Below are 144,179 nucleotides of genomic sequence, written 5' to 3' on the forward strand. Positions count from 1 at the left end.
AGATATTTATTGTTTGTAGCTGCTACGTCAGGGTTTCTTTCTTTCTTTTTCGCACAAGTTGTCATATGAATATCTAACATACATACACACAAAAATATGATGGTATATGTGTGCAAATGTCTTTAGACAGTAAGTGTAACTGTGTGCCCTTCGCAAGGTTGCTTTACTGTGGCCACAGCACAACGGTAAGTTACACAGCTTTTAGGTTGTGTATTGTGCATGGAACGCATGGTAGAAAACTTTTGTTGTATTACAGCGAGGCAAACAAATCAACAGCTGCGACGGCGTCGACTGCGACAAGTCTATTGTGAATGAGCCACTAGCAGCAGCGGCAGCAGCAGCCTTGTAAGCGCCACCCACATAAAAGCAACAGCGTCCACACAAACATTTCTAAAACTAAAGCGGCTAGATACCTCAACACCAACACTAGCGCACCGATTGTATGCAGTTAACATACAACATACATATGTGCATACATAGTATATATTTGTCTCGCTCACACGCTATGACGTGAGCGACAGTTGGTGATGCCTACGCGAATACTTTTTAAGTCGCGCTTCAAAAGCGTCATACGCTCAGCTGAGCGCTATTCGTCCGCTTGTTCTTTCGCCGCGTCTTGTTCTCCCTAGTCGCTGCTTTATGACGTTTGGAAGCCACTTGGCTGCGTCGAGCTTTGTGCACGTGTGAGTTCATCTTCTTTGCTCCCTTTGAGCTTTTGAGTTCTTTTGTTGCGTCGCCATATTAAGAACGCACACATTGAGTCATGCACAGCCCACGCAGAGCCTAACTGTGAAACGAAACCGAACCTTAAATTGAATTTCGTTTTAATTTCATTGCACTTGAAGTCGCATAAAGAGGAATACGAAGAAGCGGCTAAGGCAACCGCAAAAACTTCATCGACTGCAGCGTGGGGCGGCAATCAATTCTTTTTTTTTTTTTTTTTTTTTGCGTTTTCTTTTCTTGTAACCTTGTGCCAATAAAATTGAAATGCAGCCAGAGAGACAGTAAAAACTGAAAATCGTCTTCTGCGTGAAAATACATTTGTATGTACATACATATGTATGTGTGTGTGCATGCATATGCATGTGGGAGTGTGAAGGTGAATGTGATTTAAGACTACATTCGCCTTGCTGCCTTGTTATTGTTTTGCTCTCCTTTCCCGCCTGCTTCGTGCATTTTTGTGACAATTGTCAAGTGAGAGGAAGAAATGCATAAAAGGCGGCCAGTGTGCTAAACGGGCCAATAAACTGAGTGTTGCTTAATTTCTGGCTAGACAAAACGGTTACGCATGAGCTAAGATTCAATCTCAATGGCGAGAGATGGCGCCAGGCGTAGCGTGCAACGTGATTTCAATTGATTCACAGCTCTCTTCTCATTTATCTCACCTTTGGTATTGTGGTGTGTGAATGTGGTTGTGTGGGCGGCTTTTGATTTAGTCGGCTGTTAATGAGTGGGTCGTTCACAGCGCGCTGACTCAATTCACTCACACCAAGACGCGCATTCACTCACACATATAGACATTGAGCGGCAAATGGCTCTTAGATGCATATGTATGCGTATGGCTGGGGTACAACTGTATTTAAGTATGTTTGTACGTGCCGATAAGGTGCAAAGAAAAAGAGCTAAATATTTGCACACACTAATATCGATGAGCACCTGGCGGATGACTCTTTTCCTCTCTCTCGTACATTCTCTCGCTCATTCGGACTGAGTAGGCGCATTCTTATAACTGTGACGCCAGCGTAGGCCCTAACACTTCGCTTATCAGTTGTGCCGGCAATTCGATTCACTTGCATATGAATGTATGTATGTTTGCTTGTTTGCGTGTATGTATTTATATACATACATACATATTGCCGCACCTTTTAACAGCAACAAAGGTAGATGAAGAGCAACACGGCGAATTGAATGATTCATACGCTTGGCATTTCGCTGTCAACGTTAGCGTCGACGCCAGCGTCACCTTTGGCGGTAGCTGCTGCTTGAGCTGTGGGGTGGCCTGGCCTCTGGTTTTGCCGGCTGCTTCGCTTGTTAATTTTAATTGATTTTAATTTGATTTGCTTTTCGAGCAAGTGAATTTTGTTAGCCCCTCATCATAGCTGCAAACGTGTCTCTCTCGCTGCCGTCTGCTGTCTGTCGCTGCCAGCCCAATAAGACATGGGAAAGGGAAGAATCGAGTTGGCTTTGCTATTGCAATAGGCTAAGCAACCAAGCTCTGACCCATTTCCTCAATCACTTCCACTTCGACGAGCGCCTGCAACTAGACAATGTTGCCGAGTAAATATTCTATTTTAACAATGCAACAGAAAACACTTTGCATGCATTTCAAGCACTGAAGCACGCTACTCTTAAATCACTCACACAGATGCCCACACAGGCACATACACCTAAGTGCTCTGCCCGCTCTCCAGAGATGCCCCACCTGAATATACGCTGGTAGCTCCCTGAAGCACTCGGGCTGAGCATCTAGAGTAGCTGCAACTGCCACAGAGCTGGGCTTAATGAAATCCGCAAGTTAAATAAAACTCAGCCACATTTCTGATGCGCTACCCGCTGTACGTCACTCATACAAGCTGAAGGATGTGGCAGATGTGGAAAATGTGGAAAGTCCAGGGAAGCGCCTTCGACAAGCTTTTCCTCTGTTTTTCTGTTTCTCTCTCTATCTCTCACAACACTATTGTTTTTTTTTTTTTTTTTTTTTTTTTTATACCCTGAACCCATTTTCAATGGGAAATCAGGGTATAATGGTTTTGTTGAAATGTATGTAACAGGCAGAAGGAGGCGTGGCAGACCCCACAAAGTATATATATTCTTGATCAGGGCGACGAGCTGAGTTGATTTGGCCCTGTCCGTCTGTCTGTCCGTCTGTCCGTCCGTCCGTCTGTCCGTCTGTCCGTATGTATGAACGCGTATATTTCAGAAGATATAAGAGCTAGAGACTTCAAATTTTTTTTAAAATGTTCGTAATTACAGCGCGCATATCAAGTTTATCATTAAAAATCGATAACTCATCCCGATCTTTTTTTATCGATAAAAAACCTTATCGAAAACCAGTTATAAAATTATATCTTCTACACCTTTATTGCTAGAGTCTCAAAATTTTTTAGGTATGCCTATATGCAATTTATACAATTTCGGTTTTTGTTAAAATTTACCCCCCACCCTTAAATTCACCCCCTCACCCTCACTTTTGTAAAAAGCTTATTTCAAATACTAGAGACTTGTGCTTTGGCAATTATATGCATATCCATGTCATAATCATAATCTGAAAGTTTCATGAAGATCGTACGTCCACAAAAAAGTTATTAAGCAATTAAGTTCTCATAGTAAGCGCTCACTGCCGCCCATGCGTGTTTATGCGTGGTTGCTTGTGTGTGTATGTGTGTGTGTATATGTGTGTGTGTATGCGTTTGTGTATGTATGCGTGTGTGTGTGTATGTGTGTCTGTATGCGTGTGTGTGTATGTATGCCTGTGTGTGCGTACGTGCGTGTGTGTGTGTGTGTGCGTATTTCTTGTGTAAGCTGAAAGTCGCGAAAAAGTATTGAAATATCTATTGCTCCAAGGGTTCAGGGGATCTCGTAGTCGAGCAGTCTCGACTAGAGCTTTCTTACTTGTTTTTTTTTGCTGTTGCAGTTGCAGCTGCAATTGCTTTTATTGCTCTGCCATAAAGTTCAAGGATCTGGCATCATTTATTGAACCTCAAGTAGAAGGGGAAACTGCTTTGCTTTCATTTGTGAAGAGAATACTCCCACAAAGGCTCTAGAAAGCAATTATTGTGAATTATTAAATTGTAACTGCCATAAGATTGGTAGATAAATTTGGCAGTGTATAAAAATGATATGAATATAATATTAGAGTATAGTCTATATACCATTTTATAGTCAGTACTCACACATTCAACCGCTGTGGTGTTCCCCTAGGAATTCATCTCAAAGCTGAATCGAGCAGTAGAAACTAATTAAAAGTTTGCACTTTTCATATTTAACTTTCGATGGAGCTCCTCTGTAGCCCGATCAAAGAGATAACTTTGCTTGTGAAATAACTATCTGTGGCAAGTTGATAACTAATTTTCCATCTGTTTACTGATATGAGCGATAGTCTGGTTAGAATCTACTCAACTCGATCTCGATTCTTAAACAACAGCATTCCAGGTTTTAATTGGTTTCTCTATTAATAGGAGCTTCCAGATTCAGCGGTAACTGTCATTTTACGCCGTTTCTCATTTTATGATTAAAAAAGTAAATACAAGAAAAAAAGCGGCAAGCGCATGCAAGCGAAAAAATTGTAAAATCTGACACATGATGGCATTCGAATGCTGGTAAATGAAAGTCAGGTAGAAGAACAAGAACAACATCTGCACTGCAGTCGGCGAGCGAAACGCGCAATGGCGGGCCAAAAAATATGCAAATGTGGCGCCAGTGTTGGGGCACCTCCATTCATCTCACCCACCACCCCAAAAACACCCCCTGCATGCATGCAATCATTTTAAATCCGTGGAAAAAATGCAGCCACTTTGCCCCGGCCCGCGCTCACTCATCATGAAAACAGTGGCGAATGCTCAGATATATATGCATATATTTATGTGTGCCATATAAATAAGCACACATACATCTATACATAGATATGTATATAATATATATAATATATGTATATTGCTATTGAAGACTGTAAACAGTTGCATGCAAAAAAATAAATTAAACAAGAATTAATGAGCCGTTTTAGAGCGCTTAATTTTCATATCCTAGATGCTAACACATTCTAGAATTCATTTGTTTTCGGATTAACGCCCAATATTTCATAAAAATGGCCGAAAAAAAAAAAATAATCCTTATTTATTGGCAATATTCATATTATTTATAATATATTTATAAGTTAAAGTGGATTACTTTTTATTATCATATATATTTTTATATATTCAGCTGAAAATAATAGTGCTGCATGACCCAAAACATAAGCCGATACGAGACGGTATATATATCATTATATATATATGTATATATGTATCAACTGATGTATCTTTAAATAACATATCGTTTTATTTTATTTTATTTTATTTAAAACACATCTGTACATATAAATATATATACAAAAAAAAAAAATAGATAAAAATAAATCAACTTACATATATATTATATTACTACATATACGAGATCAATTTTATTCGATTTACACAAAAATTAAAATGAACGAGCATTATCGAATTTCTTTCAAGTGGATCGAATTTTTTCGATTTATCGCAATTTTTGTTTTAGCGGGGTACATATTGTCAGGTTCGACTGTATTTGAAATTCCTGCTTCCAAAACAATTTTTGTGAAAATGTTCTCTATATATTATCTGGTTAACTATTTTGAAAATCGTTTCATAAATACAGCTGTTATACTTTTATGTATTACTCTGAAGATCTTACAGAAAATATTCATCCGATCTTCGAATGGTGAAATATTGTACATATTTTTAAAAAATACTGCTAGAAATGGCATATCAAGTAAAAAATTCGCTGTTTAGATATGCAAACATGTCTGAACTATGGTAGGGACACTATTCAAATTCTTTTACAAACAGAACGATAAATTAGTTAGAAAATATTTGAGAGTATTTTCACATAGTGAATTTACATATATACAAATTCGAGCGAGCGAATGTAGGCAAATAAAAAGCAATGCCAGAGCGTGGGGTGACAGATGAATAATGCTGTGCTGTGTAGTGCAGTGTACTGTAGGCAGTGTAAATATGCAAAGCTTGCAGCTTCACACACACACACACATACATACATACAGTGAGAGAGAGAGTGGGATGGATGAAAGCAAACGGCGCACTTCTCCTTAAAATCCTAAAATGCTTAGCGTGCAAAATCAATTTGATGCTATTTGTTAAAATGCATTGTGTACGTGTGCGGGTGAAAGAGTGTATATGTGTGTGTGTGTGTGTGTGACTTTGAGTGTGCATAAAATATGACGGCGCATTTTGGGAAAAGTTTGCTGAAGTGCAGCAGCAGAGGCAGCGACGCTTACGGCGCCGTCAACATTGCCACATGCATGCAGCATTTACTTTTGCTGCCACTTTTTCGTTATTCGTACATCTGTGTGTGTGGGTGGCCGGAGTGCTGCCTGTGTGTGTTTGTGTTTGTGCTTGCCGCTGAAATATCGGTCAAGGCTGCCAGCCAGCTAGCTCATACTTAAGCGGCGCTTTAGGAACTGCCATCGCTGATTCCAAGACAACTGTGCCACTATATCAACACTTTTGACGATATCCACCGTTGCCATCGTTAATGACATTTCCACGTTGCTTGCGCCCCTTTGCGTCTCCAATCACTCGTGCCCCTCCCTTGGCATGACAATGCTCGAGTGCTTGTGGTAACCTCAAAATAAGGTCAAGGTAATGGCTTGCACGGTCCACACGCAAGACTCAAAGATACCTATGAATACATACATACATATATACATACATACATAAGTGCATCCATACATACATACATATCTAAGTGAGTGGCTCGAGTTCTGATCCTGGGGGCTGGTCAGAGTGGAGCTCGCGTGCTTTTTTACTTTTATTTGTTCGTCCTTTGTTGCATTTGGGCGGGAGTGCTACGAACCGGAAGTTTGCATGCAACAATTAGAAAGTTAGTACTAGGCGGGACTGCGAATGCCCGCACATTGCCGCACATTAGCTAATACACAGATCTGCAATGTAATACAGAAATACATTTTTAACACTTCTAAAGGAATATTTTATTGAATAAATGTTATTGAGTTGAAGAACACCTTAATGTAAAACCTGAAAAAGAGGATATTTTAACATTACCTTTCAACTCAGTTCAATAATAGCTTCAACTACAACTGATATATAAATTAAATAAGCCAAATATATATATGTATCTTATAATCCTCATTCAAAGAGAAAATATAAATGATTGTCCCTAACAATATACGTAAACATATATGAGATTCACTGTAAAATACACATTGTTTAATATATTTGTATTGATTTTTATATTATTTAATTATTAATTTATTTTATTATTGTATAAATCCATTTTATGTATATTTAAACAAAAACATGTTTAAAATTAAAATTTAATGATATATTTTTCTTATACTTAACTGAAAATGTTTGATTGCTCGGCTTGTGGTATTAATTGAGCAAGTCCCGTAAATATATTATGTATACATTCCTTAAATGTAGTCTATCATAAAAGTATTTAATCTGCAACTATAAAGTATTGATAAATTTGATTATACCTGACGCAGGCTTCTGGTACAATTAGCTAAGTCTAAAGTCACAGAATGAAGTAAGCGGTCTAAATAAATCTAAATCCGAAAAGTTGACTGTGCAGGGAGTGGCCAGAGTTCGTTTTCAAATGAAATAAGGCATACGCTGCCCTTGGGTAAATTTAAAGCTACGCCCTCAACTGTAATTAGCTTTAATAAAAGCAAAAGCACTGCAGTGGGCGAGAGTGAAGAGGTAAAAATGAAAAAAAGAAAACTTTTTGAATTTGTTTGGACACGCAGATGCCATGAAATTCACTTAGATGCTGCCAGCAAGCAAGCAAACAAATAGCAATCAGCAGCACCGCAAGAAGTTCTACCCCAACTATGCGACCACCCGCCACGCCCATTCAGCCAACAGCAGCCACAGCCACAGCAACGGCAATGGCAACAGCAACAACAAGTTTAGCAACTCTCATTGCGCTATTGAAAAGCATTCAATGCACTTCTCAGTTCTCACTTCTCACTTCTCCGTCGCTCTCTAGCAGCCGCAAAATTTTGTGTAATCCCATATAAGTATGCCGCTGCTGAGCTGTAGCTGGGATGCAGCTTTCGGGCATGAGACGTGCGTTCAAATCTGCCATCAACACTTGTTTATAAAGCGCTGCTGCACCCACATCACGCTTCCTCCTGTCCACGCCCACAGCTGCCTTCAGCAAATAATGCGAATCTGAAGCTTACGCATTTGTCGTCTTAGCTGAGCAACAGCAGCAACAACAACAATAGGGAAAAGGACGACAACGACGTTTTCTTAATCCATTTGATTCAGCCAGGCGCTGCCAGCCACGCCCATTTTACGTCACGCCCTGCCAATAAAACTTTTTCTTTAGCCGTTTTATACAAGCAAGAAGCAGAGTAGTTGCAATTGTTTTTTTTTTTTTTTTTTTTTTTATTGTTGTTTTTGCTTCAGCTGCTGCTGCTGCATCTTGACAAAGATTTTTCTTAGCTTCCACTGCGAGGACATCGACATTGCCATTAAATTTAACAAGATTTTCACTCTTTTATTACCCTTTGGCTTCCAAATCTGTTCATAGTTAATGCAACACGAATAGGAAAGACAGAAGCATGGACGAAATTAATATTATATCAGACACCCAGCTAATTTGAATATGTGTGTACATATGTATATAGAGTATACAGTGCCCTGCACTTGAATAGCTTTGACTATTCGATAGCATGAATAGTTAATCTCATCAACTATACTTCCCAATTTAATGAAATACATTTTGTAATATTCTCGTAAAATCAAGAAATAACCTGTTAGGTATATTTATAGTGCTTTGGTTCAAAGTCATTATAATTTTTTATTTTACCATTAATATAACAATATAGCAAATAAAACTTAATGCAGCAAAAAAATAACTCTTTGCAATCATGCAATCGATAAAATGAAAGTTCATTAAAATGACAAAAAAGGATATCTTTTTTATTTTTAATTATTTTTGAATTTATTTAGAAACCTAAAACATTTTTCCCCCTAATTAATTGACTTTTTAATTAAAAATGTAAAAAAGTAAAACCTATTAAGCTCACAACACTTTAATTTACAATTACTACAATATGCTAAAAATCATTTAGCTTATGAAATGTGCTCAGGAAAATCTTACAAAATTTGTGCGCATAAAATATTCTATTTCATTCCACAAAGCGTTTCAAAAGTGTTCCTAAAATTATTTATGAATTTCAATGAAATATTTAAAAGTTTAAATAGTTTTCAATTAGTGAGTGTATTCAGATATTTGTTGGATACTTGGACATGTTGTCGAAACCAATTTATTTTCGCACTGACCTACATTGATGGTGCTTGCGTTCAAGCCTTAAGAACTTTGCTATTGATGCTGACTGCCGTCTGCTGACTGCTGACTGCTGCCTGCTGTGGGCGGAATGCGGAACGTTGAACGTGGAACGCTGTACGTCTTATGATTTTTGATTATAACGTCAATGACTCGACACAGTCACAGCAGCTGCGTCTGGGTGAGAGAATGGCCGTCAGAGCTGGGAGATTGCTTAGCGCCGCTAGTCGTCAGCGCAAAGACAAAGTGAAATGATTCGAAATGTTTGACAGCTGAAAATGAAAGAGTGCATGGCTGAATAGCGGAATAGCTGAAAACTGTCAAATATCGCATATGGGGCGACAAAAGCTCGCAATTTGACTCGTAGATAGAATGGAATACATATAATGTGTGTGAATGTATGTATGTATGTATGTATGTGTAGAGTCTACTCCCACTAATGTCACTCTTTTCCGCCATGCCAATAGTTTTTGTTCGGCTTTTGTTCTCTTCAGCTGCTGCTGCTGCTCTGTATCTGTATCTATGATGCTGCTCGCCCTTCCCCTGCACTCGGCTTCCTGTGACCCGTTGCGATGAAAATATGAAAATTGCTAGCTGTTTTGTGCTCTGTCGTCTCTCCCGATTCCCATTGAAACCATTTTTCGTAAAGCTAGCCCCAACAACAAAAACAACTCGGTTTTTGTCTGCTTTGTGCGCTTAGTGTCGTACATTAGGTTGTTGTGTTTGTTTTTATGGCTTTCAAAATAGTTTTATGGCATTGTCTTTCCTTTGATTCGACTCGTTGGTACGAGCTGCGACACTCTGCGATCTACTTATTCCTCTTGGTAATTAACATAAATATTTTTGCTTGTCAGCATGGATATGTGTGCGTGTGTATTTTCGTAATTTGCCATTCATTTCAGTTAACAAGCTCAGTCGTAAGATAATATCATGTTCAAGCCAGGCTAAGGAGCTGCCAAAACAATTGTCCCAATACAATTTCCAATCTTTAAATTGTTAAAATAATTGTAGCATATGATAGTAGACAGTATTTTTATGCCCATCCAATAAATAGTTTAACCATGTTATTAATGAACCAACCGCATGATTATATTTATTGGCATTGCCAATATATAAACAGAATTTACTATAGCGCATGTCTCGCCACCGTAGAGCACACAAAATTTCTTTTAAGCCAATTTTATCCAGGAGCTTGAAACTCTTTTGCCTGATAGCATTTATAAATCGATAAGACTGCTGATGCTAATTAAACTTTACTTAATACACCCAATTACGAATAGTCCTTTCTGTTTTAAATAATGCCATGGGCGTAAGCATATATAAATATATATATGCGAAAAAAGTATTAAATGAAAATTTTGCTTATCTCTGCATTATCAATTTAAAGTAATAAAATTTTTTTTTTTACTTTTGAGACATTTCAAAAGTTTTACTAATATCTAGAGAGTATAACAAAAGTATTCATTAGCATATTAAACAAAATAGAAACATTATTTCAGACATATGTATATGTATAGGGTATTCCTGTGTCTATCTACTTGAACATATGCAAAAATATTTCACACGTTTTAAAAAATATTTATACATATACATAAATATATGCATGTGCATTAATGGAATGTCCCTTTTAAAATGTATTTAATGAGACTCTTTAATATGAGCTCATAATTTACTTTAATCTTTATAACCACTATATACAAAACTCCCACAAACCACCCAAAAGCGACTTAATATGAGGAAATGTATATATATTATGTATATATATATACATTTATATATTTTATGCATGGTGAAATGAATTATTAATTCAGAATACGCATCTCGATTGATTTCGTGCTATTAATAAATATTAATTAACAACATAAAAGACAATGATTTCAAGCGGAAGTAACTGCATTTATTGTTATAAATTAAAGTAATTGCATCATTTTTGGATAATTGCAATTAATAGCACTCTGAATGCAATTTCCTCTGCATCTCAGCACTGGCTTCAATACCATATATAAATATTGTAATTTCAATACCAACTAAATTAAATTTCTTGAAAGTCTTAAATTTTACTTAAAGCAAAAAAATTAAAAATTTAAGCATTTTAAAAAATAAGTTTTAGTATAATAAAAAGCTCTCGACGAGGATGGGATTCGAACCCACGCGTGCAGAGCACATTGGATTAGCAGTCCAACGCCTTAACCTCTCGGCCACCTCGTCGCTTGCAGCCAGCGACTCTCGGAACTAAACTTCAACTCAATCATTTTTCGTTATGCTTATCAACGTAATGTTTCAAAAAACTAAATGTACTATAAAGATAAATATAAATTTATGAAGGGACAAAGATAGTAAATAATTCGATCAGTCACATAAAAAAAAGTAGTAGCGTCGTTATCGTTATTGACTCCGATTATTATATTTGTTATTTGCAATCTAAAATATTATTAACTGAAACCAGCTGAACAATGATAAGAATTTTATATTAACTTGCTTTTATTCAATTCACTTAGTTCACTGTTCATTTAAATTAACTTTGGCTGTATTTTTACTTTAAGGTAATTTCAACGTATTTACTTTTTCCATATTTCATATTATATTTTAACAATATATTGGCTTTTTTAGAAGTCACAAGATTTACTGACCCTAATCCTAAAACTATTAAATTCTTGAGTAATAAAAGTTATGCTGAATTTATATTCTAGTTCTAGTTGTAAGACTACAGTAGGTAATAGATACATGTGTATGTTTCATAAGTTCGTGCTGTGAAAAACATTATATAATTTTTTAATTTTGTTATTCACGCCATTTTGCTGCTACTCGAAAGCTCTTCTTCTTCTTCTCGTTGAGTCTCAATGGTGCCGCAGTTAAGTATCGATAGACTTATAGTTAGGTGTCGATAGTTCACAATAGTACAATCCCCTCTAATTCTTATTGGCCTATTGCGATTCGGTCATTCTGACAATGCGATAGCCCTCTAGATAGCCCCCTCTGCCAATTTTACTCATACTGACATTTACAATTCTGAAAAATAGTATTACATTTACGACTTTCATATCCGTTTATTTACATATATCTCAATCTTTAATGGCAGCTATGCTTAATTTGCAAAAAATCTATTTTTAATTCCTCTCTTCTTTTCTATGTACATATTTTACTCCTTTTGAAAATGAAATCCACAAAAATATACTTGAAAGGTATTACTAACGAATTGCATTAACATTTATCTCAATATTTTATGAAATAAAATCACATGATCTGAGCACATGCAACTCATGCAATGCATGAAAATGAGGGGAAAAAGCACTCAGAACTTGACGTTCTATGCTTTCATTATATTTTGTTATGTTTAAAAGGCACTTTGACAAAAAATAAAAATAAAAATAAACAAATACATAAATAAAAATAAAATAAAAAGAAAAACTGAACTAAAACTAAATAGCAACAACAGTTGCAAACTGTGTGCGCTCGTTTAGGAATTGCTTTGCGCTCTCATGCCGCAATGGCCCGTGCCCCACGCTTCACGTCCCCCGCCTTGTAGCACGTGCCCCAGTGCTCAGTGTTTGGCTCTTCAACAATGAGTTGCAGCAAAAGCGCAGCAAAAACAACTTGAAAATGAATTTTAATTACATGCGTCTCAGTGGCAATACACGCCTTCGTGATCGCCCCTGCCCAGCCCCCAGGCCATCGTCGCACTTGTGCTCTTTAATTTAATGTGATTGAAGCAGCTAACAAAAAATTCGCAATTAAATAGTCAACCCACTTCGGTGGATGCCTCTAAAGTGGGCCAGACTCAGCAGAGAGCCCTCAAGTGACGACCTTCCCGGACAGACAGCCGCCAGTCCAAGCCGTGCGACAGACAGTCAGGCAGTCTGTCAGTCATTTAATTATTTCTATTTAAATGTGAAAATTTTGTGCATAAATGTCAAAGGATTGTCTTAAGTTGTCCAATTAATTCTTAACCATATTTCACATTTGAAATCTCTCAAGATGTTGCCTCAAGATTAACAGTTTGCTTCATCAATGATGCATAAAAATCCAATCAAAGTTTTTCAATTAATGGGAAATTTGCTGCTGTACCTCTCAGTCTACTTCTCTCTCTCTCTCTCTCTCTCTTTCCCAGCTAATATATATTTTGTAGTATAGATTGGCAAATGGCAGAGCATTGAGCAACATTTGTATTGCATCATAAAGTACTAAAACGAATTTCTCTACAGGCCAACTAAAAGAGAAAAACGCAATATATAACTGCGACCATTTCCACATTTGCACTTGTTGTGGCGAGTTTTTAATAACAGTTTGCTGCGCTTGTTTGCCAGCAATGGTGACATCAGATGGAGTTATATATGTATCCGCAAATAAACACATCTGACATCGTTTCAAAGGCCATTTAAATGGCATATAGATGGATGGTACAAATAGTATAAAGAACATGCAGAACCCTTTATGCGGTGAGCTCCTGTTAGCGAATCTAAATGGTCTGAAAAGTAATTATAAACACAGTAGATTGAAAAGTTGAGGAAAACTCATCAACAAGTTCCCCAACAGTTATTTTACAACCCGATTTACACATTCGTTCTGCATTTAACAGAATAATTAAAAAGTTTTGAACACAAATATCAAATTGCTATACCCGTTCACGAAGTAAAATTAGTCTACTAGTTGGGGACTATCCAGAATGCACTGAAATCAGATAAAAATATGATGAATCTATGAGAATTGTATCTTCTACATAATAGGTGAAATTCTGAACAAATTAGATTATAAATTCAGTTTATTTTGAAGAAAGATGTTAACTTGATGTTAAATATTTGGCTAATCCATGTCGATTCTGTCGCATTCCTTTAATTTTGATAAAAAACATACTTAACTATTACATATTGAATGTCTGTAGGTAAAGTTATCATAATGTCTTCATCGAATTGCTCTTGATCAGCGGATTTAATTATGTTGACTAACTTAAGACCAATTTAACAGTTACCAAATATATGATTATCTTGAATTATGATTTCATTAAGAGATATAACAACAATGCTCAATCTTTGAAATTGGATGAACAAACAAGTGGAATGCTGAGTAAATTATAAAACTTGTAAATTGTAATTATGAAAGAGTGGAGTTCAGGAAGTTTAGGCACTTATGCCAAGTGTATATCCTTCGGACCCTCTTTTGCCTTATTTGGCACGTAATTTCGTGTTCGCGTTCACGTTCGCATTCGCATTCGCGTTGGTGGGCGGGGCACATAAATGTGGCTGATTAAGTTGTTGCCTCAAGCAATTTGCGTCAAGTGAGGCACACGACACTCAGCATGTGTCACAGTGTTGTGCACAGCCGTGTGCAACAGCAGCAGAATAAAGCGGAACACCGAAAGCCAACAACGTGCGACAATTACAACCGTAAATTATGCCAGCAAGAGGCCGCAGCGGAGCCCCTGCCAGCCACTATAATGCTGTCCGCCTGGCCCCTTCTCCTCAACCCCATCATACCTCCTCCCGTTACGCGGTTGCTGGACTGTTACGCCCCTTCGGTTGGCTGCCCACAAGTTGGACGCCGCAAGTTGCAGCCACAAATGAAGAAAAGCAACTGCAACAAAATGGAGCGCGACAACGACAACGACAACTCAATTAAGTAAATGAGTGAAAAGCAGGCGTTGATGCTGATGCTTATGCTGATGCTGATGTGGCTGTTGATGCTGACAGTGGTCCTGCCTGTGTTATTATTGTGGGTAGTTTTTGTTCTTCTTTGCTTACTCTTTTTTATACACTAGTCGTCTTTATGGTGGGCATAATTAAGAGTTGGGCTTGTATCAGAAAAGGAGAGAACTAATATGTGTGCTTAAGGCTTATGTTAATCTGATTAATATTCAAATGCTAAACGTAGTCTGTAAATAGCTCTTGCTTTCACATTCATAATTACACCTGTTATATACATATACTCAAACAACTTTATTTGTTCAACTGTAACGTATAGGCTTTAATAGCTATTGTTAGAGCGTTAAAATGAAAAACACTCCACATTTGCCGAATTCAAGATCTTAACTGAACTCTTTATTGCTTAAAATCCTAGTTCTTATATACCTAACAGAGACTCTTAAAACTACTTCCAGTCACTGGAAGGGTGCATTTTCTCACACAAACAAGTGCCCAGATGTTTACTTAAGTGTCCCTTTTTTTTGAATCTTTGGGCCCAGGCTCACGTTACATTTACATATATTAGACGCTGCATTGGTCGCTGCAACTAAGGGATGACATATTTATTACTTTGTGTCGGATAACGCGCAGGTTATTCGAGTACTGTCTCTATTTTTATTATTATGTATGTTCATGTTTGAACATTCTGCCAGGGGCCCAAAAATGTTGTGGTTGTAAAAATTTTTATTTTTTTGTTCGATGACTCGCAGGTCATCCAGTATTCGCATGTTTTCAAACATTCTGCCAGAGGGGCCAAAAATATATTTGCTTTTTTGTTTTCATTTTAATATTAGTTTGATAACGCGCAGGTTATCGAATAAATTTTTTTGTCGGATAACGCGCAGGTTATCGAGTATTTTTCTGTATATTTTTTATATTTCAAATTATATGGGACCAGGAAATGTTATAGCTTTTAATCGCCTCTTTACATTACATTTTCTTATTGTATATATGATTAATATTAATGCAATCAAAATACTTATTAACATAGAAGCATGACCTGATATGTGATGAAAATGGAGCCCTTTTAATTCTATATGGCTCTCCTTCATTTGCTGTATTGCTATTTGTAAATGCTCAATTTCTTTCGTATGATTTATTCTTGATAGTGCTAATGGGTTCCAAACTATTTTTGGAACGTCAACAATCTTTCCTACGTATGAGGGTGCGATTTTCTCGTATTTTTCAGTGTGAATATCATTATTATGAGCTATTATGGTCTTATCTCCTGATCGAGCTGTGCAATCTGATTTCATTTTCAACACACCCTGTTCTGGTAATTCTATTAGTTCTTGCTGTGCTCCCTTGCATCGTACGCTTAGCTTTTCATTAATCGGTACTTTAAATAACCACCTACTTTTACCTTCCAATTCAACCCAGTATGTTTTTGAATGAACTAATGTTTGATAGATACAGTTCGCCGGTCGGTTTGGCTTGAATGGTGATATTTCGCAGCTGTTATCGTTGGCATTATCCCAGGGCCAGTTACCTTCACATATGAGCTTGTTTGGTTGCCATTTTTTGCATTTATTTAATGTGGCTTCGGCCATTAAGTGGTAAGAATCAATTTCGAAGTTATACACTAAATATTCTGTTCTTTGGTGTACCATTATCATTTGGTCGTCATTGTAGACTGGTATTGGGATAACCTTATATAAATGAGATGGGTATCTGCTGAATAGCGGAATCTTGGCGTTAACTATTATTTTGTTGTCTATAAAGGTTCCTTTCGTTGTAAGTAATTGATATATTTCTTTTAGTTCTGTACCTGTCCTTTTCCCTGGTAAGACTAAATTCTCGGACAAACTTTCTTTTATCTTGGCTATTTCTTCCCCAAATTGGTAAGGCTTCAATATAACCGGGCTTAATCTGCTATGATTTATATCAATTAGCATATTTATTACCCCTGTTTGAATCTTGTCACATTCTTCAATTAAGGCATTTAATTGATTTGTTATCATAAAGAAATTAATTGCTTCCTTATACACATAATACGATTCTTTTAGCAATTCTGTCATATTGTCTATACGTATATTCATGTCATTGAAATGAATATTGATTTCCTCAGTGGTTCTTTTGAGTATATTTGCTGTGGAATCTATTATTGATGTCTGTTTCTCACTCAATTTTTTTATGTTATGTTGGTTGTCTAATAAACTGACCATGTTTTCTTCCATTTGTTCTCGATCGTCTGCATCCATTATCCCAAATAGCAAGTGATATAATGAGCCCATGAATTCGAAAGGTGCACGTTTGGTTCTTGGTTTATTTTGTAGTATAAATAGTTTGTTATTATCTTCTAATTCTGCTATTCGTCTTTTTGTATTATTTAGTATTATATTACATTGGTCCTCGAAACTCTGTAGTTTTTCGTACACACTGCTCTCATTTTCCCTTCTAATTCACTCCCTTTCTTTAACATGTCAAAATATGAATCTAGGTTATAGTAAATAATTAGATCCCATGATGAGGTTACTATTTCTACTTCACCCATTGGATCTAAATAGATTGCTGAGTTGTTACCTAATTTTGAAATTGTTATCTTATCGCTTTTCGTTACTTCTGCACTTGATACCTGACAGAAGAGAGCTAAGACTAGCATTGCCATTAGTACTTTTAGTCTTGATCCTCCTTTCCCTCTGCTAGATTGTCTTGTGCTTCTTAGGTCTGAGTCTTCATTTTTTAATTCACCTAGCTGACATACTTTATTGATTGGTCGTGTAACTAACCCTTCTTGAGATTTAACTTTTACGACTCTAACTTTATTGTCTTGGCCTTTGTGAACTTCTTTTATTATCCCTAGTGGCCATCTAGCAGGGTGACAATTTTCATCCTTTATTAATACTATTTGCCCTTCTTCTAAATTTGGCATCTCTTTTTTCCATTTATTTCTTTGCTGAAGGGTATATAAATAGTCATTTTTCCACTTATTCCAAAAATCTCTCCTCATTTTTTGGATCAGTTTCCATCTATCTAGGTTTCCTATTTTTTCTTCTCCTGTTGACTCCACTTCACTTACTGTGGGTCTACCTATTAAAAAATGTCCTGGAGTTAGTACTTCGATATTATCGATATCATCCCCTGTAGTGTATAGAGGTCTGGAGTTTAAGACTGCTTCAATTTGACATAATAGTGTCGTCATTTCTTCAAAGGTTAAATTGCTATCTCCTATTACTCTTTTTAAATGATATTTTACTGATTTTACCCCGCTTCCCAGATTCCTCCAAAGTGAGGGCTTGCCGCCGGGATAAAATGCCACTTTATTTGTTCTTTTTCTAACGTTGAAGAAATTTTTGTATTTTCTTGAATTGTTTTCTTAAATTCTTTTTCTAGTTTTTTAGCTGCTCCTACAAAATTTGTACCGTTATCAGAATATATGTTTAAGCATTTTCCTCTCCTTGCAATAAATCTTCTCATTGCCGCTAAAAATGCATCTGACGTTAAGTCACTAACTGCTTCTAAGTGTATAGCTTTTGTTGCCATGCACACAAATAATGCTATGTACCCTTTATACATTTTTTGCCCACGATACTTAGAACATTTCATATAATAAGGCCCTGCATAGTCTATTCCCGTATTCAAGAATGGGTATGACATTGTAATTCTATTCATAGGGAGATTTGCCATTATTTGTTGTGTGGGTGTATGATTATATCTAGTGCATGTAATACAATTACGTAAGTATTTCTTTAGACAGTTTCTGAGTCCAATTATCCAATATTTTCTTTGAATATAGTTTCTCATTACATTAATACCTCCGTGCAGAGTGATAGTGTGCGCATCTTTAATTATTAAGTTAACTAAATGGCATTTGTCAAGAATAATTGGATGCTTTACGTCAAATCCAATACTAGCTTTCTCTAATCTTCCTCCTACTGAAGTATTCCCTTTTCATCTAAAAATGGATTCAAACTAATTATTTTACTCTTATTTTGTAAATATTTTTTTCCCAACAGCTTTCCTATTTCTGTTCTAAACTGACATGCTTGTTGTTGTTTAATAATTAATATTCTAGCGTTATTTAATTCTTCTACTGTTATATATTTTTGTGGCTTTTGTATCGTTTTTTTGGTTATGATTTTAATAAATCTAATAATAAATGCTACTACTTTTTGTAATTTTTGCATACAAGAATATCGTTTGATTAATTCACCTATTATATTCTTTTCTGAGTTTTCTATCATAGTGTTCACACTTATTTTTTCTTCATCTACATTTTCTTCTTCTTTTGGCCAATGGTTCTTTGATTTGGCTAACCACTTTGGCCCATTCCACCAAATTTCGCATTCTACTAATTTATAAGTATTGATTCCTCTGGATGCTATATCTGCTGGATTGTCTTCTGATTTTACATGATTCCATTTAATTTCTGACATTTTCCTAATCTCATCCGTTCTTTTTCTAATGAATTTATTTTTATTCAATCCGTTTTGGATCCAAGCTAATGTGATAGTGGAATCACTCCACGCAAAGATTTCAACATTAATTTTAATCGATTCTGTTATTTTAGAAATGAGTTTTGTCAAAAGATGGGCAGCGCATAGTTCCAATTTGGGAATAGTTTTACGATTTTTCTTGGGATTAACTTTACATTTACTAGCTAATATCATTACCGAATTACCTACTTTGGCATATACTACTGCTGCATAGGCTTTTTCAGAAGCATCAGCAAACCCATGAAACTGTACTTCAATATCTTTTTGTATTTTGACCCACCTAGGTATTCTTAGGTTTTGTAGATGTTTCAAATTATCTTGATACTCTTTCCATTCTTTGATTTCTTCTTTGGATAGTTCTTCATCCCATTTTTTATCAGTTAGCCATAGCTTTTGCATAAACAGTTTCCCTATTATGGTCACTGGAGCTAACCACCCTAAGGGATCATATATTTTAGCAAGTGTTGATAAGACTGTTCTTTTATTTATTGTTTTAATATTGTTGTCAGTGAAACTAAATTTGAATTCATCTTTGAGGGGTTCCCACTGTAGACCTAATGTTTTTATTGACTCATTCTCTTCAATGCTTAACACCTTATTTTCTTCATTTCTGTCTATTTCTTCAATTATTTCTGATTTATTTGAAATCCACTTTCTCAGATTAAATCCTACTTTTGCTAGTTCACTGGAAACACATTCAACAATTTCTTTACAGTTTTGTATGGACTCAGCGCCTGTCATAAGATCGTCCATATAAAAATCTGTTTTAATTATTTCTTTAATTGTTGCGTTATTGCAATTATTGGCTATGTCTAAAAGAACTCTAGTGGCTAAGTAAGGAGCTGATGCAGTACCATAAGTGACTGTGGTAAGCTTAAAAGTTCTTTAGTTTTTTACTTGGAGAATCTCTCCAGACAATATATTGAAATTCTTGGTCATGTTTTGCTATTTTTATTTGCCTATACATTTTTTCTATATCTGCTGATACTACATATTCCCAGCGTCGCCATTTTAATATAATGTCAAATATATCTTTTTGAACTCTTGGTCCCGTCCACATAATGTCATTTAGACTTTTCTTATTTGTTGTTTTTGCAGATGCGTCAAAAACTACCCTTAGCTTCGTTGTCAGACTACTATCTCTTAACACTGCCTGATGTGGTAAATAATATTTTCCTTCTTTATTTGTAGATATCATATGTCCTAACTGCAAGTATTCGTTCATGAAATTTGTGTAGTCTGTTCTTAATTTTTCATTTTTTTGCAGCTTTTTCTCTAAGCTAAGAAATCGAGCTATAGCTTGTGGCTTTGATTCTCCTAATTCATTTTCTTCTTTGAACGGAATTGTTACAACATATCTACCCCTTGAATCAATTTTTGTTGTATTCTGAAAATTTTTCTCACAAAATTCTATCTCTTTGACATCTTCTTCTTCTTCGTTTTCTAATTCCCAGAACCGATCTAGGTCTTCTATTGCAATACTTGTCGCTACTATCGTTGTTTTACCTTTTGATTTTGTACAACCTGATACAATCCAACCAAATTCAGTCTTTTGCCCAAGTAATCCATCTATCTTTACTATCCCATCTTTTAGTACGTGTGGATATAAGTCTGCACCTATTATTATGTCTACACGACCTGGTTTATAAAATTGTGGATCAGCTAAAGTGAAATTGTGCCATTGAGCCATGTCTATATTTGCTTTACTAACTGGGAGAGCTTTCATTAACTTTGATAATATGATGGCCTCAACCCTAAACTGTTCTTTATTTGGTTCTCTAGGTTTTATTATTAGCTTAACTTTGTGTTTCGACCTACAAGTATTTTCTGATGAGACACCACTTATTTCTGTCTCATTTCTGATTCTGGGTAAATTTAGCAACTGTGCGGCCTCCTCAGATATAATTGTTTTTTGAGATCCACTATCTATTAAGGCTCTTAAGTTGATATAATTCCCCTTTATTGCTTTAACTTTAATTATCGCTGTGGCTAATAAGGCCTCTTCATTTGTTACTACTGTATTAACTTTTTCTGTATTTATATGTAACATTGTATGATGAGGCTTCTTACAAAAGTAACAATTCATGCTACTTGTACACCTATTAGTATTCGTGTGTCTTAAACACCTCAAACATAACTGTATCTTTCTTGCAGCATCCAATCTTTCTCTTGGGACCATTGCCTTAAATTTCGTGCATTGCGTGGTACTATGACCTACTACTTTGCATATAGGACAATTGTAACCAGAGTGAATTTTCTTTTCCTCCTTATTTGAAGTGGATAATGAACAATGTCGCTGATCTAAGTAGTCCATTACGTCAGTCAGTAATTGTATTTCTTTTGTCTTTTTTATTTGGCTTTCGTATAATTGAAGTGCCTCTTTACTAAATTTTCTTAGTATTATGTGTGCAAAGATTTTATCAACTTCTTCTGAAAGTTGAGCCTTACTTTTAATTATATGTATTGACTCATTAATTGTATCAATAAAATAATTGATACTTTTGGATGAGTCAATATTTAAATTTGGAAGGTCCATTATTCGGTTCAATTGTTCCGAAAAAATTTTCCTTTTATTTTCATATCGCTTGGTAAGTAATTCCCAAGCGGTAGAATAATTATCTGCGGACCCCGTTAATAAATGAGCAACCATGCTCTTTGCTTCTCCTCGTAATGAGGATTTTAAGTAACTGAATTTGATAGAAGGAGTTAAATCTTCTCTTCTATCAATAAGGTCGCAAAATAATTCAGCGAATAAATCCCAATCTTTGACATCTCCAAAAAATATTGGGACTTGAATTTTTGGTAGACCCGGAAGGTTATCCATTTTTTCGTGGATTATGGGTTGAATTGGGGTGCCTTTTTTGGCTTCTAACGCACTGATTGCATTTTGCACATCAAAATCTAATTCATTAACCTCTTCGTCAAACATTTTGTTTGACACATATTTATTTCTTAGCTCCTGAACTAGCTTTGAAACTTTATTCCATAAATATTTAATTTTATTCTTTCGAATCTCGAAGATTCCTACGTTTCCTTTTGCAATGTCCTCATATACTTCTACTAAATATAGTTTTAACTGTTCGACTTTGCTTTCAAACTCTACTTCTTCTTCAGAGCTTTTGTGAACTGTGACTGCTCTAACATGCTTCACATCTTTATCTTCTTCTTTCTCAGCCCTCATAATTTCTAATTTCAAATCTTGTATGCTTTTCATCGCTTTATCAAATTCCTTATTGTTAAAGTATGCATGGTCTATTACCCCTACTTTTAACAATAAGGTATGATTATTTTCTAATTCTTCTTTTATTTTTTCTAACTCTCCTAAAATTTCGCTCGGTGGCCTAATTTCTTCAGATGAGTCTAGTTTTTTCAATCTGGACACTAAGTCCGATTGCATTTTCAAGAGCTTTATCACTTTTTCTGACAGCATTCTTTTTATTTTTATTTATATTTATTAAAAAAAAATTAAACTACGACTTATCTTTATTTTATCCGCGCTGTCCTCCTGTTGATCCAGTCTTCTCTGAAGGGGGCGCCTTTTTTGGTGATATTCCTCTTCCCGTTGGCCACTGACGGTTCTGATGAGTCGCTTTCTTTCGTCGAATTTCGCTGTAGTTTTACTCTGTCTCTCTTTTTGGATGGAGAACAGAAACCTTTTGGTAGTATTCTGCCTCTCCGCACTTTGCGCGAGAGAACAGAATTACTTCGATTTTTTATTTTTTTGAACCGAATTTTTCGGATTTTTATTTATTATTTTTTTTTAATTTTTTCTGTCTCCGCACTTCACGCGAGAGAACAGAATCACTTCAATTTTTGTTTTTGTTTTTTGTTTTTCTCTCTCCGCACTTCACGAGAGAACCGAACTTTTCGGATTTTTTTTAAAATTTTTTTTTTATTTGGTCTAGTCCCTTTTTGGGAATGCAGACCCACCAGCACTACAAATTTTTCTTTTTTTAAATTTGAGCACCACTTTTAGTTTATATATGTATATACTCTGTCTCTTACCACTGGCGGGGGAAAACAGAGTAATATACTATATTTTGTCTTAAGCTGAGTTTTAAAACTATCAGCATTAAGACGCTGGTTCCTTTCTCTGTGTCTCTTACCACGGGTGGGGAAAACACAGAGAACGCCGAAGGACCAAAATGTTAGAGCGTTAAAATGAAAAACACTCCACATTTGCCGAATTCAAGATCTTAACTGAACTCTTTATTGCTTAAAATCCTAGTTCTTATATACCTAACAGAGACTCTTAAAACTACTTCCAGTCACTGGAAGGGTGCATTTTCTCACACAAACAAGTGCCCAGATGTTTACTTAAGTGTCCCTTTTTTTTGAATCTTTGGGCCCAGGCTCACGTTACATTTACATATATTAGACGCTGCATTGGTCGCTGCAACTAAGGGATGACATATTTATTACTTTGTGTCGGATAACGCGCAGGTTATTCGAGTACTGTCTCTATTTTTATTATTATGTATGTTCATGTTTGAACAGCTATAGAACCTATAAGCAGCAAATCATTAAAGTAAAATCAATATTTTTCTTTTATTTATGCTTTTTATATGGAAACGCATTTGCAAATCCAAATTGGCTTTTACATATAAAACAAATAAAAAACATGCCAACATGCTTCACATTTAAATTGAATAAATAATTAAGTTGTTGAATTAAATTCCAGCCTCTCGCTCACAACAAAAAGTAAATTAAATTTGTTTACATTGAAAGCACGGTGCAAATCAAAATGTAACTGTTCAAGCGAACCCATTGACAATTGAATTCGCAACTTGCGTTTTGTTTTTTCTGTTTTCCTAATTTAAATTTACAAATATTATTATTCTTTTAATATAGTATATTGAAGAGGTTGGCGAGTGCGCTAATATGCCTGCTATTATAAATTCATAATTCACGCGAATACAATTATTGATAATTAATTCAAATACCTTAATAGTAACATTCATGAATTTTAAACAGAATTAGCGAATGTTTATAATTTGTTTAACTCAAATTTATTATTTGTAACTCAACTTAACTTAACCTAACTCAAATTTATCTATTTGTATTCATATATTCTACGTCAACAGGATAGCGCATACTTCATAATTTCATTCAAAATTCGTTCATATATATTCTATACAAATCGAACTATAGTTCTATGATTTTAATTTGGCTATGATTTAATTTTATTCTTAAAATTTAATGGATTCCGCATCATTTTGAAACAAATTAAACATTGAATGTTTTTGTCAATGCTCATTAACTACTTTCTGCCAAATTTGTTATTTACAAGAAAATTCACGATAGTTTTCTGTCAGATAATAGACTATTCAAAGTAGGACTCTATCTTTGATTTTTCATCCAATCATAAAGCTCTATATATTCTGTAGTAAATGTCTTTTTCGAGATCAACACAAATTTGATTTTATTAAATATAATTATATTTCCATATCAGAATAGCTCCTGATGACCAATTTACCAGTTTAAAGATATTTGTATAAATAATTTTTGAAAAATAATAAAACAAAAATTCAACTTAAATTGTACTAAGACTAGATAATTAGATAATGACAAGGAAAATATTCAACATTACCGGAGAAGATGATTATATATTTTCTATTTCTATTCAAATGACGCGCTGGGTATATCTGATTGTAAATTAAATTCTAATTTGTTTCTGTAAAGCTGTTCCATATGTAATCTACATTGACAACTATCATGTTGTCAATGCAAGGGAATATTCACCCGGACATAGATAATCTATTTATTTGACATAATGTAATCAGCTAACTGAAGTGATTTGCGATTAGGTTTCATGTTCACAATTAAATTGCTGTAAAGTGTATGTGTGTGTGTGTGTGCTTTACCCCTTTAGATTTTTCGCTACACTCCCTGTACAATTGTAAGAGTAAAATTCAATTATCACCCAACGTGGGACCAGCCATTAGCCGGTTCGCAAGAAAAAATGCGAGATTCGAGTCACTCCAGCGACAGGCGACAGGCGACAGCATAACTAACACTCTCTGTGCAGCATGCAAAGTCAATTAACAGCGAGAGAAAATGGCCAGCACACGTGAATGCATGCATGCATACAAACACCCACACACACACGCGACGAAGCGCCATTTTGTAGCCTGTCTGCCGCCATTCAGAAAGTTGAGGCAAATTTGCCACATGCATTGCAGCAAAATGAAATGAAACGAAATGAATTGAAATGTAAAGGTGTAGCGGCTGGTAATAAGGGGAGAGAGAGAGGCGCCTGTGGACGGGCATTACCTGGGCTATATCTGTGGGCAAAACTTTTCAAATTTGCTTAAGCGAGGCTTTTAATAAACGCGTGCCGACCATGGCAAAGACTTGGGCACTTCTATGGCAACTATTAATGTGTACGCTAAGAGGCAAGCGAAAGTTGCTGATTTATGGGCAGACATGCACGCATACACAGATACACTCACACACGCATGATAGTGTCGAGTATAAAACTTATATAGAAGTGAGCAGCACGCCCAAAATTGACATTTCCGGTTGTCGCTGGCGCAAAATTCCAGCAAAAGTCGCGTTTATTTTTGGGGCCATTCGTTGACGTGCACGTCACAGTGGGTGCACGGCAACCCCCATATTGTTGTTGTAGTTGTTGTTGTTGTAGTCATGCAATTGTGCGCTTTCCTTTGTTTTAGCTTAACGGCCTTTTCGCTGCTGCACAGGCGAATATGTGGGCGTGGCTAGAAGTAGGTCGATCGGTCGGTGGGTCATTCTTAAAAATACATTACACATGTAACTGTGTTATATACACATATATACACCTGTGTGTGTGTGTGTGTGTGTGTGAACTTGTGGGCGTGCGTGTGCTTGAATTTGATATAGGGGCAGGCACGCTGACAGGCAGAAGGCAAAAGGCGTGCGGAAATTATATAAGCTCACTTTATGCCGTTAAGGTTGACTTAGTGCCCTGGCCCCAATTACGGTCACACACATACATGCATACGTCGTCTAAGCAGCGATTCGATTCCGTGCTCCATTTCTGCAGCGCTTCCTGCCAGGCTCACCGCTCTGAAGCGGAAGTGGGCCACAGCCAGACAGCCCAGGCGTCGTCGTCGTCGGTGTCTGCCTGGCGCACTTGATAAATAGTCGACGGCTGATTCTTGGCAGGCTGCCTGGCAAATATTTGCGCTAGCTTCCACTAAAAGGTGATAAACTTGGCATAATGTAATATTTAATGCTTGAGGAGGCATTTAACAGGCTATGCATACCTATAATGCATTTCAGCTATGCTATTGGCCTTGCTGCTGCCACCACATGCATACACAATCATCATTATTGCCATGATTATGATCATCATCATGCTGTGTTTGCCCAGCGTTGATAAGCTTTGAAATATTTTGCACACTTTTGCATATGCAAATGTGAGCCACACAAAATAAGTATCCAAGCACGGCGAACTACTTGAGAGCATTTCAGCTGTGCTCACAGATAGGGAAAGTACCACACACACACGCACACGCACACACTCTCTTACTTACACACACACATGCCAGGGGTCTTTGGTATGCGCTTACAAGATTGACTTTGCTGATTAATGTTGCCCGGCTCTGGGCTTCTTTCGTAGACTGGCCCGAGGTCACACAGCTGGAGATATGAAGCATTGAGTAATGCCCAGTTGTTTGCCTGATAAATAGTAGAAGGAATTTGGATGTCTGCCTGCCAGCAGAGAGACTAAAGAATGGGATTACGTGCGTTATGCTGTGCTCAGATTCATTTGGTGCAGCAACTGGCATGCGTACGACTTGCAGTTATTTCACTTGCCAATGCGTAGAATCTTCAGTAATCTGATCTAGTGTCGATACTTACACCTGGAGTCTATCGACAAGCCGTTATTAAGCATATGCTTATATGTATATTTATAGGATTAATTCATTAAAATTAGTTTGGTAGGCATCGAATTTAAATTTATCAACTTATTATTTAGATATAAATCATTTGGCATTTACTTTTCTTTGACTTTTGAGAGGATGTACATAAATGTACGATAGTAATGCACCGAATATTATACATTAGCTATTTTACTGTTTGTATTATGTCGAATATGCTAGAATCCTTGAATTTTGTGCTCAGTTACAAAGTTGTATTCTAAGTATTTTCAGTCAGCCAATACTTTAATCATATTATTAAAATATTAAAAGCAAAAGTAAGTTAAGATCACTATACTCTAAATACATTTTTTCTTTAAAAGCTATTTATTTATTTAGTTTATATTTAAATCTATTTATTTATTTAATTAAAATTTATTTATAGCTAATTAATATTTGATTATTATTTTCTATTATTTATTTGCATATATATATATATATATATACATATATATATTTCTTTAATTTATATTCTTACCAGCTTTTTTATTTAATTTTAATTCATAATAACCAAAGACTTTATTTCTTTAATTGATAAAAACATTTAGTGAATATATATTCAAATACATTTGATCCCTTTGGCTGTGAGTTTGATAAAAGTGATTCAAGGAGTTATTTATGATCTACTGCTGCGTTATGAATAACCATTTAAATAAGTCTCCAATCATATTTTTGTATGAGTTTGTAAATCATTCATGCGTATATTAAATCACATATATATGTACGTATACATTACACATCACAGAGGCACACTCTGGTGTCATTGGCTTCATTCTCACTTATTCCTCGAATTTGTGACTAAGTAAGCTGGCTGGGATACTCAGTATTCCATACACAATGCATCGGTTTGTTGTTAGCATGAAGAATAATCAATATAACATTGCTTAATTCGCAAATCCCTGGATAAACATAAAAATATAAATTTTTACTCATGCATGAACTTCCTTGTTCTCTTGCACCCATGACCACAAGGGCACCGCCCCGTTCGATTGCTGTCAATCTGTGCTGGGCGAAAAAGTCATTGAAAAGTTGGTGAAAACAATTAATCAATTCCATAGATAATTTGTTATATGCCATTGATCACATGTCAGCCAACCAAAAAATAAACTTACGTGCTTTGATTATAAAAGGCTTAACTTTCTTTATATTCAATATAAATAAAATGCCTATACGAAAATGAAAACCTTATATAATACCCTATAAACCAATGAATGATTTAGTTCACTGTTTGTCTTTGTTTTTTAAACGAAATATTTACGGATTAGTGTCGTGCATTCTATTTAGACAACAACTTAGTCTAAAAGACGAACAGAGAATAATCTATCGAATGTACATATATAGATAAAGCTTAATTGGATATTTGGTATATATAAAGTCAAGAGCCAAATGAGTAGATCTCTTAGAAATAAAGCGTCAAACTTAATTTTAAGTTAATTGACCGGCAATTGATTTGCTTATTCTGCATTTTCTAAGAAATATTTTTGTGGCTGCATATTAAAGATTCTCCTCATATACATACACAAATTTCTCTCTCTCTCTCTCACACACACACGCATGACCGTTGAGTGAGCCGGCGGCAATATTTACCAACATATATATACACATACGTGTGTATATATGAATATATATAGTCGTAATGCTGATCTGTGTGCAGCATTAAGCAAATTATATCAAAATAAATCAATTGCCCATTTAGTGCTCGACTTATAGTTTCTGTCTATCTCTATCTCTCTCTCTCTCTTGCTCTCTTTTATCTGTACATGCTAGACACCCTTAATGTTTATAGAGTTCACTATTATATACTTAGATATATGTATGTATTTATGTATGCCTATATGTACTTACTCATGTGTATGTACTACGTATGCATAGAACGCACTCGCCTCGCTTATAGACCCACCACATCCAATCTATATGCACGATCATGATCTCGATGCGATCGTTTCACACATCGCGCTATGGCACGCGCCTCGCTCCAAGCTTCGGATCTCCCTGACGCACGTGAGCAGAACGCACCACACACAAATGAGAGATCGTGCGCGATAGAAGGAGAAACGGAGAGAGCGAGCCAAGATCCGAGAGAGATCCGATGCAAATGCTACGATCGTGCCAAAGAAACAAAGAGAGAGAGAGAGAGAGAGAGAGAGAGCGAGATGTATGTAGGGGTTTATTTTTAGGATAACAATGCCGCAACAGCATTGGGTAGCAGGAGCGAAATTCAACATTTTCAGTATTTGGGGAAAATCGAGGAAAATTTTCAGAGCTGCAGCCAGTCGACCGGATAGAGCAACGCGAACAAGGTGGCAAATCGACAACGGCGACCCAAAGACCAGTGCGCGAAATATATACAAATATATAATATACATATATATATGTACATGTATATGTATATCTAATGAGATACATATACTATTCGGAATATAGCCCATAGTATATATAGGCGCATACACATAAGTCTTATACTATATATGGAGAAATATTTAAGTGAAGAATTATCTGAAATGTTTGACGAAAAAGAGAAATGTGAAAATTGACGTTGTGCGATTCGTATTCATATCTGTGGGTAATCGTGTGCGTGAGTGTGTGTGTGTGTAGGTGTGTTGGTCATGAAAATTGCAGGCAACATCATAAAACCTACAGCGAGAAAAGAAATCAAACTGCAAAGAAATACACCTTCGAGGTAAATATTTACATACATATGAAAAGTGCATAGCGTATCTGATTATGAATGTATGTGTGTATGTACGTGTATATATAATGAAGTTCGCAGACAACAGGGATCTTCATCTATGTGCCGTATTTATGAGTGTTGGTGTGTTGGTGTGTTTGTGTGTATCTATGTACCGTGGCATTATCCCGAGCATCATCTCCCCAGCCTGATTCTTCGAGAGATGAGCGAAGTTGCTTCCTCGTTCGTGTGCTATTCAGTTGGGTTTGTTTTTGTCGCTGGCGCTTTTACTTTTCGTAGCTGGTCGGGTCTGCTGCTCGAATAAAAATTCCTCTTGCGTGTTAGCTGAAAGTTATTTTTAAAAATTTCTTTTAATTTTTTCTCATTTACGAGATACGAGATTTTAAATACAGACGACGTCGCTGTCGATGGTCTTCTACACAAATACTGCACACACACACACACACACACACACACACACACACACACACACACACACACACACACACACACTCACATGCACACACACATTTTTCTGCCTCTGGCTGCATTGAAACTAACATTTCCGTATCTTGTTTAGAAAATGTGCAAATTACCAAAAATCTGTAACGATTCAAGTTGAGAATTTGTGCAAGATAGATTGAGTAAACGAAAAGGCAAACTGTCTGATCAGTCGATATTTCTTTGTTCAATTTAAATAAGCATATATCGTCTTTGTTCACATTATGTATACGCAATGCTCGTCCTCAAAATCCGTAGAAAATGCTGAATTTTACAATCGATTTGCTCTGTTCGCTGCTAAACCATCCAGGCCTCATTATAAATTATTCAATAATAGTTGAGCTCAATGAATATAACAATGTTTGAGGATAATTTCTGAATATTAACTTTCTTCTTGAGCCCATTTCCTGTGCCCAACATCAGATTAATCTTGAACTAATTGGATGCGTTGCATTGTTTGTCCTCTATACATATACATTATAAAGTGCCTTTTAGCCGTTGCTGACAGTGCAGGCAATGCTGAAACCTCCGCTGCTGTTCAAACATTCTCAAAATGGCAATTAGGCCCAACATTTATTTGTCAACCGACTGCCAAATGCAATATCCGTGGACAGCAAGACGAATAACAACTGCAGCGAGAGCAACAGCAAAAACAACAACAAATGCAATAACAACAATAATGGCAATGGCAACAATGTCACAACTCAAGTGTCAAACAAAAGGCGACGATGGCAATGGCATAGACAGCTACGGCTACATCTACGGCGACGTCTACGTCTACGTCTATGTCTACGGCTGCGGCTACAAAAACAATGAAATAGAGAGCGGGGTGGAGGCATAGTAGAGACGTGGAGAGTGCATTCAATTCTCAGCAAGGGCGACCAACTATTATAGCCAAATTCAAACACACAATGCGATTATTATCCAACACCGCAACTGCTCCCGCCCCATATGCCAGGCAGCCAGCCAGCCAGCCAGCCTCATTTGCAACTTCTCAGTAAACAGCTCATAACTGAAGTGGAAATCCAGCGCGAAACTATAAAACGCACACATTAAAAATTCAAATTGCAAACAACAACAAAAGCACGAAAAACATCAAACAGAAACAAGCAACTGCACTTAATTGAATCGATGGCAAACTGCAAGATATCCTATATATTGAATGAGTATTTAGATATATAGATAGATGTATAGAGTTCTTTAGTTCTATATATATACGCAAATAATATATATTCTCTTTATTTCTATAGATTGTAGGTCGAAACTATTTGTAATATTCTTCAAGTTTATTGTGATTTGGAAGAAATCAGATGGCTTACTACATAATATTCTCTCATGATTTAGTTAAGTTTAGAAAAGTGGGGTTTCTCCTCAAATTGAGTAAGACATATCTGATGTCTAAAGTATCAGTTTCTTACGAATCCGTAAAACTCAGTAGATATTTAGAGCTATATGTGTTCTTTGATGAGGTCTAAAATATTTACTTGCATTTTCTTTTCATGTGCCCGAAATCAAATGAGAGAGGTAAAACCGCTCACTCTTGGTTTCAATTGAACAATCCCTTATTATTTGCCTTCATGCAATAAGCGAAAGTAGGAAGAGCTACATAGGGACGCTCCCATTCTCACAAATCCAAGTCTACATGTCCAATTAAGAATATTCATAATATATAAAATACATTCAAATGATTAACATTATGTATATGAATATGTATATGTATATTTCTTGACTTCAATAATAATTCAATTAATTTTTTTACTTTCTAGTATAATATTAATATTAGAATATGATAATGGGACATCGGAATCGAGTCTCCAAATTAGAGCGCTAGCTTTTTAAATGCCAAAAAGCTAGCTGTTAGCATAGCTAAAGTGTGTGGAAATATCCCTGCAGCATATAATATCGTTGCCGAACACTGTCAAGTACTCACATGTAACAAAAATATATTACGGTCACACTTTTAAGCCTTTTGGTTTCTGAGTTTCTACTTGACGTGCTGCCGAAAAGAGCTAAGTAATATAAATATATATTTCACTAAATATTATATATTATACAGAAATTGTTGATTATTTATAATACTTAAGTCTATAGTGCTTTCAACAAAGTGAAAATCTAATTGGTTTTAAGTTTTGAAATCAACATCAGTGAAATTAAATATCAAGGTTTCTTTTCTACATCTGTCCCGAATGCAATTAAAAAGTATAACAATAGGGTATATTTTAGCCTTTTACAGGGTATACAAATGCCGACAAGAGCAATATAGTGCACTTAAAATGAAAATTTCGCTCATAGCAGTTTTTTTGCACCGGCATAAAGAGCGGAGCGTAAAATTCTTGTTTTCCGAACACACCAACACCAATATAAGCACACACACACGCACACATAGAGGCGGATGATGGCGCTGTTGTTGTTGCTGTTTCACTCAGGGCTAGAAAAACTTTTTTCAGCATATAGCAGCCGCTTATTTCACGTCAATTGTGGGTGTATGTGTGTGCTGCTGTGTGTTTGTGTGTGTTGGTGTGCCAACTTTAGTGCAAGGAAAGGAAATGCTTGACATATCTTGCCCGTTCTGCTTCCTCTTTTCGCAATTTTATTTGTTTTTGGTCTTTTCACTTGTTTTTCTTTTTAGCCAGTGGGCAAGCATATTTTCTATTTTATTTTATTATTTTCTTTTGTGCACAACATTTTATTAATATACCTCATATTTATATACATATAGTATATACATTCTTCTTTTCTTTTTGTTCACTTTAATTCCGTTAGGCATCAGAGTTTTTCTTGAGGTATTTTTAATTCAGTTCCAGACAAATCCTTTGCTTCTGCCTTCATCCAAGTGAAAATAGAAATTTTCAGCGTGTTTTGCAGCGCGCATGGACAGTGCCAAAATAATAATAACAATAAATTGCTTGATTTATTTAACACAATTAATGTCTATGTTTATTTGGTTTATTATGCGTACAATGAACGTTCAGTCGAGGCCAAGATATTTTGACTTATTGACATATAAAATTGCCAGTTGTTTGGTTTAATTGTCGCAAGAGACATTTCATTTATTAATCGAAAAAAAGTGACTGTATGTATTTGCATATATACATATGCTTATATATATATGAGAGTGATTCCAAAATGTGTTTATATATTGTAAATGATTTCACCAGGCGCGAGTAGACCTTTCTGCAGTTGCCGACGCTGATATACCCTGTTTCTGTTTCTGTGAAAACTTCGTTTAGCTAATGCTAATCACTTTCATTTATTGATTAGCTCTGGTCATAATTTGGCAATTTAAATTTAAATTGCCCAGTCAAAGTCGAGCAATTTGTGAAGGATTCGTTTCATATTGATAACTCGATTCGTTCATGCATACATAAACACAAATAAATAATTCGTCAGAGCTTCAATTCAATTATATGATGGAATTGATTTATCTGCGCAGACCAACGACAGCGACCACAAAGTTTTCAACGACGGCTTATGGTCCTTGATTAATTTATGCGATTACATATAAATATATATATGTACATATGGGGAAATTTGTCGCTTGGATTGATGTGCTCATCAGCGCAAAAAGGAAATGTCTGTGGTTTTATCTCTGTATCTGCATGTGGCATGGCCAATTGAGTGGGTGGGGCATTGAGCAGAGGCAAAAGAACAGAGTATAAGGAATTTTGTATACTAGCTCGACAAAAAAGTAAATGTTGCGCTTCACTTGACCCAGATATAACATTTCATTTGCATATTTATTTGGACGCCTGTAATAATTCGTATTGTCATAGTTCTTGTTGTTGTTGCTGGCGTTCCTGCTCCTGCTGTGAGACAGGCATACCGGCAGCGTCGTCCAAAAAAAGAAAACAAGGAAAATATTTTCCCTTGACGTAAACGACAACGATGCAAGAAATTCCAAACTGACGGAAAAGCAAGCGCAGATATTTAAGCAACTTTGCGAAGAGATGAGATGAGGCTGAGGCTCGGGCTGGGGCTGCTTGCTCGTGTTTATCTCTGGCTGGCTGGCTGTCTGTCAGTCAGTCCAACCGTCCATCCATCCGTCCGGCCTCTTGTCGGTGCGCCCGCTGCTTGGCACGTAGTTAGTTGTTACGCTATCTGCTCAATGACATGTGCTGAGTTCTGTGTGCCAAAAAATAAAAGGCGAAGCTGCAGCAGTGCAGCAGCAGCAGCAGCACACTGGACGCCGCTGCATTGTTATTGTATCTTGCAGATACACAAATTGAATTGCCTGAAGTGAAAATGAACGAACCGAGTTCAGCGCACTTTAAAAACTGTTCGTTGCACCGCACAACCGCTTAAAGAGCCCCAGATGACCGAAGATAGATGGACGTTAATACAATTGCGTGCCAAGATTAATTTATTTATTCCCGTCGAGCACGCGCCCCCAACGCATTTGTAATGCATGTGCCACTATCTCAAAGATAAACCCCGTATTATACGCTATATCAGTGCATTTGTGCGCGCATATATGTGTATGTGTGTGTGTGTGTGTGTGTGTGTGCGAGTGTGCCTCGTGCCTCGTGCCAGGCAATGCACATGGCTTCTGAGGGAACTGCAAAGTGTTTCGGATGTCTTTACGACTGCCTGGCGTGCCCCTTGTTTGTACGGCTTATGCTTACTGAGTTATGCTTCACTGTACGGTTTGTTGCTGTTGTTTCTTATAAACAAAGGGGGTATAATTGATTTGTGCAAGCGCATGTGACATACTTAGGAAGATTACTCCAATCGCATTTAGCAAAAGGCTTTTAATTTGTCGCTCTACAATTTGCCTTTGATATTGATAAAAAGTGATATGTTAAGCTGCAAATAAATTGCTTTTATTTACTTTATTTTATTGATTTATATTAAATTAAATGGAAATGTTTGTGTGTCCTCGTTTTTTCTGCTATGATAAGCTTCACTTTTGCTATGCATACCTTTTGAAGTAGAGAAATATTTTAATGCATAACAAATCTGTACAAGAAATATATATCATATAAGAGGCCACAGCTAGGGTAGTTCCTAGTCGAAGAGACTAACGGTGCTCAGCAGACTAACGAGTTTATTATTTCTGTGTTTTGTATTCGTTTGCTGTGGTTACACTCTAATTTAGTGGGCATCAAATGCACATTTATAATTGGAGCACTGCCAACGAGCGTGCATGTCGATCGCTTGCTGGCACTGCCACTGTGGCTCAAGTCATAACTGTCACAGTCAAGCGTTTGGATTCACAGCGCAAATGCCGCTGCATTCATATATATCCGTGGCGTATCTCAGTGCTTGTATCTAATAGCTGCGCTCATGCACAATGCTCTGATAGATAAGTTAGCTGAAATCTGTGACAACAGACAATAGGGGCAATCAGGGCGATACCGATTCTGGCGTCCACTGCAAGCCAGACACTTGACTTGGACTCTGACATGCCACGGCCACGCCCCCTCGCTCCTAGACTGCCTCATGACAGAGGACAAAGGCCAGACAAACTGGCACGCAGCATAGTCTAGTGAATGTGGGCGTTGCTCTTCTGGGCAAGACACTAAAGCTGTATAAATGTTCCTTAAGCGATGCTCTGACTTTCGGGGTGTCGCTCGTTAAGCCAACGCTTATCTGGAGCGTAATCTTATCCGAATGGCGCTAATGTCCTCAAGTGACATTTCCATGTTACCGAAATCAAGCCCGTAACTTTATTTACATCTCGCAGCTATTTGTTTGAAACTTGGCCTCAAGCGAATATTAAATTCATAATTTAAATTTGTATTTACCCAAAGCTAGGCAATTTGCAAAGCATTTAACTAAGACCACGCCGTAGATGTGCAACGTAGATTAGCAACGAAATTCTAATAGGCTGGAAATTAAAGTATAAGAGTCGAAATACGAGATCGGAGGCTAAAGGTCCACTCGAATGAAAATAATGGTTGAATTTATAAACTACAATAAACAGTAAACAAATGCGCATGAAAATTAATCTAATTAGTTATATATATATCATACAATAATAAACACATTTAAATAAAACTTTATCTTTAAGTTTTAGGTTTTTCATAATGTTATGAATATTAAAAATTCTGACTTTTTTTTGTAAATGTTAAACTTTAACTCAAATTGAAAGCGCAAAGGTCTCTCAAGGCCTCAGCAAACAGGAATTTCGGCAATCTATTAGGTTTTACTATATATGTATGAACATTACAACACGTTTAATTAACTGAAATTTAATAGGCAACAGTAAAACTTGTCTGATACTTTTTTCAACTCGAAAACTAAATTATGTGCATAAAGTTTCTGCTATATTTTCCCTAAGCCTTAATTATATTGTAGATATTTTATATTGTAACTGTATAGTCATAGTATCACATTCTCTAGCCAATTTTCAATTGTTCTCCCCTAGCCTTTTAATATGTGGGATTTAATTTTTCAGACTACAATTCATATATATTAAACCTGATTGGCATAATCCCTAATACTTGAACTTTAAGCATATAAGAAATGTGCTTGGTGGCTCGGCGCATTTTGTTGCCTGCTGTGAGCATAATTACGAACTATGTAGGTCGAGTGTGGGTTTTGAGCGGCCCTGAAAAGCTTTGCATGGCTGCAGAGTCACTGCACTAGTTTCATCTTGGGCTGGGTCGTCAGCATTTCAATGAGTGGCTGTCGCGCATCGTGGATTATTAATTGATTGCCCATTTGATTGAACGTTTGATGGATGAGTGTCATGGTCTGCATGTGTGTGTGTGTGTGTGTGTGTGTGTGCATATTTGCTCTTGGTGCTAGTGAACTATTTACTAACGTGCATCCTTTCCCTGTATCCTCTTTGCAGTAATTGGCCTCGACAACAGACACAGCAACATTCACAGACACAGGCACCACCACCACAACCACAGTCATAGCCATGGTGATAAGCAAACCCGACTCGACGCCCAATGGGACGGCGGCGAGCGCTGCTGATGCCGCCGCGGCTGGCCTGGATGCGGGCGCAAACAGCATGGCACATCGGTCGGGCATACCACAGGATCAAATAGACAATATTATGAGCGGCATCGCTCATACGGGGAATGTCAAAATGAACAATCATCGCAAAAAACTGCGACAAAGGTAAGTTCCGTGGTCGTTCCCAATTCGTATTGCTCTCGAGTAACTCTCGCCTTGCTTGCAGATTTGATATTATTAAGAAATTAGGTCAAGGCACTTACGGCAAGGTACAGCTCGGTATTAATAAGGAAACGGGCCAGGAGGTGGCAATTAAAACCATAAAGAAATGCAAAATTGAAGCCGAGGCGGACCTGGTGCGCATTCGACGGGAGGTGCAAATCATGAGCTCAGTGCAGCATCCCAACATAATACACATCTACGAAGGTACGCGCTCGTCTGCCCCAAGTGAATTGCTCAAGCTCATTCTGTAATTACTCTCTTGCAGTATTCGAGAACCGCGAGAAAATGGTGCTAGTCATGGAGTTTGCCGCTGGCGGTGAGCTATACGACTACCTGTCCGAACGCAAGGTGCTCAGCGAGGAGGAGGCGCGCCGCATCTTCCGTCAGGTGGCTACGGCCGTATACTATTGTCACAAACATAAAATTTGCCATCGCGATTTAAAGCTGGAAAATATATTGCTCGACGAGCATGGCAATGCGAAGGTAGAGTACAAATCTTTTAACCATATTATGTTATTATGTTAGAGCATAGACTGTACGATTCAAATGTCCTCAGATTTAAAGAAATTTGAAAACAAATTTCTCGACGAGCATGGTAATTCGAAGATAGAGTAAAAATCTTTAAACTATATTATATTAGAGCATAGGTTGTAAGATTCAAATGTCCTAAGATTTAAAGAAATTTTCGAACTTTATTCCTCATTAAGAATACAGAAATTCATCAAATTTTAGATATTTAGATTTAGATTTTACTTGGTAATTATGTAAAAAAAAAAAACTTTATTAGGAATATAGTTGTGAAGTAATAATAGATTTAGATATTTCAAGTTTTAACTATCATTATACAGTTACTATCATTATACAGATTATTTATAAAATAGAGTGATAGTTGTAAATGAACAATGAATTGATAATAATGATTTCAAAGCTCTAATTAGATATACATTAGATTTATTTCTGTAGACATTATGAGATGTGATTGATCATTTTCTCACTCTGTCGCTCTCTCTGTCTCCCTTCCTATTTCTTTATTTCTTTCCTTCTGTCGTTCTCTCTCTCTTTGTTTCTATCTATCTATCTACCTTTATCTACCTCACTATTTCCCTCCCTCTCGCTCTCTCTACAATGCTTCCTCTCACTCTCTTACTCAATCGCTTACTGACGCTCTCTCTCTCTCTCTCTCTCTTGAATTCTTCAACAGATTGCCGATTTTGGTCTGTCTAATGTCTTTGACGATCAGCGCCTGCTGGGCACCTTCTGCGGCTCACCGCTGTATGCCTCGCCAGAAATCGTGGAGGGCACACCATACCAGGGACCGGAGGTGGACTGCTGGTCCCTGGGCGTACTGCTCTATACTCTAGTCTACGGCTCCATGCCATTTGATGGCTCAAATTTTAAGAAGCTAGTGAAACAGATCAGCCAGGGCGACTACTATGAGCCGCGACAGCCTGTGCGTGCATCCACGCTCATACGGGACATGCTGACGGTTAGTCCGCAGAAGCGAGCCACCATCGAGCAGATATGCTCGCATTGGTGGGTGAACGAGAACGACAATGTGTCATGTCTGGATTTGGCCGAGGATTTGGCGAATCAGACGCCAGTGCGTCTCGACGTTCTGCTATCGCTGACTCCGGCTGCCATCACAGCGGATCAATTGGTTGTGCCATCGGCGGAGAGCTCAGCGGCCGCAGCAGCCGCCGCCAAAGCAGCCGGGAATGAGCGCGTTCAACGCTCGCATTCAGTGGGCTCCATACGTGATATGGGGGCGCCCAGCACGGAGGCAGAGCGTCGCATCCTGGACATGGTTGCTGGTGAGTTGATGCACATCGAATGTGAAATACGTGTCATGCTTGTAAAGACCATAAGAAGACCCTAGAGCTCCTCCGCACACAATTTTGTATATATATATTGTAAAGTGCTGTGAACTAACTTGGCATACACAACAATGTGTCCTGCCCACCACCCAACTAACTGCTGCTCATGCGGTCTACCTGCTCCCACTCCTTGGCCCGCCTAACGATCGAAACGGATCACACACTCAAGTGCACTAAACAACTTGAAATCAAATCATTTAACCACTCTCATTAAACCACGCCTCCCTTTCACTCTCTCTCTCTCTCTCTCTCTCTCTCTCTCTTTCGATCTCTCCTCTTTCCACGCTTTCCTAGCTGGCGGCGAGGCTGCCCTCATGCCATCACCCACACGCACCATCACACCCGCCCAGAGTCCGGTGCAGGCCAAGCGCAAGCTGCAGCCGACGGTGTCTACGGAGAACGCCGCTGGCACCACGGCCAAGAAGAAGGAGAAGCCGGCCAACAGTTCGTTCGTCATCAGCGAAGCAACAGTGCCATCGCTCGCACCACCAACACCCATAGCACCGCTCGCACAAGCCACCACCACACCCTTGACGGCGACCCAGCCCATGGAGACTGAGAGCGTTGCGCCCGCTGACGAGCAGCCAGCGTCGAACTCGGCGCCCGGCTACTCCCCGCAGGACATGCAGAAGGTTGGCAATCTGTGCGAGCAGCTCATTGGAGAGCCCGCTGCGCCACCCGCCAATGGTGTGCCGCGACAGCCAACACGTGCCAAACTGGATGCTGTAGTGGAAGCACCCGAGGAGAAGGACGCCACCAAAGTGATTAAGAAGTTTGTGAACAAACACAAGACCGCCGACTTGGTGAATGCCATCAATGAGAGTGCCAGCGGCAAGGCCACGCCCAGCGGCACTGCTGCTCCACAAACACAGCCGCCAGCCGCGCCATTCGTGCGCAAGTGCAGCCTGCAGGATGAGTCCACACTCAACAAGTTCAATGCGGAGCGTCGCAAGTCGCGCATTCTGGAAACAGCGGAAAAGTTTCTGCCGCCACCGACGACTGTGGCGCCGGAAAAGCCCAAGAAGCTGAGCATACCCGGCGTGAGTGTGGGCAGCTTCAAAAAGGAGTTCGAGCGCAAGGCCACAAATCCGACGCCAATGACTGGGCCCACGCCTGGCGAGCGTCGCGCCCAGGAGCAGGTGGCCGCCGCTGCGGCTGCGGCTCAAGAGGCCGAGGCGCAGGAGGCCTTGGGCACACCACCAGCTTCGCCGGTGGTGAGTGGCGCTCTGGAGGGCAGCGACTCCAAGAACTCGGTGGCCTCCATATCGCTGGAAGAGGCGCGTCGCTCCATGGAGAACTCGATTGCGCTGCTGCGACAGGCGCAGAACGAGTCCAACAAGGAACTGGATCAGCTCTGCGCCCAAACCGAGACCATCGGCGTCAGCGAGTCGACACCCGAGGAGCGCGAGCGTAAGTTGAAGAATGCGCGCGCCATAATCGGAAACGCCATACAGCCAGGTGAGTGGCCAATGGAACTGCATGCCCACATACGATACTATCTAATAATGATAATTTAAGCTAAGCCCGCAGCGCTTTCGAGTTGACTACCAGCACTTCTATCTATCTATATACATATATCTATTACCAAGCAATAGCATCTGGCACAAGTCTAGCGGCGAGGCAGTTAAGTTAAAGGAATATAGGATTCAGAAATGTAGCAGATCAATGCGAACGATACTTCGATAAATATATTCTATTATTACTATTATTACTATTGGATTCCACTTTGTAAACGTTAAAGAGAAATCTAGCAGCTTAATAGCAGGCTGAAAATTAAAATTGTTATACATTCCAAAAATTTTAATGTACCTTACTTTCGTATCTCTTCTCTCATTACGAAGTGTAAATACATAAAGAATTAAATATTCTTGCTTAAAATTAGTTTTGAAATCTAGTTTTGTTATATATCTAAATAGAGTTCAATATTGATTATATAGATATACTAGCTTTTTAAAGTGTAGTCAGACTATATTTTAAACCCTTTTTTTCTGTGCTTTAAATTTACAACGAAATTTTTAAAATACGATCACTACTATTCCAAATATCTAGTTCTATATTTAATACTCATTCGAGTTACAAATGTTTCTAAAAAATATAATATTTAAAATAGAATAGTTAGTTTATTGCTCTACTATTCTTATATCTGCAACTGTAGATATAATATATGTATATTCTGAAAATTATCAGTTCAACTTGAACTTAAATGTATATCTAATTTCATGTGCTATCTCAAATTTATTTTTAAACAGACTTTCAGTAATTCGTAGTCATGATCTATTCAAAACCAATGTTTAATCTGATAGTAGTAGCAATTAAAATAAGAAAGAAGAAACTATAGCTGTCGATTGATTATGTCTAGTCTTATCTGCCGAGCTGATTGAGACTTGTGCATAGCTTTCAGTTTAATGCGTCTTGTATTTCCAATATTTACATAACTTTCTCCCCTGTTGTTGTGTATGTAAAACGTTTTGCCAGCAGAGTGCTGCATGGATTACATTTGGCTTTTGGAATATACTCTGGCACACTCCTAGTTATAAGTTGAATCGAGTCCGAATGCATCTCGCTTTCTCATGCCAAACAGTTCATGGACCCAAAGTGAACACAGAGCATATGCCACTCTTTGACCATTGTCTTTTCCCTCTTCTCTCTCTCTCTCTCTCTCTCTCTCTCTCACTCACTCACTCTTATGTCTTTTGCTCTGTGGTGCGCGTCACACAACACACATACATTCACACACATTCTCATCATAATCATTGAATCATCTTAATTTTAGTGATACGCCGGCCAACAGCATTATTTGGCTTGGGCAATGGCTTCGGCAGCGGCGGTGTTGGGGGCGGTGCAACGCTGCCGTTACCGATGCGCACTGAGAGTGCCAGCAATTTCATAGGCAATACGAACAACAACAGCAACAACAGCAGTCCGGCTAATGCATTGGCAGCTGCCAAGCAAACATTGCAGCAGCGTCTCTTCTCTGGCGGCGTGCCTGGAGCGACGGCGGCGCCACAGCGAGCGGCCATGTGGCAGCCGCAGACTGCGTACAGTACGGCGAGCATATTCCAGCCGCTGCCCACCAGCAGCCCCTTTCGGCAGATGCAGCAGCAGTACCAGCAGAAGTGCCAGGAGGCTCAGCAGCAGCAACACCTACGTTCGACAAGCAGCGCTTTGTTCACGCCACCGCCCTCGCCGCTGTACGCCCCCAGCCATGGCCACGTTCAAGTCGGCAGCAGCAACAATAGCGGCAACAACCACAACAACAACAACAACAACCCCAACAATCCGATGCCAATTATCAATTACAATGTCAGCTCGCGTACGAGACCATTTCATAATCAAGCTCAAGACACTCTCAATACATCTGCCTTGCCTGCGGCTGTGTGGCTGAAATGTAAGTCTTGGCAGCGGCTCCACTGTGCCACGCGACGCCCAACTGCCCAACTGCCCACCTGCCTGACCGCCTGACCGCCCGCCTGCCCTGCCGTCAACCAAATCCGTTGCGTTCCCTTAGCAGATGGATTGAGGCTGGTTATCGGGCAATCGATGCCAGATCTCAGCCAGCCACAAATCGCTCTGTTGTGTGTGTTGTTCCTCCGTTGTTGTAGTATCTGTAGTTTCTCTCAATTAATATTTGACCGTACCTGTTGCCGTAGTCGGTGTTGTGTTCTCTCTGTTGTTACTCTTTCTTACTCTGCTTTCCTTTCGCCCATAAATGGAACTCACAACAAATCCAAAGCTACTTATGTATCTCTGCTCTGTTTTGTCGATAAATCTGTTGCCGTTTCAATTGTTGCTGTTGGTATTGATATTGATATTGTTGTTCTTGTTCTTGTTCTCGTTGCTCGTTGTTGTTAGTGCATATTCGTATCTGTAGCTGCTTAGCTGCTGTCAGTCGCTGCTGCTGCTTCAACTTAACTACCAACACTTAGCTTGCGAACACACACACACACACACACACGCACACTTACTTACCCCCAAATTTGTTTGGCCTTTAATTACTTCCGCTACCCACTTTTGCTACTTCTATGCTTATTTACTTAACCGTTCATGTTCCCATCTTGTTGGCAATAAAAGCGCTTGACTAATCACTAAATATCTTTGTTATTGCATATGCACAGCCTCGCCGGGCGGAGATGCGCCAGCGGGCGGCGCCGTGAAAACATCGACCGCCTCCATTACGCTGAAGTCGGCGACGTTGCCGCGTCGCAAAATCAATGCCAAATCCGAGGTGCAGCTGGACATCAAACCGCGTGTGCCCGAGCACCCGCAGCCGGCGATGCGCTTCAGCACCGAGATGCAGCATCCAGTGGCCGACCTGCGCAGCGCGCCGCCACGCGAGGGCCCCATGCCGTACAGCCCCATCAAGACCACGCTGCAGTCGCGCGCCACCAGTCTGGAGCCCAAGGAGCACATCATCACCATACAGCGGCCACCGACGCAACAGGCTTACGGACGCACCAACTCCAACACCACAACACGGTAAGTGAAGAGAAGACGGAGAGCTTGATTCCCAATGTCGCTAAGCACTGTGAATCCTTGCAGCTCCGGCTCGTTGTCACGTCAATCCACTGTTGAATCCGAAGCGGAATCAACCGCCACCATGTCCCAGTCCACTGTTACTGGCGGGCCGAGCATCTCGCAGCCCATTAAGAAGAGTCCACGCGAATTTATTATACCCATTGCCGTGGAGGGCGGTGGCTTCATCACGCCACGCGAACGCAGCATTGAGCCATCCGAGTCCGGTCAAACAACCACCTCCAGTCGGTCGACATTCAGCCGACTGCGTCCAGCACATCGGATTGGGTAAGCCACGGCAGAGAGAGCAAATATTCTCTCTATTGAACCATTATTAAACCTCTAAACCTTCTTCGCAGATCCCTGCTCAGCGAGTCGGGCTTTGATGAGAGCTCGCCATTCCAGAAGATGCGCACAGCATCGATAACTCGTGATGGCGCTGACGAGGATTCGCTCTTTACCCCGCACAGATTAAGGTAAGCAATCGATGCCAATCTACTCCGATCAAATCTCGTTATATTTAACTAAATGTTACGTAGGAGCTCGAGGCCCGTCAAGAAAATTAGCCAGGACAACGATTCACAGAGCTCCGGCGAGGAGGATGACGAAGATGGCTTTGAGATACTTACCGCGGAGAACCTGTTCTCGACATTGTTGCAACGCGTAAGTGGGAATCACAATATATTCCATATGGAAGATGGAACATTTCACATTCACCTTTCGTATTCCAATTCCAGGTGCGCACGCTCACGAATCGCATGAACGTCAACAGCGACCTGACAGCCGGTTTTCCCAGTCATTCTAGTCGCCTGCTGACGGATATATCGCGGCAGGCACAGGGCCACAGGCCCTTCTGGAGTCAGGGCGGCCCCTTTGGCAGGTGAGTGGCTGGTCCCACGAGGCAGCTCTAGCTAGCAATTAGGTCATTCAGAATACCAAATCGATGCGAGTTACCGTTAATTACCATGACTGTTATACATTCTTTACATGCTGCTATCGAAATACTAAACCCCCCAATTCATTTGCTAATCTGCTCTACTAACTAACCGCATAGCGAGCATAGGTCACAAGTCAGTTATAGCTATACCCAAACGGTTGAGAAGAAGCAAGTGTAAGTATGAACTGTAGCAAGAGCTATCTGAGATACTGCCTGCAAATCACCTCAATCTATTTACTATTACGATAGAACTATTAACTTCTGGCATATGCGCATGTGTCTCCTAGATGCGGACAACGTTTGTTAAGGGGCTTGGTTGATTGGTTGATCGATTGCTCTGGCTCCAAGTGCTGCCTGTAAGTTGGCCCATTCAATGTGCAAGTCCTTTAGCTAAACGTTGTCCGCCATGCCTCACAGTCAGCTATGTTACACATGCGCATGCCACATGTATTTCTTTGTGTGAATTGAAATTAAACACTATTCGCTCTCTCTCTCTCCCTCTCTTTCTTTCTCCCCCTCTCTCTGGGTCTCTTTGACAGTCGTCTGAACAGCGCCAGCAACAGCAGCGGCCTGGGCGCTCCCTGGCGGCACAGCATGTCCCGGGACCTGGGCAGCGATATGGAGTCGATGTTCTCGCGCACGGGCGCCACGCTGCCAAGAGGTGAATATCACAGATTAAAGAGTAAATATTTAGATCAGTAGGCAGACAACAGGCAGAAGATGCCAAGCGAAGCAACTGCAACTGCAACGAATCGAACAGAACGTAAATCGTAAATTAATATCAGCTGCAAAAGTATGCTACGTAAATAAGAAATTTCAATTTCGATATATACTTGTATACACCATTCTAGTAGTTGTTGATGTATGCTAAAACAAAAACAAAACAAAAACAAAACAAAACATAAATAGAAACTACAAAAACCCAAAACAACAACAAAACCAGATACAAAACAAAACAAATCAAGTACTACTACTATATCTACTTATTTAGTCTAAACACGTTTGTGCAGCCTGAAAAAAAAAAAAACAACAACAAAAAGCAACCCTAAAAACAAACAAACAATCAAATTAAGCAATTAATTAAGTGTCTACTGTAATTATCAAATGAAAATGCCAATTAATACTTTGACAAATCCTTTTCCGTTCTATTCTGATTGACATTTTTGACTTATTATTTGATTATTATTATTATTATAATTATATTTTGTGTGTGCGCACATCCATTTACTAGCATATCTACCATCAATTTAAGATGTGAAACTATATCAAAAGTAGTACTCTATCAATCAATCAATCAATCTATCTATCTATCTATCTATGTTTATCTACTCTATCTATCTATTATTATACATATATATCTATCGATCTATTGCTACCTGTCCTAGAGCACAATAACGTTTGTTATTAACCTTTAATGCTGCTGCCGCTTACAATTACAATTTACAAGAATACATACATGATATATATATATATATATGTATGTATATATATACACATTTATCTGTATATATACACATATATATGTATGGCTATTTACCTCTCATCAGAGACATGTTTAAGCTCTCGTAGCCCAACGAACCCAACCGACTCAATTAAATGTGCCTCTTATTGTTCTCTTCGTAATGTTTGCACAGTTAATTATTTATTTATTTATCCACATATTTATTTGATTTGAGTTTTTCTTTCCATTATTTGCTTAACAAGGTTTTTTATTATTATTATTGTTTTATTAAGTATTAAAATGTTATGCAATGATGATAGAAAAAATGTCAAAGGTCAAATGAGAATTGAATTATTACCAATGAATTGTGAATTATGAAATCGTATTCAAAGTTTTGAATATCTGCGCAACAATTTAGTTATTCGTCTAGAACGATCTTAGCTTGGCCAACAAAACAAAATGCTCAACAAAGAATAAGTATGCACACACACACACATATATATATACATACATGTACATAGATTTATGTATGCGTATTCATATGTTGCAACAGCTACAACAAATTATGCACAAATTAATTAGGAGCAAAAAGAAAAAATACGAAATTTCTATAAATTTACTTTGACTCGTGTGTTATTAAAAATTGTTAAAAAATAAACAAAAATGAAGAAAATTCTTAATTATTATTAAATAGTGGAAAACCAAACAAGGGCAAGGAAAGGGTGTACTTAATCTTAACAACCAACATCCAAAAATGAACAAATTTAACCCACAATTAATTTTATTACATTTTACAGTGAGACAAATTTTGATGACAATAAAGCGATCCACTTTTGTTTTAGAAATCTAGAAACAAAGAGAAAATACAGATGAAAAAATGAAAATAAACAAAAAAAATATATATAAACCATGGCTCTTTTATTTCCAATTACAAATTGTTTGACAACCAAAAGAATTTTGTTTAATCAATATCCACATATACATACATAATACTTTAATTATTGTTGTACAGTTTGCAAATGGCCCCGCTACCTTAAATTTGTTTTAGTTTTACATATCTCTCTCTCTCTATATATATGTATATATAAATATAAAATCCTCTTATTTACCATAAAGAACAATCACAAAAGAAATTCAATTAAAATGGAAATTCGCTAACCAAGCAAGTTGTTTGAGTTCCAAAGTTCTTGTTTATGTTTTTAGTTGAATAATAATTAAACCAAATTTTGTGTTGTACGACATATTAATTTATAACACCACTAAGCACACACACATGCATACATACACACAAGCACACACATGCAATTGAAGCTTATCGATGTAGTTAATTTTGTCCACGCTGTTTAATGCTGTGTAAAAGCTGATCAACCACAACCACAACCAAGCCACAACCACAACCACAACCACAACCATAGCCGCAACAACAACAACAATAACTAACTTGGCACAAATACCAAAGGAAACACAAATTCTGTTTCAATATTCAAATCGAAACCAAAAACAACTTTCTGAGTTCTGGGCTATTTTTAATCGAGAAATAAAATTGTTACCTAATACGAATTTGTTTATAGCAGTTTTAATAATGTAAACAATAGCAACAAAAAAAAATATAAAAATATTTGTGCATTTTATTCAAGCGGTTTTAGCAAAGTTAAGCAAAACTAAAACAAAACAAAAAAGTAAAAAAAAATGTCCAAAACTTTGAATACGATAATGTACAATAATAATGTTCAGCTACTAATTGTTGTCATTCTCTGAAGCGCAAACATATTTTTTTATCATCAGCAAACAACACAAACCTTGAGCTGCTCTCTCTCTCTCGCTCTCTCTCTCTCTACTTCTCGCTCTTTATAATACTATTTTATTTTTATATATTTCGAGACTTAATGCACTGCACCGTTATTTCAATCATACTCATACTGATCTGGGCCCCATTTTGGCTTACATAATATATTAAATATTTGGTTAGTTCACTAATTATTTGATTATGCGCAATTCGTTGGCCGTTTTACACAATTCGTGCTTATTTCGTTTACAGTTGGTTTATCTTTAACTACTACCACGCCCACCAAGCATGTCATAACTATTAACAACAGCCCGTTCAATACAAAATCCACAACATCAACATCAACAACAACAACAACAACAACCAGCAGCAAAAGCAAAACCAACACGCAACTGCAACTGCAACTGCAGCCGGCCATTGTTGCAACGGCCACGAGAACGTCAAGAAAAGTCGCCATCGCCACAGCGCCGCACTTAACCATCAGCCAGGAGCAGCAGAAGAAAGAAGAGACAACGGCTGCCCAGTCGCCCAAGACAGCTAAAACCATCAGCACCACCACCACTGCCACAATCACAACCACAAGAAACCTCAAGAGGCCATAACACTAAATCTGTTGCAATTGCTGATGCGAATGCTGATGCGGATGCGGATGCGGATACTAATGCTAATGCTGAGGCTGATGCTGTTGCTGGAAGCTGTTTGGTTGGCACAATGAAATAATAATTTGATTTTCCAATTGGACTCCACACAGTCGTTTATTGTTGATTCCATTGACCTGTAATTAGTTTTGGCAGCGCATTTTAACAATTAGAGCACATTTAGCGTTCGATATGCGCCCGAAAGCATATTGCAATAAACGTATCAAATGCTGTTGACTAAACACTAATTTTTATTTGTTTTGTTAAAGTAACGCGTATTGAAACAAAATTGACAAAAAAAAAAACATTTGAAATTCTGAGGAGCAGAGAATATGTTGTTATAGATTTGTGACACAGATTGTGATTTTTAATTATTTTTAAACAGCTTTAATTATTTATGTAATTGCTCAATTTGAGTTTGATCTAAGATTGTTCACAAAATCTAAAATCTACAAACTAAAAACTAAAACAATAATCATCGATTGTTATACATATTCAAGTCATTTTAATTGAACTCAAGCAGGCTAAATGCTGCTTCGAGCATTACAAATAAGCAATATTTTTATATGCACACACACACACACACACACACATACACTTACATACACACTTAGACATTCCTAAATTATCGTACATAAATACATTTAATTACTAAAAATCAAATTTTATATACTGATTTGCAAATGAAACAAAAGTCATTAAACCTGTTGAATTGCTAAATACATAAATCCAAAACGATAAACAAAATAAAACCCAACAACTTTGTTATTTTTGATGTCCTCCTGCACGTGAGAACGAACTGTTGTATCCTTATTGTTCCTTATTGTTGTTACTGTTTTTGATCAGCCATTTTTTGTTTAATTCCAATTGCCTTAACAAGCTAACCCCGCTATGTTACTCTAGATCGATCCAGTGTGCAAAGTTCTTTTGGTTGCAAACATACAAAACGTTTACAGGTGCGCCGGGACAGCGACTCGGAGAACAGGTACTAAGTTATGTAAGAGCTTGAATAGTGTGCATTGAGAACAGGTAAGTGAGCTCTCCAACTGGCCCCTAGCTCTGGCATCTAGCTCCCGCTCCCTGTACGCCCGTGAGTCTACGGACCATGCTCGAGACTTAATCCATGCCTTCACCTCTACCATTCACAGGGCATCACTCCAAGAGCAGCTCCAGCAAAGGCAAAGCAGGTCCAGGAGGTGCAGAGAATGGCAAGGAGAGCGCAGCCGAGGCCAACGCCGAGGAGCCACTTGACCTGGCCGACTTGGACCTATCGCGCTTGCGACTGAGCAAAAAGGATCTCGAAACGCTGTCGAGCATAACGCCAGGGCTGCCCAAATGCTTCCAGGAGCAGTTGCTGGCCAAGCTGCCGCCAACGCAGGCCCGCAAGCTGTCTCGCACTCTGAGTGTCCAGAGCGGCGTTGCTACGACGCCAGCTATTAAGGTGTACAAACGCAGCCAGAGCAGTGGGCGTGGCTACATAGCGGAACAGCCCGAGGAGGACGCCAAGAGCAAACCCCTAACGGATGCACCAAAGACCACGTCGGCCAGCACGGCCATCTACCGGCGCAGCCTGAGCCGGGCGCCCAGCCAGGGCCCCGCCCAGGAATCGAGTGCAGCTGCCGTGGCCGCGAAAAGCCGCAGCAGCAGCGTCTGCCGCGACGACTACGGCAAGTCCTCGCTGTGCAGCAGCAGCTACACCAGCGACATCAATGACAAGTACAAGTACTACTCGCCGTATCTGAGCAAGTCCGGCAATGCGGCCGCGTTGACCAAGGAGGTACCGGAAAAGCGTTATAGCGCTGCTGTGGGGCGTCCACCGAGCGGCTACCTGTCGCCACCGCCACAAACTCCGAGTGTGGCCGTGGCCGTGACTGACGGCAGCAGCTCGTTGCGTAGACGCTCCTCGCAGCGTCGAATCTCACGCTTTCTGCGGCCCGACTTCTTCGACGAGCCACGCGAGCGCGACTCCCAAAGCGTGCTGCGCGAGATACGGGAAAAGTCTTGTGATCGCTTCGAAGCGACTGCGACAGCGGCAGCGGCAGCGGCAACGGAGGATCTGCGCCAACGCAAGCACAGCCTGCCCAATGTGGAGTCCGAGGTGGAGCCAAGCCAAACGACAAAGCGTCATGCGCGCAACAAGAGCATGGAACAGTTCTCTGACGCAGTAGCGGAACCACAGCCGGTGGCCCAGCAATCTGAGAAGAGACGAAGCCAATCACGTTCGCGTGAAATGGACACAGAGCTGGATAAACACGACCTGGCCAACAAAATACTGCAGGAGCTGCAGCTGCTGTCCGCGGTGCGAAGTCAGAAGGAGAACGATCAGCGCTCGACCACCGAGCAGACAACTGTCGAGACGTCTAGAGCTAACAGAACCGAAGAAACTTCCACCATCAAGAAGGTGAAGAAAATCAAGTCAAAGGAGAAGGACACTGAGCTAAGCGCCGATGCCGATGTTGGCAAATCAATCACGACAACAACAACAACTGCAACAACAAGCCAGCTCGTGCGAAAAGTCAAGCGGGTGGTCAAGAAGTCAACGGATGAATCCTCAGTATCGCAGCTCGGTGCGGAAACGCAGCTCAACGAGCAGCCCGCTCCAATGGACACGAAGATAAAGCGACCTAAGTCGTATCCCATGAAGGATCTGGGTCTAAGTCTCAAGGGAAACACGGAAATACCTTTGCCCCAGACTTCGGCCACGACATTGCAAAGCAAGCTGCCCAATAAGATAGCCACGACGGCAACAGAGACGTCCACTGATGCTCCCAGGGAAAGCCGACTGATGCGACCCAAAAGCTACCCGGCCACAAAGCTGGCCATGCCCAAGGATATCAGAAAGGTAACTCGCAGCGGCGCGGCAATACCCAGCATCGCCGAGACTGCGCTGGCACCGACCACAGCATCGAGCTCCAAGTCAACTGCCGAAGAGAAGACGGCAGCAAACGCAGGTTTAATGAGCACAATGACTGAAAAGGACACTGGAGCCTCTTCTGCGGAACCGCGTTCGACGTCCACTAAGAAAGTGATCAAAGTGTCCAAGAAGTCCAAGCTGGTGCCACCGACTCCAGTCACCCCATCTACACCCCCAACCACAACAACAACAACAGCAACGACTTCAGCGAACAGCTCCAAGGAGTCGAGTCCAGCTATCAAGTCGAAGGAGAAGTCGCCCGAAAAGAAACCCAGCAAGGGTCTGCTCTATGCCATTGGACAAAAGTTCGAGAAGCTCCGTGACTCTGCCATGAGCAAGGAGAAGAAGGGAAGCATGCCCAGCTCAACTCTAAACTGTGCACAGAAACAAGACTGGACAGAGGAGCGCAGCTCTCCAGAGAAGTCTGCGTCAACGCTGCAGCGAAAAAAGAAAGCCGTGGATGCGGAAAAGTCCCAGGAAATGGCCACAGACGAAAAACGTGTCGATAAGAGATCCCGCTTCGACACCATGCTCCGCTCGTTGCGAGAACGCTCTGTTCCCCGCACGCAGCCCGCAGCCTGTGCCAGTCCCAAGCGATCCGCCAGCGTTGAGGAGCTGCACGTCGACGGCAACAGCGGGGCAGGAAAGCAGAGCGGCGCAGTGAACAAAATGCTTGGTGGACTCCTGCGACGCTTCGATCGTGAGAGCAGCGAGCAGCGGCGCGTGCGTAGTACGCGCTCGTCCAGCAATATTGAGAGGCAGGTGCGCGAGGAGCAGGACATGTCGCTTCCAACGTCCCCCATCTACCAGAATGTGAGCAAACCCAAAAATGCGGCTGCTGAGGAGAACTGCAACTGCGAGACGATATGTCCGGAGTGCATACAGAATCAGGGTGCCACAGAGGCGTCATCGGCTGTCACGACAACGACGCAGACTGGCAGCAATACCCAAAGCAACAAGGAGAAGCGCAAGGGTCTCATGCTGGATCTGAGCAATGCGATCAGTGGAAGCACATCCGGACCGACTACAAGCACTGCGACAACCACGACCAATACCAGCGGGAGCTACCGAGGTGCAAAGACGAATCCGGCTCTGATCAATGGCAACGGGCTGTACTCCAATTTGCCGCCGTATCCGGGTGCCATGAAGAGCGCCTCCTCCAACAACAGCTCGAGTCAGCAGTCAATGGATAATGCCACCAACAACAACTCTGTCAATACCAACAACAACTGCAGCTCGCAGACGTCGGGCTACCGCACCTCCTCGGCGCATGAGATCAATCGGAATAACCTGTTGACGCCTTCGTTCGAGAACATTGCCAACTACTCGTCGGACTCGAGAAGCTACCAGGACGACTGTGCCTCGACCTCAACGTTTATGTCGCCCACCGAGGAGCCCGAGCTGTACTTCGACAACTGGTCCGTTTGCTCCGAGGACAACTACATGCTGCATGCAACACCGTCACCCACGGTGTCCCGGCTCTCGCGCACCTCACAGCTGTCGTCGCCCACGCGCTGTTCCGAGAGCTCCGATCCGAATGAGAGCGTGATCGATCGCATTAAGCGTCGCAGCTTCTACAGTCGCTTCAATGAGCAGAAGCCTCGACGCACCAGCAGCATTGTTGGCCCCTCGGCGGTGCGAGACTATTACCGCGAGCAGCAGGCGGCAGTGAAGGCGCGCTCCAGCCAAAAGCTGCATGCAGCAGAGGTGGAGACGCGCGGCCACTCCCCGGACATTACTCAACAGTTTTTCAGGCCACTAAAGCTCAGTCCCGTGGGCACGGAGCTCAAGCCCCCCGTCTATCGCTCTCCGCTGGACTATTCAGCGTCTGCATCGGCGGGCGCAACGAGCAAACCTCGCAAGAGTCTCAACGACATTCGCAACACGTCGCCATCGTTCCTGAGCAAGCGCTACGAGTCGCAGGACTACAGCTCCGTGCCCATGCGCTACAAGAGCTCCTCCAGCTCCAGTCCCAGCAATACTGCCGTTGGCGGCATCAATGGCTACTACAACACCTACAACCCCAAGCGCCGCTGCTCCTACACGCTGAACGGCACCCTGCCCTCGGGCACCAGCAGCAGCGCCGGCACCAGCAGTCATCTGGATGGCTATGCCACACTGGGACGCCGCTCGATAAGACCCTACGATCATCGCACGATGTCGCTTCTAGAGCCACCCACCAGCGGCAGCAGTACGGCGGGCACTTACCACAGGCGAGAGGCCCGCACTCCAGTACGGGACTACACGTCGAGCATCTCGCGGTGGGTTGTGAATCGAGTCATATGTATCTCTAGTCGCAACTGATCGAATTTACTCTGCTTTTACAGTTCTGGATCCCGTTACCGTACCTCGTCGGCTACGCGCAGCCCTACAAACATTTGATGTTCCACACCGCAGAATGGATTCTGCATCTTCTGCTACTACTCAAAACGGAAAAGGGCCGCCCACGGCCCAGCCATGGCCACGCCGCCCAATACAACTGCCTCCTCGTCAGCCTCGGCCTCATCCTCGCGCGCCAGCAGCGGCGGCATCAAAAAGCTAATGCAATCCGCACAAGCTCATCACAATCAGCATAGGTTCTAGGAAGCCACTCAATCGATGCTGCCGCTATATCACGGCAACTCTCTCAGTAGATCGGAATGGAGCCCACGTTGAGTGCACCAATTTAGGCATAACGATTTTTTGATATGTTTTATATAGCGAAAGTTAAAATTTAGTGCAGGTCGCCCTGGAGCTCTGCTTGTAGTTGACCCATTAACTAGTCAGATATACACATAGTAACGTTTCAGAGATAGACAGTGAAAGAAGCTGTAGTAGATGTCCTTGTGACCGATGATCATTGTTGTCGCCTAGGATTCTCAAATAATTGTGCCTTGGTTCCTTCGACGTTTTTAAGCAGTTAACGTTTTGTAAGCAGTTAACGGTACGGGATGCACGGTTGAGGAATGTTAATTTTTTAACGAATATTTTAGAGATATTTTATATGATATTATTAAGAGCCCCGCGCCGAAAAATGCGTTAAAATTTTATCAATAATTTTAACACGAATTTTTTGCAAAACAGTACTGAATAATGATTTGAGAAATTGATAGCTTGCAATGGTATTGATATTGTATTGGTGCCATCTTTCGTTAACTAGAACTATTGATGTTATTGCGAAATAATAGAAGATATGTGTAGAATTAACGAGAGCAAAAGATTCGAGTGTAGCGAAAACAAAAAGCGAATTTAAAACTGAAAACGGAAAAAAAAACTAGTGCTTAGAAAATTGAACGTACGAAAATGTAATAAAGCATGAGAATGGATGCAAACATTTTAAACAGAAATCAATAAACATCACGTATGAATACAATCGTTAACGTAAAACATATTCTTTAATCTATCCGATCTGCATTAAGTATTTACGCCACTGATGAGGGGAATCTCTCTTAGTTCTGTTTCTTGAGCTTGTAGGTGGGCATGAATGGTATGTAGTAGGTCCACTTCCATTTCCGTATGGTGTCCATGCCGTAAGGGAAATCGTAATCCGTGGCAGTGCCATCGTTGATGTTGTCGTCTCCCAGAGGCATCTCATTGGCCCAGTCAATGAGTCCGCGCTCAGCTGGTGTGCCTGGGGAAATATAACTCATTTTCATCTATTTCTGGTAGAAATTTACTATAGCTTACCTGGAATGATATTGTCCAGAAAGCAGCCCAGTAAGCCACCCACCAAAATAGTGGTGCCCAGCAGCACGGAGAGTGTGGAGTCGACGGTCTCATTGCCCGTATTGATGGCACCCGGATGCTGCTGCATCCAGGGACACAAGACCATGGGGAAGAATATCGATAGGCCGAGAATGTAGAGGTTTCTCGCGGAGCGCAGGTCCACATACTGCAGTGTGGACAGACCGAAGGCGATGATCATGCCAAACATGACACAGAATATTCCTCCCACCACCGAGTCGGGAATAAGGATGAATATGGCGCCAAACTTGCCTATGATGCCCTGCAGCACCATGATGAAAGCGGCCCACTGAATGACGCGCCGAGAACCTATCTGGAAAGAAGTGGAATGAAAGCCTTCAATTACGCTTTATCTGTATGGCTTGCTGCTCACCTTGGTCACGCCTATGGCGCCCACATTCTCGCCGAAGGTGTTTGTGCCATTGCCAGCGCCCCAGAGGCCGGCCAGAACAGTGCCCAGTCCTTCGGTGCCGATGCCTCGATTGATGGCGTGCAGCGGTGGGGATTGGGCGCCGGCCATTTGGGAAACTGTGGGATAGTAGCTCAGCGATTCCACCGTGCAAGCAAGCACGCCCGCCAGCATGCCAAGGACACCGGACAACGTGACCGAGGGCCATCCGAACTGGCCCGGATACGGCACATAGAACCACTTGGCACTCGTCAGCACATTCAGACGCACATCTGTGCGTGATGGATGCGAGGGAGGAAAGACGTCGGTGGCCGTGAGAATGCCGCAAAGGCCCCACATAATTATGATGGTCAGCAGCACGGGGAAGAGACGGAAGAGCTGAAACTTACGCACCTCCAGCCCATGGCCCTTGCGGTAGGCAACTATCGGAATCGAAACGTCGCACATGATTTGCGAGAAAAGCGTCAGCATTCCTGTGGTTCTGCAAGCATTTCGATAGTTGCTAATCGGGCTCATGAATTGGAATGCCATATAAGACTTACCCCACTGCAATGCCCCAGTGCTTGGAGGCCGTTTCCGCAGCGTGCTCGAAGAGCGTTAGACCGACCAGCGAAACCGTTGGCACAATCGTCAGCGGCGTTACATACTTTAAGATCTTGCCAACTAGTCCCGTATAGCCCAGGATGACCTGCACCATGGCCGAAACCGCAATCGCCCCGGACAGCTCGCGCATGCGTATCTGCCAGAGCTCGTTGCGCTCCTCCTCATTCATGGCATCCAGCTCAGCTGCAGGCGGGCATTTCCATTGCGGCAGTGCGAGGATGGCCAGCGTCGGCACTAGGAACGATATGGTTCCGCCCTGCACTATGGGCAAGCGGACGCCCCATGTCGCTTGGAAGTACGTCACAATGCCGGTCACAAAGATCATTGTGGATATGATGATGCCACGGTTGGGATCCTCATCGGACATGCAGAGCGCCGGCGTTAGGATAAATGGAATCGACACAATCGCTCCAATCATTGTCAAATAATGTTGGAAAGCGAGGAATATGCTCAGGTACCACACTGAAATGAATGGATTAGAGAGGACTGAAAATGGAGTTCAGGTCCTGTGACCTACCAGGATTCTCATTGATGGCATACAGCAACTGGGGCTTCGATTTCTCAGCATGTGGCGCCGGAGGGCTCTCAGTGGGTGCCCCGCCCACAGGCGTTGGCCTGCCATTAAAGTCAGTTGACTTGGCTGCTTCCGCCTAAAGCAAATAAATATAAACTTATTAAGATACTGCCGCTGATGTATGTAGCTATTAAATTAGCTCTAAAATTACTGTATATTAAATCAAAATTCTATTGACTTATGTTAATGAGAAATGGTATATTATCTCCGCCTCTACCGGCAGCATCAGACTATCGGCAAGGGGAGTACATTTATTGTTTAATATAATAATAATAAAAAAATGCTTATATAAATTGAATTGATTAGCATTATGAATTAGCTAGATCGTGGGTTTTCATAGGTAACGCCCATGCCCCGCCGCCTTGCTAACAGATAGATAATATTAGCACTCGTGCTGGAATTCTGATTAATTGAGCGTGAGTTGAAGACCAGTAACTATTGAATAAATAGATGGATCACAGCTTGTTAGGGTACATTTCATGTTAATAAACCCATAAATTACGATCCGCAAATACTGGACGGTGCTGAGTCAATAAATCACCAGCATAAATTGTTTGTTGAAAAATGTGACAAATTACAGGCCAACAACTGCCCCACGGCAACGGAGATTTTATCAACCATTAGACTGGGTTTCGCTCTGCTACAATTTAAATATATATTATTATTTATTCGATCCTCGAAATCAATTAAAAATCGATTAAGCCCTTAGAAGGGAAACAATGCAACTGATAAGAATCACAACAGAACCGACACCAAAATACGAATTAAGGGCAATAGATATTCGAATTGGCTTTGAAAATGCACTACTTATATAAACACCAAACTGAGAATTTTGCACATATGTATAAAATCAAATGGAGCTTCAACCGAACTTCCGCACTCCATTACTCACTCCAACTCCATCCCCAATCGCAACACTATTCAGCTCCATTATACGAAATGGATTTGTTCTGTGCTCAGCATCGACCGAATTATTAAAATTGTGCACAATGTGATCCTCACTGCGGCAACTGGTGTGAACCGCTGCAGTCGACAGATCGGAAGAGACTGAAGAAAGAGAAGAGAAGCTAACTGCGACGAATGGCAATAGAAGGCAGCGCTGGGAAAGATCTCAGGCAAAGTCTGTCGAAAATCGCTCAATTTATTGTAGTACAATCTAACTGTAAAAGTTGAACTGAGAGAGGGCCGTGGCTGAGCACACGTAGTACTCTCTCTGTGGAGGAGCAAAAGCTACGGCAAGATCAGAGAATGTGATCCATACAGCTGTGAGCAGATCTGTTCTGATCGAATCAATAAATAATACATTGATTGTATTCACAATCAAGTCGTTTTTTGAGAATATTTTCTTACTCTTCTGATTTTACGCTTATTATTTTTACTCAAGTTATTTATTGTTTGTGTAGGGAAAAGATAAAATCGTTGCTACCCTGTAAAAGTGTCGAAAAGATCGCCATATAGATATGACCAAACGGGCTTGATAAACAATATTATATCTTTCGCTTGATTAACAAAGTCGTTGGGCAAAGCAAACAATCATAAGCCACAAATATGTATGCAGATGTTAACGTCTATAAACCTATCAAGTATATGACAGCATTTGAAAAAAGTACCAAGTTCATTTACGTTAAAAAAACGAGCCCTTCTTGTTATTATGGCTATACGGTTAGTTTTCATCTAAGCCGCTAATATCAAACAGGAAGAACAGAAGTTTGAACTTACTTTGCAATTAATTGATGTGGTCTAAGTGGTTAAATTAGTACTACTATATTAGTCAGAGCTAAGACCTGTTTTTATAGTATTTCTACGTAATTAGACTCGAGTACCAAAACTGCACTAATTAATAGAAGGGTGGAAATTTGCTTAAATTGGAAAAATACCTTTGTGTACTCTAAACACATTGAATGTGGGAAATCAGGTTATGATGTTTTCTTTTTTTTAAATTGATGTAACAAGTTAAATTACATGTAAATAACAGACCCTATAGGACGCGCCGATTAATGTTCGACATTATTCCCTTATAAAATATATCGATCAAAACAATACTGTTATTGTTGTATTCATTTTTACTCAATTTAAAAATTATCAGTATTATATGAACTGTACATATTTGCTAAAAGTTTAATTGAAATTTGTTAAAAAACACAGAAGTTGTTAAACAAAACGTTTAGCCAATTAGCAAGAGCACTTGGAAAGCAGCGTCAAGCGGTAGCGTTTTCTCTATATGTATCTACATATGTATGTGCACATGCACACATTCATTTATATGCGTGCATTCCTTGCTGTTCTAAAAATTGCAATTGCGATAGATTTGTGTTCGACTCGCCAGCTGCCAGATTAGTTTTGATTTGCTACTTAGTGGTGTAAAGTGGTCAAGTGGCGGTGCTGAGAGTTAGCCAAAAAGGTGTGGGTCCGACTCCTGTCGACGCGACGTCGGCTTAGAGTATATTTTAAAAATACTGATTGCCCGACTAAAGCTTTCTTATTTCAACTTGTCGTATATTTAAAATGAAGTCTGACTAGCCCGTACATTTCCTTCATTAAACATGATTGATGACTATGCCAATTCACAAATTCAATCAACAAACTTATTCTTGGAGAAACAAAATTTATTTTGCGTTGCATTTCAATTGTAAAAGTAACTCTGCATATTTTGTTTGTAAATATTTAACTAAAGCACTACATTCATAGTTTAATACACATTAATTTAGTTTTGGTGGTGTTGTTAAAGTTGTGATATTTTATGCTATACACATATGGTTATTTTCATTATATATATGTATATCTATATATATTATCCTTCCGATAGATCCATTTGATGAAACATTTATATAAGTCGCGATAGAGTTTTAGACGGTGTTAGGCTGTGTTTAGTGAAAAAGATTTATTTGTTAATATGCATTTATGAAGGTGATTTTGTATGGAACTGTGATTAATATGCATTTATATATTTGTAACTAATTTTTCAAAGGGATCTCCATCGATAACATTAAATATTAGATTTTCTTCATGTAAAGCACACCAAGTTCTGTTGCAGTTGCAGTCTCTCTTACAAAATTAAAAAAACAAAAGAGCATTAAACAAAACTTAAAAAGATAAATAAAACTGTCTAGTGCGCACTAGCAAGCGGCATTTAGGAGCAATTCATGGTGTGTCCTCCTCTTTATCTTGCCACACGCTGCTCTCGTTCTCCGTATCACTTAAAATTTCGACCACTTCTTCTTCGCCTGTCAGTAACTCTTCTTCCTTCATATCCTTGAAGAAGTCAGCTGGCATAGACATATCGCTGTCCCCGTTGTCAACCATTAGATTTAGCTCTGGCACCACTGAGTCTTCGGTGCCCACTTGAGCATTTGTCGTTGGGGTAGCTGTCGTTGCTGTGGACACATCCATAGGTGGCAGCGTGGCTACCGGATTAAAGGGTGCATCTAAATCTTCCAGGCCACGCGGAGGCTTAAGCTTGGCGAGTTCCTCTCGTAGATGCCGATAGTGCCGGCGCAACACCATCGAGTTAAACGATATAGTGCGACTAGCGCGCTCGGTATACTGTGGCTTACTTAGCTCCTCAATCCAGCCCTCGATTTGTGTGCAGATCTCTTCGCGCTTGAGCCAAAAGTGTTTGTGAATCACCTACATATCATGTATATAGTTTAATTGGGATCAAGTAACTTAAAATAATAAACCTTACATCTGTGAAGCATGGACTCGGATTGCGTATTTGCTCTAACATTGCCCAACGCACGCACGCCTGATAGATGTTGCTATTATACTCGCGCGATGAGTTCGTGCCACTGGGTGTGCCCCGACTGCGTTCAAAGCCCGGTTCATTAAAGTATGGCTCTGGAACAAGGATCAGGGATTGTATGGATACGAGAACCTGCAGGAAACTGGAGGTTTGCGCATTCCATTTCTCCTCGGGCCTTCCGTGCCAGGTGTTTAGCACTGACAGACACACTTTGCCATCATTGTACAGATTGGGATTAAAGCGTACCGAGTGACGACCCGTGGTCTCAAGATTGATGAGCATGGGCAAGTTGGGATAGTCCGGTGGAAAGAATACATCAAACTCGAAACAGCCATTGGCATATGGCGTGTCTGCTGGACCAGTTATTAGCACCTAAGAGACAATCATTTCATAAATTGCTAATTCACAATAAGATTATGTATATAAATATCCCACCTTCATGATGTCCAATCTGTCCGTATCACAGCGCACAAATACAGAACTACTAAAGCTCAATGGCAGACTGGTGGAGAGCGTGACTGCTTCTTGTGCCAAGCGCTTGACACGTGAAGGATGATACCGATCTCCGGCGAGACGCACCATTTTTTCAAAATGATGCGATACCACAAATCGAAAGCTATTGTTGTCCGATTCCACAATCATATCATATGTATCGAACTGACGCTTTTTCATCAACTCCAGATAGCGCTGCTCAATTGATTTACTCATGGGCCGTTCTATTGAACCCATGCCATCCTCATGTGTCTGCAACATGTTAATCATTGCATCTGCATCAGTCGTCTTTTGCACCAGCACACAAGTCTCGTGTATGTCCGGTATGAGCAGTGCGAGGCCCTCGTCATCGCCATCATCAATATTGAAAGTCAACTGGTGCGTTTGGCCTTTGATGTTAGACTTCTTGTTGACTCTGTAAGCAATGAAATAAATGGTAGACGGGTATAATTATCTTACACCTGTGCTATACTCACTTGAGCCGTTTGGCATACGTGTCAACGCATGTCTTCATGTTCTTTAGAAGCTCCGAAATTGGTGGGGTACAATCTCCGTTAACACTCGGCTGCAGTAACGAAACTAAATTCTTAGACAGAGAAAGTGCACGCAACAGCTTTAAGATGGCACGATAAAGGGGAATGTGTCGTGTTATGTCTAAAACTGAGTCGTTACGCAGGTAAGAGCTAAGCGCTGGTATGAGACACGACTGCTGCAGGAGAGTCTGGAATATGGGTGGCAGTTCCCCGGTTACGTCGCGCACATCATGATAAGCAAGTATATCCTCGCCGCGCATTTCGCTGGGTATACAATCACCGGGGTTGATATAACTGGATAGCACCAGCAAGAGCACCGTCACGTGCTCTTCCTCACTTTTCTGGCGCATCAGCGCCTGTTCTACGTTCCATGACTGTGTCGTAGAACCGGTGCCGAAGCCAGTGCCCTTAGCCCAGTATATGTGGCTTTTATCATCCGACGTTGTCGTACTCGGAATGGGCTCCTCAGCTGTACTGCTTTTAGTTACTGCACCGTTCCCGTTCCCGTTGCCGTTGCCGTTTCCGTTGCTATTTCCGCTTGAGCACGGTTCGTTTATCAATGCACCAATTTTGTTGTTATGAGACTGGTGTGAGAAGATTCCTAGACAATTAAGCACAAGATGCATAGCACCCACTTCGATGACAACACGCCGCAAGAGTACGCCGTCATCCGTGGACAATGACACACTATCAAGAAGCTGGCGGAATACCTCAAATGGTAATGTTGGTAACGAGGGTGCCAACGAAAGGCTATAGATGTCATCTGTAAATCAAGTTTAATAGTTTAGTAAATATAATATTATGTTCGCGAATCTCTACTTACTGCCATCGCCGTCGCCGGTGACGCCTAGCACGAGTCTCAGCAGGCACTGCGCACGCTGTTTGTCCTTGAGCAAAACATCAGAGTAGGCGGGCAGCCGCAGAAACAAGCCGAAAGCGGCAAGCGAATGTTGGGGCACAGAGCTAACGGTAACCTGCTTGGTAGTCGGCTCACATATTGTATCTTCCAGATCTTCGTAGATCTCATCATTGGGCTCAAGCTTAACCCAATCGGATAGTGGTGGACTCTTCTCCTTCTCGGCCGCTACGGCAGTAGCTTTGCGGCCCATGTGCTCAGGATACACAGTCGGCAAATAGTGGGCTAACAGAGATAGACCACCACTGCTGGAGAAGCGCTGCAACGGAGATGGCAAGGGTTCGGTGCAAACCGCCTTAATTTTCTTCGACTCGGCAGCCTCATCGCCCATGGAGCGCTGCAGTACCAAATCCAAAGAGAGACAGGGCGCGGACAACGAGTGCCCAGCATTCTGCAATGTGGCCAACACCTGTGAGATTGTGGCATCACCGGACAGCACTATATCCGGGTACTCCGCTACGACCAACTGGCTGCCAGAGCCGGCGTGCGCAGCTTGCAATAGAAATTCCTCAATATTGAAGGTATCTGTGCAAAATTTATGGTTCATTAGCGATGGTTAATGTGAGTTACAAATTTCACTTACTTATAGGTAGCAGTTGCATAGCTGTTGTCTGAGTCTCCTTGTCTTTATTCATGGCTGCCTGGTTCTTGGCATCCTTGATGCGCTTGTCCTTAGCAGCCACTGCAGCGCCGACTGTTAAGAATTCCATGCTGCCTGCCTCCATATTGTTGAAGTTAATGAAGCACGATTTGTCGAGCTTTGCATCGCTTGACTTGGCAGCGCTCGGCATACCAGCAGAAGCATCGCCTCCAATGCGCAGATCTGTTGGTTGTTGATACACTAAGTTACTATAAACTAAGGCAGCGAGAATGAAATTAAGAAACAAAAATAGAAAATTAATTTAATGAAAAAGAAATAAACTTAAACTAACTGCCAAAATTAATGTATTTGAATTAAAGACTACTTCATATTAATATTCAAGAAAATGAGCATGAATTAAAAGTAAATTAATTTGCAAGCGCATAATTATTAATTAATTGCTACTTTTAGTACTATGGCTATGGGCCATTGTGTTTTTTTGTAAAAAATTAACGAGCATTCAAACAATGAATTGTAATTGCGATGTTATTAATGGTAATCAAACTTAATAAGCCCACTTACTCACTCTATGTGTAATTGAAATTTACTTACCGCTGACACAATTCTGCATGATTTCCTGGCAGGTGGTGTTCGTGGTCACAGTGAATAGCATTTGATGGGCGCTACTACGCTTCGCCGGATGATGATTGACTGCCGCAATAGGTAAACTGTTGCTGGGACCTCCGGCACAATTGCCGCCCATTATGGCCGACAACGTATCCCTGCGCTGTAATGGCTGCTGGCTGCGCACAGACACGGTGATGTGCTCGTTCTCCAGCAGCAGCTGCAGTACCAGCTGGCGCGTGAATCCAGAAATAGTTGGGCGATTACCGCCAGCAGAGCGCAGAGGCTTGCAGATGATGGCGCCAATGAGCAACGATGTGAGCACTTCCTGATTGTCTGGGTGGCAGGCACTCACACGTGTAAAGAAATTGATTGTTGCCCGTTCCAGCCGAATGAACGTCTGCTGCATGGGCAGCGTTTTGCTGAACTGCGCCAAGTGTGTGTTGCACAACAGCTGTAGCAGCGGTTTCCAGAACAACGAACCCTGCATAGTTCCCAGCCAGTCACGCATCGGGCCCTCGGCACAGCACTCCGAAAAGAAGTCCAGCACCTTGGGGACATTAGCGCAGCTCAGTAGCGGTGTTGTGTCAGTCCCGAAATTCGCTTCCGCTTTATCAAAATCTGTGAGCGAGGAATCTCCACCGGCGGCTGCTTGATTGCTGCAGGATGCTTTGGCCGTCAGCTCCACAGGTTGCACCTCGGTTGCTGGCAACATATAGGTGCAGTACTCGTAAATGGCATGCGCAAGCAGCTTGGGCAGGCCCGAGTCTAACATTTGGTAAACGGCCACGGGAGACTGGCAAGCCAATGCGAGTGTCTTCAGAAAGGCTGGATATTCCAGTAACTTTGTAAGACTTTCAACTCCCTCGCGACGGAACCAAGCACATCCGCTTTGCACCTTGCTATCGTCCGTTTTGCCGCGCGTCTGCTGCTCCAGCTTCACACCCAACTTAACCAGCAACTGGTTAAATAGCTCGGGCTTTATGTAGCACAGCGAACATATAAGCGCATCAAAGCTGCTCTTCAGTGGCTCATCATGCTCCAGCTCAGATATCCACTGGTAGCAAGTCTCAAACAAAGCCGGTGTAATAAGCTGCGGCAGATCGGGCACCTGCTGCTGGCGATGCACTTGCCACAGAATGGAGGCAATCACCTTGACAAATCCGCTTTGCGGATTGTTACAGCGTGCCTGCTTGCTGTAAGTGTCGCGCAGTTGCATTATCCAATCAAGCAGCACCCGCAGCTTCTCCAGCATATACACAGTAGAGCCTGTAACCACTTGGAAAATGAGATCACACACAGCATCGCTGGAGAGCTTAAACACTGCAAAAGCGAGTTTCCAAATATTAATACAGTACTACATAAAATAAAAGTCTTGTTAATTACCCTGTGGTGTTGTGTGCCAAAGTAATGTCCGCAGAAGCTGCAAACTAAGCTCATTGTTGTAGGCGCCCAGCTTGATCAAAATGGTCTCAAGATGCTGTTGCGCAAAGCTTGGTATCATTGGCATGATATTTAAAAGAGAGCAGCAGGCCTCAAGAAATCCGGGGTATGCGGCTGGATACGAGGCAATCAAGTCCGACAGCTTGCTGTCTGGTTGCAAGGCAGCCACATGAAAGCATCGAGACAAAATTCGCACCCAACCGATGCTTGTCTTAGCAAACGCATCGTCTTCCGGCATAGCATCTACATCCATTGCTGACAATGCGGCTGAGCCCATTGGTGCAGAGGAGGCAATAAATGATTCTCCAAATGCACCCTGGCTGCGCAATCCTTGCATCCGATTGCCGAAGATCGTCTGGCCCAGAACAGCTATTTGCACAAGCCCGACATTGCCGCAATCTTTGGGTCTACAATAAAAAACAGTTAGTTATTATAAAACAAAAGTCGAGATATTTTGCTTACTTATAAAGCCTTAGCACGATACTGGTAGCCACTTCGGCTTTGGCAAGCTTGAGACGTATGCAGGTTAGCCCAGTAGTGGCCATGGGCGCGCCCACGGGTATAGAACCAACACCATAATCACGAGACAGCTCCAAGGCTACAGCTGAGGGACACGAAGCTAGACTAGAGGTATGCGGCACCAATTGCACCTCCTTGAGCAAAATGGCCGTTGGCAGAGTTATTGTCAAATCAACATGTGTCTCATTCGGATAGAACATATAGCTCCAGGCAGGCGACCGTGGACGTCTATGAGTGGCATTTGGATTTGATATAAGCATTTCGGCGCTTTGAGCCGCATCATTTTCCGACACTATGTGTGAGAAAGGTGCAAAGTTGATCAACCCATCGTACTGGGCGCTGCTGCTCCTGGTGGATTGTGTGACTGTTGTCGGAGGTTGCGCGGGTGCGCCCGCGGGGGTTTTCTTACAGGCGTTAGCATTGCTTACATGACTATTGAGCTTCAGCCGAGTATTACGAGTCATATGTTGCATAATCATTGAGATCTGTAATTAATCAAATTAAATGATATTTACTTCTCAATTTATTATAGTTACACAAAGATATTAAGCCACTTACCAATCCCGGTTGCATATTTATAATAGTCTTGTTAAGGCGAACCAAATTATGGCAAATTATTTGTATACCGCCAAGCTGTGTGAAAATTTGAACAGCAGCTGTTACTTCCAACACCTTCGATATATACCAAAGGAAGGGCTCCGATAGCTGCAGACGCGGCAATGTGGCATTGCGTTGTATGGTGGCTGTGAAAACAAAGAGTCGTCAGTATAATCTTCATGAGGGAAACACAAATGAAAACTTACTCTCTTCGAGATATTGACATATGGGAGCTACAACCAGGCGTGGATTAGAAGCTCTCTCACTTAAAGTGATCATCAAACTAAACACAGCATCGGCAATAGTTTGTGGCTCATCCAGAACCATGTTCGTTTTGAGCGAAAAGAGGCAACTCGAAGACATCATTGTAAACGTATTTGTCGAGCATTGAGAGAGTGCGCCAAACAGGCGCTTCATTGTTGGGAATTGGCGAAGCACTGAAATAAAATACTTTTCCTATAACATTTATATTAAAAATAAATATACTTTACTACGCACCCCAATCGGCAATGCAGGGCACCTTGCTGCGATGACCCTCTGTGTTCAACTGCTCGGCTTTGGTTTCATCCGTTTGGCTTTGATTGGACAGCTCCTCTTCTTCAGGTATAGTTACCTCCTAAAGTAAATAAATTCATTACTAACACTGTTTTCTGTTTGTTCCTCGATAGATTAACATACGCTGGGCTGCCGGGGCATCTCTGTGAGAGCCATATGCGAGGACAATTTAAGTAGGTTTATAATCAACGAGTTGTCGCAGATGTTGGCATTTTGTTTGCTCGGATTCTCGGAACCCAGCACATTGGCAAACAAATTGCTGAAGTTATTGCCAGCATTACTGTTCTCGTTGCCACGTTGGCACTGTAGCTTCTCACCATTGGAAATGTTGTTGTAGACTAGGAAGGCTAAAAAACGAAGGCATTAAACCCCAAATGTACGTATGTATTGTGAGTTGTAATACTTACAAACGCTTTCGATAATCTTAAGAGCAATGTTCAAATCGCCTTTATCATTCGGCATTAAAAGCAGATCGCGCACCAGTTGATTTTGTGCATCGATGGGGCCCTGCTGGTTGCTAATAGCGCCGCCAGGCTGCACCAATTGCAGCACCACATGCAACAAGATGTCTTTGAGCCGACGCTTACATGGAATGATACCGTAGTTACTCTCATTCTTACTATGTAGCCATAGCAGGAACTCGTGCAAATGCTTGCAGATCGTTGGACCGGCCTGATAAAATAAAAGAAATTTTCATCACACATTTATAACGGATATATGTTGAGTTGTCAAGGGATAGCTTACACAGCGATTGGTAATGATAGAGGAACTCATTCCGTATCCGGAAAAGAAGCGCAGCAGCATCTTTTCAAAGTTCTCATCATTCACAATGACCTCGTTTATGCGCGTGCAATCTGTAACATCGTCACCAATGGGCAGCGAATTACAAGCGAGGAATAGGCATTGGAAGCCCAAGCACCAAGTCCTTAGCTTAATATCATTGTGCCAGGCCAGAGCTAGTAGCAGTCCTTGAACAGCATTGGCGCCAAATGGAATTTTTGGTACATCCGATTGGGTAATACCCGAGGTGTAGGGTTTGTCAGCTAGCTCACAATTCAGTGTTAGCCACATTTGCAAAACTTGTTCCAGATGCACCCACGTATCCTCGTAATGTAAGTCGGCCAGTATAGAATCAAAGACATTCTTCAGCATAATGTATGTATTGCGACCACTGTAGTCCGGCCCAGACCACAGCTGCGTAAGATATTCGGGCCAGGGCGCAGCATCTGGCGGTGCGGACACAAACTCATTGGTCAGCACTTGCGGCAGCGAGGAGTACAGATCTAGCGATGTGCGGTTGGTTAGGCGACGCAGCTGGGTTTCCACATGCAATTCCAATCCAGCATCCAACCGACTATCCATCGCAATTGATATCGACTTGCAAAAGAAGCTAAACGTGTTCTTGCAGAGCGCATTGCTTTCCTTCTTAGTAATCGGCTTTGTGCGCTCTATCATATCAATATCGTTTAGTATTTCGTCAAATTCAGTGTCCTCGCACTCGATCAGCGAAGGTAGGTAATTGTATTTGACAGCTGTTAAGGTTTAACAATATTTAACCAATTAACGAAGGTACGTAAACTGACCTATATCATTGCTCGCAAAAAAACTATTCAGCATTTATCGATGTCTGCACGCAAGAGTCTGTTGTTGACATTATGAGAAAAATGAACAGCTCAATAGCGTACGTGAATTGAGTGTGTGTGTGTATGGCAATGTGAAGAATGAAGAGTGAGCTAATTGCTGATTCGTATTGGACGAACGCCAATCGCATCTCTCCCTAAACGATGTTCGTTAAATGAGCGTCACACGAATAGTTCATCTCACGGCACTCAACAGAAAATAACCGAAGTGCGTTGCTCCAAGCGAGAGTGAGACAGTATGCGCATATTGGACAGTCAAGGAAATTATCTAGATGAAAGTGCATAAGTATTATGTATAAGCTTTTGTTTTTGTATTCAATACATAGCTGGCAAAGAACTGTTACCGGTTCTATTCTTTACGCTCTATCTCGCTCTTGCTCAAAGGGAAAGACTTCGTTTTTTTCACATTGGTCTTCGGGAGAGCGCTGAGAGATTAACTATAATGTTACGCCTTTTAACGAACATCGTTTAAGGAGAGATGCGATTGCCGTTCGTCCAATGAGAATTAATCAATGTGCAATAAGCTCATCTTCATTCCTCACAGTCACATGCATATGAATATACTCAATCCACACTCAATCCACAAAATGTCAATAAAAGACATTAATTGCAGACATCGAGAATCGACCTATGTTTGTAATTCATTAAATACTCACAAGTATAGTCATTGAAAAGATCACGAGTCTCCTGCACTGCTGTCGTCACAATGGAGCGGGCTCCATCGTTGGTGGGCGTGGCGTCATTATCCCTATACTGCTTGTCTGCATCCAATAGGTCCTGGTTTCAATATTATTAAATATGAGTAAATAATTTGAAAAGCTTTGAAATTATGCTCGAAATAATACCTGAAGCAAACAAGTAATTGCATGCACAGCCCAGGGTTGTTGCTGATCGTTCCACACAGCTAGGCGAATGAGCTGCTCCAGCTGTGCTGTTGTGACAATTTTGCACAGTCGCACCGATGGCCGACACGCAGCCACAAGACGCGCTATGACTTTACACGTTAGCAGAAACTGATCCATATTGCAATCGAAATCCATCTCGAGCAATAGAGCGAAGAGCCCACGTATGACAACTTTGATGTTGGACATGCTCAGCGTCTTCAGGCCTTTGTCAAAATTACTGTCTCCGTCAGTACTAGCTCCCAAGCCGTCCAAATGCTTAGGCGACGCTGTAGAGGTTCCAGTTGCCTTAACCGAGTTGCCACTTGCATTGGAGCTGGGCGGGCACATGCTACTGGATACCATATTAATTTTTCCAGCTGTCGACGTTGATTTGCCTGCACCACTAGCCTTCGACTTAGTCGACAGCTCCATAAATATTCCTGGGTGCTAAGGGTTAGACAATTTGTCAATTATTAAACACTTTCATTCCACATTCAGTATTATGCTCTTTACCTCATTTTGAATCATGTAGATTTTCTTGCCCCAGTCCGTGTAGGGCTGAACAGAGTATTTATTCTGCTGAATGATTCGCTTTTTGAAGCAGCGCAGCTGCTTGCTGTTGGTTGAATTGTTGGGTCTGGTTTTAGTAAAGTCGCTTTCGCAACTCATGAAATCCCAGCGTGCTGACGCTAAAATTTAAGAAACAAAAAATAAGAATAATAAAAATAATCCTCTGCACTGATTCAAAGTGTAATTTTTACTCACATTTGTCTTTGCGTTCATTGTTATCATCCAAACAAACCGAAAGGAACAATAAAAGCCACGTAATCAGCTGAAGATCGGAAGTGCTGCCCATAGCTGCGTTTCGCTCCGCTGCACTGGCCGAAGTGCTGGGCTGCTCCGATTGGAACTTATAGTGCGGCGAAATGGGCGCCAGCAACTTGACGAGTGTCTTAAGCACAGCATCTATCACAATGGAGCGACAAGCGCCCATCGCAATGCTGCGACGTCCCAAATAGGTGAGCAAAAAGAATATTCTGCAAATATAGAAATAATTAAGTACCAAATATGGCTGATTGAAAACTAATTTTACATACCGATCCTGTGGAAATGCTTTGCAATTCTGAGCTGAGAACAAACTGCAAAATGTATCGGCCAAGAAGTCGCCCCACCAAGGCTGGAAGCAACACATGCGGACCAGCAGGGAACACGTTGTCAGTTGCAACTGTGCTTCGCCGTACACGACTAGCGAGTTGAACAGGGCCTTGGCAGTGGCCACATTGAAGCGCTGATGCACGGGCAGTATGTTTTTAATACCATACTCAATGGAAAAATGCAAAAGCACCTCGACCAGGCTAAGACTTAATACGCGTAGTTTATCCCGCGATGCGGTGCGCAACGCCTCTTCGATGAGTGCAGGATTCGGTGGTGCTGGCGCACGTACAGACTTTGGTGATATTGCCCGCTCCAAGCGTAGCACCACGTTGCGTATAACGTTGATTTGATATTGCAGCAGCATGCATTCCTCGTATAGGGAGACCACTTTGTTGTTATTATCCATGCCGCAGCTAAGCTCTTCATCACGTTGCTTGTTGATAAAAGCCTGCAGGTGAGCTACATTGGATAGCTCGCTGTTCCGCATAGGCGACAGCAGTTCCATTAATTTGCAACTTGCTAGGCTGTAACGGCAGTGAACATCCTCGTAAAGCGCATTAAGAGACTTGAGATGTGCCTGTAGGGATTGGACCGGCTGCTTAACAAAGCGCACCAGCTGATCCCCGTAGCCATCATGCTCAAGTACAATGGGATGACCAAAGAAACTACCCAGCGGCACCTTGCACTTGGTGGATGACATTCCAATACGTCCAACAATAGTCAGCTTCAAGTAGCGACAAATTGGTGGTGGCTGCATGTCGCTTAGAACCAGGGTTTTGGTCTGTATGTCAGAGACCTGTGCAAGGCGCGTGGAATCCGTTTCCTCGTCGAAGCACCAAATATCAATATTTAGGGACGTTAGCTCATCGCATGCGGGTATCACCACATCGGTCAGTAGTACGTGCTGACCAAAATCAAGTACGACGAAACGGCGGGCGCCCGAATGCATGCGGTCAACAACAATCATGAGCTTGGGAGGCGGGGTAAGTAGCTTGTGCCAAGCAATTGGCGGACAAGGATTGGCACTCAAATTCTCCAAGATCTTCTCTCTCTCCGCTGTATCATCCGACACGTTCGGTGTATTCTCATTGGCGCACGGTTGAGTTGGGGGCTGCGAGTTCTCAGACGACTGCGACAGCGAGACCTCTTCAGGCAGCGAGTCGAGGCAAGACTTCATTGCCGGCTTTTCCCAGTTGTCCAGCTCGCCAAAAGCATCGTACGAGTTTTCCTCGTTTATTCCAAACTTCTTTTGAATATAGCTGTTCCAAAGTGTGAGCTGTGGCAAAAACTTAGATATCTTCAGCTTATCAATTGCCTTCTCGATTTTTACCTCCTCCTTTAGAGCATGTTCCAAATCAGTGAGCGATGAGACGGCTAAAAATGAATTATGCACAAATGAATACACAAATTACAGGACATCTTACAAATGAGCACTTACAAGCTTTGTCCTTGAACCCGTTCACCATGCCAAAGGATCCAAAGGCGGTTTTAACATCCTTGTCTTTCATCTCTTCTACTAGACACTCCACATCATTGACCAGATCATTTAGCTAAAAATATGATTTTAAAATATTGGACAATAAAATTTAATCTTACGTTTTCCTTATACAAATGATTTAAGCTTTGTTACTGAACTTTGCTATTTACCAATTCTTCATCCTTTCCTTTGGTTGCTATCATCTTTGGCATCATCATGACATCCTCAATGACAACACTGGCAGCGCCGTTAACTACGCTGTCGATGTTATCAATGCGCGTGGCTTCGGAGGTTTGCACACAATTGAAATGCAGCTGCACTACTTCCAGCAGTCCCCGCAGCTGATTGCTAATGCTCTTCCCACGTATCAGATGCGGAAAGGTGCGAAAGTCAACACCATCTGCAATTAGTCGTTTATTAACAGTTCTACTTAGACGAATTTTAAGTCTCACACCCACCTATCGAGCTCAAGCGCTTGATGTCGAGTCCTGTTACCGGCAAAATGGTGGCACTACTCCGTATCACATTTGTAAGTGCCACGGATGAGCTAGATCCGTGTCTATTTATATTGGGAAAATCAAAGTCGAAAATTTCTGGCTCAAAAGGATAACCATAGAGGCCAAAGCGCGTGCTCAGCAGGGCGCAATGCGGATCCCAACGTTTATCGATTTCAGTCGTGATTTCCTTGAGCAGATTGATAGCATACTCTGAAATGCTGTTGTGGGACTCTGCAGTCGATGTCGCGCAGGTAAGCATCGCATACCAGCGCACAACACTAGCGCACTGAGCCTGCGGCAGCTCATGGAACGTATTTGATATTGCCGTCTTAATGCTGACATCTAGTGATGCATGTTTCTGTAGCTCTCGTGGCAGATTGGCCATGCCCCTGCAATTAACAAAATAATCAGATTATTATAGGTCACATACATTAAAAATCGACTTTTGTTCCACTTACTCTGTTAGCATGATCAGAAGTTTGACACACTTGTGCGCCGTGGTGCGCTCACTGTAGAGAATACAGTTCCGCATCAATTTCTCGATGTGCTTCTCAGACAAGTTGATGCATTCAAACTGCTGCGCCAGCAGATCGTTCATATTAGCCGCAGTTTGCTTATTAATCTGGTCCTTAAGACGCTCTGATTTTGGGGAACGGAAACGATTTAGGCGGATGAAGCAAATCCAGTTGAGCACATCCAGCGCTAGATTCCTAGCCAACGGCGTTGTTTCTGAATCGTTAACTATACGGAAGAGCTGCTCCAACAGTCCGTTGCTATCGAGCATAGCAATGCGCTGAATGCGCGCATTGCTTATGCGAGTTTGTGACTTAACGGCGCGTACACTTATCGAAATCTCGTGTAGCCAATCGCAACCTGCAGCAAATGAGTAAGTGTTATGATTCGGATGGTATATTAAAAGGGGAGCAGTACTAGGTGCAGCTACGATGGGCACTACCTATTAGTTGCCCGGGATTGCGCCGAACAAAGGGACCATCTGCGATTGGCCGAGACTTCAGCGAATGCTTGGACACGATGATTGGTTTAACATTCGAAAGTAATAAATTTTTTTTCACACTGTAAAGCGGAGTACTGAAAGCTGATATGATTTTGATTTTTCCAGTTTTCACAAGGTCTTGATTTGCATTCGATAGCGCGGCATTTACTTTACTGGTTCTTGTACGATTAACACAGCCTTCAACTTGATGCGGACTCTTGTGTCGCGCAGAAAAAACTGCAATTGTTGGATGAATAATGAGCGTTGCCAAATCCATAAGAAAAATATCTTCGGTGCACCGAGAATCATATACCTCTGTATTGTACTACATATACTTAAACCGAACCAAAATCCAATTGAATTGATTTCTTACACGGATTTTTTTACAAATATTTAACGAGGATGAGCAATTATATTACGGAAAACTGGAGACAAATTTGAAAGTCTATAATCTGACAAGATGTATAAAGTCTGCATCAGTTTGCATGGGTAATTTATGCAACTTCTCTTATTTTGAACGTAAGTGAGTCTTACAAACCTCTCGTTTTATTCTGCCCCTCCTTGGATGGATCCGAGACCGTTTTGATATGCAGAAGGAAATTGCGTGTGCGTGTCTTGAATAGCTTCGGCGAAGTGAGGGTGGCGGTGCCGCCCTGATCACACAGATCAATGCACGAGGACAGCTCAATGGGGCCAGCGAGCACCTCGGCATTGTGGGTCAACAGGTACTCCTCACTGAGCACAGGATTCTCGCTGGCAACTGTAAGTTATGGATAAATATAGAGCTGCATAAAGCCAAGAATATGAAAAGATTACTATTTTGTGTCTCACTGTAAGAGAAGTCTATGTTATCATCGATGACGTTGGGTTTGTAGCTGGCGTGTGGTCCTTTCATTCTGTAGCCAAATCCATTGGTGTTCTGCTTGAGCAGGGTGACCTGAATGGCTGCCGGATTGGAGCACTGCTGGTACACAGTAAACTTTAGGTCGATGTGACCCAAGGACACTGGCTGAGCCAGATTAAGCTCAATGATGTGCTCGTCCCATGTGGTTCTTAAACAATAAAATAAAATAATTAAAATACAAGTTAAAGTATTACAGTTTTACGACTTACGCATCATTGTGCAATCTCCAAGTCCGAGTAAAGTCTCGCTCATCGCCGCCATGACGCATATTTTGCGACTGTTTACGCTGCTTTTGCACCTGGCCTAGATCGTTCCAGCAGCTTGGCACCTCAGCTGAGTACACTGTTAGTTTGTCATCGAACTGCGTCAGAGCATATAATACACGCAAGTCATCGAGAGTCAAGTCAGAAGTCTTGTATGCTAGCAGGTTTGCGTTGTTGCCCATCAGCGATGCAGCAGATGGCGAAGTCTGCACATGTACATTTTGACTTGATGTTCCGGCGACCGCATCACTGCCCCCATCGCCGCATATCATTGTGTCGCCTATGACAGGGTCGGCCCCGGGTAAATTGCGCACGCCATCCGTTACGCTTAAGTCCATAGCATGTGTCAACGTAGTACTGCAGTCATCCTCCATTTCCAACAGCTCATCACCAGAGTCGTTCTCGCCGTCGTTAAGCGAATAAAACAGCATTCCTCCCTGGCGCGAGCAGCAGCAGAGACGGTCCAAGTTTCGGCAATATACCACGGCCTCAAAGTGCTCACCCTCCTCCTCGATAACCGACGTTACTTGAAAATCGGCTAAGGAGTAAATTTCAATGCATCCATCGGCACACACGACGCAAATGGAGCCGGTCTCTTTGATCTCAGCCGAGGCTGTAGACACAAAGGGTGGCAGGATGCACAGCTGCTTGGGACACTTAGCCCGGCTAAAGGTCATGGCAAGAGTATAATCATTGGAGATTTGGACGTCATCGTAGTCAAAGAGGAGCAGCTGTGCTGCCACATTGCATTCGGCATTGTTCTCGTCTGAAATTAGTAAATTCAAATGAATTAGTTTCTCTTAGTTGTTTAGGCTGTATAATTTATTATATGCAAATACATTACAATGGAAATCAATGCTTTACTCACCAACATCCGTAGGTATATTGTGTTGTTCTTCTTCTTCTTTGGCGACTGTAGCCATTATGATCTTCGTGTCCTCCGAATCTGGGGCTTTGGTACGCATCAGCTTAACCAGCAACTGATTGCACTTTGGACTGGTGGGCATAATTTCGTCAATCTCCACTATCTCCTGCACATCTAACTGCCCTCCTTTCGTACTATGTGCTCCATCCAAGGCATTCATGCGCTTAACGCTCGTCCAGCTTTCTACTACACAGTCAATTTCCTCGCTGCTATTCAACTTGTCGCTCGTGTTGTTGCTGCCATTTATGATGTTGTTATTGTTGTTATTGGAGGAGACTACACCCATAGTGTTGTCATTGTTGTTATTGTTGTTTTGATGTGAAACATCGGCCTGATCCATCAGCTTGTCCATGTCATTGCTCATGCCTAGCAAGCTGTTGCTTACATTCACTGTATTCGAGGAGACCATTAGGCCTGAGGAAGAATCATCAAGATTGCTGTCCAGTATTTGCGACAACGTCGACAAATCAAAGTCGTACAACACAGAAGAATTGTTGCCGCTCTGGTTAACATCATTGTTTTTATTGTAAGTCATTAAAGCGGACACAAAGCCGTTGCTGTCAAAGCCGTCAGCGAATTTTTCATATGGCGTCAACGATTTGTTGTCATCATCCTTAGAAGATTCAAGACTCACTTGGCTAGCGACAACATTCGAGTCACTGGAAGCTGTGAATAGAAAAAGATACACAAAAACATAAGAGCATACGATCTACCAAGAAATATGAATACATCATTAAACAAAACCCAAAAGAATTAATCTGCCAATTATTGATAATATGCATAAAAAATACTTGCTCAAGCTAAAGCATAAAGAGAACTTACTGGTTCCTAACTGCGAAGATGTCTTTTTGATCTGGCCTCCCATGCTGGAGACGCTGCCACTGTCATTGCTAATAACGGCCGAGTTCTCGCTGTGTCTATCCAATTCCACGATGTTGAGCACCACCATGCGCAATGCCGTCTCGCCACTGCTTTGGCGCACCGTTACACCAAGGACTATCTTTGAGCCCACAACTCCGGCTCGCAGCGTCGATGTGGATGTTATGTGCTGTGTATTAACGCCACCAAACTTGCCGCCGTGCATGCTGCTAGCGTGAGCAGCACCATTGCTGCTGCCCGTTCCACTATAGTTCTCCGAGTAGACATAGTTGACTTTAGCCCGGGCGCGCGCATTCGGCAGCACGCAGATGGCAGTAACGCGCGCCCACTCAAAGTTCTCCTCGAACAGCTCCTTGAGTAGTGTGGGCACATGAAAGCTGTGCATGAGCTTCAGATGACGTTCAATACTCCACACGCTTAGCTCGCCAGTCTGGGTGCAGCTGGTGCATAGAACATTGGCGTAGTCGCTGTTAGAAATGACATCAAATCCTAAGCCCGGCGAAGTTACTGCCGGATTGGTGGCGTAGCTAATGGATAGCGGTACATTTTGTGTGTATTCCCCCTTAACAAACGGGCAGAGAGGAGAGTGGCGCTCGTGCTCACTCCAGGGCTCATCTGTTTTTTCCCAGCAAACCAAGCACACGTTGCACGTAAAGCACATAGCTCGATCTTCGCCTGATGACGATGGCTGATGGTAAAAGCCGGCTTGTGCCATTTGATCTGGCAGCGCCCATTTATAGTCCATGTGCGGCCATTTCTCGAATGTCTGGCGACGCACAGCTTCCGAGTGCATGAGGACGCGCTGGAAGTTGCTAAAGTTCCAGCCGTAGTCGGGCAAACGAGATCCCATTAGCATGTCCGTTAAACGTTCGTTGATGGCCGATGCTATGGCCAGAACCGGAATGTGTCGCTCCAAACGCTTCAGCAATATGACCACATTGTTTGCAACCAATTTCAGACTGGAATACGGCACTTCCAAGCAAATTGTATTCCACTGAAATGATAAAGTATATTTTAAAAATATAAATGAATACAAAAATAAAATATCTATTATGTTTAATAATTTGTTTAATCTGATTAATTTTAAAAACATTTTTAGTGCTAATGTAAATAATATTTAAAAATTAAATAAATAAGCGATAAATGAAAAACTCACACGTTGTGCTTTGATGCCCTTCTTGGTGTTCAGCTGAGCCTGATTTATCTTCTGTGTCAGCTCATTACTAATATCACACGGACACTCGAGGCCTTCACTCTCCAGATCGTTTATGCAGTTCTGAAAGATGATCGCTTCGGACAATATAAGCTCCAGCTTAATGTAATCATCATTCTGACCGATTGGCGCCTGCAATATGGTATCCAAGAGCAAAACTCCGTTGTAGTCGCCGCGCAGGCCTAAGTTGTGGCCATCCCAGAACAAGATTTTATCTTGCAATGGCATGTAGCGTCCATGGATTAAGTTGTCTGCTGCACAAGATTAAAAAAAATATATATACATATAAATATATATTATTAAACACAGTTTCATAAATTGATCACACTTCACAGTTCACCATCAATTTCATCAAGGTTTGCAATTAATTGGTTTGTTTAATCTAGCAGACACATACATACATATATACACATACATACTCATATGTATGCCATGTTAGAGCAAGCAACATATGCGTAAACTGCGTAATAAGTAGAAACAATAACAATAGAATTCTCCTGTCTATTTATGTATAGTATGTACGTATGTATGTGTGTATACATAACGCCAACATAAACACAAAATGACATTAATTTTATAATATCCTCGCAAACGTCCAGCGTTTCCTTTTAAACATGCACTAAAGTGCAGACATATGTACATATATGCAGACATACATACATACAAACATTTATACATATGCATATTGAACCTGACGAATACAGACAAATTTACAAAACACAATGCAATAAATTGACATTTGTTCGTGCATACATACGTACATATGTATGTATGTATTTGCAAGTCTGTGTAGTAATTTTTACGTATATACATGTATGTATGTGTATGCCTGTATGTGTATGCCTGTAAAAAAAAAAAAAACTGCTGCTGCTACTGCTGCTTACCATTTGTACTTAATTGATACGTTTGCAATATAACGCCGGAATTGACATCTAGAACTTTCACTAGATTGTTGACGCCGAACGCAAGTAGCACATTTAGATGCGGATGATACACGATATTGCGAATTTCAAACACTGGTGCTCCGCCAGGCAAGACTCCGTCATTGCTGCTATCATCGCCCACATCCAAGTAGCCGTCTTGCTTTAGAATGCGCTGTTCCATGCTTGAGCTACATGCGGGCGTCGTACGCGCGTTTTGATTCGATGACAATGTGAGCTTTGCCTATGCTTAAGATTATTGATTTCACAATTAATTCAAAATTTTTTTCACAATTTAAATTACTTTCGACGGGACTCTTGCTGCTGCGCTGCAGTTTTTCCTATATGTGTCCCCTTTTCTTCCTTCTGACAGATGAATATTTGATTTGCCATTCGCGTTGGCGTTTGCCAATTGTCAAAAAATGCAATTCAGAGTTGTGTAAGCATGTAGGGGTAGATTCAAAATTAAGTGTTAAAATAAAAATGATATTTAAATACCAGCCACTTCGATACAATGCAAGCAGCAAATATATACATATAATATAATTTAAATTTATAAGTTTATTTAAAAGTAGTATATTTTTGTGCTCAGCACATTCGTTTCACAGCACTGATTTTGACATTCACATTGTAACGCGTTTTGTTTACATTCGCATATTTTTTCAGCAATAGCATCAAAATGAATATCTTACCCAAGAAACGGTAAAGCGAATATAATTTTATGAAGTACATCTCTTATTAATTCGTATTTTACTATATTTAGCTGGCATGTTCGCACTAAAGATAATATTGCCCGCGTACGTCGCGACGAAGCAGCCGCCCAGGAAATCGAAAACAAACGACTAGACAAATTGAAATTGGCCGTGAGTAATAATATATTAATAAATCGAAGAAAAAGTCAACAATAATTTCTTTCGAACCCATTAAGGAAAGCGAGGCGCGAATCAACTACCTTCGACGGCAATCGGGCTTGCCAGAAAATGTGAGAAAAGGGTCTACTAACGAAGAAAGTGGTGAAATTCCATTAGAAGGAACTACAACACAAACTTCTACTGTTACATCCGCAGTAGATTTATTTGCAGACTACAAAAGTCATGTAAAGAAAACGAATAAAGATTTGGAAAAGGAGAAGAAAGAAGAACAGGAGAAGTATGAAAAACAAATTGGGTACCTCACATACCTGGGACAGGACACAAATGAAGCTCTGAAAGTGCGAAGTTGGTATGAATTGGCCCCAAATCGAGCTGAAAATCACACTGAAATCCAATTGAAAGCAAAGTTATCACAAGATCCACTAACCTTGATAAATGCGCTGGTCCCTAAAGAAAAGCCACCTCCTGTTCAAGCAGTCACTAAGCGACGCAATCGCTCACCCACACCAACTTTGTCAGTGGTAGCATCAGAGCGTTCGCCTGAATCCAAGCGACAAAGAGAAAATGAGAAAGACAGAAAGAAAAAGAAACACGACAAAAAGCATAAGAAACGCAAGCGTAAGAGGAGTAAATCTGAGAAAAGCAATGAGGCCGCAGAAGACGCGAAGCGCGATAAATTAAACAGGTTACGCAAGGAGAGGCTGCTACGTGAGGAGAGGGAACGACAGCGCCAGGAACAGTTATTCGCACCTAAGGAAACGGCAATACCAGCCAAAGCAGCCATCACACCAGCACCTACGCCACGAATAGTACAAAAATATAACAGCCAATTTAACCCAGAGTTTGCTAAGCAGAATATGATTTAATATGATTAAAATATTTAATTTATGAATGTATATATTAGTGTTTTTATATACATACTTAATGCTGTAAATTGTGTTAATATTGTACATTTGTTTATAGTTTATATTTGCAGTAAGGGTCATCGAAAAATGTTGAATAACAAAATGTTGCAAAATTGCTTGCAATGTAATTTAATTAATATGTATGTACATATATACATACATATGTATCTTATTATACCATACACTTACCTAACAACTCTTTATATGAGCTGTCCTAACCCAACATTTATTAATTTATTTTATTATTTTGCACGGTGAGCTTGACTTCTGTAAAACGGAAATTGGATAAGGCTTCACACAGAAACATACAATAAATACAATTTGATATACTATCGTAACCCAAAATCGTTTTATGCTACCAACTGGGAACTACATACATACATACATATGTACATATATACGAATGAATGTTTGTACATATACATACCTACATAACGATACATAACAATATATGTACATAAGAAAATACGTACATAACAACATATAAATTGATTATCAAAATCAAACACACCTTGATGAATTACGATATTCTTATTAATGTAATGATATGATATTTACATATGTATGTACATAGTAATATATGTAACTAAATGTGTACATATGGATATAAATATGTATGTATGTATGTATAATTGGCATTCATTCATTGAGGATTCTGAGCTCTAGCTTATCGCTAACCACAGAAAGCATACATATGAATGTACATAAGCATGTATGTACATATATACTATATTCATAGATATAGACTGTACAAGCAGAGCAAATTTCAACACAGAAAGTGTGCAGGCGATTCTTACGTTGATACATGAAGCATATGGGTGTAAACATACATATGCACGTACATATATATATACATATGTGCATATTCCCATCTCGTTATATTCTATCCCTCTCTCTTTGCATAAGCATCAGCTCACACATGTAAATTTAAATTTGTTCGCGACGATTCCAGGGTCTACAATGCTCACGCAAAATGCTAGCGGTTTCAAGATAATTTAACGGAACGGTAAGCGGGGGGAAAGCGTTGTTGATCACAAGAAAATACGTATGTATGCGTGAGCATTTATTTGCCTGTTTCAAATTCTGCCTAATTCTGCTGCCTGTGCAAATTGTAAATTCAAAAATTAGCCGTTGATCGTATGCATGTGTGCATGTGTGTGTATGGGATGCTATAACCAGAATTATAATTGTAGAACCACTGTCAAATTAGAATTTATGGCCTACAGCAATAATTTTGCCATTAAAGAGTATATGTAAGTATTCATTAAGCATTTTGGCACCTAACTAATAAATAGTACATACATGTAGAAAAAATGGGTTTTGGTGCTCATATTTAATAATTTAAGTAGGCCACTCAGACTCCCTAGCGGAAGTTCATTTAAATCGTAGTGCTTACTTAAATTACTGGCGCCAAACTTTTAATCGATGTTTTCTTCAACATTGTGAGCAGTGTTGCAAATTGACAAGAAGTCACGCACACAGGCACATGTCATTTTGGCGGTGCTCGTTTTTAGTGCTTGGTTATTTCATTTCTAAGATTAGCGTCGTCCAGTTTGTCAATCGAATTTCACAATTAGAAATTTGTCTTAAAGGCTTTAACTATTAATATAAATAAAGAAAAAGATTACAAAAAATAAAAATAAGAAACAACATTAAAATGGACGAAGATAACGGCGGTACTCCTCGTGGTAAGTTGCAATGAAAATGCTTCGCTTACAGCTTGTTGCTTCTCCACAAATGTTTCGGTAGGAAATCCGTTTGAATTTAAAAACACACGCGAAGAGAAAGCGCGTTGCTTCATTGTCTCTGTGGAAATGTTTGTGTATGAATAAAGGTCAGCTAATATGGAATTTTGTGCATTTACAGTAACTCGCGCACGAAGTCGGCGACTTTCTGCTCTGCCAGATTCCGATGGCCGCGCCATGACCCCAGCTATAGACTCAACTGTAGAGCGTGGTAGGTGCATTTCGTAATTATTGATGCGCATATTCAATGCTGAGTATTGTTATTGCAGCATCTCCACGTCCAGTTCGTCGAACACGTCTGAACTCAGCCACTGCCGATTTGAGAACTCCGACTCGGACTACCCGTGCGTCGCTAGCACGCGGAGTTACGCCAGAGCCAGCTACCCCAACTTTGACCTTGTCGGCTACTAAACTGTCGTCGCGCACCCCTGCCAAGGCGGTGGTCAGAAAGTTGCCATTGCCTGAAGAAGTAATTGAAGAGGAAGCTAGTCAAACGGCAGCAGCACAGAGTATGTCCAACCCAGACAATAATATCAAAGGGAGCAACGATGGGGCTAAAGCTGCTGCTGTTGCTGCTGCTGACTCCAAGCGCACTCCAACTGGTACTGATGTAAATAAACGGCTTAACGTATCATCATCATCAGAGGAGCGGCGTGTGACGCGTTCTATGTCGAAGACTCCGCCCATGAAGAACCAAACTCAGCTGCAATTTGATACACTAAATTCATCGGAAGAGAAACAGAAAAAGCAAACAAAAGAATCAATTGAAAACGCTTCTGAAATTGTAGATGCGCCAAGCGAGGCACAGACATCATTGCACTCTGATATAGGCGTAACTGAAGAATCAAACGATTCTGCTGCCACGAAGGATCCTATGACTCCTGCTTTGGCCACTGTTAAAGTTATGGTAAAAGTCAAAGATATCCTGATGAGCGGCAAGCAAGATACGCCACAGTCCACTAAGGATCTAAATGTATCCATTGTCAAGGATAAAGAGCCTGACGCTACAAAAGCAGAGATTATCGAAGACAAAGCTGAGATAAAGAAATCTGTTGATGCCCCTGCTGACGTCCCGCCAAAGCCCGTTGACCCGGTCGTTGTGTCTCCAGCGAATGATGAAGCAGCAGCTGGTAATGCTGAAGTCACCAATGATATTCGTTTGCCCGATCTAACACCAGGCATAAAGAAACGTTTACTGGGAACAAAACAGGCAGAGCCCGTTAAAACTGTAGTCTTCACTAACTGTGGACCATATGAGGAGACTGTTAAGCCCAAATTTCCGAAAACTCCAGCACGCACTAAAATACCAGAGGCACGAGAATTCATTAACCTTGCAGAGGCCAAGATCGCAACGCCTTTGAAGTCAATTAACGTAAAGGGGCGCAATAGCTCAACACCTCTGGCCAAGCTAGAGATACCATCGAGCGAAACTGTATCCACTGCATCCAACGAATCGAATCAGCCACCGCCGCAAATTGATATGATAAAACCTCTATCAGAACCTCTATCAGATAAAAACCCAGTTGTCGAGAGACCTAAATTGCCAACCCCACCCCTTGGCAGTGACGATGAGGTCGTTGACGAGGAGATAGCGTATATAGATGAGAAGGAGGATGAGGAAGAGGATGATGATGATGGCGTGGACAATGTATTTCAAGATCCATCTGTGGCCGAATATTTTGACAATGAAGTGGAGGTTGCTAATGATTATCACTCTGGTGACTCAATGGATAGCTCCCTTTGCGAAGAGATCGCGGCAAATGAAATCCCAGTAGATGGCGAATCTGTTGGCAGCAAGGACACTACTGATGATCAGTCAGAAGATAGTGCCGATGAAAAACTCTCGTTTATAGTATCAGATGATGATGGGGATGTGGATATGTTAGACAACGAAGGGGATGAGCATGGTTTAGAGGATGAAGAGGATGAGGATATGTTGTCACCTTTGCATTTTTCTGACGAAGATGCTGGACCGGAACCGGAATCGCAAACCAAAAAAAGACGTCGTATTGTTATCAATGATAGCAGCGATGATGCTGATGAGCAAGAGAATATTCAAGAAAATAATGATGATGATATTGCTGAATCAGTGGAAGCAAAATGGAGCAGCGATAATGATAGTGTGCAAGAGAACGGTGAAAAGGATAAGAATGATGATATCGATGGAACAGAAAAGGAGATAAAAATAGTTCAAGAAAAGAAGGAAAATGATATTGAAGAACCGAAAGAAGAATCAGTCCCTGTAGATGATAAAGGAGACATCGGTACATGTCAGGAATCATCTGAGCAGATGCAGCCACTAAAATCACCTAAAAAGCTTAAATCATCTGAGCAGCTGCAGCCACTAAAGTCACCTAAAAAGCTTAAATCATCTGAGCAGCTGCAGCCACTAAAGTCACCTAAAAAGCTTGAGAAACGTTTGCATTTGTCGGTATGCGATAATTCACAATTAAAGCCTCAGAAATCCGATAAGTTGAACAAGACAGCTCCGCCAATAGAGTTTAATATAGACCAAAAGATCCACAAAGATGCAGCCGAAGTGCTTGAGGATATTGTCGCTAGTTCCAATGAAGAGAAAGAGCAAAAGGATGCCAAGATTATCAATATGAGTACTTGTGAAGTGATTGATTCTGAGGATGAAGTGAGCGAGGGAGAGTTGCCCAATTCGGGCGATGAAATATCAGAAGCTGAATCCCATGACGAGGTGGATCTGACCGAGTCGCCCGTTGTTAAGGTTGAAGAGACCAAACCGAATTTAGATAAATCTGAGGAAAAAGCTGCATCTGCTGCATCTACTAGCAAGTCCTCGACATTCCATGCCAACCAGAAGCGTGAGGAAGAGGCGGCTCTTCTATCCGAACTGGATTCGTGTGATCTATCACACCTGCGCCAGATGTTCAATCCGCTCCAGAAAGCACGTCGCCAAACTTTGTACGTGCAGGATCTACAGGGCCGCTCCGATAAGCAGCCAAAGCCGAAATTAAAGCGTCGCAGTGAACAATTGGACAGCGATGTCAATCCATCACAATCGTTCATCGAGACTCTGGCCGAGGAGAGCCGCCAGCGGACCAAGCGGAAGCGTTTATCAAAGAGCTTCTGTGGCACTGTCGACGGATTGCACGCCAGCGAATCAGCTGAAATGCTGAGAGAAGCCAATGAAGGAACTTGTGATAAGTTACTACAAAGTGATATCGAAATGGGTGAACGTGAACCTGTGGAATATATTAAAGAAGAGGTAGCAGAGCCGATTGAAAGCCCCAAGAAAACTGTTAGCAAAGTAGATGAAACTGTTGAAGCGGAGAAGGAGGAGAAACTGGCCACAACTGCAACAAAGAGCCGCGACGAATACCTGGAGTATTGTGAAACCCTGATTCTGGCGGCGAACCAAGCTAAGCTGGAGCAGAAGAAACAGGTGAGCTATCTGAAGCGTAATCCGACGCGAATTAAAAATTTGTAATGAACTTTTCATCCTTTACAGCGCGTTGCAGCGGGCAGAAAGCAAAGGGATCGCACGATTTCCAAGACTATACCTGTTTGTGGCGGCAGCTCTGACAACGCCATTAAGGTGGGAACAGGCGCGCCTAAGCAAGAACCCGTTAAGACTACGATAAAAAAGGATTTGAAACGTCTGCAAGCCACCAAGCAGGCCATCAAGCATGCTATGCATATGCTCATCCCGGAGACCGCCAGCAATCACGTAAGTTGTGGATTTTGGATTATGTACTCGACTGTCTAATTCTTGGCTCTGGGTCTTGCAGCCCCAGTCTCTGGCGCGGAAAATATCTCCTCAGCCGCCGGATAACACCAAGTCCGCAAAGGCGAAGCAGCGATCCACAAACAACAAACAGAAAAAGAACAAATTGATTCAAGTATCTCCAGTGAAGAGCTCAGACGAAGAGAATCACCAATCTCCCAGACGTATAAGGACCACTGCGGGTTACGTCACAGTTAGAAGCAACAAAGAGCCGAAACGTATTGAAACATTCAAGACATCGTCCAGCATTGTGCAGGTCGAGCCGTGCACGCCTACCTCAAAGTATTTCAAGGAGATTCGCCAATCACCCAAGCCCCGCTACGGTTTCAAAGAGGTAAAAATAATTGGCAGAAAGTTGGCGTCATCGTTTTCATCAGCATCGTCGCCGGTTCGTAACCCAGCTACGGAATCGGCGTTGCGCTTTAAGCGTGAAATTTTTGGTAGACGTCACAAATAGGTAGTAGTACTCTATATATTATATATATTACTTATTCGTTGATAGCACTATCGCATGCAGGCTCGCTGAATTCATTTAATTTACATATAGTATATATAAATTTTTTTCGTAAGTTTTGTTCATTGTTCAACAACTGAATTATGCTTGCATTTGAATTGTTGCTCCAGTGTAACGTTTAGAGTAAGCGAATTGAAGTTTTATATTTTTTATTTGTTATGTATTAAAATACTTAAAACGAGCTGAGCCTCCTTCGAATTAAAAACATGTTCAAATTTATACTGTTTAATTTTTTTCCTAAATACTGTGAATTATATTTTGAAATATTATCCATATATCTGTACATTGTAACCAAAATATCGAAATTGAAATTAATACATAATTGCTTGCCATATTTTCTTTTTGTTTGTTTAAAATATCATTTTTCAAAATTAAATATAAAATATCATACTGAAATTACTTTTGCTTCGGTATTTTGTCTTTTATTTATATTATCATTTAAATTAAGATATAAATTTCAAAAATTAATAATATCTTTTACAAAGCAAATAAACTTTAATATTGTTGGAAGCTCATTATGATGATATATTAATAATAATTTACGACTAACAGTGCCTAATGAGTCGATTTTATATCGACAGCTCGATAGCTTATCCACCAGCATCTGCTAAATATAAATAATAAAAATTTCCCGCTGAATTATATGGTATTACATTTAATGTAATTTGTGAATTATTCACAAAATGCTAGCATCTATTTTGATATGCTTTGTGTTGGTGAATTTTATGTTTTTGTCAGATATTATTGTGTACGGAATTTTTCAAGCCTCCAAATTTTAAATTAAACGGATATTCACATCGGACGATTGGTGTGTGGTGAATTATGCGAAATAAATTCTTTTCGATAAATTGCGCGTTTGATCGGACTATAATATAATATCGATAGTCCACATTTTATTTTGTATGTCTATAATTTAATCATTTGTCACATATATATTTATTTAAAATCTTAAATTCAAATAATAAACAAATAGGAAGCAGTGAGAAACATTTAGCTCTTCTTTAACAAATTTACAGCTGGATCACTATGTGTTAAACATTTTTATTTGTTATAGTTAGGTTAGGTTATTGTTTCCGAAAAATAATTTGATCCCGTGCTTTGATTTTAAACAATAAGAAATAAAACAAACTTTAATATCATTGATCATTATGGGTTAAAAATAGATATATAAAAAATTCAGTTAATGTTCTCAAGAACAAAGACATTTAAATTCCAAACGGCCATTAACAGTACTGATACTTTCATTAACATTGAGGTGAATATATCGAGAAAATATCGTTTACTCACCTTTTGCAATAATTATATCGATACGTTCTTCCAAGCAGAATATCTCAAATGCAACAACAAGCCCGAACAGAGCGGACGTGCGGCGGTAAAAAATTTTGTTAGTGGCTATATTGTTTTTGCTAAAAAAGAGAAGCTTATTAAAAATAATTACAAAATGTACCGGTGCAAAAATGAAATTATACCAACATGAAAATTGATATTTACAAATATTTAAATATTTCAAAAATAAATGTGCAAGTGTGAAATAAATTGTCAAATACAAAGAAACGGTAGTTCTCTTATACCAGTCGTGTAACGGTTTTATAAGCAAGGAGATTAAGAAACGAGAGAATCGCAAATTGATCAAAACAAAGCGCATATGCAACAGTAAATTTGCAGTAAAACGGATACAACATGTTCGAATTAGAGGATTATTCAAGCAGTATTCACGAGGGCTTCTTCAGTAAATATGCAGTAAGTATTTTCATACATACATAATTAACTCCCGCACAATCGCATGAACATCGAAGCACACATGTGTGTATGTATATTTGTTCACCAAAAGTCAACAAAGCATCAGCGATAAATACAAATTAGCGAAATCCAATTTGCATGCCGGCCGGTAACACACATACAAGCATATTTACCAATAAACTGGCAAGCTTTTATCGTTTGTTTTCAAACTTGTAACGTTCGTTTCACTGTGAATTCGCCGAAGTCTACAAAGACTTTTCCTAGTATTTTGGCACCTGCGTTCCCCCTGCCACTCTTTAACAGAGCCCAGTCTGTTGCGCACTCGCCAAAAAAAAATGTTTACCCCTCTCTTTTGTTTCGCTTGCCTTGTGCTCGTTGGCAAATTCGCTTCGGTATTAACGTTCGTTTTTTTTAAAATTGATTCGCCAACTTTTGCAGCGAGTAGTACCCACACTATTACACACTCGTGTAAGTGTATGTGTGTTTGCGATCTTTAAAATTACTCTTAAGTCACATTCACTGGAAGTGCTGATTAATGGTGGTGAGTGGGGGACCAAAGAGCGGTCATAGCCGGAACAGAGCGGCCGATAATGTGACCATTAATAGGATTTTTTTTTTTAAATAAATATGCTTCCTCAACTTTGGAGCTATGTCCGGTTAATAACTCGGGTATTATCGTATGTGGAGACCAAGTCGATGTAAAGCCAGCGCTAATGTTATTGCTGACTCAACAGCGCTCTGTTGTGTGCACTAAAAACGTAGGCAGCAAAAAGGCGGCGAAAACTTTGCTGTTGGTTGCTGTTACTGTTGTTCGCTGGGATGAGTTTGAGTTTGAGTTTGAGATGGGGAATCGGTTGGATGACCTTCATTTATTTAAAGCGACAAATAATTATAAGTTGTTTCTCTTGTTCGGAGCTATCCAAAGCATCATGCGTAATTTATTTAACTTTTTTTTTATTGGTAAACATACTCAAGTATGTATGTATCTTTTGTATGTATGTGTATACATATGAACATATAAATATGTTTGTCGCTGTTCTGCGAGCTGCTTCAAGCTGTATCTTTTGTTTTTTTGCGTTTTAAACTTTTTGAAGGCCAAACGTTCACCTCGTTTGCTGGCGGTTTCTTCTGTCTTATGTAGTCGAAAATTTGGCATGATTAAATTAAATTAGGGAATATGATATATATACATGTATAAAAGTACACCGATTTGTTGTATTGACATACAGTGTTAGATATTCAAGTTTAATGATTTGTTTTAGTAAGACATTACTCATATTAGTCCTGACCTCCTACAAGGTTTTTTGATAAGCGCCACAGATTTTTAGAAGTATGCGCGCCTGTTAAAGTCATATTTAACATGAAGCAATTTGCAAACACACACACACACACACACAGAAAAATCGCATGAGAGCTACAAGTGTGTTGAATGTATGTGTGTGTGTGCCAGTGTAGCTCTTATGTATATTGTATACATATGTATATATATATGTATGTTTGCGAGGAGAAACAAAGAAAAGCAAACACAGCAAAACGCTTTTGTCTTTCATGTCGTTTTCGAAACGCCACAAGTGATGGAGGAGAAGAGAACCGAGAGCCGAGCCAAAGCGCTCTCAATGGTCACACATCAAAAGCTTTCGCTCGCGCTCTCAAGAAATAAAAATTAAAAAAAAAAAAAAAAAAAGTAAAGGCATGCATAAACTTCAAAGTTCAACGCGCCGACTAGCCGGCCGGCGAATTGAGTTTGAGTGAAACCCCATTTGCCCCCCAATCGGCAGATTGTGGAAAGAAAAACTCAGACTCAAACTCATGTAGCCGGCAACATGTCGCTGCTCAGTGCGCGCTGTGGTTCGTTTGTTGCTTGAATATGAGCGCCCAGCTGTATGCCGCATAGATTTTCTCACGGCTCGCACACGCACACACACACACGTGGACACACCCACCCTCGAGGCAACCCTTTGGTGCTGGATGTATTTTTTGCATATAGCCCAAAAAAGACAAGATATCATAAATATAGACTAAAAACTGATTTACAACGTCGCTTTTCCCGGGACATAAAGCAATTTACAAATAGGCGCTCATAATTACGGCGAAGACATTTGCCGTTGGTGCAATGTTGCCTGCCATGCTGATTTTGTTCGTTTACCTGGTTCTGTCGAGTCCAGATTCGGATTTGGATTTGTGTGCCAGAGTCGAAGCCAGAGCCAGAGCCGTCAAGCCATTACAATTTTAAGGTGAAAGCGGTGTAAAAAGAAAAATAACCGAGGTAACAGCAAATACAAAAGATGCACAGCAGATGCAAAGGATGGCGAAGGTACCAAAAAGGAATTACCGATAACACAGACACACACATGCACACAGTAACACAAAAGTAATTCTACAAGGCGGCGTATGAAATGCTGCACCCCAGTCGCCTTGCGTTGTCTAGGCCACGAATTGAGCCAAGGGTGCGACACTGAGCTCTCTGCATGCTGCCGTCTGCCCAATCATTTACACACGCACACATTCATACATGCAAATGTGTATGTCTGTGTGTACATATGTGTGAGGTCGGCCGTGTCCATGCTTTCCATTCCAATCTTGCGCCGCTCAAAAGGTCAACAGAAGGCGGCAATTTCAGGCTTCAATCGGCAAACTAAAGTTTTATAAAGTTTTCCCTTTTTTGCTATTCGTTTGCCTGCTGCCAATTTTGATCGCCTGCTCAATGCATTTTTATTTCGGCACATTTTTTCGAAAGCAATTTTTTTTTATAAAAAAGAAAGAGAAGGAGAGTGCATATATGTAATGCAGGTGATATGAATTGCCAGCCAAGACAAATAGTGAGTAAAGGCAATTAGAAGCAGGAAGTTTCCTTTCCGTTGGAAAATGTGCACTTCACAACTTACAGAGTAACAGCTATTTACCCACACTTTCGTATACATACAGTCAAATGAATTTGTACATACGTATGTATGTATGCCTGTGTGTGTGCGTGTGTACGTACGAATACGGGGACAACCCCTGAGTGCTCAAATTGCAGCTGCCTGCCGTCTGCTCTATCTGCCTGCTTGCTTGCCTGCCTGCTCAGTCTGTCAGCCTGCTTGGCAAAAGGTTATCGGATCACTAATACACGCACATTAACGCACACACACACGCACACTTTATAGTAATGCATATCGATAATAGAATGAAGTTTGCTTGAATGGAACAGAGGAGTCTTTTATTTATTCGTTATTGAACTAGTTTTTGCGCAATGGACATACATGTGTGTATAATATGTATGTACATATGTATGATACAAATTAAAACGATATGTAATAAATAAAAAATAATACATAATAGCCTTGTTATTAAAAATTTATAAATTTGTAAAAATATTTTTACCAATAACAAAAGTATAAAAGAAATTTTAACATGTTTAAATTCATAATAATTTGAGCGATTTTTTTTTTCTGTACGAAATTATTAATGAAAAATATATATGCATATTTTTCATAAAATAAAGACAAATACAACATTTTATAATTTATGTATGCAATTTTTAATTCATAATAAATGTATACCATAATATTAAACACAATACAAATTGGTAATTATCATTTTTAATATAAATTCACCATGTGATTACTATACATACTACATCTACCACATCTTTCATCCATACATATGTATGTACATACATATTTTTACATAAATTAAAATTACATATGTATAATTACATAATACATAATTATTATTATTATTATTATGCTTGCTTATAATGCTTATATAAAGCTATTATTTTAGTGCATAAATATTACATGCACACATCTGTATATATTTACATTTACTTTAGTATTCATATGAATGTCCCTTATATTGCTTCGTTCAGTTAGTGCAGCTTGTTGCATTACAAGTCAAAGAGCCAAATGACTGTTGCTGATGAGGCAGCTGCTGTTGTTTTTCAATGTGCAACACCTGCTGTGCCCCAATTGTTGTTGCACGCCCTGTTTCTGGTGCCGTGGACACCACTGAGAGAGCAGGAGGCAAAGTCAATTCTGCAGTTCGCACCTCTTGAAGGTGTTGCACAGTATTTTCCATTCAAAATTTCCTTTCATTTTGCATTAAAGCTGCCCAGACACCAGCCAGACACAGGATTTGTGTGTGTGTGTGCGTGTGTGTGTGTGTACATCCCAGCACATTTGGGAGCTGATAAAAGAACGCGCGCCAACAGCATTGAAGGCCTGTACAAATTTATGGAATCCTGCTAAATTATGCAACTTATCATCATTCGTAGAGCATGCGGCATGCGGCATGTGGCGCTGTATGTGTGTGTTTGTGGCGCATCTATCGATTTTTTCAACGGGAGCAGACGCCAGGGTCGGGCCGGCCGGGTCAATGAGTTGGAATGTGTCCAAGGACACGCTGCTCTCATTGCCATCTAAGCCAAACACACCTACAGATACCAGCCAGCACCCACCCCAAAGAGCATGTAACAGGCGCGAGCGTTTGCCTCTCTTTTTACAAAGTGTCGTATAAAATGTGAAGTTGCGCCTAATACTCAAAGCATAAAAAACATGAAAAATGAAAACATGAAAACAAAATGTTGCTGAGCATGTCTTAACATATGCGGCACGTTGAGCGGCTCGAGCTGTTAAACTGTTAAACTGGCGCCTACTACCCTTTTTCGTAGCAGAATTCAAGTTATCGCAACATCACAAAAAGTACTCAGACGAGCGCACAGTTGTTCAACTTTCAGCTCTGCTACTCTGTTGTTGTTTCGTTTTGCAGAATGTTTTGTTGCCAACTGTACTGTGTTGGTGTGCCTGTGCGCTCAACAGAGAACTCTGTGTTGTGCGGTCGATGTTCTATGTTTTCAACATAAAGAGTAGCAGAGTTTTTCTGTGTGGTTTCTCTTCCACTCGCTTGCTTTATTCCTTTTTTTTCTCTGCTTTTCGATGTACAGACCTACAAACATACATATAAACAGACGTACAGACGCACATACTTACATACATACATATATCTGTTCCCCTTTTCTCGTATATTCGCCGTGAAATGTTGCTGCAACATTTTTAGATTGGCAACATTTGCAGCGGTGGTTGTTTTTAGCATAGGCTCGTTGTTTGTTCCTATAAAGGCAGCAAATATACAAATATCTTTATGCTGCATAATATATCCATGATTGTATGTATGTATATGTGTGTATGTATCCACTTAGTTTGCAGCTGTAATAAGTAATTTCTAGACTTGATCTTTGAGCTCGACCCTTTAGTATTCATGTGCTGATGTATATTTCATAAATACATATGTATGTACAGTCGATCATCTGTAATCACGTGCAACATTTATACATCAGTATGATGTACAGTACAAAATGTTGCCTTGTTTATGTTTTGTTCGGCTGCATCAGTCTGTTTACATAAAACTTTCGATTTTATTGATATCCGGTTTAAGATGGTGGCCTTTGATTCATACTTGCCTGCCTGCATGCAATGATATACATACATATGTATGCACATATCCCAGGCTCAGGCACTGTTATTCATATGTATGTGTGACTGAAATGCATGTGTTGTAATTCACGTTTGTTGTTGCTGGACATTGGCGCCGATATGTACAGACGTATGCACACATACATACATACATATATGATGGTATGCTGTGTGCCATATGCAGCCTGTGTCTGTCTTTCGATGCCTGCCGTGGAGCGTAAAACCGGTTTGGACACTGCTCCTGCTTCGTTCCCATGAACATGTCAGTTCTTGTTGTTGGTGCACATTAAAAAAGGAAAAGTATATACTTGATTGTGTATCCTATGTACATACAAACATCTACAGACATACAGACATTTGTATAACAAATCGAGTATGATGACAACTACATACATACATACAATACAACAAGGCTGATAATGATAACGTTGATGGCATAATATACTCGATATGAATCATGCACATACATATTTATGTATCTGTATATTTAAAGAATCCACTAATCCACTAATATGGATGTATGTATGTATATGAGTATGTCCATATGTAAGTGGAGCCAATGTATACAGAAATGCAAGTCTCCTATGTTAATTTAAGAAATGACAACAGGTTGCAAGCGGAGCAGGAATGCGAACAGCAAATGCCTATGTAAATAGTAATATAATTGTTTACAATATAATTAATTGTATTATTTTTAAATGGTTACCTACAAAACAGTTAATGTAGAGCAACAGCTGATCATTGGTTTGTTTGATCAGTTAACATTATTCAACACTGTTGCGCAACAATTAGAAAGTTTGGTCACCTTGCCTATTTGATTTATTTTGATTCAGTTATTTTTTTCCTAATATAGATATACAATATCTATCTCTATCTGTATCTGTAACTGTATCTTTGTCCTTTAGTGTTTTGTTGTCTAAAATATAAAACAAAAGATTTTAGTTTAAAAGTTTACTTTAAAAATGATTGATATAAATAAGGAACGAATGGATTTATTTATTATTATATATGATAATAAATAATATATAAAGAAATATTTATTTTTTATTATTAACTTTTGTTTAGAGTGAAAAGTATCTGCCATTGTTTCAAAATATCTGTGATCTTATCAAATGTAAAGCTTTTGATTTGAATAACAGTAAGCTTTAATGTTAGCTTTCGCATACAGCAGTCGTAATTCCGCGCGTAGATTCATTCGTTCATTTGCGAAGAGACGATAGCATTACGAAGTATATCTAATGTATATTTGTTCACAGGATGCGACGGGGCCTTCGCTGGACTTTTATGTGTCCGACTCCATGCAGGATATGCTGGATGTGGACATTCGGGCGGAGATAGCCAATGTGGTCGGCAGCTCCAGTGATTTGACGTCCTCGCTCGACCATGCTCTGGAGGCTATTTCTGCCATAAACAACAACAACAACAATAGCAGCAGCAGTGCATTTTCAACGCACAACGCAAATGCGAATCTCTTGGCTAGCAGCGCACTGCATGCCTCGCCTACAGCCAAGTGGATGGGATCGTGCGCCAATTTCTGGTCGACGGCGGATTATTATGCGGACGTTGGCGCCTGTGTCAGTCCCATCTCCGTGATGCCGCTGATTAACTCAAATTCCGGCTCGAATTCATTAATTGGCTCGGGGTCCCCGCACAAGTCGCGCGGTGGGGCGCCGACAACGCAGAGCAGATCGGCATCCGCAGCTGGACAGGCGCCACCCGCCTCCCCTTGTGACCAGCACAAGTCGCATTTGACCTTCTCCCCGGCGCAGATGAAGGTCAGCGCCGGTTCGATGCGCAGAGAGCAGGTGATGGCCCACATACCCAAGCAGATTTCCACACTGCCCATTTCAACATCAGTCGTAAGCAGCGGCAGTAACGGCACAGCACCGCCAACCATGGCCACGAATGCCGCACTACAGCGGCGTAACTCGTCGGCAGTGGATGCTGTACGCAAGGATCTGGGAACGGAGCTGCGCAAGGTGCAATCGTCTGGCCTGGAAGAGGCGAAGGGTGCGCCTAAAGGCACTAGTCTACTGACTACTGGCGGTGCCAGCACCAACACCATTAAGCTAGGTCCCGGCATCGGTGGCCTGACTTTTGCCAACAGCGCCACCTACAACAAGCTGAAGCAGCAGACATCGGCAAAGTCTCCCAACGGCGCTCCCATCACCTCCAATGGCAACATTGTGCTGAAGCGCGATCGGGAGGCGAGTCCGCTGCACAATATAACGACGCTGCACGCGAATGGCGTGCAGAGGCGTGGCAATGCACCGAAGAGCATCGCCTCGTCGGCCCATTCGCCGCATCACCAGGTGCATGTGCAGAACAGCATTGGCTCGCCATCCTCCACTTCGTCGTCGACAGCTGGACGGCCCACCACCTCTTCGCCACTGTCATTCGCACCGCTGGGCAACTCCAGCTTCAGCAACGGCAACAGCAGTGGCATCCACAGCAGCGTCAGCAATAGCAACGGCAGCAACATCGTCAAGCCGCTGCAGCAGAAGGTGAAGCCGGCAGCCATGAGCAGCGCCTTCCCAAAGCCCGCCTACTCGTACTCCTGCCTCATTGCGCTGGCGCTGAAGAACTCGCGTGCCGGCTCCCTGCCCGTGTCGGAGATCTACAGTTTCCTGTGCCAGCATTTTCCCTACTTTGAGAATGCGCCCAGCGGCTGGAAGAACAGCGTGCGCCACAACTTGTCGCTGAACAAGTGCTTTGAGAAGATTGAGCGGCCGGCCACGAATGGCAATCAGCGAAAGGGTTGCCGCTGGGCCATGAATCCGGAGCGGATCTGCAAGATGGACGAGGAGGTGCAGAAGTGGTCGCGCAAGGATCCAGGAGCAATACGCGGCGCGATGGTCTATCCCGAGCATTTAGAGGCACTTGAGCGAGGCGAAATGAAGCACGGATCGGCTGATTCAGATGTGGAGCTGGATTCGCAGTCTGAAGTCGAGGAGTCCTCTGATTTGGAGGAGCATGACTTCGATGATACCATGATCGATGCGATGCTTGTCGAAGAGGAGGACAACGATAACGTTGAGTGAGTCGGAAGAAAACAAATATTAATATTCAAATTCATAATACTTTGATTTCGATTCGCAGCTGGGAAAACAGCGAGGATGAAGAGGAGCATGTGCTTCATGAGTATGATCCAAACAATCAAGCAGCCAATCACCCGCCAACTGACCATCAGCTGATCGTTTCGCAAAAGAACGGAGAATTCGATATTGTGGTAAGATTGATAGATCTTTGAATGAATGAACTATATTCATTGACATTTGTGACGTGTTCCTCCGACAGGTTGACGAACTGTACGAAGATATCGACATCGATACTGGGAAGCGGACTGTGCGCCACGGCATAGTCAATGGGCAGACAGCAAACATAATTGAGCTCAATCCGGCCGATCTAAATGCTAACGATGGCTATCAGTCACCGAAACGTGCTCGCCTCGACATCAACTACACCATCGGTCCGGCCGGTGAGCTGGAACAGCAGTATGGCCAGAAAGTTAAAGTGCAGCAGGTACATCAAGTCCTGCACCAGCAGCAACAGCCGCCCACGTACAATCGTCGGAAAATGCCGTTGGTTAATCGCATTATTTAAGCAGTCATTTTATATTCATGCATATATATATGTTTAGATATATATATATATATATATATATATATATATATATATATATATCAAATATGTATATAGAGATCATACACACTAAGTGTTAGGTTAACGTTTTAGAAATACCAATCAGCTACGCTTAAAACTATTTCTAAGTCAGTTTTTGTATGTGCACAGTGCAGTTTCGACTTAAATGCATATATATATATATATATATATATATATATATCGGTATATGCACTTCTATACAAACATATTTATATATTCAATTTGGTCGCGCGCTTTGTATTCATTTCTATGTACATTGAAGGGGGCTTTCAAATAAATGTCTATGTTGCAAGCATTAATTAATAAGATATACGACTTCCCATTATATCTGACACATAATTAGAAAGTTTGGTTAAGAAAAATTTGACGCTTGAGCGAAAACTCAAGAAATGCATCCAATTTGATAATACTTGTAATTGTTTCAATTCCCGAAATCCAAAAATGACGAAACATTAATAGTGTTAATAGTTTTTCAAAATCTTGACTATAATGAGCGTTTTTGAAATTGATCTCCAAAAAAAAAAAAAAAGAACAAATTATATAAACATACACATTAATTACTTTTGACTATTGTTTTTCATAAATTGAGTAAAAAAATTGTTGAGAAAATGAAACAGGCAAAAATTACGAATTGAATTTATATTTAAGTATGACTAATCTAAACTTCAGACAACGAAATATCGCTTATAGGTATTTCCACAATTGTTAACTGTACATAAAAATGGCATTTATAAGCATTTTTCAGCGAATTTTCTATATATACATTTGTGTAGGTAATGTTGAAAACAACCATCCAAAACTTGCCGGTCCAGTATTCGTGAGACAGACGTTGGTAGAACATGCTGCCAAGTATAAATGTTATATACTATTTACTATACAAGGTTATTAGAATTTGAATTCTCTAATTATTCTAAAATGTAGAGTCAATTAAATTTTAAAAATATTTCATCATATTACATTTGTATGTGTATGTAAATAATTTTTCTTATGAAAGAAATGTATACTATTTTAGATGTAAATAAAATGTATGTTAATTATAATATAATGAATGATATAGCAACCAAAACAACCAAACCCGCACAACACTGTAAGAATTCCAAACGAATTGTCAAAATTCCCCGAACGAAAAGACTTGAACTCACTTGAACGTAAATCTACAGCCGAATATTCAGGACTCAGGACCTCAGATTTAAAATACAAAGTACAAACAGTTTTTAAGCTACCTGAAATAAGATAAAATACAATTATGTCAATTAACTAAACGATAAAAACGATTATCAAACAGTCAGCAGCAGTCGATGCGATCAATTCCATTTAAATATACTTTTCTTTTTCATAGCCACTTCACACATACAGACACAATATTCATGCATACATATTTGTTGTATTATTCATGATTAATTATAACTTAAGATATTTTGTATTAGAGTTATAAATATTATATGTAATATATATATATAAATATCAAATCACTTTAAGAAAAATAAACAATTTTTGTATAGAGTTGTTGAAAAATCAATATGTAAAACACAATTGAAACCAAAAAAAAAAAAAAAAAAAGAAGAAAAAGAAACAAAATAATTGTAAAGTATTTTTTATTGTTATTGTTTTCAGAGGTTCGTATATAGGCAACTAAAGGTATATGGTATTCATTTTTAAGAATCTGAATTTAATATGTTTTTTTTGTAATCAACATAAATTTTATGTATTTATGATCTTAAAGTTTAGAAAACGAAAAAGAATAATATAAAGAAGAGGATATATCTGCTTGAGCATGAGCATTGTATTGACGGCCGCCTGCACTGGGCTTCAAGTGGACTGCGGAAGAACATTGAGGAATTTACGACCAACGTATGGGGAGGTCTATGATCTAATTATATGCCATAGGAAATCGTGATAATAGATAGGTTACTCTATAAGAATTTAAAAAAAGTTCAGAATAGATCACAGTAGCTCTCGTATGTATCTCAGTTTATCATATATTGTCATTCATTCTTGTCCAATATCATATATGTTTATTAACATATTTATGTAGATATTATCCACATTAATCTAGTTATTATACTCATACATTATTATATCAATTAGATAAGTAAGTCAAAAGCTTATATTTTATGTATTTTGGATTAGCATGTGTGCAAGTCTTTTCTCCTTCAGATTCCGAATGAGGAATGAGGCCAGCCTAGGATGTTTGAATGAATGAACTCTACACTCTACGAAGTAAAAAGAGTATACTCTTATTCGGTTTATGTACTATCTGTATTGTTGTGTTGTACTCTATATGTTCTTATATCTGTGTCGATAGACTGGCATTTGGTATCTTCAGTAATGAGGTCTTTCGGTTACGCCCAGCGGGAAATATTATTTTAAATAAATAATAAATACTATGATGAAACATCAATAGTGTTCTTTAGCAATTTTTAATTCATCTGCCCCCAAATAAATACAAAGTCATTCGTTGTTTTTTTTCGTTGTTTTTTAGACATCTTTATTTTCACATTTATAAATAGGTAGATTCGATTTGAATTGATATTTCAATTATTATCGTTATATTTTGTTTCCTGTTTTACAACCAATAAAGCTCAAGAGTTCAGCTTAGTATTTGCAAATTGAGCAATGCATTTCGTAATATTATATTTCGTTATTATAAATGTTGCTTGACTTGAGCAATCGAAAAGGTTTGTGGTCCGATATTTGGTTTCTATAAAAACAGAGCCATGCCAAATCGGACCGAGTTACAGCTTGTGGGTAAACTGAATGACATTGAGCTTCGCATTGTGCAGGGATATCTTAAATGTCAATCCTTAAAGATAGGTCACACAACACAATTTTGGGAAACATATAGATTTTAAAATTTAGAGGGATTAATATGAATATACATAAATATATGGCTCTCGAGCCATATGTACCGAGAGTATTATATGCTTCAGGTTGCATAGCTTGTTTATGATCTTCGATATGGACTACAACTCGGAACTTGCCGAAAGTAACATAAAATATTGATTTTTTCTTTTCTTCTGTGATTTCTTTCAATTCTTGCAGTTTAAGACTAGAGTTTCTTTGCATTTCACTTACATTGAACTAATCTAGTTGAATGGCTTACAAAAGGTTTTGTTGCTACAATAAATACCTAAAATGGCATAAAATACTTTGTTGGGTGCCTCTGTTAAAATATATCAATTTATATCATATATATATATATACGTTCTTGTCTCTTTGTATATGCCTCAGGAATTACAATACAAATGTTCAGTTGCACTTTCAATATATATATATAAATAACTATTTATATATGTATCTGAATAAATATGTGATGGTATTCGGACACACACACATATGCACGCACATAGGTATATAGTAAAATGTTTCAGTATCTCGGTTTTGCCAAATTTGTTATTCCTTTCTCAAAGTTGAGCGAGTGTGTTGATATTTGCACATTTAAGGCCTGTTTGTTCACTTATATTAAATTAGGTATTATTTTTAGCATTGAGCAAGCCGTTTCAGCATGAGCTAAACTTTTTTTCTTAACTAATCTATACAGTTTTGCAATTAGTGCATTTGGTGGATCTTTACTCGTGCGTACCTACGTCTGTATACATAGATACATATATTTGTATATATGTGTGAGTGTATGTGAAGGTGTGTGTGCTTCTTGCATGTATGCGCCGAGCGCTATGCTGTACAATTTATCATTGAAACCAGACAAAACTGTTGTGACAATACGCCTTTCCTTAAGAGCTAAACACAAGTATAGTAGTTCAGTTAGACGCTACGTTCACAAATACTAATGCACATGTACTTACTAAACTAAAATGCATCTCGTGCGATTACATAAACAGATCATCAGACAAGGTCAACGCTGCAGGGGCATGACTAGCTTGCTGCTTGGACGGTTCTTCACTTGAATGCGGGGGCAATTCATCTTCAATACTTATGCATTTGCCTACATATCTGACTGTATATATATATACATATACATATATACACATATGTATACTTTAACTGATTACGTTAACAGTTGAGCAGAACTTAAGCTACAACCTAACAATACACGAATACATACATAGAAACATCCCGTTGACTATTAAATGCACAGGTGAAGTGAACTTTGCTTTGGGAGTCGTGCACATCGAATGGGTATAGCCGAATAATTTAAGTTAACACAAATTCTATAAATACAAATACTCTGTCGATTCATTTCTCATTCCTGCTTCAGGCGCTTGGCCTCGTTGCCCGCACTTGGGGCGCCTCCAGCGGCTGCCGCTGCTGCTGCTGCCACCGCTGCCGGACCGCTGACCGAGCTAGCTGCTGTCTGCTGCTCCGCGTCGCTAGTTATGTAGGCGAACTGGCACTCGAACTCAAAGTCCATTTCCTTCTTCTGATCAAAGGTGGACAGTTAATAGACGGCACTCTCGTTAGTGGGTGCTAAGGGGCTTACCATGCGCTCACAAATAACCGCAATGGCTGTCTTCTGCTGCGCCTCGGCGATCTTGTGCTCCACGAGGTAGAACATGTACTCGTCGAACAGCAGTCGTATCAGGTGAAAGCTGCCGAAGCTCGACGCGGACCGCAGCGTCAAGTCTCGTATGATCATTGAGCTGTAAAAGCTCCACTTGAGCAGAAACTGACGGGCGGCACGTGCGTAACTCGGCTTCCCTGTGTACTCCTCCATCGCGGACTCGACGACCAGCTGCAGCCAACTGGCCCACTGCTCCAATGAGCTCTGCTGCTGCAGGGCGGCCTTAAAGTCGTGCTCCAGACGTTGCACCACAGCCGGTGCACACTGACTCACCCAGGCTGCTTGCTCCTGCAATAGAATCAAATTATTTTCCCTCTCATTTAGCCTACGGACTCAAGTTAGCCAACATACCTGCACATTGTGAAAGTCCACGCGATTCAGATCGTTGAGCATTTGGGATATTTGCGCACCATTCTGGAGAACGGCGCGTGCCGCCTGTGCCAGATGGTTCAGCGATGTGTAGCGACGCAGCGTCTGGCAAAATGCGGAAACGGCGCTAGTCTTGATCTGGGACAACTGTTCCGGCACGCCCATCATGCTTTCACACAGCCACAACTCCAGGTTCTTGGCAAAGTTGCGAATGGCCTGAGTCAGCGCGTTGGGTATCGAGCGCAAAACATCCGGTATTATAACGTCCACGGTGTTCTGATAGAATTGGTAGTCCACCTGGTTAAAATGGGAATTTAATTGTAGTTTGAGTTTCTATAAATTTATTGAAGTTCTTATCACAAGGATGATTTATGGTATACTTCTGATTGTTTAGCTTTAGACCATGCTGTTTGAGTTGTTTAGCCACATTTATTTATTTTTTGGAATACATTAAACTGTGTTCATTCGACGGTGTATCGTATATTTTAGATCATGTACCTCAGCATATACTCATATGTATATATTTTAGCTGAAAGCTCTTTTGCTAAAATATATACATATGAGTATAGCTATTTTAGATCATGTTCTTCAGCATATGATACGCTTCCAATCATATCTTATACTTATCTTATCCCAATTTACTCTCTATGCTAATTTTATATCTAAAGCTGTACCTCAGCCTATTATATACCCCCGATAATAGCACAATTTAGATCGCGTTATAGTATACATATACTATTCTCGACCATGCACCCCCGCTGATGATACAATTTAGTTCATTTATTCCTGCTAATACCTGTGCTGACATTAGTATCTGGGGCCTAAGCATATTGAACCCTACACACTATGTATCTCAGCATATGATATACTTTACTTTCATAAACGATTTTAAAATGCCGTTTCATATATATTATTTAGGCGTACTATAGAAGTCCTTTACATATTATATTCACTTTATATTGTACAGTTCCCGTGTTCATTCAATATTCTCGGCATCCACTGTACTCACCTCGCGCACAAACTTTTGCACTTCTGCGCAGTGGCACAACAGATACAGCTTCGTCTTGCTCAAGTACTTTTCCTCCTCGCACTCGTCCAGATTGTTGTTGTCCGAGGTGCGCCAGAAATCGCGTAGCAAAAACTCGACCGTGCCAAATTCGAGATTGAGTACAGCATCCAAAAACGATTCGCAGTGCTCACGGTACAGCGCACGGAATGTGTCCACATCGTCCAGGGTGAGTTCGCTGTGAAAGCTGTGGCTCAGTTCGATGGGTGGAAATACGGGCATGGCGCCGGCACCGTCGCCAATATACTGGAATACAGAATAAACATCCGAAATGAGTAATCCATTAAAATGGAGTATTCCGGGAGTGCATACCTGTATGCAAGCCTCGTAGGTTTCCGGCTTGAAATTGTGCTTCTTAGCCCCGGTTGTGCGCTGGCCCGAAGATGTGGACATGCCGTTGCTGCCATTGGAGCTGCCCAGCTGGTTGGCATTGCTGCTGCTGACATTGGCGATGGCGCCGTTGCCGTTTCCGTTGCCCGGCGATGCGCCGTATCCCTGCATAGATTTGTCCTCCATGGATTGATGGATTAGCAGCGAGCCGGGCTTGATGCGAATACCATAATAGTGGTACTTGGAGTTGCCGCGAGTGCCCAGGCGACGTGTGCGCAGGCCGGAGAACACGGAGCGTATTAGCTTGCCGAAGCTGGCTGCATTCACTGGCTCCAGCTTCTGCTCGTTGCAGTGCTGCATGTAGTGGTTGTACAGCGTGGACCGTGGCAGACTGACTCCGTCGGCCGTCTCGTAGTTGCGCGACAGCCACTTAATCTGCAATTGTGCGAGAGAGATGTTAGCAACGCTGCTGTTGCTGCTGCCCCTCCTCCTGCTGTTCCTGCTCCTGCTCCTGTTGCCGTTGGTGACAGGCGGAGCAAAAACGGGCCCATACTCACCGTTGCCGAGGCGATTTTATTGCTGGTGCCCATTGCGCTCTGGTCACTGTCAGGCGACGCCCCATCGGCCCCGTTGCCGATGCTGCCGCCGCTGGCCGAATTCGTGGTTGTTGTCGAGGTGGGCGTCTGGGGCGTGCTCTGCGCCTCCTGAATGTAGGCAACCTCATGCTGCAATCGTTAGTCAGTGTCACTCAATGGCTCGATTGTTTTCGGTTTTGGGTTTTTCAATTTCATTTTCATTTTCACTTCACTCACCGTCAGGCTGTGCGGCGAGTCCCGGCTGTGCGACTGCGAGGACCCATTCAACAGGAGGCTATCGTCCACGGGCACCAGGTACGGCAGCGTCGTCGAGTGTGCATTGCCAGTGCTGCCCGCCGACGTGGTCGTGTAATTGCCCGTCGCCGCCGTGGTGGAGTAATACGTCTGGCCATTGCTCTGGTAGTCGCCCACCGGGCAGAACGGATATGTCCTGTGGGCAGGCGAAACGTTATACTGGCAGATCGAGCAGTTGAATTGAGAGGATGAACTTACATTTGGGTCTGGCTGGAGTTGCTGTGGTACAGCTCCGAGTCCACATATTGCACTTGATAATTTTGCTCCTGTCCGGAAACTGAAAATGATATAATTGCAAATGATTGGAGCATTAAACACGAGACACTTGATGGAAATTAAGTGAACTAAATGGTAGACGTGTTATAGTATTAACTTGTTATAGTATTAACGTGTACTTTCAATAAAATATAAATTTACTTCCGGTAAAAAAAACCCCAACAATGCGATGGATCTCAAAACTTGAAAGAGTAAAGGAAAAAGCCACCAGGAAACGGAGGGCAAGACAATGCTAATTCCAATCCAAGTGACAAAGCTAAGTAATTATGATTAAATCCTTGCTTTGCGGGCTATATTTAAAAATCCATATTTCCAATATTGTTTTCATAACATATTCATATCATATCAAAGAAAATCAGCTAAAGCGCGTAAGTTACTATAGTTGTAGGATTACCCGACTAGGAAATACCTGAACTGCTGCATTAACACCCGTTCTGTGCTTTACTCAAATGCGGGATTCGCTTATGGGCTTTACTATTCGAAATTCATTGCATCAGGATATGTATATTTGCCCAACAAAGGTCTCAATTATTTGTAATAAACATTTTGCATCCATTTTCGAAATTCGAATCATATAAAATCAGGGTATTCATTAGAGGAATGGAACATTTTTATCCTTTGTGGTATTGGTTACACTTAAAAATTTATATAGCTTCAGTTATATAATTATGCAATTTTAGATGTAGAGTCCGGCAATTTCGCATTAAGTTTCAAGCATATTTTACACTACACGTGACCAATATGTGAGAGAGTTGGAATTTGTACTAAATTGTGACATATTCTATAAAATATGTACATCATTGGTTGAAAATTTGCGTAAGAATCCGTCAAGTAACACAGACCGCATATCTCTACTCAAAGCATCAAAGCATCGTAAAGGTCATTGAAATCTGTTTGGACTGTCAGCGGCTACTTTAGATGTCGGTTTAGCACATAGAAATCTAGCTGACGCTATGTTGTGGTGCTTTGAGGAACCGATCAGACGCTGAAAGGAGTTTTTTTTTTTACCGGTGATACATATGCTATTTGATTGTGATTATTCAGAAAAGTCTTTAAGCACAGATCGGTCGCTATTCAGGGTGCATCCTAGTATGGTCTTGCCGACTTAATCATTTACATTCATTCAAGTTGGCTAAGTAAATTTATTAGTCTTGATTGTCTAACTGAAACTTCATGGTTAACAGTCATAAAAGGAACAAATTTTGGGACAATTTCGGTTTGCTTTTCGAGAACTGAAAAAGAATCTGTATCCTCAGGATTCTGATGTTAAATACTTTTGATTCACTCAACTCTTAAATGGAGCTAGATCGCCGAACCCCATTGATAACATTTCGAGTTGGCATAATTAAAATTTGACTTCACATTTCTGGAATGGGACTGTGGATAGTTTGCCTTCGCCACTAAATGTTTGATTTGCTCACAGTTCGAACATGTCTGACAGCAGATGCAGCTTTTCATTTACTTTAAAGTTTTCAACATGGACAATGATGCATGAGCAAGACACTTGACACCTTTGTTCGATGGCCCGAGCTCCTTGGCACACAAACGCATACAGAGATACAACCACACACACACACACACACACACACACACACACACACACATGCACACAGACCGATGAGAACGTCAATTAAAAGCCATTGATAGGATTCGAGCTGAAGGTGTTGGCCATGCAAAATATTTACCACCGCAATAGGACAAGTTGTTGTGGCGTCGATGATGGTGATGATGATACATGGCAGTAGATGCTGCTGACGAGCTGGAGGTCGCGGAGGAGGAGGCGGCAGCGGCGGCGGCGGCGGCACCTAATGCCGTGCAGCTGCTGTAGTTAACGGCGCTGGCGGTGGCCACGAACGTCTGGTGGTGATGATGATGGTGATGGTGGTGCAGTTGCAGCTGCAGCTGGGCGGCTGGCAGCGGCGCCGCCACTGGCAACTGTTGCTGGTGCTGCGGCAGCAACTGGTGGTGATGTTGCGCTAGCGTCTGCTGCTGCTGCTGATATTGGCTGTGGTTGTGGTGGTGCTGGGACTGGGACTGAGACTGGGACTGCAGTTTGCAGCGACACTTTTCCAAGAGATTCGTGTAGGCAGCGGCGCTGATCGGCGGCGGTGTCGTGATATCCAATTCGGGCAGAAGATGATGCTGATGGTGGAGCTGCTGCTGTTGTTGCTGCTGCTGGTGTTGTTGCTGTTGCTGCTGGTGTTGGTGTTGGTGCTGATGGTGTAGGTGTTGCTGCTGCTGTTGGTGACGCGTCTGGCAGTCGAAGCCGAATCGCGAATGCATTCGTTTAGTTTTAATTCGAGTGGGCAGCTCGCAAATGAGTAAACTGTGGTGCCAAATGTGGGACGTGTGGTCAGGGTGCCTGGAACAGCTGCTGCAGCAGCAGTCACATGTCCGGAAGCGTAAGCAGACCGCTGACTGTAAGCCGAGATGCTGTCGACCGGTTGCTTTGGGCAACTGTTTCACAGAGACAACGAAAACTGAAAGTGAAATTCGGAAGATGCCCGCACAACTTGCTGTTGCCGCTGTTGCCGCTGCTGCTGCTTCTGCTGCTGCTGCTGCTGCTTCTGCTGCTGCTGCTGCTGCTGTGGCTGCTGCTATTAACAATGGTGGCGGTGGGTGGCCCCTGGCGATGTAATGGCGGTAACAGGACGTGGCAACGCTGTGACGTAGCAACGGAGCAAGAGCAACCAGAACGTATGCACGGTAGAATTACAACTGAACTCGAAATCAAATGTTATCCTAGCAATATGCCTCCGAAAAATAATGATGCGATGGCGATGACGGCGGCGGCGCAGCAACGAATTAAATTACAGCGGCGGTGGTGGCGGCGGTGCTCCTGGTGGTGGTATTGGCAGGGGTATTGCTGTTGCTGCTGATGCTGCTGCTGCTACTGTTGTTGTTGCTGTAGGCAATGTGGGCGGATGGGTGCTGTGCTGCCTGTTATGATTTGCGCCCAACCACCCCTTGCCGTTGGCAACCTGCAGAGCAGCATATCCTCGCCGTAGTCGCGTAGCAAATAATCCAACCCAAACCCTCAATCATCATCGGCATTGGAGCTGGAGATGGCCGGAGCAGCGTTTTATTTTTCAAGCGGCGCCAGCTAATTCCGGGCTCAAAGTCGTATTTTCTGGGATCTGAACAAGTGTCGGCAGCAGCCCGAAGATGTGCCTGGTGCGAGCGAGATGCCAGATGCTGACTGCCAGTCGGCGTCAAGGCAACGCAGCCAATCATTCAGACGCTCTGCTGCCACCGTACGCCTACCACCCTATAGCAGCCGCACAGCCTGGTGGTTGCTAGGACATCAACCACTCGCTCTCTCTCTCACTCTCACTCTCATTGTCGCTCTCTCTCTCTCTCTGTCTTTTTCCACTCTCTTTCTCTCACTCTCTCAGTTGCACACACACACACAGATACGCTCAGAGCTGCACACTTTCTCAGCAACCCCCAGCGGATGCTGCTGGCCAACCAAAACAGTTGCTGCCGGCACGCGTTTTTCTTATCCCTGGTTGGGGCAGTGGGTGGGCTGCTAGGCTGCTGGGCTGTTGGGCTGCCATTGATGACACATATGCCTGCCACTTTGCCACCGCGTGCTCACGCGGAATTTCACTCATCAATTTTCGTATCCGCAACGCTTCATTCATACAGTTTTTCCAGTATGGAAAAATATTTCAGATATTAATATTGCTGCTGCCTGAAATGCACATGCGTCCAGTCGTCCACGTTGTGGGTGTCCATTACATTGGCGTGTGACTCTGTCTCTGTGGCTCCGTCAGCCATTACAGCCTCTGTGATGCCCGCACACACACACACACGCTCAAAGCCCTATGTGTGAGCGCTAAGATGATTTGCTGCCGTTTTCGGCTTTAAGTCTGGCAAGCTTATTAAAAATTCTTGAGCTTGGCACACACGAAATGACTTTGTGGTTTCGGCATGCATCAATTTAGAGCACTCAACTTTACATAAAGTTAGGAAAAGTTTTCAATGTTTGCACGGAGGATAGCTAGTAGGGAGCTATCTGAAATATATCTTAGTAGGTCCTAATGACATAGTACTCTATGTCTTTAACATTTTTAACATAGCTTAACAAAAGTAGTTTTTGCATGTAGTGGAACTATGTTTTCATATTGTTTCTATACTCTAATCCTATTGAAAATGGGAAATCCGGTTTTTTTTTTTTTTTTTTTTTTAATATATAGGCATAGAGACTATAAGAAATGAAAGTCCAACTACATTTAAAAATTAATAAATAGAAATCTTTTTGGGGAAGAAACTTTTCACTAAATGAACAATATTTTCGACCAACAAAAAGTTTCAAAAAATTTATTGTATGCTAAATTTCTGTCTATGTTAAACAGTGAAACAGAGGAAACCCCGAATACATATAGTGCTGTCCACTGACCGTTATAGCATTTTTTAGCACAATTTTGCATGCAATTTAGGTGCATAATTTCTTAAAATTCGTTCGTTAACCGAGGGTCCAAAAAAAAAAAAAAAAAAAAAAAAATTAAATAAATAAATAAATAAAAGAAGTAAGAAAGCTCTAGTCGAGACTGCCCGACTACGAGATCCCCTGAGCCCAGAGTATTATTATAACATAGATATGCATGTATTTGCCAAAGCACAAGTCTCCAGTATTTGAAATACGCCTTTTACAAATGTGAGGGTGAGGGGGTGAATATAGGGATGGGGGGTAAATTTTAACAAAAACCGAAATTGTATAAATTGCATATAAGCATACATTAAAAATTTGGAGCCTCTAGCAATAAAGGTGTAGAAGATATAATTTTATAACTGGTTTTCGATAGGGTTTTTATCGATAAAAAAAGATCGGGATGAGTTATCGATTTTTAATGATAAACTCGATATCCGCGCTGTAATTACGGACATTTTAAAAAAACTTGAAGTCTCTAGCTCTTATATCTTCGGAAATCGACGCGTTCAAACATACGGACAGACGGACAGACAGACAGACAGACAGACGGACAGGGCTATATCGACTCAGCTCGTCACCCTGATCAAGAATATATATACTTTGTGGGGTCTGCCACTCCTCCTTCTGCCTGTTACATACATTTCAACAAAACCATTATACCCTGATTTCCCATTGAAAATGGGTTCAGGGTATAATTAATATAAGTAGTCTATATACACATGTATGTATATAAATCTAATTTTATAACTTAAAAGTTAAATTAAAGTAAAGGTATAAGGTATAAGTGTTGTCACAGTTTAGTGACAACAGCCAACTTGAGTTTGCCATGTTAGTGTATATTGCATATTTTTGCAAAACTGAAAATATTTTATTTAAATATTACTATAAGCTTTTCATAAAATTCCACCTAATTTTATGACACAAACAACAACTAATTTGTTGCTAATACAATTGAAATGTATGCAGTTTGCTGAATAGTTTTACAATATTCCTTGCATTAAGCACAAATTGTAAAATATTCAGATTCATATTAGTTAAAGTAAACCAACAACAAAATTCTCAAAAAAAAAAAAAAATAAATAAATAAAAAATAAATAAAAAAAATTCAAAAAGCATTCGATTTTCTTTCTCAATAAATTCGTCAATAGCATTTTTGTCCAACTTCCAACGACCAAAGTCTAAGAAGTTGATAACAAACATGCTGAAAATTTCGAGCTGCTTTGTGTTTGGATTTTATCAAAATCAAAAAAGTTCTTTTTGCTTGCAAATGAAAGTAAATTGCCTGGATGACCGACAAGTGCAGGATGTGTGTTTACGCTCCCAGCTTATCCGTGCATCTGCAGCAGTCAAAGCAGCAACAACAACAACATCGACAAGCATCAATTAACCTTTTGTAAACAGACTGCACCTTGCCAGGCCAAGGGTTACTTGGAATCTGGAACGCTTCAAATAAATGGTCTGGCTTCCGAGATAGCAATCGATTCCAGATAGACTCTGGCCTTGCGATTGATTCCGATCTAGAAAAGTTCTATGTTTACCCAATTAAAAGAAGCCCAGCATATGCTGATTTTCCCTCACTGTTTAGCCCAATGCCCAGCTACTTGGGTGAGCTGCTCTATGTGGTTGGTCGGCTGGTAAGGATTGAATGTAGCAGGATATCATTTTTATTAGTTGTTGCTTTTATTAAATTTGAAGCTTTTCTGCATCGTCGATTTGATGAGCACCACGCTAAACCGAATCAATTGAAACATTCTCATTATAAAGCACTGCTGAAACGAGCGGGGGCGGCAGGCAGGGGCAGGCGCCTTCCATAAAGCCTTCCAGTATTGTGTTTTGAAGCCTAGAGCTAAGTACACCTTAATTTGTCAAGCATTGCACAGAGTGCATTAAATCAAAGTCGAAGAGTATATACACTACATAGATATAAAGATTAACAGTATATGCCGTATATGTATATCTCAAGTAGCTATCAGATAGAACTGATGAGATAGTAAGAGTATGCACAGATCTGTTAATATATGTGTTTATGTACAGTTAAGTGAAATAAGTCGAGTTGGATAAGAACATTTTAACGTTTACATTGATAGTAAGGTTGTTAATGATTATTATTATGATCATTATTATACATTATCATTATAGACTGGTGTTATTCACGAATACATAGATACATATATAAGTTAGACTCACGTTTTGTCATTATATCTTTAAATAAATATAACTAAAATATCATATACATATATATACCCCTTACAGATAGATGTACATGATGTATAGGGTATACATAGAATATAGAAATTCATTGTGTATAGTTTGAGTTTGCATATTAAGAAATCGAATCGTATATCAATTAGGTAAACTATAAATTGAAAACTCTTAGGAGCATCAAATTGATAGTAGTAATACCTATACCTATACCTACACATATGATGTATAGAGATATATGCTGACAATCGGAATTAATGGCAAAGTGAATATACCCATTTAGAGGGCATAAGTAGTGGGCTAGCCTTAATACACAGCGGGCGGTTATTAATGATTTGACGAGTGAGCGTTCCCCTCGCTTCTGTCATGTTGTCCTCCTGTCCTCCCGTCCGCCCATTCCATTTCCGATTTTCATCCCACCTCAATTTGTTGTGATTACTTGCCGTGTTTATTGTCAGTTCCACTGGTGGTGGTAATTTGTGCTAATAAAATCAAGTATCATGGGCAAACAGTTCTAGTTTGTAGTTTGCCTTCGCTTCCCCCTCCGTCTGTGCCTCTCACTCTTGCTCTGGCACTGATCCTGCCCTATAGATAATGCTCACCAAGTGTAATCTCGATTAATTCATTGTGTAGCGCTGAAGTGGAATATAATAATTATGTGTGTACGTGTGTCCGTCCGCCCGTGTCTCTGTGCGGCCGTGTATAGGGTATCAGTGCCAATCCGCTCCCTTTGTAATACACACAGCTGCACTTTGCCACACTTTTTGTTACATTCTGTGCTGCACGTGCCGCAACTGGTGCTGCGAGTCCTGTTGCTAAGACTGCTCCTGCACAGGTAGGACATCATCATCCGCAACGGGGTGAATCCATCCGTCCACTCGTCCATCCGTCTTTCTATCCGCCTGCCGGTGTGTGTCTGTTCTAGTATCTGTTCGCCTCTTATTACCCGCTCATCTCTGCGCGTTTCAGTTTTCAAATTAAGTCGCTTTAATTGTGATATCAGGCAAACGTTTAAAACGCACAGGGACTTAGCTGGTTCACTGTTTTGCTGTGCTCTGTCCTGCCCCGCCCCGCCCCCGTCGCGCCCCGCTCCCCGGGGACGACATGCTGATCCTGTGATTATGTTTGTTTACAAAGGCGCGACTTTTGCCGTTTGTTGTTTGTTCGCTGGTTTTCGCTTTGATTTCCCGCGACTTGTCAAGTGCGAGCGAACGCGTTAAGGCCGCCAGCGATTGCAACGCGTTTTTTCGCTCCTGCACAGTGAGCCTAACAATTGGCAAATTTTTTCATGCCTTTACCAACTGCATTAATTAAAATAAAACACTGAGAACCTCTTTGCATAATTTTTTTCACGAAAACTTTCCATAATGCGATATTTATCATTATTATTTATTTACCTTTGCATTCGCTGATAAAAAATTTCAATAGACGAATTTTGCCGAGAGTGAAATGCAATTAACAATAGGATATTTTATCGATTATTGCAAATATGCGCCATATAAGTTGACTTGATATTTGATTATCATATTCTCAATATAGATATCCTCAAATTTCTTCACTCTAACTTGTATAGTTAATAGGCGATTTTGAGCTCAATTTAAGGATATATTTATGATAATAATAAACAATATATACCATACAATTATTTTGTATATTTACTTTTATGTTTTGTTGAAATGACTTTGACCTCGACTGTTTAGTGCCTTAACACAATTTGAACATTTGAAAGCTTTAACCTACCCAGAATTGGTTTCTATATATTTACTCTACAAATATAATGATATATGGATTATGGTCAGGCTTATGTTGTTACTGTCCCTTTGTTTATTTTCTTTCTTTTTTCACTCAGCTTTTTATTGCTACAGTCACTAATATTTTTCGGTCTCTCTTTATTTTAATTTTCTTTTATTTATATTATTATTTCTCGTTGATTATTATTTGATTTAATTCCTAATTTTTTTTTATAATTATATTTTTAATTATTATTTACCTATAATTTTACTTAAATTTTGATAAAAATACTTTTTAAAATATATATTTAGGCATTCTAATTGTATCATGGGTCAATAAAACTCTCCCAATTGGATTGCTGACATTATTGACATTATTTTCTATTTTTATTTAGCCTAGTCACGTTTCAGATTTACTTTTTCACTGACGTTCGCTATGCTTACGTACTTAAATAAATAAATACTTATATCGATGTTCGAGCTATTAGAAAATTATAAATAGGCATTAACTTATATTTTTTGAAACTATTTAATTAATTATATCCGAACGGACTAAGACAACTAGATTATGTCTATGTAGCCAGCGACTAGATTTGCAAACTACTAATCAGACAACTAAAATATATTTACTCTGCACACACAATGAAAATCAAAATGTAAATTATGAATGAAAGGGCAAACAAAAGTTAATATTAAATTTAATGTGAATGAATAATAAAAGAACTGCACTAAATCACAAAAATGTTGCGCTACAATATCAAATTTTGCAATGTAAATCTTGAATGATTGGCTAATAGTTCTATCCCTCTTAAAGACCCTTGTGTATGTTGAATGAAATGAAGTCGCTGAATAAACAAGTAAGAAGTAAGTCTAGCCGAGACTGCTCGACTAGGAGATACCCTGAACCCTCCAAGCTGATATTCTAATAATTCTGCACTTTTTTTATGCACACATACAACCACGTGCAAACACACGCATAACCACGCGCTCTGCTAACTGCGCAGTAGGCAGCGACTGCGCTTGGGCAGCGCTGCAGCGTGTGCAATATTATGAAAATTTAATTGTTGAATAATTTCTATTGTAGACATACTATCTTTATGAAACTTTTAGCACGCAATCGTAATGTATATATATTCGGAAGCACAAGTCTCTAGTATTTTAAATACGTTTTTTTTGCAAATGTAAATTACAAAATGTTCTTATTCATCAAATGTATATACAACGTAAATCTGAGGTCTTTATGCCTAAAAGTGCTCAAATTAGGCTGAAAAAAAAAAAAACAAAATCAGTGTATCGGTTATCATCGATAAAATGATATCGAAGGAGCTATCCAAAAATATGATAAGCTTGTACTGCGTATGGTATACACTAGTCTACAATGCAAAATATCAGCTCTCTAGCTCTTATAGCTTCTGAGATCCAGGCGTTCATATGGACGGACAGACGGATAAGGCTATATCGACTCAGCTCGTCGCCCTGATCAAGAATATATATATACTTTATGGAGTTTGCGATGATTCCTTCTGCCTGTTACATACTTTTCACAAAACCATTATACCCTGATTTTCCCTTTTCCATTTTCAGGGTATAAAAATATAATAAAATTTGACTTGAACTCACCGGTCACCGTAATGAATGGTGTGCCCTCGTCGTCCTCGGTGGCCTGCACCACGGTCAACTGGCCGTTAGCCACTTGTTGGGCCAGGTCGACGCCGCTCTTGATGGTGCTGAGGCCAGGCAGAGTGTGTATGGTAGTCGTTGTGCTGTTGGTTGGGCCCGTTGCGTTCGCATCGCTGCTGCTGACGCTGTTCACGGCATGGACGTGGGCATGCAGGTGCGCCTCCTGGCTGGAGTCGCTCGTGTCCATGGGCAGCACAACGCGTATGACCTCCAGTTGATCAGCGGCCGTTGTGGCGTCATCCCCAATGCCGTCTCTTAGTTTCTTTTGCAGGAGCTGGCAATTCTGTAACGAGAACAGAATCAATGAAAGCCATGCCAAATTGCAGATGCAATGCGAAATTGACGGCAACCTGTGTCATGACATCCTCCAGTGTGGCAGCCACAACCACCCCATCCTCGGTGCAGAACTCAAACTCCTCGGCATGAGTTGTGGGTGTTACGGGCGTTCTTGGCTCAATTGTTAGAACATCGCCAGTGGTTTTGGCCACAAGTTGCTGCTGCTGCTGTTGATGTTGTTGCTGATGCTGCTGCTGCTGCTGCTGCTGCTGCTGGTGTTCCTTGGGATCTGTTTGGCTGGCATCAACTGTGGCACCCTCAACGGCAGCGCTCGTCGTGATGATGAATTGACGCTGGGTGGCCAGGCGTGTGCTCATCTCATTTGCTAATTGCTCTACAATCTAATCTTTAATTGATGTCTTTACGCTTAGCTTAGGTGTCGGCGCCCTACAAGTCGCTTGATTAAGTTAAAAGGCCAGATTGTTGCACTTGCGATGCGAAATTCGTTGACTAGTTAGTTGTTGGTCTCTCTCACTCTCACGCTGACTCTCCGTCTTCCTCTCTCCTGCTCTCAATCGGTTTAAGGCAATTGCGGTGTTTAAATGTATTTAGTTGCTTAAGTTCCTAGCAGCTGTAATGAAAGTAAAAGTTTATTTTATTATTTATAAGGCTGCAAAACTAAAAATAAATTCGCTAAATTTAGAAATTCAATCTGCGCCTCCATCCACAGTCGATAGCCATAGAAATGCCTCCTACTTTACGATATACGAGTGCTACATGCATTTCGTTTTGTTATTGTTGCTGTTGTTGTTGTTTGTGATATTCCCACTTGATGTCTTTGTTGCTAGCCTACTCGCTTTTTTGGGGGTTGACTGCTTCCGATGGGGCGTTGCTATGAAATTAAACATTTCACAGGTATTTTCTTCATACTTTGATTCGCTGCTCGTTGCTTTGTTCTCTGCGGCAGCAGCAGCAGCCCACATGGAGCACCAATTTTCCTTTAGCCTTTGTTGTACTCTAGAGCGACGCCATTTTGTTTTCTTGTTCAGCACGTTTTTTTTTTCGTGGCATCATTTAGGCGCTAAATATAATTTAAGTAGCATACATCTGAATGTACATATATATGAAGTAGGTAAATGTGTGTGTGTGTGGGTTGATGAGTCAATGTGTGTGTGTTTGTGTGTGTGAGGCATGAACTAATTAAAAAGTGCTTCGATAGCTCTTAAGCTTTCCATTGAAATGATTTTCAGCAACCAAATTAGGTTAGCAGAGAATTTGGAATACTTTTTTCTTAATTTTAATATATTTTGTTTTTATTGTCTACGACTCTATAAAGCATTTCGCTTCAAATCTTAACTGGAGAGAGGTTCTACGGTTCTAGCCTTTTTGAAACTTGCGCTCAACGCTTTTATACGCTTAGTTTTCTTAGGCGTAGATTCAATAAGACAATGGAGTATTTTAACAGAAGACTTTTGCTAAAATATAACAACCCGATGTATAATACTGATGTGCAGGTTCTATAACAACTTATATGTACACTTCATGATATTGATAAAAAAAAAAATAAAGTAAATAATAACTCTAATTTCTAGCTATACCCAACACTACTTGATAATGTATAACATAACGAATTTCCGCAAGAGGACTTAAACATATACTATATTACGTATATATTACAGTAGTATCCACATTTTAAAATCAAATTGCATATGACATGACTATGGATAGAGTTTAGACATATGGCTGGGCCCATTATCAAATAATTTAAAATTTTTTGATTCGACTGAATTTTTATATTAAAATAAATTTAAGGACTAACCATTCTACTTGGATTACTATTCTTACTTATGCCAGAAACACATTATTCGTCCTTGCTAATCAAATCTTATTCGAAGATTTCTCAAATAAAATGCATTATTAAATTTCTGATTATTGTAAGCCTTTGGACATAAGACTTTAATCACAATTTAGTATTAAACTTTATTTGATTCGATTTAATATTAATATTAAATTCCATTTCCAGTATAAACATTTCACCTCGATTCTGCTCAGCATTAAACAAGTATTTCTTACGCGATAAACACTCAATTCGTCTTTTGTACATCAAATAATAATCACAGATTCATACACATTCATTCACATTCACATTCACTGCAAAATTAAATGCATTGCTTCAATGCTGCAATCTTATTCATATTAGATACCTTAATCTATTTGCTATTTGAATTTGAAGTTGAGCAACTCCATCTCTGTCATTGTACAAACTCCGCAAACTGCACTTATGAATTTCTCACACTGAATCGAACTCTTCGGGATATCTTAATGGTTTCCCTTTGGCCCGCAACTGTTTACTGGGCAACCGGTTCAATGTAAATAATATTTGCCGAAAGCCCGCTGGCAACCGACCCACCCAACCCGGCCCAGTCCCTAGAAGGTATCCAGACAGTAGATGGCAGTTAGGATTGGAGCAAAGGCTGGCACTTTAACTGGAACTGGCACTGGCACTGACACTGGCTATGGGACGGCGTAGTCAAGCAAATGAGATGTAGTTTGGGCAACACGACGACCCGGCATACGTCATAGAGTCGAGCTTCAAGCCGTCCGTCCACGTTGTTGTTTATAAACAATAAACGAAGCCAGCGGCGATTGCGCGTCGCTTAATGTGCAGGGGCGGCTTTGGTTAGAGGGTTAATGCTTCGCCCCCAGCGGAAGTGCAAGGTGCTTTTGCATTAGTTCACAAATCAAATGGTAAAACCACGCGGACAACTTCATAAATTTGACGTGTGAAAAATGCAACATGAAAATACACAAACACAAATACAAACACACACACACACATACACTAACACTCACTGGAATCACTAAGGACGCGCCACGGCAAATTATTGATCAAATAAGTTTGGGATTTTTTGTTTGGTCTGTTGTTATTGTTTGGCTTTTGCTGCTGTTTTGGATTATTTCGCTTACTTGCAAGACCATAAAGAACTTTGGCTCAGTTCGATTAAGGACCCATACGAGGGATCTGCCACTGTTCGATGATGTTGCTCCTCTATTGATGTTGTTGCTATTGCTGGCGCCGCTCACTGTGCTTGCTGTGCGAGCGTGAATGTGCAACTACAACACGAAACTTGTTCAGGCTGCTATTGTTGTCGACCACCTGCCACCTGCCGCCCGTCGCCTGCCCGCTGGCTGGAGTGCTCAAGTGCCGCCGACGGGGCGTAGGGGTAGTTAATTGGTAATAGAGTTGGTCAATACACTCCTCTGTCTGCCATTGCTGCCGGTGGTGTCTAGCGCACGCACTCAATCGGCTGCCCGAGCGAGACAGAAATGCATTTTGGGCATTGGCCCAAACGAGAACTGCAGTTGCACTGGCAGCCGCCGTCCCAGTGCCAGTGGCAGGACACTTTCTGCCCCGAAGCCTCTAACACCCTCTCGGCACTGCATTTGCATCTAGATCCCATCCTGCCGGCACATATCGGCAGCTGTGCTGGCAGTTGCTGACGCAGTAAGCGTGACGCTCTTACCAAAAAGACAAACATTTGTTTATTTCTGTTAAGGTTTTCGACCGGGTTGCACGGCGAGTGCACGGCACAGGACGAGTTGAAGTGCACATATATGTGTAAATGTGTATATGTAGGTGTGTGCGTAGAGCATACACAAATATTTGGTCTTCAGCAGAAGCCACTTGAAGCAATTTAATGCCAGTTGAATGATTGAACAGCAACTAAATCTGTCTAAGTTTAGTTGAAGAATAAATTCCTATAATACGTAAGATTCCTAATAAGACTTGTTCCTGCATAGATACAATTTAGTACAAGATTTAGCTTTGGACAATGTTTACAAAAATACTTAATTTGAAAAAAAAAAAAAATAAATATTGTTAGGACTAAAGGATATTTTCAATAAGGACTAATTTTTTTGAAGCCTCTTTTTTAGAAATATGAGTCATGAATACTAAAAACTAACTGGATTTAACTGGAACTTATTTTTAGACTACTCTAGAATTTTTTGGTATTTCGTAACATTGTAAAATATCAATTTTAGTTTAGATCTTAATTCTTTTTATTTATTTTTGTTGACTAGATAATTTATATATTTGGTGTTTATTCTATAAAGTGAACTTGAAATACATATACCCGTTTTGTTCTTCTTGAAGTCATTGAACATCAGATTTCCACTGTCATGAAATGATTGAAGCAAGAATTAATGCATTAGCTAAGTCTGCTCGACCAGTAGATACTCTATTTTATATATGTATATTTACATCTAACATTTTTAGTTACGCGACTTCTAATGCCTGTTACATACATTTTCACAAAACCTTTATACCCTCAACTTTCATTTTCAATGGGTTCTTGATATTTAAAAAAAAATATATAAAGGTTCCACCCCAAGCTATGAATTAAAACTTAAGGTGGATTTTTTTTTAGATAGTTTTGATAGATTGACATAGAACAAAGGTTATGAAAAGACAATATTCATTTGAAGATAACGAAATTCAGATTCAATTGATAAAAATGTTCATGAATAAATGAGAGAGAGGCCAGAATCAATCAAATTGAATTAAAGAAAGAAATCGAAAGATGTAGTAGAAAATATTCTTTGAGAAATATCAAGTTAAGCAGTTTATATATAATGGAGACAGGATATTTATATTACGATTAATATATTTGAAGAAATTGACTTTTCTGATGCAATCTGCATTTAAACTGAAATGGCCTTTATCCTTTAACAAACTCAATGTACTTTTTTTAAACAATGCTACGATATTTATCTAATATCTTAAATGTAATCTTATCAAGTATTTCAGAGTATCTATGAACAAAAGGATAATTCCATTTCAGCAACAAATCTGTTGGAGCTAAAGTATTTTTATAAAAGGGGTTTCTTTAAAATGATTTTATATTATGTTTCCATAATACTTACATTTATAATACATTCAAAGTATTTTGTTTTGTTAAAAATGAGTTTCTATTATATTGACAATTATATTAATATTTATATTTTATTATCAAGTATATCAGATTATATTCCTAAAAACGGACAATTTCATTTTAAACCCCATTTAATTATGATTTATCATTTACACTCTAACGATATGATTTCTTCTCTAAAGCAAGTCAGTGTCCAATGGCTACGGTCTTTTTTTAACTCGTAACTTGAGCAAATTAATTGTGATTTGAAAGCAAAGGGAGCTGAAAATGCGGTCAAGTGAGAAAATCGAAATGCAATCAGCAATCGAGCTGTGGCCGAACTCTGCAGTGTTTTCCCATTGCTCCAATGGCTGTTTAATCAAATATGTTATATGCGCATTAATTGAAATGGCAAAAGACACATTGTTCACCTGAGCAGCGATACTTGCGGCTTGCAATTATACCAGTTCAGAGCACTTCGGGTCGAATGTCGCCAATGATGAGAATGATGAGAATTATGGGAGTTATTGACAGTCATCAGCAAAGCCATCAAATCATCAGATGCTCTGACAGTTATTATGCGAGCGTTCGCCTGGCATGTGCTGACCCCGCCCCCCTCGCTGGCTTAGTCCAGGCAAGCGGTGCGAGGCAGCAAAGCGGAAATGTGCAGCGAGATACTTGTTCTACACCTGGCGCGGTCGCTCGGTCGGCTGTGCAACCGGGCATGGCAGCCGTAAGAGTATCGCACACGCCACTTGGATGCGAAGGTGCACGCGGGTGGCTGTGCCACGCATAGCACATACATGTCCTGCCACAAACTGTTACCTGGATGTGTATATTTTGGGGGTTGGTTGGCCGCTTGGTTGGCTGGCTGGCTGGCTGGTTGGTTGGTTTGCTGGTGGCCGTGGCCAGGACTCGCCTTAATTGCCTCTAAACATTAAGCCCTACAAAAATGGCTTGCGCTGCAAAAGTTTAAAGTCGGAAAACTCGAGTTCAAAGTGTGGGAAGCGTAATTTTCTCATTTTCCCGTTCAATGAAAACTCATTTACAAATCCTCGTAATGCTTGGAAAAATGGAAAAAGTTACATGCTTTTTGATCTTTGACTCTCGCAAAGTTCTTTCATTTCCACATAATTGTGACATTTGCCGTCCTGTGGAACGGGAACAGCAGCGGGGGCGGAGTGGAGGCGGTCACTTAAATTAGTCCAATGGATTTTTCTAGTACTCACCATATCAAATGCGTAATATCATCCTGCACACTTGACAGAATCCTGGATTTGAATAGATTGCATTTTCAAATCAAATTTTTTGCACATATTTGGACATTTTATTTTTGTTGAATTTTTGTGGAAATTAGAAATATATATAAGTTAGCGCTGCTTCTTTGTGCGATATCCTTCATTTGGTATAAAAATTAGACCGGAAGGAAGTGTGGAGCTCACATATTCACACACACACATGCACACGATCGACCGTGCTGCGACGTAACTTGTTGTGTTTGCGTTTTTCGTTTCCTTGGCAACAACAGGGGACAACAACAAACAAAGTGATGGCATTTTATTGGCCAAAAGGCCGCGTTGCATTTCAAATGAAAACGATTATCGGTTTAACACATATTGTTGGGTATTTGTGAGTATTGCACGTACGATTTCAAAATTAATATTCTAAGACTATTACACGTATTTAAAAAGATTTACAAAAATTTCCGTAAAATTGCTTAACTAAATGGTTAGCAGCTGACTCGGCTTTGTGAAGTGTTGGTAAATGCCCAAGTCGCAGCTGCAAACTGAATAGTGTTTCGACTGTCTGGCAACACTAAAGCAGGGTTTGTGCTGTTTTTGCCATTCGCATGTATTCGTCCATTGATTTGAATTTGGCGGCAAAATTATACGCAAAGAAAGTGCCATCTAATGGGATTATTAATTTATTCATATACAATTAATATAAGAACATAGTTTTATAAATTTCTTTGGCAAGCATTAATATGTCTGCAAAAATGTTTCTTGTTTCTTTTCCTTTCACCACGCTAAAAATGTATGCAATTTGCTGCACATTACATACCTGTTAATTAATTTGTTGCGATTCGCAATTTTAACACTTGAATGGCATAACAGCAAAACCAATTAACGCTCTAATAAGGCAATGTCTCCCCAATGCATTGCACACACACACACAAAGAGTCACACTTCTACTCTACTGTAACTATTGAATATGTATATCGAAATTGGTTATTTATGTACATATTTATATTTACATATTCATACATATACACATTCCTGTTCAATGCTGTTCGTCTAGTTTCGCTCAATTAGCCAGCCGGCAAGTCTCTGAGCTCTCGCACACGTGTTGCACATTAGCAGGCAAGTTCGTTAGTTCGCGTCCGCAAGTACAACTGAACTTTAGTCGTCTTTGTATATATGTGTGTGTGTGCCTGTGTGTGTGAGTGTGGATATTTGTGTTCTATATGCAGAATTGAATTATTAATAACAATTGTTTTCAATTTTCAGTTTATGAGTTTTGTTGTTTTGTTACACATTTTTAAATAATATTTTTCTTTCTTTTTCTTTCATTTTGTATGACGCATTTTCTGGTATTTTATTAAGTTCTGTTGTTGGCAACCGCAGGGGCACACCCTCGGAACTGGTGCCAGTTGCACCGCACGTTTGCCTCAATGAATTTCCGTTACCATACGAAAAGTGCGTCACAATATATATACATACATACATATATTTATTACGGTATATATACACACATCGGTATATACGTATATACTAAGATACGAATCATACGTAACGGGGCCGATGTAACTATCATGACAAATATTGGCAGCGACACTATTGGCACATTGTCATTGTGGCTCTGGACTCGTTCGCGGCTTTGGATTGACATAACAATGTCTTTTGGATTACGCCCAGGGCACCCAGGGCACCCCGGTCCCCTCGGGCACCCACGGCGTATGCGTAATAGGGAGAGTCGTCTACATTAGCGAATCTTTAAATGTGAATGTGGCTCCTTCAAGGCAATTCCGGCCATGGTCAGGGAAGCTCAGCCCTAAAATCCGTATGCAAATTCAATTAAACCAGATGCCACTACTTGTATCAGTGTGGTGTGTGTATATGTGTTTTTCTACATTTATTACAATCAACATCAAAACAAAAGTCCAAAGCTGCGGCGTCACCTTGTCGCCAGAGTAGCAGGCCGAATAGGAAATCCAAAACCCGCTTTATCTGATTTATCAAACGGCTACAGCATTTAAATGCAAAACGTGTAACTCGGCTTGTAACTTTTACATAAGCTGCGAGCGCAGCGAAAATAGAACTCGAGAACGTAAACAAATACGAAATGCTTCGACATCAAATGAAATTCAAATAATACAACAACAGCAACAAATTCAAATACTAATGAAAAACATTTGTGGTTGATTGGCTAGAATATACCTAATAAAATATAAATATATATGAAATATAAAAAAAAAAATTAATTTAAAAATATCTATCTACTAAAATAATATTAAATTATAAAATGTATGTAAGCTGTAAATAAATAAATATGTGTATTTAAAATATAAAACACATTTGACAAATTTCTACTGTTATTCTGATATGCCCTCTTTTTATTCGAAAGTTAAGTTTCAATGAAACAAGTTGGCAGAAAAGAAAGAGAGATAGTGAGACAGGGAGAAAGACAGTTTATCGGTTTATCGAGAGAGAAAAGAGAGAGATAAAAATAAAACATGGAAGTTTGAAATACTTTTTTCTTTTACTCACACTTTTTGAATTTTATTGTACATTTTTGTTTAAACTTAAACTCAATTTATAACATTATTATTAATAATATTTATTTTTATAATTTAAAGGAAATGTTTTATTGTTTATCAGTGAAAGCAAGTTTCTTTTCCATAGCAAATATACCCGATTGCTATCCCAATTAGCTAAACGAGCCGCACGAGGCAAACGTGTCAATATATAAACCCACATACACATACATACACACAGACATATGAGTATGTCATGTAATGCATGTACTACTTTTTATCTACATACATTTAATGAATGCAGCAATTTTGTTTTTGCCACACATCTTCCACTTACGGATTGTCGCTTTAGTATGTGTGTGTGTGTGTTTTCTATTCTCTATTTGTTCAGCTGCGGCCACACGTGTCACGGTTGGCCATTTACTTACATATTTATTTATTTATTTTTTGAATTTAAATATTTTTCCTGACTTCCTCAGCACAGAGAACAATTTATTTACAAGCGAGCATTAACTTGCAATCTGCGGTTTAATCTGTTTAAATAGCTTTATTAAAAGTTAATGATGAAGTCGACTTGCAAATTTGGAATTCTTAGTTGTGTTATATAAAAATAGGGTATATATAAAATAAAAGTTTTATTTCTTATTGAAAGACAACACATTGAAAATTTATAAAATATTAATTAATTGGAATTTATAAAATTTTAATTAATTGGAATTCGAATTCGAAAATAAGATTCGGTCAAAAAAGTTGAAATATACATAGAAAAAAGTTCCCAAAACAATTACAATTAACCCCAATTTCTCTTCAATATATAAACTATAAAACACAAACGTTGCTTAGTCAACATTTTCGACTGTAAACGGTATTATTTAATAAGCTTCCACAGAAAGCACTAATATTTTCCCAGAACTCAAATCCAACGCATAAGTGAGTATGAAATTGAGCTTTCGTTTCATTACGGCTTCGTCAGGGCTCGCAGTTTTATGCAATAGGTATAGCCATGACTACATACATACAATCACACACTATACATATACACACGTTTATGTATGTATATGTATTCTGCTTTTACTCTTATCAGTTTGAGTGTACTATGTTCATACGCATATATGTATGTACATTTTAATTAGATTTACCTCGACTTTGAAATTAAAAGTTTGGCAAAGCGATAAGAAATTGTGAGTTTTGCTTTTATTTATGTATATTTTTTTATTTGCTATTCGTTATCTCAGTTCATTTATAGAATCCAAAAGCGTGCACGACTTTGTGTTATATATTTCAAATTCAATTTGAGCGTACATACAAATCATCCACATGAAATGTGATGCTAATCGAATGTAGTAAATTTATGAAGCAAATTGTTTAGCACACACACCCATTTTATTTCGTTTCGGGGCCTTTCCTTCGAGCGGCTCTTGCGGGGCCTGGCCTGCGTCAAAGCTGCTGCCCCGCCCCTCGGCTAAGCAATTTGATTAGCCTATGCTAATTTCAAGTGTAAATTGTGCAAATGATATCTATATCTGTACATATTGTCAATATAAATGCAGTATATTCCAACCTGTGGCATATGCAAATCAGTTTCACTGCGGGCGAACGGGATGTGATTCACTGTAGTTCAATAATTCAATATTTTACATAGCATGCTATTATTTACTTTACCTGTATTATTCTATACGGTGGCAGCTTTTTGTTTTTACTCGAACATTAAATTTACATGACGATACTGAAAAACAACAAGATTTGGTCTAAATATGAGCAATTTTGACAAGTCCAATTTATTCAAAAAATTCTATTTAAATTGAATAGAAAAGAAGAGTTGATAAGGTATATATACATTTTAGATTAAGTGAAGTTTAGAAGTCCATGAAATCTCACAAAACTCAAATGCAACTTGAACCCATTGAAAATTTGAAATCATGGTAAAATGGCTAAGATTAAATTTAAGTTTCAATTTTACTTAATAAAAAAAGTAATAAAATTCAACGAAATACTCTTGTATTGGAAACAAAAACCTAATGATATTTGAGGCTTAAGGTGTAAGTAAATTTGTTTTTGTTATTTTGGTATATTTCAGATCCTTAACATGATTTCTAATCTTTTGGCTAAAAGACCATTACAGTATCTCTGCTCTAAAGTTCTTTTAAAATATGCGAACAATGAATTCATTTTACCTATTTATCTTCTTTAAGAGCTTTGATTTTGAAATAGAATGTAGAGCGAGCAAGTATAGTGGGAAAACCATATTAGTTAAACTGTTGTAGTAAGATTATAATCGTAAATATCAAAATATACATATGTGTATACAATAATAAACAGAAATACTAGAACTAATTAAAAAATAATTTATGAGCAATTCACCATATACAAAAAAAAAAAAAAAAAAAAAAAAAAACAAGCTAGCTCACTTATTCATTAATATTATTTTTTGCATTATCTTAGATAATTGATACTATGGGGACGGCTTTCAAGCTGTACATGCTGTACTCAGCAGCGGCTTCACAACATTTTCAAACAACAAACTGCTTATGGGTTAATTGTAAACACCTCTATACTACAAATGTAAGCTGAGCAAGCACACACACAGACACACACACAAGCAGGGTAGTAACCATACAGACGACACGGATACAGATACGTTCAGATAATCGCATGCATACTTACACAATCAAACATTTAGTCGTATCTATGTGTATGTTGGCTCAGCCAGCGCTTGGAACTATGCCCACACAAACATTCTACAAGTGTTTGTTTTTTTCCCGCTGCTTGCCGTGTTTATAAGAAAAAACAACAGCGGCAGCAACAACAACAGCAACAACAACCTTGTTCATTTTCGTTTTAGTTGCTTAGCTTTGTGTCGCTTGATTGCATTTTATTTCTATGAAAATTCACAGGCCACGTAACGCATTTGGATTAGCGACACGTGACCATAACAAAAATCAACTATGCACATAGTCGAATTGAAAGAAAAATATTTGTTTTTGAACAGCAATTGAAACAACTAGAAGACAACTTGAAGATAAGGCCGCTTCTCTGGGTCTTGGTGTGGGACCTTGCGTGTGAATAGTTTTCAAGTTCTATAAACGCGCACGTGCCTTACGGGGCGTATGTGTAATGTGTGAATAGGCTTCGTATACGTAACAGCATGTGATGAGACATTTGCTAAGGGGCGTTGCACGTGCCACGGAATACATACACATATGTGTATATATATCGATGCATGCGTGCATATGTATGTATGTATGTACATATCAATAAAAGTACATGACTGTACACACACACAGTTGTAATTGTCCAGCTCAGACTGTGAGATCAGCAACAGCTACAGCAATGGCAAGGAATGCAACTTATGCAAGCCATTTCAGCCAGCGCCCATTTTCATTGCGCAGTGGACTTGGACACGTTTGTGACATTTGTTGATCGTGCTGGGCAGTGACTTGTTGCTTTGATTTGGTTTGACCTTTGCCAGAGCTATAAATAGATTGCATGCCTTTGTGAGTGGCGACCGCTGGCATTTAAATTTAATTAAAGTGCTGGAAAATAAAATGAAATAAACAAAATTATATGTACGTACACCTCCTGTATGTATACGTATACGTATACGTATACGTATATGGGATACGTATACGTATGTATGCGTGTGTATAAACAAAGTGCTGTGCTGATAATACTCACAAGCAGCTGAAACATTTGCACAACACGTGACCAACAACAAACAGGCATGTGTGTTGCGGTATGAGTGTATTTGTGTGTACGTATGCATATACACACAAACACACATGTATTTCCAAACGTCTGTGTGTATGTAAAATGGCTGACACGCTCGCCTCGCGTGAGATATTACGTCATGCGCTATGAATTTTTTTCGTTGGCTGTGACCGCTTTCGACGTGTCTTGATTAAAAAGCTGCTCACGCGTACAGTAAAGAGGGAGCGCATTGTGAAAAGAGAAACAGCGACAGATAGAGAGAGAGAGAGAGAGTGAGAGCGACGAAGAAACAACAGTGAGTGTAAGTGAGACAGAAATAAGCGCCACTCTGCCACTTCGCTCGTTGTGTTGTTCATGAGCAGCCAACTCAGCGTATGATTATTATTTCGATTAATAATAACACTTATGCACATGTGTATCTATATACATGCATACATACATAAGTATATTTATAAATGCGTCGAGTGTTTAAATGGTTTAAAAGCAAAATGTCAGCCGACCGCGAGAGCTTGCGCTTTGCATGAATGTGTGTCTGTGAGACAATCGCTTTGTTGCCAGGCAATCCTCGCTCCGTCGCAATTCGCCGTCAAACGTGGCCGTCGTTGTTGTCGCCGCCCAATGTAACAGCTGCGAATCGCGTTGGAATTTGTCACGTTCACGTGTTTTATTATGTGCCGCTGCTGCTGCTGCTGCTGCTGCTGCTGCTGCTGCTGCTGCTGTCGTTGAGACTGTTGTTGTTTTGCTTAATTTGCCTTGGGCTTCTACGTTGTGTTTTCTTTATTTCTTTGTTGTTGTTTGCGTCTGCCTTTCGACTTGAAAGCTGTCAGACAAACATAACAGAAGCAACAACTGCAAAGGCAAAAAAGCACGCAGCGCACGCCCCAATGACCATTGAGCTCCATAACGGTAATCTTTATATGCAGTGTGGGTGAACGTTTATTATCAATAAAATAATCGAAAACTTTTTTCCTGCCTGAATGTCTGCACTATGTTTGTACATATTTATTTTTAACAATCACTCAGTCAACAATAAGTACTATAGTCGGTATAGTAAATGCTTATTAATAACTCCAATACATACCCATACATGTGCACTTACATATTTATCTGCACATGTGTATGTGTATGCAAGAAATTCACACACAACTAACTATGGTTGTGCAGTTCACTATTCCCATAATAAACATTAACATAATATTTCAGTAGATTTATACAAAATATACATAAATGTCCATATGCATAACCAGTAAATTTATTACGTACACACACTCTTCTATAGGAACATGTGTAAGTCGAATGCATATTCTTTTGTATTATTCGAATAGGGCTATGAACTGCACTTCTGGCCAATTCCTGGTGCGTGCAGCTTGCAAATTGTTCCCCATAGTTATTAGAGAACCCTTTAGCATCGTAATTATTCTTATAGTTTATTATTATTAACAGAGGTTGTTATTCTCTACTTTTAGAATTCTATTTACAAGGATTTCAGCTTGAAAAATGAGTTCCTAATCAAAACAAGTAGATGCGATTATTTAATCTACAGATTTGAACAGCAATTGATTAGTGTAACCTATTCATTTCATATTTGAACGAATATGTTGAGCTCAGACCCACTGTGGCAATCACGTTCGCCGCGCACGAAATGCGATAACATCAACGCACGCTCGCACACACTCAAATAGATCTGAAAGCCAACGCATGCCAGCACACACATATGCACATACAATCGCATTCACACACATACCAAAGTCAGCCGCAGTACAACATGACTTGGCAAAGTGCTTCGCTCAGTGTCAGCGGGGCGGTTTCTCTCTCGATTCTCTCACGTTTCCTAGCTCTTTTGCCATTTTACTTCTCGCATACCCGAGGCACGTCATCTTCGCTCACGAACTGCTCACAGTATTTGGTCTCGTGTTGTGTATATGTGCACACTTTACGCAAAGTTTAGTTTGGTCGCTATTCAGTTTGTAACAGATATGTAATCGTGTCGACAAACTAGTAAAATTTCAGTCATATATTTAGTTCGTAAAATACCAGAATGGGTTATATTATTAAAATATATATGGTATTTATTTAAAGTTGCAAATACACTCGTTAATTTGTAGATCTGCAAAAGTTATAGTTTGGTAGGGTATTCAGTTTTCGATGCGCGACTTTTGCTTTTGCCGCTAGGTTTTAATTTTAGCCCGTTCGCCGCGTATTTTTCATTCATTTCAATTCGACCGTTCGTAGTGAGCAGTTGATTTTAGCAGCGTTTCGGACAGCGCAAGTGCTTTAACACAAAAAAGAAGAAAAGAAATACAAAGTTATAGCAACAGCAGCAACAACAAATTATACGCATACATACACAAGTAAATATATGTACATACGTATATGTAAAGTGCTTTGTAGTAAAATATACAAATACACGCAAACGGTGCGCACACAATACGCGGCTGCTGGTAAAATTCCACTGTGAAACGAAATACAAAATAATTCAAAGTACAAAACGTGTATATCGGTACCGTGTGACAAAAAAAAAAAATCACGTTTTTCGACAATCGTTGGCCTTTGGAGCTGTGCGGTGCGGAGCAGGTGGCTGTGTGGCTGTGTGTTCGTGTGTGGCAGAGAGCAAGTCCCGCGACCAAAAACAAGACGTGAGTGCAAAGAAATTTCAACGTAGAAGCATCAGCTGCAGAAAACGCGTGGGCCTCAAGCAACACGGGCGCGGCAGAGCCAGAGGCAGAGGCTGGTCTAAGACAATTACATATCCGAGACCAAGGCTTACATTGGTCCAACAAGTGCGGTTAAATTTCCACCTAGCTAAACGTCCAGCAAACTGTCGTCTATCAATAAAAGTTAAGCCACATATATGTGCACGTATATACATAAGTGTGTGTGTATGTACCTAGTGTGTACATACGTGTGAGCATTTTGTGTATATAAGCCTTATCTCACCCGTTGCTGTCTTTGTTATCGGCTCAGTAACAAAAACAAAAGGCCGTCACTGCTGATAAGGAGAACAGTCATCCCTTAACGGTCGACAGATAATTGACGCCGCATATCAAAAGTCGTTCACTCTTTAAGTGATTCTAAAATAAACCGAGAAGCTAAATTCGAAATGTTATGCTACATGTGAAACGGGCGAGCGTGTGAGAAGTGTGCAAAGAGTATTGGATATTCAAGTCTGATACAAGTACAAATTGCAGTAAATATTTACAGTCCCCAGTCAAACTCTAAAAATTGGAATTGTTAGAATATTCAAATAAGTTGCTAAGCAAGTTGGCTGTGCGAACCCACCATACAATTGAACAGAGCAACAATTCGCAATTCGCCGCAATAAATTCGCCGTGGCCGACAACCTGTTTGCTGTCATACGAATTCGTGCGCTCGCTCGCCGGCATTTTATCTTGTCTTTCCTGCATTGACGTAGAGAGCGAATACCCTCCACCATTCCACCACAACAGCAAGTAACGTCGACGCAGCAGGAGCAGCAGCAGCAGCAGCAGAGGATAGCAGCAAACGAAAATTTGCCCAGGATCGTCACCTCTAGCAGCAGCCGCCGGAATCACAGCAGCAACAGCAGCATGGAGCCCTATTGGAGCGAGGCAAACGGACATGCAGCACATCCGGTTAAGTATGAGAGGTAGGTATATATACGAAAGGTATTTGCCAGAGCACTCCACCACCACAAGAACAACAACTAGGACAACAGTAAACAATAATAAACAATAAACATACTCACTTTCACCTGCCCGCGCTTAAGTTTATGCATAAATTACAGTTAGTTTAATTTTAAATCATGTTTAAGCTGTAGGCTAAGTTAGCAGGCGGCATTGTAACGGTACACATAGTAACATGTGTGAGTATATATTTGTGTGTGCGTCTGTGTGTATGTCTGTCAGTTTGCGATTGGGCGTGGATCGTGAGGCTATTTTTGGCAGTTGAGCAAAATGAAGAAGGAAAAAGAAGCAAAAATTAAGTGAAAAACGAATGAAAACGTGGGCAGGCAGACTCGCGTTCGCTTGACGCCTTTGACTCTATTTTTAAAATGGATTTTAGTTGATGTATTTATTTATGCAAACATTTTGCCAAAACACTGGCAAAATACAACACACACGATTGGGCAAACGTGACGCTGACTTTTGGGGGCTTACCCCTTCTTTCTCTCTCTTCTTTTCAATATGTATTCTGAACTTGAATTCGCGTGGAATTTTAGTTTTGTGTGTGTGTGTGTTTTTTTTATTCTGGGCAGTAGTCAAAACAACGTGTGTGCATATAATATATATTATTTATTTCATCTATATATGTTTATGCATATTCATACTATCGTACATATAGCAAGTTTTTATGAATAAATAAGAGCTTGGGCCAACCGGACTGATTGGTTTTTATAAATCGCCCGCTTATATTTCCACTAAATGTCAACGGCCAAAATGCTTTAGGGCTATAAATAGTCCATTGGAGCGCTCATTTCAGTGGCTTTTGTGGGCGTGTTGCCCTCACACAAACAAGCACTCACGCACACTTGTGTGTATGTGTTTGTGTGTGTTTACTAGTCGGTGTCCTTTTGAAGGTCAGCAACTGTAGTTGATTGTTTTTGTGTTATTGTCTATTTTTGTGTCCAGTAGAATGACGCCTTTAAGTGATTTTCTATAAATATGCTCCTCTATTAAATGCACCCATTCCAATCGGACATTCGTCAAGTATACAACACTAACACACTCATTCGTAATGAACGATATAATTAATATATTGACAAATCCATTTACCAATAGCTAAGCACAGATGCTGTCTTGCCCATGTTCTCTTATTTAAGATCAATCAATGAGCCACTCAAGGCTCACGTGATTAATAAATGAAGTCCAGACATGACAAGTTAAGGCAATTAGCCAAACTGTTTGGCATTTCGAGGCTTATCTGTGGGTTATACATATATGTTTGTGTAGGCTTAGGAATGTATTTTTATGTAAATATATAAATGAACTAATTATGTCTACATAAACTATAAGAGGGGAAAGAAAAGTAAGGAATTTTTAATTAATTGTGTTTAATAAATATTTCGATTCATCTTTGTCATGTATCACGAAATTAGAAAGAGAACCTGAACAGAGTAGTAACGAAATTAAAGGAGTTTCCAGTTTTGGCCACCTTATAGCCAGCATTATCATCGTGACGGTTATCGCAATCTTTGTCGGGCTCGATATCATTATCATTATATTGTTTGCCAGTTTATTCAAGTCGTCACTTGGCACTTGAAGTTAACACACGTCTGCGTAGCCGTCATATATTTACAACGTATATAATTTACTCTAGCGATGCTTTAATCAACAAACAACAACTCAACTAGTACAATCATGTCATCCATAAAAGAGATAAACAAGCACGCGATAAAAGCGAATTTCTAGTGACGCACATTGTTGTATGTACTTACCGGATAACTGTGTATGTCCGGCCATATATAGTATATATATGTATATGTATATGTAATATTCCTGAACAAGGAGTGTGGGTTGTGCAAAAATATGTGAGATCTCGGGTTTGTTGCACGACGAGGCAGCTGCTCCACATACCAAACTCAAATATGCAGCTGTCTCTCGTTGTTTTCGATTTCGGGATCTTTAAGACGACGTGACCCCAGCCACTCCCAGTGATAAGCAACAAGTGATTAGTGATTAGTGATTAGTGTTTCGTGATTTATGATTTGTGATTTGTGATCTGCATTTCAGTGGCTATCGATGAGAGACTGCAACGAGACAAATCTAAGAAAGTGTGTTTGTTTGCTGGCCACGTTTGTGTTACATGATGAAATCCTGTCAGCTGTTGCAAGTTCGTCATGTAGATTAAGCAACGCACAAATGTTCAGCAAGACAACACGTCAAAGCTAGCCGCAAATAATCGAATTTATATACACCGATATATATATATATATATATATATATATATATAGATATATATACATATATATGTATGTACGTACACTTTAGTGATCTATTTCAAATATATCAATATAGCGAAGTAAAACAACAACAAACGCATGCTTGTGCTCTATAAATAACAAATAAAATTTCATATACGCACGCACACTCACACACATACATACACAAACGTACAATAATGAGTATGGGCAAAATTTTCAAATTGGAATAGCGGCGCTCACTGATTCCAATTTCGAATTGGATTCCAAACGCCATTCGGAATCGCTTCGGCTTATCGTCAGCGTTCGGCCATTGCCATCCCCGACACAGGCACGTACACACGATCATTTCCATGCAGTTCTTTTCATGCAAACACACCCATACACACGGACCCACACAGACGCAGACAGAGGCACTTGCATATACATTCATATGTGTTCCACATATACGTTCCACACTGCATGTTTATATTTGAGCTCGCGAGATTCCTCGTGCCGTTTGACAAACGTGCCGCAAATATTGAGAAATTCACAAAACAATCATAATATGTCTGTGTGAGTGTGTGCCTGTGTCTCTATCTGTGTGTAAATGTATCTTTTGGTTTTCCGCGCTGTGATTAATGCACTCTGCATTGACTGGGGCCTGCGGCGGGGCAGGTGAGTCAGCGGCGACACATGAGTTGGGCCCGCATTGCATTTGATTGCCTCTAAATGATTCAAATGGATATATTTATATGTCTTTTGACCTAGTTATCAAAAGTATTTGATGCGTGAGTGTGTGTGGATGTGTGATATTTGTGTGCCGTAACAAATAATACGTGTGCGTGTCTCGATATATGCATATGTACATATATCTGTGTTTATGTTGGTCAAATTTCAAAATATTATGCTTAAATTTATTTACTTTAGAAAAATGTGGAAACTTAACTCAACAATGCTACTTGAAAGCTTATTTAAAAAGAAAGAACTATTATTAGAAGTTATGGTTTGATCCGAATACTTTGAATACTCTTTAACAGGCTTAATGAAAAATGTCTAGGCTTTTAATATAAATTGCTATTATCTAGATAACAAATGATATGTTATAGGTTTTGTTGAAACATCGAATATTAAAGCATACACGATGTTACTTGAAAGAATATTTCAAAGGAAATAAAATATCGCATATTTTTGCAGGATAGTTCTTACTTATGACTTACATTCAAAACAATCCAATAATACTATACTATAAAATCTAATTCCTTTGAAATTTGCTTTCAAGTAAAATTGTTGAATATGCTCTAATATTCGATATTTCAAGAATAGCTATAAAACAATATTTATTTTTTAGGAATTCGTATAGAATAATATTTATCTTATAGGAATTTTCGATATATAGAATCTTTAGACATACCAAGTGACATTTCTCTGGAATAGTTGGCCTTTAGCGATTTATTTTTGTATGGATTAAGCAATGTTCATTTCCGCTGCATCGTCATTTTGCCAACGCTACAACTACATATAGATATATTTATATTTATGCATATTGATATGTGTAGATATATGTGTATGTGTGTGTGGGGGCGTAACATGTGGCGTATAAGCAATGCAGCTGTGTGACTCGTATAGCACTCAGCGTCTGTGCTCAATTGAGCTAGTTGCTTTGTAAATTATTGTTGTTTATGTTTATTGAATTGCAGAAGCACGCCAGCATAATGTTTACTGAGCATGAAGAATCGGAATAAAAATAGACGACTTGAGGCAGTTGTGTTTCACATTCGTGTCTGCTGCTGCTGCTGTTGCTATGCGCTGCTCTCGACACGTGGACACGTTTTGCTGTGTTGCAGTTCGCTTAGTTTTTTTCTTCTTTTTTGTTGAATAAGCAATTGGCACTCGGCACTTGGCACTGGGCTCTCCATTGAGCGAGTGCTTTGGTCATTATATCACGTGTACAGTCAGCCATGGCTATATCTATACATAATGCTAATTAAAAAGTTTCAACGGGGCAACTGCAACCGGTTTGCGTGTGATTTCCAGTTTTCTCAAGCATATCAAATCAATCTCACGTGATCGCAGCTAAAGTCAACAACAAGTCAACTAGTCTTTATGGCAAAAATAAAAACTAATAAAACGAAAAAATCCAGCTCTTGTATGCGGTTCTAATAATACTTTGGTAATTGCTAAATTGCTCTTGTTTGCGACTGTTGCCCGGCGGCTGCCCTGCACGAGCGTTTGTTTATATGGTCTATTTATCTTATCAGCCACGCCGCTGACTGCTGCAGGTGCAGTCAAGGTTATGGCGGGCCAATGATCGGCCTGAAGCTAGTCTCCATGTCGTGCAGGTTCTCAGTGCGAACAACTTTTGTTTTTCATCATTATTTTTGTGTGTTTTGTGTGTGACGCTAATTTACCAAGGCAAAGAAATTAATTTATTATATTTATATTTGAGTTTACTTGTTGTTGTTTTCCCCCTACGCAGCGCGTCATCGTCTCTAGTGTTTTTCACTTTTTTATTTTATTTGAATTGCCTTTATTTGTGGCATTTCACAATTGGCGGCAGACAACAAGACAACTGAAGTGTGGAAATATGAAAATTCTCAAATGTGAAGCGAAGGTCCCCCTCATTTGACACACATTCCGTATCGGAAGTGCTTGACATTGAGTTCTTGGGTCGCGTTTACATAATTGTTTATACAGTCATTGATAGAAATTGACAGGAATTAGCTCAGACGTGTTTATATGACGAAAAATTTTCCACTTAGTCAGTTAATGAATCATCTGCTGAGATGAAAACATTCACATATTATTTAATCTGTGATGTTGATCACAAGAGTATATATATTTGTTATGTATATATGTATATATAGTTGTTGTATTTCCGAGTAGCAGCACTATCTTTGTTGTTTATTTACAAAACTAACTTACTGCATATATGGGCAATCTATTGAGTGGTGCTTGGCTAACTTCGAACTTCGTACATACATAACGTAAAATGCTATCTGAAAGTCAGAAAGTCATTTGAATCAATAGTTAGCATTCGTGAATATGTACATGAATGTGCACCTGTTTAAAGCGCTTTCATATCACGTGTAGCTGTAAAGATATCTTATCTATGGACGCAAATAACAACTGGCAACCGTAAAGCTAGCCATCAATGGAATATAATTCCATTAATTTTAGGTTAACGCACGATATCGCGAAAACAACTTTTGAGGGCGTGCGTGTGCAAAACATTCTAATTAGAGCATACAGGTGATTCACAATGAAATTAATTTATCACGATACTCATAATGAACTGAAGGAAGTTTGGAACCATTTAGCATTCAATTCCCTCACTCACACCTGCCTGTTTACCTGGCAGAGTATTCGGGCTTCTGCGCCTTTCAATTTCAGCCAATGCGTTTTCTGAAGCATGCGTCCCATGTCCGTTCATGCTGTTGGCAAACAACGTGTGGCTGATCAACAGTTGGCGTCATTCGGCTTGCGAGCTACCTGTCGCTTAGATGAATTTCTGATTGCACTTCTGCAGGCTTCTGGGTTGATGGCTGGCTGGCTGGCTGGCTCATCTCTAAAATTAAACGAGCGCCGTTGCTTGCCAATTACTTAATAGCTGAAAAGTGCGACGACGATGTTTTTGGCCCAATGGCCCCCAGGTTCGAAAACGCCAACGCGAACCGTTGCCAGTTGGGGCGGCTTCAATGGGGGCGTGTCCGCCGGGATCAATGTTCACTGTTCAATGTTCAGGGCATCGCGTCGTTATTTCATGAATCAAGCGAGTGATTTGGCAATGACGCCGTCCAACAGGTCCAAGGGTCGCCGATTGTTACTTGAGAATGCAGCGAAAAATACCAACACGCCCTGCACACGGGCCGGCGTGCCCAGTGGGCGGCTTCCCTTCAGCCGGGCGAGCTGGCTGACCCTTTTGCTAAGTGTATGCAAATACGTTGAGAGTGCTGAAAGCCTTTAATTGAACCCTAAGCGCGCATTACTCATACGTCACGTGCGCCAGGCTGTGTGCGTGACATTTACAGCGTTGTCCAGCTTGCACACTTGATCCAGGGCGTTGTCAGAGTGTCCGAACTGTTCTCCTAAGTTAAGTAGTCGCCGATGTCTCAATTTCAAGATTTCACAAGCGTTTACTGCGCGGGGATAAACAAACTAGATTGAAGCGCCGTACACTGGCAAAAACTGGTATTCCGTGCGTCTGTATGCAAGCATATACACACACACACGTTATGCATGTGTGTGTGTTTAAATATTGTTTACATATTCGACGAATCGTTGCGTGTTGCTGCTTATCGCAGTCGTCGCAACTCTTCTAGTGTTTTCTGGTTCGGTTTATTTCGTGTATGGTTGTATGGCCCAGCAGTAGATATGGTTTATAGCTACTTGTATCGCCCGCTTGTAATCGGGAGTTTGCTTAGCCAGTTTGACATTTCATACAAACTTAATCTTGGCTAACATCAAAGACAAAAATAGAAATGAATTACCTAAAAAACAATAATTAGTTTATATGTGAAGTATCCGGACTTTTTTTCTTTTATGCATAGCAAAATATAATACAACAATATATTCTATAGCTTTTCTGTGCCACCCATTGATATTTTTTTTGGTAAATTTAGATAATATATCTAAAGTATTTATATTCGGAATATATGCTTTTCATTTGTTTGTTTGTTTGATTCTGTTTTGTTTTTTCTTTCCTTTTGCTTTTATGTTTCCTATAGCTTTGTTTGTTTGGGTCACAATTGGTGCTCGCTGTTAATATTGAAATGCTTGAAATTGTTCTTTCTTTTGATTCCGTTCATTTATTTACTTTTTGCCGCACTTGGCAACTGCTTTTATTATTTTTTGTATTCTAAAGAGAATTTATCCGCAGTGCCATCTAATTTGAATACCATGAAATTTTTTATTCAATTTTGTTGAATGTTAAGTGTTTTCTTTTTGTTTTTAATTTCTGACACATGCGATTAAAACGTGTAGATTCTGTATTTAGATTAACAGCAGAGATTAAGACAAATACACCAATTCTATGTTTAGTAAAGCTAGCTGAATTATTTAAGTGATCATTTAGGGATTATTTATTTAAGAGGCTCGACTATTGCAAACATAGCTCTCGAAAGATCCTGCCAGAAAGTGTTGAAAAAAGTTTAAATTTTTGCATTAGTGTAAGTATTGCAGTGTTTCTGTGTGTGCGTGTGTGCGTGCCAAATTGAACACATAGCTGGGTATGTTTTTAATGCATATACATATACATAGAATGCTAACCGTATTTTAAAGCACTTTTATCCTCTTTTACTACAACACACAACAAAACAAATCGCCTCGTCTGATTTTAGCCAAGCGACTACTTGGGGTGCAGAATCGGGGACTCTCGGATTAGCTGCTGGTTGACTACCAACTGTGGAACGTAATAAGACAAAATGAGATATTGAGATATCTGTAAGAGAGGGAGAGTATGAGAGACATAGAGGGAGAGGGACGACGCGCGACAGACTGAGAGTATTCACATTTCGATTAATAAACAAATTCTCCTTATTTCTTTCAAATTACAGCCTTAGTTTATTGTTTAGTTTTACTTCATTTTGAAACGAATAAAGAATTGACCACAACAATAAAATGAACCACACATAATTTAACTACATAATAATATTTAGCTTAATTAGTCTTACGCTCTATATTCCTAAGTCAGTTTAAGTTATGCGCCTAATAAATGCATTACTAAAACAATGAAAACGAATGCTAAAAAAAAAAAAACAAACAAAAAAAAAAAAAAAAAAAAACCAAAATTTGACAAACTTTTGAATAAGATTTGGACTTATTTGTGTTTCTTATCCTTCCCACTTCTTTTTGCATATGATACAAAACGCATACGAATTATAGCGAAGCAGCAGTCTCCAGTTTTCCTTATTGCACAGAATCTAGCTTAAATTTTTCAACATCAGCAACAGCATACAGCGAGGATGATGCTGAATATGCCACCGGACGCCGTAACAAAACATCGAGGGTAAATATTACAATTTCAGAGCGACTAATCGCGACACTAATCAAATTCGAAAACAAGATCAAAGGATCAAAAGATAAAGCGCCCGAGTAACAAGTTCATTGCTCGTACTCATTATGTAACTGATTACTGGTGACCGATGACCGATGACTGATGATTGGTTGGTAATGGTTGGTTGGCAATGGCCGCGATGTCGATGTCGATGACAACGCCCACAACTCACACGCCTACAACTCACACTGAACGCACACGCACATCATCCCGAGAAGTTGGCCGCCGCTTTTGACCCTTTTTTATTGTACTCAAGCGTTTAAAGAAAATAAAAATTACAAAACCATTTCCAAATTAGTGAATTTGATGAAAATAAAAACCAAAAAAAAAAAAAAAAGAAGAAAAATTAAAATATAAAGAAAAAAAAAAAAAAAACAGTGGAAAGACTCATTATTTAGCATAATGGTCCAGAAACTCAATGATCTTTTACTCACTAGTCGCTTAGGCACTCGTCGAGCTGCTTCTAATTGTTCTCCAATTTGTCTGCCCCAACAGCAAGATCCTCTGTCGCATCGCATCATTGAGAAGCGTCGCCGCGACCGCATGAACTCCTGCCTGGCCGACCTGTCGCGCCTCATACCGCCACAGTATCAACGCAAGGGGCGTGGCCGCATCGAGAAGACCGAGATCATCGAGATGGCCATCCGACATCTGAAGCACCTGCAGAGCGAGATCCTGCAAAAGGAGAGCGAGTACCGCAGCGGCTACATGGACTGCATGAAGGAGGCGGCCAAGTTCCTCTACGATAGTCAAATGCAGGACTTTTGCTATCGCCTGTTGGCCCGCCTGCAGGAGCACATCGACGAGGTGTTCAAAGGTACACGAATCCGTATCTCTCGACCTTAACTGTATGTTAATTGATCTCTCTCTCTTTGCCAGCCGACTGCTACAAGTCCAGCCGGAGCTGCCATATGCCGGACAATGTGAGCGCCTCCAGCGGCAGCCCCCATCAGGCCTACCATCCGCCGCTGTGCCATCTGCGCGATATGCTGGGCGCCTCGGATGTGGAGCATAGCAACGATCACAATGATGTCAAGGATCTAAGCTTTCGCAACCATCTCAACCAGCTGCATCGCAGTCAGCAGGCGACTGCGGCGGCCGCTGCTGTTGCCGCGGCGACCAATGCCAGCACATCGTCGAGCGCCAGCATGGAGGGGCCGAGCGGGGCCAAGCTGGCTGCGGGCAATGGCAGTGTCAATGGCGTCGCTGCCGATAATATACCCACCAACTCAACGGGCTCCAATACTGCCAGCAGCAATGCGGCCAGCTCGACCACGTCGACGTCCACATGCCCCACGCTGACCAAGATGCCTGTGGGGGCGGCAGCGATAGCTGCGCACCAGCAGCCGCATCAGGCGGCGGTGATTACGTCGACGGCACCTCACCATCACACGGACAGCAGCCAGCAGGACTTTGAGTCCTCGCACGAGCCGATGCTGCATACGGACACCTCGAACATGCACTCGCCGCCGCCGCGGGATGCACTGCTGCAGCAGCACGCGCACCTCGGTCACAGTCATCATACCACGGACAGCCAGCTGTCGGCGAGGATGCGCAACTACTCGGAGTCGTCGCACGAAATTGAGCACAACAACAACTACAAGTATAAGAACCACATCAAGGAGCGCTTCGTGCACGAGCTGCACGACGAGGAGACGAGCAGCGAGCACGCGCCGCACCTGCAGAACGAGCATTCGCATTTGCATGCGCTGTCGGAACACTCCAAGGATGGCACTGAGCCGGAGATAGCGCCCATCATGGCCAAGAAGCGGAAACTGGCCGAGGCAGCGGCAGCCGCAGCGGCCGGCTGCAATGGGGATCTGCCGCTGGACGTGCACAGTGAGGCGAGCAGCATCAATCCGGCACGCCCCATGGGCCTGGGGCGTGACGACAAGCCCTCCTTCAGCTTCAGTGATATCAAGGACATCAAGTCGGAGCTGCACAATACCAATTCCAATTCTAGTCCGCTGCTGGCCAAGCTCAGCGCTGCTGCTGGCGCCCAGTTGAGCACGCCGAGCAGCACAACGGCGCCGCTGCCGTCCCGGCATTCGTTCACTGTGCCCATCTTCGCGCTGCACGGCCAGGGCAACTACTACGTGCCACTCAATGTGGACTACAATGCGCTGGTGCCGTACCTCAATGGCGTCGATCTGCTCGAGAAGAGCTACACCAGCATGCCCGTGGTGCATCCCATCAACATCAATGTCAACTTTATGCCCAGCTCATCGTCGTCATCGCTGCTGGCGGCGGCAGCGGCCGCTGCTGCTGCTGCAGCCGTTGCTGCTGGCAAGCAACAGGGCGTGGCTGCCGCAGGCACGGGACCGCTCAGCGCCAGCTCGGCAGCGGCTGCGGCCGCTGTGGCCAAGGCCAAGCTGGAGCAGGCCATGAGCAACAGCTGGTAAGCAGCGGCGATGGAAGAGAACAAGTCTACCTCACTACATCTGTGAATAATCATCAAATGATTGATTCCTAATTTTGTGCGAAATTCAAGCTGTTGGGAGTCGACTTGGAAACAACAGTATAAACACACACACACACATATATATATATAAATATATATAATATTTTTTCTGTACATATAAGACGATGCAACTCGAGGACATTGGGCAGCCCAGTTCGAAACTGGGCGCTGTTGATTGATCCCATGAGCATAGTCCACATTCAAGTGCTGCTGTTGTCAGCCACCTGAATGCAAATTGAAAAGATCTGTAAAGAACTCTGTAAAGGTCTAAGAGAAATACACACACACACACAGACAGATATGGACATCAATTGAGATGCGCCTGTCTGATGCCAAGAACCAGCCCACGTTAAGAAAATCTAATAGATTCAAACTATAATTAATTGTGAATTAAATGTATTTTTAGATGTGTAACACTTTTTGCAACTATAATAGCGTTGTGGTTTCAACTCGGGCTCCAAGTGCGTTTTAAAATAAATATTCGTAAAGCACTAGTCAAATCAACATTTAAGCAACAAAACAAAAAACAATGAAAATAAAAAAAAAAATTGATGTGTACATATTGATAACTTCTTACAAATTATATACAACTTCTCTTAAGTTTGATGAGCTAGCCTAAATGTATTTAAGTGTTTTTTTTTTCCAAAACTCTTGGACGAAGCTAGAAAAGCAGTTAAATTTTGTTAAAGTTTATACCAAATTTCATTTTCGAAATGGGGTTTATTTCGATGAATGTAAATTTCTGATTCATCGCTGTTGTCGTCATTAGTTTTAGTAAAATCTATGTTTCTAAGTTGTGACATGTTAAATGACCTTCAAATTCTAACATCTATAAATACAAAAAAAAAAAAATATATATATATATATATATATATATATATATATATAAAATCAAAACAAATTGAAATCAAATTATTTTCGAAAAATGTTTGCTGCTTATAAACTTAAAGTTTATGCACAATATATATTCATGTGTTAGGGATTTTAATAATATGATTATTACGTTTACTACAGTACAATTAATATAATATAACTACGTTACCGTTTAATATATTTTATATATGTATCTATACCTATGTAATAAAGTTCAAACAATTTATACCTTTACTGGCCTTTTTCTTTCCACTGAGCGAAGTCATTTGTTTAAAAAAAACTAATATACAAATTTAATAGAAAGTAGAGTTTTAGGATTGAAATTATTCTGAACTAGCTTGATAGATAAAGCCCGGTCTTAGGTTGTCCACCTTACAGAACAAGTTTATTTTAAATCAGATAAAGAAATCAGATCTGTAGACATATGAATTTATAATAATTTATTGTTCAGCTTATTAGTCACTCTTCACTATATTATACATATTACGTTTCAAAATACATTGGTCATCAAGAGCAAATATCTTAGTCCCACATACTCGATAAGGCTATATTTTTATTTTTAAAAGTATTTACATTTTGCCTCAGCTTTATACAAGTGCTACAGCCAGAATCGTTTAGTTTACTTAAAATAGTTGGAGCAATTAAACTGCATTTCCTAATGGGAAGGCGTAAAGTAATTTTTATTTTTTGTGTAATTTTATGGGCCTCTAAAAATGTTCATATATTATATTAGATCGATTAAGTAATACCTTATTGTAGGTTTCCAAGTTGATAGAGACTTGGGACTCTACCCCTTATAATGTAGAAAATATTCAAAATTTACGGAGAACAAAGTTCGTTCCTCTGACTGATTAGACAAGACATTAAGATCCTTTTTATGCGATAATTGGAAATCTATTTTTTTAAGCATATGTGATATTCATTGATTTCAGAGAATGAGATTTGTTCTTATTGTGCTCAGCGTTATTATCGCTGAGATATCAGGCGATATTCCCGGCTGTGATTATTTCGATACAGTCGATCTGTCAAATAGCACACAACTATCAGACGGGTCGTATGTGTTTAAGAACATAAATATACCAAATGAAAAAACAGGAAAATACAACTATCAGATCATGTTTGACGGTACATTTGAACGGATTCCCGAGCACACACGCGGATGTATATGTCAGCTAATGTCCTGTGCTCGATTTTGTTGTGAGCCTCAAAAGGAGCTGGTCAAGCAAAAGAGGGAATGTGTGGGTAATATTCCAAATTAGAATCCTCTCGTGAACGTCATGTTGCACAACGGCACTGAGGCAGAGATAGACATTGTAAAGGAGTTTGCAGTGCAACTTTTCGGTATACCCTGCAAAAGCCATTTTAGTCTTGATCCGTACACTAATCGCGATGAGCAATGGGTATTATATGAGGTTTGATGCGTCACTTATTGATAAAAGTATATATTTAAAATATATATATATAAATATATATATATAGAAAATTTGATGGTAGAGATTTTGGGAAACAACATTATTGCATGCAACCACAGAAATCAAAGGATGGTCGGTATAGAATACTGCCTCATCAGTGCAATAAAATGCAGGACA

General features: G+C 40.2%; 8 protein-coding genes, 2 long non-coding RNA genes and 1 other non-coding gene across 34 annotated transcripts; 5 read left to right on the top strand and 6 right to left on the bottom strand.

Annotated features, from left to right (window-relative positions):
- Positions 1–11,183: 11,183 nt before the first annotated feature.
- Trnas-gcu lies at positions 11,184–11,265 on the bottom strand. The gene has a single exon. It is a non-coding gene; the product is annotated as a tRNA-Ser (tRNA).
- Positions 11,266–29,344: 18,079 nt separating this feature from the next.
- LOC6572437 (serine/threonine-protein kinase par-1) lies at positions 29,345–54,823 on the top strand. Of its 9 annotated transcripts, none has more exons than XM_015166414.3 (16): positions 29,345–29,752; positions 37,038–37,312; positions 37,374–37,573; positions 37,635–37,852; positions 38,571–39,180; positions 39,538–40,701; positions 42,017–42,631; positions 43,359–43,719; positions 43,783–44,043; positions 44,115–44,231; positions 44,295–44,418; positions 44,493–44,635; positions 44,810–44,866; positions 45,232–45,353; positions 49,706–53,732; positions 53,799–54,823. In XM_015166414.3, the coding sequence occupies exons 2-16, from the start codon at positions 37,110–37,112 to the stop codon at positions 53,851–53,853; spliced, it is 8,277 nt and encodes a 2,758-aa protein (XP_015021900.1). In that variant the 5' UTR covers positions 29,345–29,752; positions 37,038–37,109; the 3' UTR covers positions 53,854–54,823. The 9 variants fall into 9 exon arrangements, with proteins under 9 accessions (XP_015021900.1, XP_015021895.1, XP_015021896.1 ...); XM_015166408.3 differs by lacking the exons at positions 49,706–53,732; positions 53,799–54,823 and adding exons at positions 48,015–48,097; positions 48,172–48,289 and having other exon boundaries at positions 29,350–29,752; XM_015166409.3 differs by lacking the exon at positions 44,810–44,866.
- Positions 54,732–57,837, bottom strand: LOC6572435 (solute carrier family 23 member 1). Its single transcript, XM_001998508.4, has 6 exons — positions 57,673–57,837; positions 56,724–56,856; positions 56,146–56,668; positions 55,568–56,084; positions 55,138–55,507; positions 54,732–55,081 (listed from the first exon to the last, which is right to left on the bottom strand). The coding sequence occupies exons 1-6, from the start codon at positions 57,709–57,711 to the stop codon at positions 54,900–54,902; spliced, it is 1,764 nt and encodes a 587-aa protein (XP_001998544.1). The 5' UTR covers positions 57,712–57,837; the 3' UTR covers positions 54,732–54,899.
- Positions 57,838–59,365: 1,528 nt separating this feature from the next.
- LOC6572434 (baculoviral IAP repeat-containing protein 6) lies at positions 59,366–78,933 on the bottom strand. Of its 10 annotated transcripts, none has more exons than XM_044007746.1 (33): positions 78,837–78,933; positions 78,497–78,776; positions 77,556–77,866; positions 76,343–77,393; positions 75,464–76,186; positions 74,542–75,361; positions 74,245–74,480; positions 73,967–74,188; positions 73,390–73,665; positions 72,893–73,307; positions 72,396–72,823; positions 72,096–72,337; positions 71,899–72,010; positions 70,403–71,834; positions 70,071–70,342; positions 69,819–69,994; positions 69,267–69,752; positions 69,078–69,198; positions 67,526–68,313; positions 67,189–67,453; positions 66,905–67,128; positions 66,725–66,842; positions 66,433–66,663; positions 66,188–66,372; positions 65,573–66,114; positions 65,054–65,517; positions 63,656–64,990; positions 63,047–63,319; positions 62,371–62,988; positions 61,491–62,310; positions 60,958–61,429; positions 60,466–60,894; positions 59,366–60,407 (listed from the first exon to the last, which is right to left on the bottom strand). In XM_044007746.1, the coding sequence occupies exons 2-33, from the start codon at positions 78,714–78,716 to the stop codon at positions 59,922–59,924; spliced, it is 14,793 nt and encodes a 4,930-aa protein (XP_043863681.1). In that variant the 5' UTR covers positions 78,717–78,776; positions 78,837–78,933; the 3' UTR covers positions 59,366–59,921. The 10 variants fall into 10 exon arrangements, with proteins under 10 accessions (XP_043863681.1, XP_043863686.1, XP_043863682.1 ...); XM_044007751.1 differs by having other exon boundaries at positions 70,403–71,736; positions 71,791–71,834; positions 78,497–78,911; XM_044007747.1 differs by having other exon boundaries at positions 77,556–77,863; positions 78,497–78,911.
- A 125-nt stretch (positions 78,934–79,058) lies between these two features.
- Positions 79,059–80,647, top strand: LOC6572433 (leukocyte receptor cluster member 1 homolog). The gene is made up of 3 exons (XM_032730973.2): positions 79,059–79,234; positions 79,296–79,395; positions 79,461–80,647. The coding sequence occupies exons 1-3, from the start codon at positions 79,212–79,214 to the stop codon at positions 80,268–80,270; spliced, it is 933 nt and encodes a 310-aa protein (XP_032586864.1). The 5' UTR covers positions 79,059–79,211; the 3' UTR covers positions 80,271–80,647.
- Positions 80,648–81,780: 1,133 nt separating this feature from the next.
- LOC6572432 (protein slender lobes) lies at positions 81,781–86,656 on the top strand. Of its 3 annotated transcripts, none has more exons than XM_044007824.1 (6): positions 81,781–81,997; positions 82,176–82,265; positions 82,324–84,376; positions 84,422–85,466; positions 85,533–85,751; positions 85,813–86,656. In XM_044007824.1, the coding sequence occupies exons 1-6, from the start codon at positions 81,967–81,969 to the stop codon at positions 86,263–86,265; spliced, it is 3,891 nt and encodes a 1,296-aa protein (XP_043863759.1). In that variant the 5' UTR covers positions 81,781–81,966; the 3' UTR covers positions 86,266–86,656. The 3 variants fall into 3 exon arrangements, with proteins under 3 accessions (XP_043863759.1, XP_043863760.1, XP_001998541.1); XM_044007825.1 differs by having other exon boundaries at positions 82,324–84,344; positions 84,390–85,466; XM_001998505.4 differs by having other exon boundaries at positions 82,324–85,466.
- Positions 86,657–87,644: 988 nt separating this feature from the next.
- Positions 87,645–98,089, top strand: LOC6572431 (uncharacterized serine-rich protein C215.13). Its single transcript, XM_001998504.4, has 4 exons — positions 87,645–88,062; positions 94,772–96,552; positions 96,615–96,744; positions 96,813–98,089. Exons 1-4 carry the CDS (start codon positions 88,003–88,005, stop codon positions 97,116–97,118), a joined length of 2,277 nt encoding a protein of 758 aa, XP_001998540.1. The 5' UTR covers positions 87,645–88,002; the 3' UTR covers positions 97,119–98,089.
- Positions 93,041–94,765, bottom strand: LOC116804657. 2 transcript variants are annotated; one of them, XR_004364661.2, is made up of 2 exons: positions 94,226–94,765; positions 93,041–94,159 (listed from the first exon to the last, which is right to left on the bottom strand). It is a non-coding gene; the product is annotated as an uncharacterized LOC116804657 (long non-coding RNA). The 2 variants fall into 2 exon arrangements; XR_006356780.1 differs by having other exon boundaries at positions 94,222–94,765.
- Positions 98,090–100,214: 2,125 nt separating the features above from the next.
- On the bottom strand, positions 100,215–121,626 carry LOC6572430 (DNA-binding protein RFX2). Of its 2 annotated transcripts, XM_001998503.4 has the most exons (11): positions 121,094–121,626; positions 115,026–115,582; positions 114,616–114,958; positions 104,551–104,629; positions 104,275–104,488; positions 104,020–104,187; positions 103,445–103,897; positions 103,076–103,378; positions 102,049–102,363; positions 101,617–101,985; positions 100,215–101,556 (listed from the first exon to the last, which is right to left on the bottom strand). In XM_001998503.4, exons 2-11 carry the CDS (start codon positions 115,326–115,328, stop codon positions 101,380–101,382), a joined length of 2,724 nt encoding a protein of 907 aa, XP_001998539.2. In that variant the 5' UTR covers positions 115,329–115,582; positions 121,094–121,626; the 3' UTR covers positions 100,215–101,379. The 2 variants fall into 2 exon arrangements, with proteins under 2 accessions (XP_001998539.2, XP_043863762.1); XM_044007827.1 differs by lacking the exons at positions 114,616–114,958; positions 115,026–115,582; positions 121,094–121,626 and adding an exon at positions 106,314–107,155.
- A 3,164-nt stretch (positions 121,627–124,790) lies between these two features.
- LOC122756881 lies at positions 124,791–125,462 on the bottom strand. Its single transcript, XR_006356745.1, has 2 exons — positions 125,281–125,462; positions 124,791–125,204 (listed from the first exon to the last, which is right to left on the bottom strand). It is a non-coding gene; the product is annotated as an uncharacterized LOC122756881 (long non-coding RNA).
- A 4,066-nt stretch (positions 125,463–129,528) lies between these two features.
- Positions 129,529–141,707, top strand: LOC6572429 (transcription factor cwo). Of its 3 annotated transcripts, XM_001998502.4 has the most exons (4): positions 129,529–130,951; positions 139,085–139,208; positions 139,752–140,073; positions 140,136–141,707. In XM_001998502.4, exons 1-4 carry the CDS (start codon positions 130,893–130,895, stop codon positions 141,656–141,658), a joined length of 2,028 nt encoding a protein of 675 aa, XP_001998538.1. In that variant the 5' UTR covers positions 129,529–130,892; the 3' UTR covers positions 141,659–141,707. The 3 variants fall into 3 exon arrangements, with proteins under 3 accessions (XP_001998538.1, XP_015021893.1, XP_043863503.1); XM_015166407.3 differs by lacking the exon at positions 139,085–139,208; XM_044007568.1 differs by lacking the exon at positions 129,529–130,951 and having other exon boundaries at positions 139,117–139,208; positions 139,266–140,073.
- Positions 141,708–144,179: the final 2,472 nt, after the last annotated feature.

This window comes from Drosophila mojavensis, unplaced genomic scaffold, assembly GCF_018153725.1.
Source record: "Drosophila mojavensis isolate 15081-1352.22 unplaced genomic scaffold, ASM1815372v1 contig_19, whole genome shotgun sequence".
Taxonomy (NCBI): domain Eukaryota; kingdom Metazoa; phylum Arthropoda; class Insecta; order Diptera; family Drosophilidae; genus Drosophila; species Drosophila mojavensis.

Bases quoted from the DNA above. Each gene is read 5' to 3' on its own strand.
- LOC6572437 (XM_015166414.3), top strand. From the start codon at position 37,110: ATGGTGATAAGCAAACCCGACTCGACGCCCAATGGGACGGCGGCGAGC. The intron at 44,419-44,492 runs GTAAGTGGGAAT...TTCCAATTCCAG, and splicing joins TCTCGACATTGTTGCAACGC to GTGCGCACGCTCACGAATCG. The intron at 44,636-44,809 runs GTGAGTGGCTGG...CTAACCGCATAG, and splicing joins CAGGGCGGCCCCTTTGGCAG to CGAGCATAGGTCACAAGTCA.
- LOC6572435 (XM_001998508.4), bottom strand. From the start codon at position 57,711: ATGGAGCTGAATAGTGTTGCGATTGGGGATGGAGTTGGA. The intron at 56,857-57,672 runs GTGAGTAATGGA...TATTTGCTTTAG, and splicing joins CGATTGGGGATGGAGTTGGA to GCGGAAGCAGCCAAGTCAAC. The intron at 55,508-55,567 runs GTGAGCAGCAAG...ACTTCTTTCCAG, and splicing joins GCGCCATAGGCGTGACCAAG to ATAGGTTCTCGGCGCGTCAT.
- LOC6572434 (XM_044007746.1), bottom strand. From the start codon at position 78,716: ATGGAACAGCGCATTCTAAAGCAAGACGGCTACTTGGATGTGGGCGAT. The intron at 69,753-69,818 runs GTAAAGAGCATA...TCTAACCCTTAG, and splicing joins TCTACATGATTCAAAATGAG to CACCCAGGAATATTTATGGA. The intron at 64,991-65,053 runs GTAATTAACAAG...TCGCTTTTGCAG, and splicing joins TTGGCACACAACACCACAGG to TGTTTAAGCTCTCCAGCGAT.
- LOC6572433 (XM_032730973.2), top strand. From the start codon at position 79,212: ATGAATATCTTACCCAAGAAACG. The intron at 79,235-79,295 runs GTAAAGCGAATA...TACTATATTTAG, and splicing joins AATATCTTACCCAAGAAACG to CTGGCATGTTCGCACTAAAG. The intron at 79,396-79,460 runs GTGAGTAATAAT...GAACCCATTAAG, and splicing joins TAGACAAATTGAAATTGGCC to GAAAGCGAGGCGCGAATCAA.
- LOC6572432 (XM_001998505.4), top strand. From the start codon at position 81,967: ATGGACGAAGATAACGGCGGTACTCCTCGTG. The intron at 81,998-82,175 runs GTAAGTTGCAAT...GTGCATTTACAG, and splicing joins TAACGGCGGTACTCCTCGTG to TAACTCGCGCACGAAGTCGG. The intron at 85,752-85,812 runs GTAAGTTGTGGA...TGGGTCTTGCAG, and splicing joins CGGAGACCGCCAGCAATCAC to CCCCAGTCTCTGGCGCGGAA.
- LOC6572431 (XM_001998504.4), top strand. From the start codon at position 88,003: ATGTTCGAATTAGAGGATTATTCAAGCAGTATTCACGAGGGCTTCTTC. The intron at 96,553-96,614 runs GTGAGTCGGAAG...TTCGATTCGCAG, and splicing joins GAGGACAACGATAACGTTGA to CTGGGAAAACAGCGAGGATG. The intron at 96,745-96,812 runs GTAAGATTGATA...TTCCTCCGACAG, and splicing joins ACGGAGAATTCGATATTGTG to GTTGACGAACTGTACGAAGA.
- LOC6572430 (XM_001998503.4), bottom strand. From the start codon at position 115,328: ATGAGCACACGCCTGGCCACCCAGCGTCAATTCATCATCACGACGAGC. The intron at 102,364-103,075 runs GTGAGTACAGTG...CATTTTAACCAG, and splicing joins TGCAAAAGTTTGTGCGCGAG to GTGGACTACCAATTCTATCA. The intron at 101,557-101,616 runs GTAAGCCCCTTA...ACCTTTGATCAG, and splicing joins CGGTTATTTGTGAGCGCATG to AAGAAGGAAATGGACTTTGA.
- LOC6572429 (XM_001998502.4), top strand. From the start codon at position 130,893: ATGGAGCCCTATTGGAGCGAGGCAAACGGACATGCAGCACATCCGGTT. The intron at 139,209-139,751 runs GTAAATATTACA...CTGCCCCAACAG, and splicing joins GCCGTAACAAAACATCGAGG to CAAGATCCTCTGTCGCATCG. The intron at 140,074-140,135 runs GTACACGAATCC...TCTCTTTGCCAG, and splicing joins CATCGACGAGGTGTTCAAAG to CCGACTGCTACAAGTCCAGC.